The sequence below is a fragment of the Mixophyes fleayi genome, chromosome 3 (genome assembly GCF_038048845.1).
Source record: "Mixophyes fleayi isolate aMixFle1 chromosome 3, aMixFle1.hap1, whole genome shotgun sequence".
NCBI classification, from domain to species: Eukaryota; Metazoa; Chordata; class Amphibia; order Anura; family Limnodynastidae; genus Mixophyes; species Mixophyes fleayi.
In genome coordinates this window covers 324,319,888-324,464,066 of record NC_134404.1, presented here as the reverse complement: position 1 = coordinate 324,464,066, position 144,179 = coordinate 324,319,888, and the positions used below count along the sequence as shown (strand labels likewise).

The window sequence follows — 144,179 nt, the reverse complement described above, 5'->3', positions numbered from 1 at the left end:
TGACAGCGGCGACCACTGCATCCTCTATTGCTAGACCAGTGCTGTATGATAAACTGAATTAAAGATGGGCATTTAAAACACAAAATAATTAATATGACGATGCCCAGGAGTCATGCCATGTAAGTGTAGAAGTCTTTGCATTTATACAGTGTTCCACACAGATCTACATGCACAACATTTTATAGTAATCTGTATTTGTGCTTCTTTGTGCACAATTTACTCGCACATCAAGATGTGTTGTGTCCACATTTGAAAATTTGAAGATCTTATACATTCCTGGACACATATTAATGCTGTTCGGTTTGATTCGTCAGACACTTTCCAAACGCCCGCTTCTCATCCAGATTGAAGCTTTGCTGACATTTGCCTTTGCCAGGCACGTTGGCTTAAGTCCTGGTTCAAACATTTTGATCTTTATTTAAGCATCAATCCAAGCAGCGGCTAATATTAGAAGCCCTTCTGTGCCAAATAGTTATAAGTATTTAAAGCATAATTCCGCCTACAACTGAAAATTCAGTTTTTGGTGGATTGCCCTCAGTACCCAGTACCAACATGTTACTTACCTGAGGTCCAGTGTCCAGACTGTCTTACAGATCCCCTTCTTTAATTATTCATTCAATTAGTCTTTAAAAACAATTTATGAGGTCTACATCTATCACCATGTGCATAGTAGTTAGAGATGGGCGGGCTCGGTTTCCCAAAAACCGAGCCCAACCGAACTTAGGGGTACCGAGCCGAGTCGGATCGGTACTTTCGCACTATTTCGGATTCTAAACGAAGACAAAACGTCATTGTGACGTCATCGGATCTCGGATCTCACGAGTTTTGGAATCAATAAATACCGCCTTCCACGGCGATTTAATGCCATTTGAGAGAGGGACAGAAAAGGGGTAGAACAGAGTATAGAGCAGTTGGGCAGGCAAAGTGGTAGAAGAGAAAGAGGAGGGTTGTAGCAGTGTTATAGAAAGCTCCATTGCTGAATTTGTCATTGCTGAAATCTAAATATAGTCAACATTATGTGAGAAATGAGAAACAGAATGGTCACAGGGTTATCACACTTGTTTCGTCACAGTGTTATATACACCCAAAGAGAAGAGCTCCATTACTGAATTTGTCATTGCTGAAATACAAATATAATATAAATATACAAGTCCTTGCAGGCTTTTTTTTTTATTTGCACCAATAAGTGTAGGGTATTATGTACACCCAAAGACAAGAGCTGCGTTGCTAATTTTGTCATTGCTGAAATACAAATATAATATACTAGTCCTTGCAGGCTTTTTTTCTGAAATTGCACCAAAAACTGTAGGATGTTATATACACTTTTTGCTGGGAATTACAATGGCTCTTTTTAGTTTGTCTGGCACCCTGGATTGGTGTATGTCTGATAAAGGCACGCAACCCGGGGTGGTCAGCGCTCGTTGTCATGTATTAGCTGTAGAATGACCTCACTTATCCAAGAAACAGGTCGAGCGATCAAATGAACCATAACTGGTTTCATAATCCAAGGACAACTCCATCTTGCACCACTTACTTTTCTTTTCTGCCACTGCTGTGTGTCAATGTGTCCTAGATGTGCTAGGAACTGCCGTGTGTTTGAGTCATTGCTCTGTCGCTTACCATCCAGCCAGGTCGCTGCAGTGGCTGAAAGTGTATGAAAAGCATATTGTGACCTGTGAGATGGTAAAAATTGAATGGAAAACACTGGAATTTAGTGTTAGTTAGGTTAATAATGATGTAGGTACAAAATAATACCTAAATTATGTGATTTTAGCTCAAAAAATGGAATTTTGTAAAAAAAACAAAAAAAAAACAAAACTAAAACACGCAAGGGCGGTTTTGGCAAAACCAAGACCAAAACCAAAACCCAAAGGTAATCCAGATCCAAAACCAAAATCAAAATACGGGGGTCAGTGAGCATTTCTAGTAGAAGTTTTCTCAGTCCAATTAGACTAGATCACAGAGGATTTCTGAATGTAAGTCATTTAAGATCACTATATAAAAAGTTAATCTAATATACACAGATTTATGAGACGTGGAACCTGCCCGTAAGAGAATGTAAGAAAATGTCTGTAAAGTTTAACACAATTTTCAGTAATAATTTTTTTCATTGATTAGACAAGGTTAAACCAATGTATAAGGTCTGGACAAATGAAACATATCAGTTGCTGAATGCATTATGGGAAGTTTACCCTACTAATACATTAACTCGTCAATATAACTGTTATTTTGAGATTAACATATTTTGTTTCTTTATTTATTTTTTATTGAAAGAGATACATAGGTTCTCTACAGTTTTCGGTACTTGTCTGCGGCCCCGCTCTGTCTGTCTGTAATACCCAGTCTCATTTATGACTGTGTTTGTTAAAGCGCTATGGAATATGCTGGCGCTATTTAAATAAAATTTTACTAATAATAATAATAAGTTGCCTATATCCACTTGGTTGATATTAAGATAAAATATCAAACATTCCTTCTCAATATCTGGAACATGTTGTCCCTATATCTTTATTCCCTTTGACTTGGCAAGTTTCCTGACCTCCTCTTTTTCTTTTGCAGAACGAACATCTTTCAAGCGTTAAGACTTCCATCCAAGAAACGCTATTTGTTATGAAGCCAATTTAGATGCTTTATGATTCTTGGAAAATTACTTTCTAGGTAAATAGGAAAATGTAACAAATACTTAATATTATTAAACATGTTTTAAAGTGGTTTGATTCCTTGAGATTTAAATGAATAAAAACAGACATGAAAAGGACTATAGGGGGTTCAAGGGGTACATCAACTACGGGGGCCCGACAATGCCTGGTCGCCCCTACCCCCAAAGCCTTACACCCCCTGAGCCTCCCCATACTGTTCTCAAAAGAGCAGAGCGGAGACCGCTATGGAGCACTGGGCAAATGTGCCCGGCCACACATACTCAGAAGAGGCAGCCGCTTTGCTCTGTTGGGAACAGAAAAGGGGACCCAGGAGGCGAGATTCTCTAATTAACTTAACCAGTGTTGGTATTTGAAACTAAATTGGCCATACATTGCTGTGTGCCAATATAACCAGCAATCACATGTTGTAATGCTCACAAGTGACATCAGTAAGTAAGCCACTATAGCCAGACTAGTCGCGGTCTTTACTTGTTCCTAAAAACTAAATGGGTCTGATTCATAAAAGAAAGTAAGGCAAAAGAATGAGTAAGTTTTCTGCTGGACAAAACCATTTTACAATGCAAGGGCTGCATATTAGTTTATTATTTTGCACATAAGTTACATACCGGCTGTTTTTTCATCTAGCACACAAATACTTGATAGCTTTATGTTTACACTGAAATTTAAAGTTGATCTAGGATATGCCCTACCCAGCTATAAATCTGTCCCCACGTTTTAAATTTAGCTCCCCCTCCAATGCAACATGGTTAAAGAATCAGGCCCAATGTGTTTACAGGAACTCAGTTGTCTCCAAGTCTTATAGAGGTAGCTAAAGTTGCTAACCAAAATAGCTACAACAAAAGGGCGAGAGAGGTAAGATTGGGAAAGTAATATGCAAAGGCCAAATCAAAGTCTGCAGGCTAAAAACAAAATCAAAACCGGAGCTAATGTCATGACAAATAACAGTGGCCTGGGCTGCCTACATTTTATCTGACTACGTCATACTCCTTTTGTTGACACCCTTTCTCACTCCTATTTCCTTCTACTTGTCCTCGGCTTATGTTTCTAGCAGGTCAGCCTCAAGTCATGCTTAAATGGCCACACAGGGAGCAATTCTTCTAGTGCTCAATGTTTAATTTGGCTACTTGTATGTTCCCTGGATCACTGCTGGCATGATGGGGGCCCGTTAGTAGGGTCGGAAGATAACCATACACATAGGCAATGTTGCACCCTGGTACAACCGCTTTGGGAAAAGCAAATGCTGTGTGCGCACAAGGTGTTACCATTCAGACCAATAGGAAGCTATTGGTTTGCGCAGTCACTTTCACCGTACATGATCTGCCAGAACTTTTTTTTTCTAGAAACTTACTTCTAATTTTTTTTATTATTATAATTTGTTATTACTTTTCTGGATTGTGCACAAAAATGATGCTATCCACATATGTGTCTGCCCACACATGGCTCTATGCCGTTATACTCTCAATCTATGTTTTATGTACATCATTGCAGGCATATGATCAGTGATACATTTCTGGTGTTAAATTAATTATGCGGTTGTATGGGCAGAATTATGAAAACCCTATTTCTCCCAATTTTACCAATTCCCTGTGTAATACACATAAAATTAATTTGGATTTATACCAACATGTTACCAAAAGAATGCACTAACTATTCGTGAAAAACACAACTTTATAAAATTAACTTTGGAGACTCAAATCAGAGGACATTTGGCCGTTTTACAAGAGCGTTTGTTCCACAACAATGGAATATAATTAAGCTAAAACTGTAATCATTTTATTTTGGAATTGTACTTTCTTGGAGCTTGGATCAATTTTTTTAATGGACACAGATGGTTTTGTTAATTCAACTGCCAATTGCAATTAGGAAATATTATAAATATTTAACAGCAAATAAACAAAACGGTTGTACGTGTAGTTAGTTTCACTTGCCCACCACATGAGTTCTTCATCCTAAATTATTAGTAAACAAAAGGCTGCAATCTGCTAAATTTTATGTTTTTAGATGAAAAAATAATGATTGTGGGTTTGCGTTTTGTTTACTACATTGCATATGTGCATGTGACAGTGTTACATGTCTTTAGATGGGTACTGCCTCCTGTGGGATTAGGCACCCCCCCACCCCCCGAAAACACAGGTTACAGTTTATAATGACAATATAGTTTTGACTTCTAACTAAGAAAGAATGAGCCCATGTCTTATATTTTGGGAAAATAAGGATTACAAATTGTAAACAACACATGGGGGTAGATTTATCAAAACTTCCAAACAGAAAATACGGAGGTGTTGCCCATAGCAACCAATCAGATTTTCACCATCATTTGCTTCTGCGGAACACTAGTGTACGCAGCATTCCATGTGTATGTGTGGATGAGAAGGGGTTTGAATAACGCCACCGTGCATGATGGTCATGCCTATCCTGGTGGTGTGGAAACCCCCAAGCCCCCCTCTAGAATATATAGACAGAGGCCAAGCAATGAGCTTGAATGGGGCTAAGGGTTCACTATTTTCCTTAATACAGTGTTATTTTGCTGCAAAGTTGCTGATAATTAGATCTCATTTCTGTTCAAAAAGTCTGACTTTGTTTTTTTAGAGACCCTTTTGTGCACCAAAACACTAAAGCTAAAAAACACCAACTTAAAGGCTACTACCTTTGTGCTAAATCCTGTCATATATAGATCCATATAATATATAGATCTATTTATCCTGGTGATTTACGTCAAGTAACATGGCGGGCCAATTTTAAGGTTCTGACCAATACAATTCAAATTACTCACTGTTACCTGCAGAGCTCTCAGAAACACCACCCCTTCATTCATCTCAAATCTCATATGAAAATATTCACCCTATTAGATATATCCTCAACCTGCTCCCCTCGTTTCTGGTAACCCCCTCTCACTCCCACCTATAAGATTTCTACCGTTAGCCTCTTATGAAATTCTCTACCAATCAGACTTTCCCACAGCCTTTAATGCTTTACATTATCTCTGAAAACCCATGTCTTTATTAGAGCATACGTTATCCCTGTTGATACTATTCACACTGGTACACCCTCATAACTGTCCCAGTCTCCCCTCTGAGCCACACTCGCTCCTCTTGTTTTAGCTGTTCCCTCTTCCAATTAGCATTAGAGATGTTCACCGACCCCCGTGTTTTGGTTTTGGATCTGGATTAACTTTGTGTTTTGATTTTGGCAAAACCTCCCTTGCGTGTTTTGGTTTTGGTTTTGGATCCCTATTTGTTTTTCTAAAATCCATATTTTTTCTTTCTAAAATCACATCATTTGGCTCTTTTTTTGTTCCTACATTTATTATTAACCTCAATAACATTAATTTCCAGTCATTTCCAGTCAACTTTTGTCAAGTGACAAGAACACTGCTACCCCTCCTGTTTCTGTATGAGCAATGGCACTGAGCAGTGTCACTGAAGACCGGAGAGTGACAAGAACACTGCTACCCCTGTTTCTGTGTGAGCAATGGCACTGAGCAATGTCACTGGAGACTGGAGAGTGACAAGAACACTGCTACCCCTGTTTCTGTGTGAGCAATGGCACTGAGGAATGTCACTGGAGACTGGAGAGTGACAAGAACACTGCTACCCCTATTTCTGTGTGAGCAATGGCGCTGGATCTCCTGGGGAGGGAGGTACTTATGGAATCCAAAACCCGCGAGGTCCGACAATGCAACAATGATGTTTTGCCTCGATTTAGAAAGTACCAAGCCGGCTCGCGAGCCTACTCGGATCCCCTAGGTTCAGTTGGGCTCAGTTTTTAGAAAACCGAACCTGAGCATCTCTAATTAGAATGTAAGCTCGCTAATGAGCAGGACCCTCCCTACTGTTTGTTTTTATGTCTGCATTTATTTTGTCTACCATGTGTGTCCCTATTTTATGTATGTCCCGTTTCCCCACCGTCTGGCCCTGTGGAGCACTGTGGCACCTTACAAATCAACAATAATAACAATAAAGGCTAAAAAAAATTTTTTTTAAGGCAGATGACAGTGTTTTCATCTATTACAGATAAACTAGCATTATTTCTTTATATTAAGTTTGAAACATTGCAAATGAATTCTATTAATACAGGGTTTAAAAATAATCTACTTCTATTTTATCTTTATCAAAACTGTAGCTGTGAGAGTGTTCATAATACATTCTAGACTAGCGATATCTTTATCCACAGAAGTTTATAATATATTCCTTGATCTCCTTTCCTTTTATCTGCTGGCTGTGGAAATGTATTTGCAGAATTTTCCGTTTATAATTTTTGTAACTCACTTTGCTGTATTTACTCTATGGCACAATTACTTTGCATTTAATCTTTGCATTTTTGCTTGCTTTCAAAATCTCCAGTGTTCTGAATAATTAACAAAGCAATAGCTAGAAGGAAAAAACAGATTTTTGCAATACATTTCTGCATTGTCAAACTTTTTAGTTTTCTAACATACTTAACGCAGTTCAGCTAATAAGTATCTGCTCACTGACTACTGGCTAGAAGGAAATGTTAAGTTTTCAATAATATAATATATACTCCAATATTTTGCTTATTTTTTTGTAAACTGTATTTTGGCAACATGATTAGGGTATGTTCCGTATACTTTTTAAAAAAGGATTCATTGAGTTTTTTTGCACACTACGGACCTGATTCTTTAAGGAAAGTTAAGCAAAAAATTGAGTAGGTTTTTTGGACAAAACCATGTTGCAATGCAGGGGGTGCAAATTAGTTTATTATTTTACACATAAGGAAAATACTGGCTGTTTTTTCATGTAACACACAAATACTTGATAGCTTATTTGTATAATGAAATGTAAAATTTATCTAGGACATGCCCTACCCCAAATATTAATCTGCCATTACATTTTAAATTTACCTCCTCCTCCAATGCAACATGGTTTTGCCTCACTTGCTTGCTTTTGCTTAACTTTCCTTAATGAATCCTTAATGGCCCTATGTGTCCAGGAACGCGGTAAATTGACAAGTGCCCATTTTCAATGCTTGCAAGTGGCGTGTTCTAAAAAAAAATGTTAATTGACACTAGAGATGGGCGGGATCACTCCCCGAGAACCGAACCTGCCCAAACGTCAGGTATCCAGGTACCGGCCGATTAGGAATTCAAAACGGGGCAAAACGTCATTCTGACGTCGTCGGTTCTCGCAATGTTTCAAATGCATAAATATCCACCTACACAGCAATCCAGTGCCATTTGAGAGAGGTAGAGAGAAGGGTTAGGTCGCAGGAATAGAGCAGGGAGAGAGCAGTTATTAGAGCAGTTATTAGAGCAGTTTTTAGAGCAGGAAGAGAGCAGTTATTAGAGCAGGAAGAGAGGATAGAGGAGGCATTTTTCCAAACATTACAAACTGTTTTGGGTGTCCTATTCCCTCCTAAAAAAAACTATTTTCTGCCTGCAGAAATTGTAATATACCAGCACAATTTCTTTCTGAATTTGCACTACAAGTGTTGGGTGTCACATATTCCCCTGTTCTAAAAAAAGCTCTTTTCTGGTGTTGAAATAATTATATACCAGCACTATATCCTTCTGAATTTGCACTATAAGTGTTTGGGGTGTGAAATATTCCCCCGTTCAAAAAAATCTATTTTCTGGTGTTGAAATTCTAATATACCAGCAGTATATATTTCTGAATTTGCACTACAAGTGCTTGGGGTGTGACATATTCCCCTCTTCCAAAAAATCTATTTTCTCATGTTGAAATTATTATATATCAGCACTATATACTGTATTTCTGAATTTGCACTAAAAGTGTTTTGGGTCTCATTAAAATGGATTCACAGCAGTCCAAATATGAGCAGGATCAGCAAGCAGCTGCTGGCACCAGTCCTGATTGTAGTCTTCCCTGTACGTCATCTGGTAAAGCCTATGTAAAAGTACATAGTCTTTTTAAGTCAGGCAAAAAAATCACCCAAAAAAACTTTTTACTGTGTTGAAGAGAAAAAGAGCTGTAACTGATGAAAAGTTAACTGACGAGAAAAAAAAAATTGCCAACATGCCATTCTACACACGCAGTGGCAAAGAAAGAATGTGGCCTTCGCCTTTTTTCTATTAGTGCGAGATCTAAAAATGTTACTGAGACTTCTTCTTGTAAGGTCACTTGTGACCAAGCAAGACCAATTGATTTGGAGTCCAAAAGTGGTGCACAACTACTATTACGTGTGAAAGCCGAGCTGCAAGAAAACAATAAGGCATTAGAGGAAAATGTATGCTCAGAATCAGAAATGACACCAATCCTTGAGGAGTGTCCATCCACGAATAGTATGTGTAATCGTGAGCATTCTGATAGTGTACCCATAAAGAAGGGCCCTTTCAGCATTTCTGCTGATGTGTGCCTGAACAGCCCGAGTGTAGCCGGTGACACACCAATTGAAGATGATACTTTGGAATTAGAAGAGTATGAGGGGGAGATTTGTGTAGCTGACGAGGGCACTAATGAGGATGTTGATGAGGATGATGTTGTTTGTGTAAGTTCTGCACCAGTGGCAGCAGTGTGGCACCAGTGGCAGCAGTTCTGGCACGTAAGGTTCTGGCACCAAATTGCACTTTCCAAAGAGAAGCAGGGATGACACAGGTGGCAGACCACAACAGTTTGACATCTGGGCTGGTTTGAAAGATTTTACCAAAAAATGTGTGACCTTGCCCATAACTCCAAACAATCCTATTATTAACATGCAAAGGATGGTGGAAGATTATTTTCAATAGTTAATTGATATGAAAATGTCAGACAGTCCCTTTCCATACTGTGGCATTTCTATTTAACGTACAGTCTTTGCAGGCTGCTGTTTTGTCAATTTCACTATAAGTGTAAGGTGTAATCTGGACCCAAACAGAAAATCTGCTTTGGGCATTTTTATTTATGGTACAGTCTTTGCAGGCTGCTTATTTCTCTATTTATCTATAAATGTAGGGTGTAAAATACAGACAGACACCCAACTGCCTTTTTTGCTATGAATGTCAATAGCTCTTTTTAGAATGTTGCCTGATACCCTGGATTGGTGTGTGTGTGTGTGTAGCTGTAGAATTAAGGATGTCCTAGCAGGGATTAAACTGTTTTTTTCATAATTTGCACTAATAAGGTTTGGGTGTAATATACACCCAAACACAAAAGCTGCTTTGGGCATTTTGATTGATTGTACAGTCTTTGCAGGCTGATTTTGTTTCTATTGAACTATAAGTGTAGGGTGTAATATACAGTTAGACACCCAACTGCCTTTTTTGCTATGGATTTCAATAGCTCTTTTTAATGCGTTGTCTGGCACCCTGGATTGGTGTGTGTCTGATAAAAGCACACATCCCGGGGGGGCAGCGCTCGTTGACATTTATTAGCTGTAGAATTACCTTACTTATCCAAGAAACAGGTGGAGCACTAAATTATGTTATTTTAGCCCAAAAATTTTAATATTTTAACAAATTGCAAAACAAAACCAAACAAAACCAAAACCAAAACACGCAAGGGCGGTTTTGCCAAAACCAAAACACGAAGGTAATCCAGATCCAAAACCAAAACTAAAACCAAAACACAGGGGTCAGTGAGCATCTGTAATAGACACTATGGGACCCTTCTTTTTAGAAACCCTTTAAAGTAATAGAGGGGCATTTTAAGACAGTATCTGAAGCATTTACTGAGCTCAGGTACGTTCCAAGAAAAAGAGGTAATCTTAGAAATAAGTTTAGTCTTAGGATGAAACACTTAATTGTCATGGTGTTTTTAAGTGAATTTTAATTAAATAATTATTCATATTAAGTGAACTTCCAGATTCAGTAACACACGTAGCTGTTACTTAGGATTTCTCTACTGAGAATAAAGTAAACTGATCAATAAATGATAACTTCGCAGCTACTGAAAAGCTCCTAAACATTCAGACTGACCAAATCTAACGCTATTTAAACTTTCTACTGAAAACGTTTTAGGAAGTCTATAAAAGCTATACCTTATGGTTTCTTTCACTGTCCTAACATAATGCCTGATTGCTATTAAATATTACCACTGTAAGTTTCAAAGGATGGGCTGTACTGAATCAGGGTACATGAATTAACCAGTTATACCCACTACCTTTAGCTAGGTACATACTACAGGTTTTTCACCCGATTTTCGTGCCAATCACACGATAAACATATCGCTATAGTGTGCGTGCTCCAATGATCATGTTTTAGCTCACAAAGCACATCGCATCGCTTCATTTGATTTTATAACCAGACAAATCTCTATAAACGATGGAACGATGTCGGGCAAATCCTGCAGTGTGTACGCCCTCACCACCAGCAGTATAGGCAGATCTTCATAGAGTTTACAGAGTCACAGTTTTTTCAGCCGATGGTTATGACAGATGAAGATCACAGATCTGAAGGTAAATCTTGTAAAAGGTGTATAATGTGTACACAGGAATCTGCATGCTGATCGGGACTTTCAGTTGTTGGCAAAATGACTAATGATATCGCATCGGGAAAAATTTAGTAGCTAGATTTATACTAGAGATGTTCACTGACCACCGTGTTTTGGTTTTGGCTTTGGTTTTTGATCTGGATTAACTTTGTGTTTTGGTTTTAGCAAAACCACCCTCGCGTGTTTTGGCTTTGGTTTTGGATCCCTATTTTTTTCCCTAAAATCCTTATTTTTTTTTGCTAAAATCACATAATTTGGCTCTTTTTTTGTTCCTACATTATTATTAACCTCAATAACATTAATTCCCAGCCATTTCCAGACAATTTTTGTCAAGTGACAAGAACACTGCTACCCCTCCTGTTTCTGTATGAGCAATGGCACTGGGCAATGTCACTGGAGACTGGAGAGTGACAAGAACACTGCTACCCCTGTTTCTGTGTGAGCAATGGTGCTGGATCTCCTGGGGAGGGAGGTACTTATGGAATCCAAAACCCGCAAAATCCGACAACGCAACAATGACGTTTTGTCTCGATTCAGATACAAGAAAGCGCGAAAGTACCGAGCCTACTCGGATTCCCTAAGTTTGGGTGGGTTCGGTTTTCAGAAAACCCAGCCCGAGCATCTCTACTTTATACTGCTGATTTCTTGGCACCTTACAAATAAATGATTATGATAATGGTGAAGATAATGATTCTTACTAGAAAGAGGCTTCCGTTGGTTGGAGTCTGTCATGATAGCAGCAACAGTTATGCAAGCAGATAATTATCATCAGCTCCTTTCACAACTGCCAACACCTTGGTCATGGTATCATCTTTGTGTCTGTGTGACCTTTATGGTAATATAGTTTCTATTTTCAACCTCTGTGCTATTCCGAAAGGAAGCTTTTAAAGTGAACCCTTTTGCCTTTCTGACCACTAGGGACGTGATGTGGGGAGTGGGTATGAGCACTTTTCTTTTACTTTACTTTGTTAGACTATTTTAGATGTCTAACTTTCTATACGTCTCTTCTCGCATTCAACTAAATCCATCTTCTTTACAAGTCTTCTGAGACATCAAAAAGTCTGATGAAAAATAACATAGAACTAAAGAAGATTCACAGAAAACCCAGAGGTACTGGGAACATAAACAGACGCGTAACCTGAGATCTGAACGTAACTTGTTTTCTTTTGGTCTCATACAAATGGGTAATTATTATGCACCTATGGTATGGAGCAGCACCTTGTGATTCACTGAGTGGTGCGTGCTGCTTAGCGTGACGAAAATCATTGATCCCGATGAGTACTGGAGCTTTTATTCACACAGTTAACAGAATATTTTAAGGGGTTTAATGCTGTTCTGAGCATGTAGAAAAATGAAAAGAACTGGACTATGGGCACATAGAAAACTTTCATGGGAACAGGACTTTAATTAGGGAAGTGCTAGAGGTGCTGCATGGGAATAAACCCTTCTCCCACTAGTATTTAGTCCGATACCATAGGACAGTGCTCTCATAACTCTGATCAGCCTTTATTTTTAACTGATATTACACATAAGTAAGTTCATTAACTTATTAAATGTTGTTTACAAAGGTGCAAAATAACAGATGTGCAGAATATGATGTTTCTTTTCCTATTTTGACATATTCCACAGAAATGTACTTTGCACTGCGCCTAAATGAGAAAACAAGATTTCAAGTCGCAGAATAACAGCACATTTAAATCAGCCTCAAGAGCTGGAGATTACACACGGTGGATTTCCCATTATAATGGGCAACCATAGATTATCAACCACAGCCATAAATAAGTTCCTTTTTGTAGAGTTGGAGTGATCCGCCCTTTGAATGGGCCCCCTTTATCACCCTACAGATGCACTTTTCACAGGAAGACACATTTATAGGCACCCATCTAACAATGAAATAAATATACATTAAAATGTTCAATATTGTAGGAGAAAAATGGAAAAGTAATAAATAGGCAGATGGGGCAAAAGTTATAGTGAGCAGTACTTTGAATCTACTTTTTACTGTTGCTGCCATAAACTTATTGGAGCAGAAACCAGCAAACACTTGTGCAAAACATCTGCTCTGAAAGAATTCTTAATAGTAAATGTGCATGCAGCTGTGTATGCGCACGGTGGTCAGATAACAGTGTTTACTGTTGTCACTAAGTTATCTTAGAGTAATTAATGCCCTTCAGAATGTTTCTGAAGTCTTGTGGAAGCACATCAAGATGATCAGACTCAGGGACTGATGCAGAGTTTGATATTATGCAATAATATTTACTCAAAAAAGTGCCACACATAAAATAACGCATTTACACCCATGTGCTGACGCACACACATCTCAGTATGCATCCAGCTCTGCACCAGTACCATACGCACCAGGTTTGTGTCAGGCGTACGCCAGAAATAATTACACCTAAATCAATCCTAAATGTACAGGTGCTTCCTAGTCGCTTGTGAATGTAGAGCGCAGTGTATGCCATATCCCTGAATTAATACTGCTCACAATTAACAAAGGACCCCTTACATCATATTCTATATGAACACTGCAATGTTACAGTAACAATGTGTGTTTCTGCTGAGCTGCCATATTATGTATGTATTGATTGTCTGTGTATTGTCCATTGACAAAGTTCTGTGACTGTTCATTTGTAAGCACCATTCTTATCTTCACTATTAACACCTTATTAGGTACATGTGTAGTGTACTGTCACACGCAACATCAATATCTAAGATCAATCCCACTGTTTACTACTAATGCCTTCAGCTCACTTCAATAAAACCATACAAAGTACTGACAATGTGTCAACAAGATTCAAACAACATATTTCCTATAAAAAGTAATATATATATATACAAGTTAACCCGTGCATGATACTCATGCATTCTAGTCAAATCAAGCTACTTAAGGTGTTAAAAAGGTTATTATCATGCATTTGGGCCATAGCCCAGGCCTCAACCACCAACCACTCCCCACTGTCACCCCCGGCAACCACCAACCACTCCCCACTGACACCCCCGGCAACCACCAACCACTCCCAACTGTCACTTCTCCTTCAAGAAATATATATATTTTTTTTTTAAATCTTTATAAACACTTTTAACAATTAACAAATTAAATTAACAAATTAAAAACATCTTAGTATACCAAATTTCAGCACTTTCTGAATTTTTTTTTCCACACACACTAAGAATTTAGTAGGTCAGTGTATAACTCTGCCCAGCAGGTGGCGCTGCAGCTTGGTTTTATTTTTTACACACACACACACAGACAGACAGACTAACACACGCCACTAGACATATATATATATTTATAGATATTGCTTGAGATGACAAAGGCAAACCCAATTGACCCCCAATTCACAATGGATGCCATCCAAGCATGCCTGGCCATCTCCCTTTGTCAGGAAATAGGGATTTCCTCATTCCATAGATTGCAAGCTTGCGAGCAGGGCCCTCTCACCTCTTTGTCTGTTTTACCCAGTTTGTTTATTACTGTGTTTGTTCCCAATTGTAAAGTGGTACGGAATATATAAATAAATGTTGATGATGTTGATGATCTGCAGCATCTGATGAGAACAATGGAAAATATTAGGGACCAATTCCAGGCGATATGCAGCCAAACATCCCTGCAATATTTCCAGGTACTATGGTACCCAACATCGTGGATTTTCCTGGGCACTTCAATGGGGCGCGAGCAAAATCTGTGACATTACATGGCCGCAGAGTTTCCCCATGACCGTTCCAGAAACTCTCCACAGCACAACGCAGAGAGTTAAATCGGCCCCTTAGTGTCTCAGTAATAATTTTTTTTTCCACTTGTTAAATATGCTCTAAATACAGAGTATATACAAAATACTTTTCTCCATTTTTTGGGGAATTGCCTATATAGTTTTGGATTATGCAATTGTCTGTACCAGTGTTCAGAATATGCGGAAAGCCTCTATGGATCACAGTACTTTGACACATTAGTTCTACAGGTCTCTCACAGAATGCCATTGTAGTGCACTTTGCAAACTTTGCAAAAATTTACATTTGACCAAGATGTGTTGAAAGGTAAAAACATAACATAATAAGGTTCCATTAATGCAAACACCTAGGGCCTGAGTCATTAAGGAAAGTAAGGCAAAAAAAGGAGTAAATGTTCCGGGACAAACCATGTTACAATACAAGGGGTGCATTTAGTTTATTATTTTGCACATAAGTTAAATACCGGCTGTTTTTCCATCTAGCACACAAATACTTGATAGCTTTATTTTTACACTGAAATTTAAAGTTGATCTAGGACATGTCCTACCCCAACTATAAATCTGTACCCACATTTTAAATTTACCTCCCCCTCCAATGCAACATGGTTTTGCCCAGGTTCAAAGTTACTCCTTTTTTATGCTAGACACTCTCTGAAGTTACATCTAAACAATCATTTGACTTATTTACTGTTATTCTATGAATTTATATTTTTCTGAATAGTTGACATTATAATTTGATTTATTATCTTGTCATAATTATCTATCTATCTATCTATCTATCTAATTTATAACAGAGAAATCTAAATGACATTTTAAAGAAAATAGGTTTTGAGCCTTATAATTCAATTTGTTCTACAACAAAGGAACACATTTCTTTCTTTTTCATACTACTTGATATTATTTGTACATTGAATTAAAATGATCTAATGGTGGTTATTCATTATATTACTTGATCCAACTTAAGCCTTCTTATTAACAAAGGAGCTGGCTTCATATGAAACAAGTTTGGTATAATGAGTTGTCAGAAATGTCAAGAATTAGCGACCATGGAATTTTATTTTTTTAGAAAACAATATTGTTAATTTCAAAAAAAAAATTTACATTATTAAAATGTATAAATATAAAGTTTCAACTTGAAACAAGAAGCATGATTACATTTTTGTTTCTTTTTAACATCATAAGATAAATCAAAATTACTAGCCAAAGAAAAGATAATGGGTTTTTTTCTCTAATATTCCTAGATGTGGAGCAAACAATTACTGCGGAGGAACAGCAGAAGGAAAGTGAGAATGAGCCACCAGGGATGCCACCCTCTTCTCCGCCTGCTTGGCTTTCATATTGCCCATCTGTGAGCCATCCGGAAGAGCCGCAAGAAGATGCTATGGAATCAAGACAGCTGTTGTCATCAATCCATCAAATCTTCCAGGAGATAAAGGACCAGTGGGCATGTCATTATGTGCGACTTTAAAGAGCAAAAAGGGAAGTTGGCACTGGTAGCCATCCTCAATCAGATGATTGAGAGCTAGCTAGAGAAAACAGGGGAGAGGTGGCTGGAGAAAATGGGGGGAGAGAACAGGGGGGCAGTGTCTGGACAGAACAGGGAGGGAGAGATGTCTGGAGAGAATGGGGGGGAGGTGTCTGGAGAGAACAGGGGGGGAGGTGTCTGGAGAGAATGGGGGAGAGGTGTCTGGAGAGAACAGGGGGGGAGGTGTCTGGAGAGAATGGGGATGTGTCTGGAGAGAACAGGGGGGCAGTGTCTGGAGAGAAAGGGGGGGTGTCCGGAGAGAACAGGGAGGGAGAGGTGTCTGGAGAGAATGGGGGGGAGGTGTCTGAAGAGAACAGGGGGGGAGGTGTCTGGAGAGAACAGGGGAGAGGTGTCTGGAGAGAACAGGGGGAGGTGTCTGAAGAGAAAGGGGGAGGTGTCTGGAGAGAATGGGGGGGGTGTTTGGAGAGAACCGGGGGAGGTGTCTGGAGAGAACAGGGGGTGGTGTCTGGACAGAACAGGGATGGAGGTGTCTGGAGAGAACTGGGGGGAGAGGTGTCTGGAGAGAATGGGGGGAGGTGTCTGGAGAGAACAGGGGGGCAGTGTCTGGAGAGAAAGGGGGGGTGTCTGGAGAGAACAGAGAGGCAGTGTCTTGATAGAACAGGGAGGAAGAGGTGTCTGGAGAGAACGGGGGGAGTGTCTGGATAGAACACGGGAGGAGAGGTGACTGGAGAGAATATGGGGTGGGGAGGTGGCTGGAGAATCAGAGGAGAGGTGGCTGGAGAGGACAAGGGGTGGTTCAGGGGGCTGGGGTTTGGAGAGAAGGTTTTCTTTGTGTTACACAAACAGATGTTACATAAATACTGTATAACATAATAAGTAGTTAAATATAACTATAGAAAAATAAACTGGTAACAAATTCAAAAAGCAGTGCGGTCTTTATTATCAATAATATTCTAATTTAATGTTAGGGCTGGTGGAGGGAGAAATAGGTCTCTTAATTAAATGGGAATGTTACTCAGTTACTATTGGGACTGCTGGCGGCAAAGAAATATTTTGGTTCATTAAATGGGAATGCTATTAATTTAATGTTGGGGCTGGTTAGGAGGATAGAGGCTTATTTATTAAACTGAAACACTCTTAATTTTATGTCGGGCTGGTTAGGGGAAAAAGGGTCTAATTATCAAACATGGGTGCTATTAATTTAATGTCACGGCTGTATGGGGGTGGGATAGGCATATTTATTATATGTGAATGCTATCAATTAAATTATGGGGTTAATTGGGTGGAAGGAGGCCTAGACTGTTCACTCACTGCTCAGCTTTCCAGAAGGTGAATAATAACTATCTGTTTTCCAAACAGGGACCTAACATTCAAGGATCCGACCACCCAGCAACTGAGCTCAAGACACCAGCAGTAGCAGCAACGCTAAATGAACAGATATGATAAAAAACTTGAAAATTAGCATTTTTTTTTCTGTATTTTTCCGTTAAAGCACTTCATAAATAAAAATAAAGGTATTTTTACAATCAATCATAATTTCTATATTTGTCTTCAATGGTCAATAAATCTATATACCTTTAGCTCCCAACTGTACCAATTCCATCAGGACAGTCCTGACATTAGGGGACTATCCTCATCATCCAGGAGCTTGTCCCAAAATGAGAGACAGGTGGAATATATTTTACAACCTTCACTTTACATGCATTCTGTGTGAACCAGTTAGTGGTGCACTCTACATATAAGGGAAGATGGGAGGGATATGTAGGTGGTTGGAGGGCGGAGGCGCTAGCTATGCCCTCCATGGTCCAGGCCACGCCCTCACAGCACTGGCCATACCTCCAGCAGGACAGCACTTCTCCCAATAGGTCCTTAATAATTTTCAGCTCTTGCCCTGAGTGTAATATATAGAGCTCAGTCATTGGTGGTCATAGTAATACACAGAGCTCATTGCCTGGTGGCCTGTGCAATGTATGCTGCCCATTGCTTGGCGGCCAGTGTTATATACCTAGCCAATTCCCAAGTGGCTAGTGTACATCACTGCCATATCTCATCAAGGAAGGCCATGTCATATTATGTTTCATTACTTACATATTTTGCAAACAAGGTGAAAATTAATATCTCCAGTATTTTGTTGGCATTTCTAATTATAAGAGTACTGCCTAAGCTTCATTAATCTTCCAATTGGAATTATTTAGGGCTATGTTCCAGTGCACTGTACATTAATAATGTTACTGTGTTTGCAATACTGGAGAAAATAAGAGCAATGATTTATTTTCTTGTGATTTTTGTGATTATTACCAGTGCGATCAGTCTGTAAAAACCAGAGAAGTGACTTATGTGTTTTCCATCTTTGGCTGTTACTTGCTATTTCTCTCTGAAGCTATGCAAGGGACTCCAGCTCACAGATGACTTAGTGCGGTATTAAGATTAGAGAGTAAGAACAAAACAATGTCATCTGTCCTGATCCTTCAGTTTACAAACCCAATTTCTAGATTATAGATGTTAGATAATGTAGCCCAGTCCGACTTACGCTTGCAGCTTTTTATTAGAACTATGAAAGAATGATATTTGTTCAGCACGGAATATTCCCTTTGTGTGCAGATAAGATTTAACATAACAGTTTGATGCCAAATGGAAACTGCAGGTGCTTTGAGACTAACAAATTCCCCCACCTATGGGTCCAAGTATATGTGACCATCAGTAGCATGTTTGTAGCATGTTTCTTTATTTAACAAAGCAATTAACCAATTTTGCGCAGTATACAGAGGTATAACTAGGAATGTTTGTGCCCTGGGCACAGGGTTTTGTTAAGTATATCTGTCATTGCAAAATTGTAAGTCTCACCCCTCTTTCACTATGCTACGTCACCCAAAGCTATAATAATTGTGGCTAAATTTAACATTTGTAAAAAATACTATAGGTGTGGCACTGTGCTATTCTGCATATATAAAGAAACCAGATAGTGAAAAGTATACCTTCATTGTACAATCAAGTTGTCTACTTTATCGCCAATCACATTGCACAGATCCTATTGCAATTATTTTTTTTATTAAAAAATGTATTTTGTTAAATGTGCCCCTTTCTTTTACAGTGTGATATTGTCCCTCCTATCCAACTTGCATTGTCTGTGCCTTGGGCTGCTGACCTTGCTATCCTTTCCTAATTGTGCCTCTATCAGTGTATACTGAATAGTGTTGTGTATTTAAAAAACCTTTAGAGAGTCCTTGGTATGTTGCAAGCCCCATCATAACATGTCCACAGACCCTTTTTTAATCTTATATATATAAATTCTAACAACAGTTGCAAAAGCTCAGAGCATAAGAGCACATACTGAGAATTGCACTTTGTAAATTAATTACATTATGTTTTTACATATTTATAAGTTATAGGCTGGTACAAACTTGGGTAAAGAAAAACTTTTCACCGCAACCACCATCTTTAACCAGTGGCGAGTGTAATAAATATCATACTCAGTATGGTAATACACAGTGGTCAAAGTGGCAGTATGGAAATTGTAAGTGACTAGAATTTGATAGTTTTACAATGAAGGCATACAGGCGCGGGCTGGCAAATCTCAGCCCGGGGGGCGCACAGGGGGTCGCATCACATGACACGCGATGAGGCTGCGTCATTGATGACGCGCCCGCATCGCCTGTCATGTGATGCGGCCGCCTGTGCGCTGACGCGCCCGCATCGCTTGTTTTGGGGTCAGACTGAGCGGCCCGGGGGACCGATGCCCCCCCTGCCCCCCGGCCCAGCCCGCCCCTGGTGGTATATCATAGCACTGTATACCAGCCCATATCGACCACTGGTAATACATGAGCTTGGCAAAGCTGTGCTCTATCTAGTTTCTCTCCTCCACATTCATACTCCTGGTGCTCACTGTGTATCAGTGAAACATCAGAACCATTGATGTCACAAGTTCACAATCCTCTTGTTGGGTTGCAACATACTTTTTTCACGTTAACTGGATTTTATGTCTGTGTTATAACACTTCTGTTAAAGGTCGATTTGCATAAATAGTCTTGAAATAAGGCTACGTTTTATGATTGACAGGTCTGCTGATCAGGTTTGCTGATCACCAAATCTATGAAAGGGAAATTGACCTATAAACTACCAGTTTGCAAACCTCCCAAAAAAAATCTCCAGACATCGCAAAATCACTGCAATCACTGATTTTTGAGTTCTAAGAATGAAACAGAAAGAATCACTGAGAGACTGATTAAGTAAATTGCTGCGGAAATCACAGAAAATGGTTTAGCTGCTATAAGATACTTGGAACAAATAAACAGATAAATAAACAAGCAGCTCCCCCCTAATCCTTAATCTTAAACAGCCAGGGCTATAAGCACAATCCAGACCTTGGGATCATCCTGCCATTGTGCAATCCAGCCCCAGGCTGGTCAGTGCAGGGCTGGTGCCTCTATGATAAGGGGGAGGGGGGGGGGGGGGGTGCTGCAAAAATCAACAGCCCCCCTCAAAGAAACTACCAACTCTACACTAAAAAGAGTTGGGGCTATTTGTGACCCTCCTTGGGCCTTGGAAGCTGGAATATTGAATAAGATTGGAACCTCTCTAGTAGCAACTTTGCCAAGCCCAATGGTCCTATTGTAAGGGACACAGGTCCCTAAGAGCCCTGCCTATTATACCAAAAGAATAAAAATAAGTAAACATGCACACACTTTTAAAGATAAACGTTCATTAAATAAAATACTACCCCAAACCCTTATTCACCCATTGTAATCCAAATGGGAAATTAACTCGTTTTGCTCTCTTCTGTTGATTCGTTTTAAACCAATGTGAAAAAAAAGAAAGAAATATACCCTTAAACAATTACCCATCTGCTTACTGGTGATGACAGCTATGGAATCCTGAGACTCCCCTTCTCTGGCAGCCAATCACAGGTATTCTCCCACCTTAGTCTTTATGATTGGCTGGCAGGGAAGGGAAGTCTTGGCGGCTTGCAGAGTTAATCATTTTGTTGTGATTGGGGATAATGAGCAGCTAGCGAACTATGATGGATCAAGAACCAAGATTTTATATTTAATACAGTAATCAATGAAACTTTGGGAAAGTCTTTAATCCAGTTAAAGTTTACAGTATTTCTGAATTGTGTGTATATTTACTCAGCTTACTACACCATATGCCATGTTACTAAGGTTGACATGATAATCACACGGCACTTACTAAATTGTAAATTATGTATAGGAGCTAAGGAAGTTAGAACAAAACAATTTGTCTTCTTACAGGTGTAAAAAAACACACACAAATCATTTTTTTTATGGAATTGCAACTTTAATTCAAAATATATTTATTAGATTCAGGGCAATGCTGGCCCTGTGGGAGGAGCCAATTGCTCTTTCTCGAGTGACCCACTAGTGGGGATAAGTAGAGGGCTGGGAGATTGTGGTCTGTGCTTTGGTTGGGATGCGTAATGCGTAATTTTTATTTTGCATTTTTATGGTTGTAGGGAGATTATTCTTTGATATTATTAGTTGAAGTGGTTGGGGGATCTGTTGTTGACTAAATCAGATGTCTTACCTATCAGTTTACCTCAATCTAGAGTAGGGAGCCTTGAGGCTTCCTTCCCATATTCTTGGACGGCAGCAGCGCTATCTTATTTGGGCATTCAGATTACCCCCTCTGTTGATAATACTTTAGACCTTAATTTTGCAGTCTTGATTCCCCAATTTCTCGCTCTGAAGAAGTCTTGGATGTGCCTTCAAGATGATGCTGCTGCCGAAACTCATGTATTTGTTCAGTACTTTACCATTTGCATTACCAAAAACATTGCTTGCTAGGTTACACTCTATCATTTGTTCATATATATGTGGAAAAACAATCCCCCTCGGATAGCTAGCTCACAAATGTCTTTAACTAGACAAAGAGGAGGATTGGAGCTCCCAGACCTAACTAGATACCACTCGGCTTGCCTACTGACCCAACTTAGAGATGGGTCTCTCCCTCCACATAAAAAACCTTGGGTGGATTTGGAGAGGACTCGTAATCCTCACTTTCCCTTACAAGATTTACTTTCAATACCCAAACAATGGCGCCCGCCTAGTGCATCTCTACCCCGGTTAACTAGCGACTTGTTGGAAGTATGGGACAGGCTAGTGGAGAAGTCTTATATAATTAACCTCCCCACCAAAAACGTATCCATTATGGCTGTAGCTAAGCTTATTCCTGATATTATTATTATTATTTATTTATTTATTTATAAGGCGCCACAGATTCTGTAGCGCCGGATACAGAAGCAAGTAAAAAATAAATGAGGTAATACATGTCAGAAGCACAGATGAGTGTGAGTAATGCTATGGGGACTCACACAGAGTGCAGCAAAAGACGTGACGTGGGACAATAGGTAGAGAGGACCCTGCCCGCAAGGGCTTACATTCTAAAGGGAGGGGTGGTGAGAGACAGTAGGACCAACTGGGAGAAAAATGGAGATGGCAGAGGAGGAACAGAAGGTGATAGATAGAATGGTTAGCAGGTGGTAGGATAGGTGAGCTAGAAAAGGTGAGTTTTGAGTGAGCGTTTGAAGGACTGAAGGTTGGGAGAGAGTCGAGTCAGATGGGGTAGGGAGTTCCAAAGATTAGGGGCAGCACGGCAGAAGTCTTGGAGGCGAGCATGGGAGGAGGTAATGAGGGGTGAATTGAGGCGGAGGTCAGAGGCGCAGCGGACTAGGTATGTTCCTTGAGACAAGTTCAGAGATGTAAGGGGGAGAAGTGTTGGTAAGGACTTTGTAAGTGAGGGTAAGGAGCTTGAACTGAATTTTGAAAGGAATAGGGAGCCAATCAAGGGATTTACGCAGAGGAAAAGCGGAATAGGTGCGGTGGTAAAGAAGATGAGCCTAGCTGTCGCATTCTGTATGGATTGAAGGTCAGAAGTGTGAGAGCGAAGAAAACCAGTGAGAAGGAGGTTGCAATAGTCGAGACGAAGAATGATGAGTGAATGGACCACAATTTTGGTTGGTTCCTGAGAGAGGAAGGGATGGGTTTTCGCAATGTTATGGAGGCAGAAGTGGCAGGTTTTGCCGAGGGTCTGGATATGAGGGGTAAAGCTGAGGGCTAAATCAAGGGTGACTTTAAGGCAGCGGGCTTGGGTGACATTATCTGTTTTAAAGTGGCAATACACAGACCAGGCTTTGGATGGTAACATTAACCCCATCCCTAACCCTATCCCTAACCCTTAACCGTAATCCTAACCCTAATTGTAACCCTAATGTTATCCCTAACCGTAAACGTACTCCTTACATTAGATTATACTGTGGCGGGTCTGTGCATTGCCGCTTTAACAGCGGAAATGTTACAGTCGCATTTTCAAATTAAGTAATTTTTATCTGTCATCCTTTGCTCGGGTAATAAATTTACTTTATCTGTGTAATGGTAAATCACTCTTTGGGGTATATTTACTAAACTGCGGGTTTGAAAAAGTGGAGATGTTGCATATAGCAACCAATCAGAATCTAGCTGTCATTTATTCAGTACATTCTACAAAGTGACAGATAGAATCTGATTGGTTGCTTTAGGTAAGATCTCCACTTTTTCAAACCTTATTAGTAAATATACCCCTTTCTCTCATATCGGTGTGATTTTTTAGGTCGGGCTAAACAGTGTTGGTGTTTTCACCATCAGTAAAGTGATTACCACCGCACAGTAGAACATTATGGTTTTACACTGTCAAGCAGAAAAAAACTAAACAAGAAAAAAATCTACTGAACTACAAACCCCAGCCAGCAGCTTAAGAAAACATATGCATAAAATGTGTGTTTAACTCTGATCCCTCTGGGATTTGTAATTTATTTGCATTGTTATATTTGCTCTGAATTGTCCAGAAGTGTTCTGGGGTGCTTGAAGCTTCCATTTTTGGTTCCTTCAATACAAGACGATCGCACAAATTTGCTGTGACGGAATTGCTTTAAATTGTTTTTTCCTTACATATTCATATATATATATACACATGAATAAAAAAAACATATTTTATTGCGTGAAGTTAATAATAGCTTAACTGGATCCTTAATAATTGGTCCAATGTCAGTTGTTATCTATGATTAAGCACCTAAACAGCTGCGTTTCATATAAAGTTGAAATATGACGATATCTGTAGAGGCAATAAGATGCTGATAAAGTACTAACTGTAAAAAGAGGCATAAAAATGATACTGAGTATAAAGTATAAAACCTATAAAACATTCCAGCTCAGGCATTCCAAGAGACACTCAGAACATTTGAGAAAGTGGATTTGTAAAAGAAATAGGTAGTATAAAATAACAAAGTAAAAGTTTGAGCTTAGATATAGATCTAAAGCATCGGAACATAATCACACTTCGCACCGTTCTTCCAGAACCCTAGATTGTTAAGACACATACATTTAATTTAACAAGCTGTAAAAGTTAGAACATTGTAGCTGAGGTCATTGTGCCCGTTCTGTCTGGTCTGTAAGAAAAAGAATCTTGATAAATTATGGTCGGTGGCAGTCCATTACATTTGTCACTTTATCCTTAGAACTGTGAATTCAGATTCATGTTATATGTCACTTTCTGAAGGCTTTTCAATCAAAGTAGAATGCAGCCTTCAGAGACATCAAAGGGAATATATACAGTGTTTTATGTAGTGTTTTATCTATTACATGAGGAATTCACTTTCTTATTCAATGGACAGTAATATATGTGTGCGTGACCCTATTAGTGCCCCATTGAACATACCCCATTGTCAGTCATACTGCACAGAGCTTATTGGCAGTCACATTACTCCATCCGTATTACCATTACAATGAGCTCATTTCATGACATGTAAAACACATGCATTAAGCTCTATACTAATTGTGAGACATATTAATCACTTTAAAACTACTTTTCCTATTGGAAAATGTCTGATCTGATGCATTAGTAGAAATCACATTACTTATTCCTGACATGATGAACTCTGTATCCTCGACTCCTCCACAATACTATTGAATATTGCCAATCCTCCATCATTTTGGGAAGCAGTTACTTGGGCTAGTGTCATGGTGAAGCCGTTTGGAGGAGAAAGGAACGGGAACCTGGGAGAGACTATGCCGGTCAGTGTATGTACCTGGACCTGATGATGTGCACAGGTTGATGAAGGTGACAGGAGGAAGCAGGGAGAGGGGCCCACAGCTCACTAGTGCCCCGTTCAGCGGGCCCCATTATCTCCATGGGTCCCGCTGCACCAATGGTAGTTCAGCCACTGTGTGGGGGTGCTGATTTTCTAGGTTTTGGCTGCTTAGTATGGGTGGTGGTTTTAACTCAGATTGGCGTTCACCACAAAACATTGCTTGTTCATAATAATAATGGGCAGCACGGTGGCTAAGTGGTTGGCACTTCTGCCTCACAGCGCTGGGGTCATGAGGTCAATTTCCAACCATAGCCTTATCTGTGTGGAGTTTGTATGTTCTCCCCGTGTTTGCGTGGGTTTCCTCTGGGTGCTCCGGTTTCCTCCCACACTCCAAAAAAACATACTGGTAGGTTAATTGGTTGCTAATAAATTGACCCTAGTCTGTGTATCTGTATGTCTCTGTCTGTGTGTATGTGTATGTTAGAGAATTTAGACTGTAAGCTCCAATGGGGCAGGGACTGATGTGAGTGAGTTCTCTGTACAGCGCTGCGGAATTAGTGGCGCTATATAAATTAATAACAATAATTATTCAATGCATTTTTCCTTTTGTATTGACTAAAACAGACGTGTCTTCTCTTGTGGCATACCACAAACTCACCTAAAATGCGCCCTACAAGATAATGACCGACGACAAGAACAACAACAGCAGTACTTTCAAATCTGCGATTCCCATTGTGTTTCCTTAATGGCATGACATAAAGTGTGAGGTGGATTTGAAAAGCATGTTAATGAGAGAAGTATCACCACTCTATTGTCTTGATACTATGTTAAAACATTGTGGTATTGAATAAATAACATCTGGTTTATCTATATCTTTGGGAAGGGAGGGGGGGTCTGAGCCTTTTGCTAATGTGAAAAATATCCATGTGTTCTTGTATGTGAAGAGTGAAATTCAGACCTCCTGTCAGAATGAGGAGGATCACAGTATGTAGAGTGTTGCCCGGGCATCCGACAAGTGAAATAATTCAACATGTTGCCCTGTGAATTAAGTCCCAAATTTTGAGGACCCGGTAAACCAGTTTACTCATCTGCTACATTGGGAGAATTTGCTTTTCCGTAGAGCTTCCCTCAATGTAATGCAAAGGATTAGAGAGATACCTTGGTTAATAGTTTGAGGTGAGGATCCTACATCCCATTGTATGTCTATAGGATTCTAACATTGGACTATATGTAATATTCTGATTGAGTAACAGTACATTAATACAGTTCTCAAACAGAGCGTTTCTAGTGGACTTTTTTTATTTATCTTGTTGGTATAGAATTAATATTCATCTTTATCCTGGTAGAGTCCATGACCTAAGTATGCCCCAAAGTGTGGCCTAAGCCGAAATCAGGAGAAGAGCTTTACAGGCAGCCAGGGATACCATATATAATGTCACATTGTTATATCTTCATACATGAATACACACACTGCATAATACTGTGTATATGTGTGAATATGATATAGTGTCCTTTAAGGTGCTCCTGCCACACTTGACCTATGTCACCAATTACTTATGGGATGATATACAGTATATATAAGAAGAAAGAAAATAAACATAAACACAGGCATGGTACTTATTATACAGAATGCTTGAGACTTGGGGCTGATAAGGTTATATTTTATATATAGAAGTGGAAGATGCTCAATCAATTTATAGGTTCACAGCAGGTGTTATCCAGAAAGGAACGACTACAGAGAAAAATCCCCCAGCACTCTGCTTTAACCAGCAAATGAGCTGCTATTTCTATTTCTAGATAAAAATGCAGAATTCTCAGTTATACAAATTTGCAAATGCGTGATAAGCCACCTGTCCCGTCAAGGCGATTCTGCTAATAGAGTGTCCTAACTCTAAACAATTTTTAGGGTCATACATATATGTGTTTTTAAATTGAGAGCTAACTTACCAACAGGTACCCAAAAACACCTCCAAATGACAATACAGCACCAGCAGTCCCCATCAGCAACTGATCATTATCGTCATTATTTATATAGCGCCAACATATTCCGTAGCGCTTTACAATTGGGGACAAACATAGTAAACTAATAAACAAGCTGGGTAAAACAGACAAAGAGGTGAGAAGGCCCTGATACCAACATCCCTCTCAAACAAACAATACAGAAGAGAAAGTTGCTCAATCAATTTATAGCTTCATAACAGGTGCTTGAAAGGTTATATTTTCTGTAATTAGGAGCACCAATCCTCAAATATACTAAATTAAATTTTAAATAAAAACCTTTCCCTAAATTGTCCCTGGCATCCTCCTTCTTATCAATATGTTTAGCAGTGTCCCTTACAGTGCGGTAGGATGCAGCTGGTGATTATAGCTCTGTGTGGGATATTATAACAGCAATAATTTCTTCCAGATTTTTTAATACGAGATCCTATACCAAGTAATAACAATTTACCATTAGAGACAGTTTGAAAAAAATAGAGATATGTGCAAACTGTAAATAAATGGCCAACTGCAACAAAGTAGCTATTTTGGCCATTGATTCTAGAGAATGTATTTTTTGCTTTAGAATAAAATATTGAATCTACAGAGAGAGTGTAAATACTAGAGATGCTCAGGCTCGGTTTTCCGAAAAACAAACACCCCCCAACATCGCCAATCCATGTACCGAGCCAAACTGGCTCGGTACTTTCCCGCTTCCTTGGATCTAAATCGAGGCAAAACACCATTGTTGCATCGCCAGATCTTGCGGGTTTTGGGTTCCATAACTACCTCCCTCCCCAGGAGATCCAGCTCCATTGCTCACACAGAAACAGGGGTAGTAGTGTTATTGTCACTCTCCAGTCTCCAGTGACGTTGCTAAGTGTCATTGCTCACACAGAAACAGGGGTAACAGTGTTCTTGTGACTCTCCAGTCTCCAGTGCCATTGCTCAGTGTCATTGCTCACACAGAAACAGGAGGGGTAGCAGTGTTCTTGTCACTTGACAAAAACTGACTGGAAATTATTGTTATTGAGGTTAATAATAATGTAGGAACAAAAAAGAGCCTAATTATGTGATTTTAGCATTTTTTTAGCATTTATTTTTTTAAATACAGATCCAAAACCAAAACCAAAACACGAAGTTAATACAGAACCAAAACCAAAACACGAGGGTCAGTGAACATCCCTATTAAATACTATTTGCAGATACAGGGGTTGATTTGACCACTTAGATGTGGAGAGGTCAGTATTGATACAGGTTGCGACTTACTCCATCTCAGATAAAGCAATACTTACAAAGCAGTGCTGTGATCTGGGTAAAGTTTCGGAACTTTAATTCATAGTGACTCTTATAAAGAGTTGAATACATCTTTAGATACACCTCTATGGAAGCATATCTGTTACACCATCCCAAAGGCAGATGTAAAGATGCATGATGATAATTTAAAGCATAATGACCTGGTATAAATAGTAATTAAATGGTATAAACTGTAGTGGCATAGTATAGTAGTTACATTGTACAAATAGTAGTAAAATGGTATAAATAGTAGTAAAATAGTATAAATAGTACAGTAGTACAGTAGTTAAATGTATACATTGTAGGGACATGGCATAAATAAAAGTGACAAAAATAAAATCTACATTGGATGGGACAAGGCATAAGGAATAACTAAGAACTGGGTCGACTGAATTCTTGAAGATGGGCCAACTGAATAACGGCTCTGCTAGAGGTGGATATATGATTTGAAGAATAGGCGTAGAGGTAATAATAGTGGCCTCATAAATCTAAAAGAGAAAAATGGGACACCCATGTGACCTGAAACTTGCCTAATCTATAAAAGTAATAAATTGTAAGGCTTACACATTTACATATAGGTGCGAAAAGAAACCATTGCCCAGCTGCAGTATAACATCCTACACCAGAGGGCGCCAGAGTCTGAAAAATACAGATTACACCTAACATAGTGCATAGTATTATAACTTACATTAGTTATATGTTTCCAAACATTTTATGTCTCTGCATTTCGCAAGTTTATATGCCTCCGTTTCTTGCCATGTATTCTTAAATCCAGACAAATTGCTTTTCTTACTATCCTTTCATGGCATCATTAGAGCTATGTCACCCTTCACCCTCCCTGCAAAATACACATTTGTTCCCCTTCACTATTCCACTGCCCTCTAAATAACGCTGATTAAACTTTTTTCTTATTTGTATTCATTAACTGTAACATCCTCACCCTGTCGCCAGGACATAAATGATCTCATCTTTTACAGTCACCTCTCTTATCTTTTTCTCTTTCTGCTTCTCTTAGCTGGTAATATATCCCCAAATCAACCCCACACCCCACATCAATGTGCCTATGGAATGCACGCTATGTTTGCAACAAGCTCAACGCCATACACAGCCTATTCCTCTCAAACAGCCTCACCTGGTAATAACGGGTGGGATACGGCATAACAGTGCTGACTACACCAACAAGACTTACCCCGACAGCTTCAGTCTTGACGGCTGCTTCCCGACGAGGATCCATGACAACTCTTCTGTGAACCGACATCAACCAATCCCGATGAAGGAAGACGCTGGCGAGACTTGATGATTTCAGTGACATAGGCAACAGTGTTAACGCTGCTTTTAAGGGGGTAATGTGAGTATGTGTCTATGTACAATGTACTTTAGAAAGGGTGCATTGCTAGGCAGACCTCTGAGGGAGTAACCACGCCCCAAATGTGACATAAACACACCCCCACCATGACATCACTATGCCCCCTTTCCCGATGGCGAGTACTAAAATCTTTGGAGGTATGCATTTGTACAGTGAACATGTTCGGGGCTTTTCAACTGCTGACATTCAAACCACTTGCAAAGTTTCTAACATCTCTATTAGTGAGGTTAAAGAAAGAGAAAAATCTATATATTTCACCCTTTCTATGATCTAGTTCCAGTTTGTCCTCACAGGTGAAAAACATCCTTTCCTGATCTTATAAAATGACAATTAGTTAATGTTCTGGATCAATTACCAACATATGGTTCTCTAATCACCGATACAGTGGATAATATAGGTCTATGGAGTCTTTATGGAAATGTGTTTGCGATGTAAAGCCTGAAATCAAGGTGAATCTTGCCAGACCTTTTTCCAAATTTTTAGACAAGTTTTAGGATCCCCCTATTTGCTGTCCCTGGGGGATATTTGATTAAGGAGAGGACTACTATAAAGGTGGAGCTATCCTTTAAATATCATTCTCAACCATTCCTTAGGCAAGAAGGTTAGCAAGATCATTGGATAAAACCGGTCCCCATCACAAAGCATATTAAAATTCCCAATGTCTATCAATGTATATTTGACCTTTTTAGATATATTAATTTAGCTGATATCATGTTGTTTCCAATGTCCAAGTTGTGTTTATATCTGAAATTAATGTTTTTATTTGTTTGTTCTAGACAGTATTGGCAGAGCCAGCACATGTGCCCTGGGCGCCGGCCCACCTGGTGTTGCCCCCTCTCTTGCTGTTTACGTTGTGTGGAGCATGAAGGGGGAAATCGTCTGTTCCTGTCAGATTGTGATTGTGACGCTGGGATGTGACATCATAGCCCAGCCACACTGCCATCACTGCCATGGAGATGCAGTAGTCTAGATCTTCACCAGTATAAAGCTGTCAGATGCTGCCTCTCCATATTAGCGGCCGGCACTTAGTGTGCAGATGCCCCAGTAAAAAATACTAATATCACAAAAAGAAAATACTGAATGAGTGTCATTATATCACTTGTTCAGTGTTCAAGGCGTCCTCTTAGCCCTGACGCCCCAAGTGACCACCTAGGATCATCTAGTGGTAGCGCCAGCTCTGAATATTGACAAAACAAGTATAGCAGTTTACTTGTAAACTAAGTATGAGATGGAAATGGGAGCTTGAAGCAGATCCGGATTTACCGCTAGACACCTGCATAGGAACCAGCGGTCCCACTGGGCTCCCCCCCCAAAATCCATCCCCTTTTATCAGTCCCCGGGCCCCCCTCTCTCCAGTGGGCACCCCGCAGCCAGCAATCAGGGTTTGCTTTAAATGCCTTATATCAGGAAAAGTGCAAATTTAAAATTGTTTGCACTTTGTCTTATAAAAGGCATTTAAAGCTAAGAAATTATTTTGTACAAAATTATTTGCACTCTTTTTTAGGTAAGGAGTTAAAAAGTTAATGTTTTTGGGTATAACATTGTCTACCCTATCTTTTCTTGTAGGTGTTAAAAGTTAATATATGCAATGCTAAACAAATATAGTGCTATGGAATGTTTCAGGGAGGGGGCCCCAAACCAGTATCTCCCCTGGGGCCTCATGAAGTCTAAATCCGGCTCTGACTTGAAGGGTCGATCTTCTTCTGAGTTGTTGAAACAAATGTGTTTTATTTTTCTATACATTTCCAATATTTCAGGACAATTCATGTCATGCTGCTAAGCCAATCAGAAGAGCCTAGGTGAGAACCGTATATCAAATATAATAGATTGGAGGAAGAGGCTCATTGTTACTAGAGGCAAAACAGATTATTTTTTATAGTATTTATAGACATGAAATGGGGTTGAGCTTTGGGCCATGGGTCAATCTGGGGGATTGGGCAACGCAGCAAGAAAAAGCCACGATGGGGGGCACAAACCTTCCACCCAGTCATAGACCTGACCTAGTAATGAATGTGATTTTATCTTTTAGACTTACACCCTCCACCATCTCTGGTTTATATTTTCATCACTTATTAGTACCATGAGGGCAGAGCCTATTGTGACATCACAGTAGGTGACATAGTTCCCATGGAGACCAGGACATTATGATGTCATGAGACTGAGCTAAGAACTCGAAGCTGTTCCAGTCAGTCATTTGAGAGGTTGGATCCACAGACCATTGACAGGACCAATGGATCTCTACATACATGGAATTATAACATCTTCAAATGCTGATATAACTGTTACATCGTTAAACATGCTGCTCTCTCCTCCAGATTGCTTGAATACGATCTAGATTCTACTAAGTAAATAATTTCCATTTGATTTTTGTATTTAAAATAATGTATATGATATTCTGTCATTGTAATGCACAGGTCAGTGTGAAGTAGATAAGTGTATCTGTTTAGCTTATTATAATAGATTGAAAGCTCTTACAAGCATTCCCTTTGTATGCTTTTACACTTTATCTTCAAATGCAGAAATAAGTTAGATGATTATGTTATATTATAAATTCAATAAATATACATGAGCAGGAGGTAACTCATTAGATTGTAAGCTCTTTTTAGCAGGTTTCAGTATGAAAGTTATTATGGACATACTTACCCTCTCATTATTGTGTGAACTCTACAGGCAAGAACTGATTTTATATTATTTCACTTTATATCCAGTTATAAGATATGGATCTTTTTCTGTAGCTTTCTGTAGCTAGTAACGTACAGGTCTAATGAGACGCGGTTAAGTGTATATGTATAGATGAATCATATTGTAAGCCCTAATGGGCATGATTAGTTTCATTAGACTGTAAGCACCTATGAATAGAACTCCCTTCCTCTGTGATCCAGTATGACAAATGATTTTCATATGCGGGTTCAGGAAGGAATTATTGGATGAAATGTCCGTTGGGGTTTCCTTCCCCTTTCCCTGGATCTATAGATCTGTAAATCTGAAACCAGATTACAAAAAGCCCCCAACATATTATAATAAATGTATGATATTTTGTAGCTGGTAATGTACAGTTAAGTAAGAAGAAAGTAAGTCTATCTGTATAGATAAATCATATTGCAAGCCCTAATGGGCAAGATTCAATTAATTAGATTGTAAGTTCGTACGAGCAGGGTTCCCTTCCATCTTCTGAAGAGATAAATCATATTGTAAGATCCTAATGGGAAAGATTAATCTCATTAGATTGTAAGCCTCTGTGGGCAGGGCTTCTTTCCCTTTATGTCTCTACAGGGATATACAGCAACAAGCAGGATCCAGGATAAAAATTGATTGTCACAAGTGGAGTAAGGAAGGAGGTATTTATTACTCTATCAGAAAAAATTGGATGAAATGTCACCGGAGGTTTTCATCCTCTTCCTCTGGATCTACAGATCTGTAGTTCTGAAATCAGATCACAGGAAGTTACAAACATGTCCTAATATATGGGTGATATTCTGTAGGTGCTAATACAGAGGTAAGTGAGAAGCCAGAAAGTGTATCTGCATATATAAATCATATTGTAACCCCTAATGGGCAAGATTCATCTCATTAGATTGTAAGCTCCTACGAGCAGGACTCCCTTCCCCCTTCTGTATGGACGGATCATATTGTAGGCCCTAATGGGAAAGATTAATCTCATTAGATTGTAAGCTCCTGTGAGCAGGGCTCCCTTCCCCCTTCTGTATGGACGGATCATATTGTAGGCCCTAATGGGCAAGATTCATCTCATTAGATTGTAAGCTCCTGTGAGCAGGGCTCCCTTCCCCCTTCTGTATGGACGGATCATAATGTAGGCCCTAATGGGAAAGATTCATCTCATTAGATTTTAAGCTCCTGTGAGCAGGGCTCCCATCCCCCATCTGCCTGGATGGATCATATTGTAAGCAATAATGGGAAAGATTCATCTCATTATATTGTAAGCTCCTACGAGCAGGGCTCCCTTGACCCTTCTGTATGGATAGATCATATTGTAAGCCCTAATGGGAAAGATTCATCTCATTAGATTGTAAGCTCCTGTGAGCAGGGCTCCCTTTACTCTTTATGTCTCTACAGTGATATACAGCAATATACAGGGTCCAGGATGAAAATTGATTGTCATTAGTGCATTCAGGAAGAAAGTATTGTTCCCTCTATGAGAAAAAATTGGATGAAATGTCTCCGGGGGTTTTCGTCTTCTTCCTCTGGATCTACAGATTTCTAACTCTGAAGACAGATCACAAGAAGTCCCAAACATGGCCTGGTATATGGATGATATTCTGTAGGTGCTAATACAGAGATAAGTGAGAAGCAAGAAAGTGTATCTGTATAGATAGATCATATTGTAAGCCTAAAGGGGCAAGATTCATCTCATTAAATTGTAAGCTCCTACGAGCAGGGCTCCCTTCCCCATCTGTATAGATGGATCATATTGTAAGCCCTAATGGGAAAGATTCATCTAAATAGATTGTAAGCTCTTACGAGCAGGGCTTCCTTCCCCCATCTGTATGGAAGGATCATATTATAAGCCCTAATGGGAAAGATTCATCTCATTAGATTGTAAGCTCCTACGAGCAGGGCTCCCTTCCCCCATCTGTATGGATGGATCATATTGTAAGCCCTAATGGGAAAGATTCATCTCATTAGATTGTAAGCTCCTAAGAGCAGGGCTCCCTTCCATCTTCTTTTAGTTGAATCATATTGTAAGCCCTAATGGGAAAGATTCATCGCCTTAGATTGTAAGCTCCTGTGAGCAGGGCTCCCTTCCCCCTTCTGCATGGATGGATCATGTTGTAAGCAGTAATGTGAAAGATTCATCTCATTAGATTGTAAGCTCCTATGAGCAGGGCTTCCTTCCCCTTCTGTATGGATGGATCATATTGTAAGCCCTAATGGGAAAAATTCATCTCATTAGATTGTAAGCTCCTGTGAGCAGGTCTCCCTTCTCCTGTATCTCTCTACAATGATACACAGCAATATGCAGGATCCAGAATGAAAATTGATTGTCATAAATGAAGCCAGGAAGGAAGAATTGTTCTATCTATGAGAAAAAATTGGCTGAAATGTCCTCTTCCACTGGATCTACAGATCTGTATCTCTGAAGACAGATCACAGGAAGTCCCAAACATGTCCTGATATATGGATGATATTCTGTAGGTGCTAATACAGAGGTAAGGGAGAAGCAAGAAAGTGTATCTGTATAGATGAATCATATTGTAAGCCCTAATGGGAAAGATTCATCTCATTAGATTGTAAGCTCCTACGAGCAGGACTCCCTTCCCCCATCTGTATGGAGGGGTCGTATTGTAAGCCCTAATGGGCAAGATTTATCTCATTTAGATTGCAAGCTCCTACGAGCAGGGTTCCCTTTACTCTTTATGTCTCTACAGGAATATACAGCAATATGCAGGATCCAGGATGAAAATTGATTGTAATAAGTGTAGTCAGGAAGGAAATATTGTTCCATCTACGAGAAAAAATTGGATGAAATGTCTCTGGGGGTTTTCGTCCTCTTTCTCTGCATTTACAGATCGATAACTTTGAAGACAGATCACAGGAAATTCCAAACATGTCCTGATATATGGATGATATTCTGTAGGTGCTAATACAGAGGTAAGTAAGAAGAAAGTAAGTCTATCTGTATAGATAAATCATATTGTAAGCCCTAATGGGCAAGATTAAATTAATTAGATTGTAAACTTGTACGAGCAGGGTTCCCTTCCATCTTCTGAAGAGATAAATCATATTGTAAGATCCTAATGGGAAAGATTAATCTCATTAGATTGTAAGCCTCTGTGGGCAGGGCTTCTTTCCCTTTATGTCTCTACAGAGATATACAGCAACAAGCAGGATCCAGGATAAAAATTGATTGTCACAAGTGGAGTCAGGAAGGAGGTATTTATAACTCTATCAGAAAAAATTGGATGAAATGTCACCTGAGGTTTTCATCCTCTTCCTCTGGATCTACAGATCTGTAACTCTGAAGACAGATCACAGGAAGTCCCAAACATGTCCTAATATATGGGTGATATTCTGTAGGTGCTAATACAGAGGTAAGTGAGAAGCCAGAAAGTGTATCTGCATATATAAATCATATTGTAACCCCTAATGGGCAAGATTCATCTCATTAGATTGTAAGCTCCTACGAGCAGGACTCCCTTCCCCCTTCTGTATGGACGGATCATATTGTAGGCCCTAATGGGAAAGATTAATCTCATTAGATTGTAAGCTCCTGTGAGCAGGGCTCCCTTCCCCCTTCTGTATGGACGGATCATATTGTAGGCCCTAATGGGCAAGATTCATCTCATTAGATTGTAAGCTCCTGTGAGCAGGGCTCCCTTCCCCCTTCTGTATGGACGGATCATAATGTAGGCCCTAATGGGAAAGATTCATCTCATTAGATTTTAAGCTCCTGTGAGCAGGGCTCCCATCCCCCATCTGCCTGGATGGATCATATTGTAAGCAATAATGGGAAAGATTCATCTCATTATATTGTAAGCTCCTACGAGCAGGGCTCCCTTGACCCTTCTGTATGGATAGATCATATTGTAAGCCCTAATGGGAAAGATTCATCTCATTAGATTGTAAGCTCCTGTGAGCAGGGCTCCCTTTACTCTTTATGTCTCTACAGTGATATACAGCAATATACAGGGTCCAGGATGAAAATTGATTGTCATTAGTGCATTCAGGAAGAAAGTATTGTTCCCTCTATGAGAAAAAATTGGATGAAATGTCTCCGGGGGTTTTCGTCTTCTTCCTCTGGATCTACAGATTTCTAACTCTGAAGACAGATCACAAGAAGTCCCAAACATGGCCTGGTATATGGATGATATTCTGTAGGTGCTAATACAGAGATAAGTGAGAAGCAAGAAAGTGTATCTGTATAGATAGATCATATTGTAAGCCTAAAGGGGCAAGATTCATCTCATTAAATTGTAAGCTCCTACGAGCAGGGCTCCCTTCCCCATCTGTATAGATGGATCATATTGTAAGCCCTAATGGGAAAGATTCATCTAAATAGATTGTAAGCTCTTACGAGCAGGGCTTCCTTCCCCCATCTGTATGGAAGGATCATATTATAAGCCCTAATGGGAAAGATTCATCTCATTAGATTGTAAGCTCCTACGAGCAGGGCTCCCTTCCCCCATCTGTATGGATGGATCATATTGTAAGCCCTAATGGGAAAGATTCATCTCATTAGATTGTAAGCTCCTAAGAGCAGGGCTCCCTTCCATCTTCTTTTAGTTGAATCATATTGTAAGCCCTAATGGGAAAGATTCATCGCCTTAGATTGTAAGCTCCTGTGAGCAGGGCTCCCTTCCCCCTTCTGCATGGATGGATCATGTTGTAAGCAGTAATGTGAAAGATTCATCTCATTAGATTGTAAGCTCCTATGAGCAGGGCTTCCTTCCCCTTCTGTATGGATGGATCATATTGTAAGCCCTAATGGGAAAAATTCATCTCATTAGATTGTAAGCTCCTGTGAGCAGGTCTCCCTTCTCCTGTATCTCTCTACAATGATACACAGCAATATGCAGGATCCAGAATGAAAATTGATTGTCATAAATGAAGCCAGGAAGGAAGAATTGTTCTATCTATGAGAAAAAATTGGCTGAAATGTCCTCTTCCTCTGGATCTACAGATCTGTATCTCTGAAGACAGATCACAGGAAGTCCCAAACATGTCCTGATATATGGATGATATTCTGTAGGTGCTAATACAGAGGTAAGGGAGAAGCAAGAAAGTGTATCTGTATAGATGAATCATATTGTAAGCCCTAATGGGAAAGATTCATCTCATTAGATTGTAAGCTCCTACGAGCAGGACTCCCTTCCCCCATCTGTATGGAGGGGTCGTATTGTAAGCCCTAATGGGCAAGATTTATCTCATTTAGATTGCAAGCTCCTACGAGCAGGGTTCCCTTTACTCTTTATGTCTCTACAGGAATATACAGCAATATGCAGGATCCAGGATGAAAATTGATTGTAATAAGTGTAGTCAGGAAGGAAATATTGTTCCATCTACGAGAAAAAATTGGATGAAATGTCTCTGGGGGTTTTCGTCCTCTTTCTCTGCATTTACAGATCGATAACTTTGAAGACAGATCACAGGAAATTCCAAACATGTCCTGATATATGGATGATATTCTGTAGGTGCTAATACAGAGGTAAGTAAGAAGAAAGTAAGTCTATCTGTATAGATAAATCATATTGTAAGCCCTAATGGGCAAGATTAAATTAATTAGATTGTAAACTTGTACGAGCAGGGTTCCCTTCCATCTTCTGAAGAGATAAATCATATTGTAAGATCCTAATGGGAAAGATTAATCTCATTAGATTGTAAGCCTCTGTGGGCAGGGTTTCTTTCCCTTTATGTCTCTACAGAGATATACAGCAACAAGCAGGATCCAGGATAAAAATTGATTGTCACAAGTGGAGTCAGGAAGGAGGTATTTATAACTCTATCAGAAAAAATTGGATGAAATGTCACCTGAGGTTTTCATCCTCTTCCTCTGGATCTACAGATCTGTAACTCTGAAGACAGATCACAGGAAGTCCCAAACATGTCCTAATATATGGGTGATATTCTGTAGGTGCTAATACAGAGGTAAGTGAGAAGCCAGAAAGTGTATCTGCATATATAAATCATATTGTAACCCCTAATGGGCAAGATTCATCTCATTAGATTGTAAGCTCCTACGAGCAGGACTCCCTTCCCCCTTCTGTATGGATGGATCATATTGTAAGCCCTAATGGGAAAGATTCATCTCATTAGATTGTAAGCTCCTGTGAGCAGGGCTCCCATCCCCCTTCTGTATGGACAGATCATATTGTAAGCCCTAATGGGCAAGATTCATCTCATTAGATTGAAAGCTCCTAAGAGCAGGGCTCCCTTCCATCTTCTTTTAGTTGAATCATATTATAAGCCCTAATGGGAAAGATTCATCGCCTTAGATTGTAAGCTCCTATGAGCAGGGCTTCCTTCCCCTTCTGTATTGATGGGTCATATTGTAAAACCTAATGGGCAAGATTCATCTCATTAGATTGTAAGCTCCTGTGAGCAGGGCTCCCTTTCCCCTTCTGTATGGATGGATCATATTGTAAGCCTTAATGGGAAAAATTCATCTCATTAGATTGTAAGCTCCTGTGAGCAGGTCTCCCTTCTCAATTATCTCTCTACAATGATACACAGCAATATGCAGGATCCAGAATGAAAATTAATTGTCATAAATGAAGCCAGGAAGGAAGAATTGTTCTATCTATGAGAAAAAAATGGATGAAATGTCCTCTTCCTCTGGATCTACAGATCTGTATCTCTGAAGACAGATCACAGGAAGTCCCAAACATGTCCTGATATATGGATGATATTCTGTAGGTGCTAATACAGAGGTAAGTGAGAAGCAAGAAAGTGTATCTGTATAGATAAATCATTTTGCAAGCCCTAATGGGAAAGATTCATCTCATTAGATTGAAAGCTCCTATGAGCAGAGCTCCCTTCCTCCATCTGTATGGATGGATCATATTGTAAGCCCTAATAGGAAAGATTAATCTCATTAGATTGTAAATTCCTACGGGCACGGCTCCCTTCCCCCTTAGAATGGAGGGATCAGACTGTAAGCCCTAATGGGAAAGATTAATCTCATTAGATTGTAACCTCATGTGAGCAGGGCTCCCTTCTCCTTTATCTCTCTACAATGATACACAGCAATATGCAGGACCCAGAATGACAATTGATTGTCATAATTGGAGTCAGGAAGGAAGTATTGTTCTATCTATAAGAAGAAAATTGGTTGTAATATCTCCGGGGGTTTTCGTCCTCTTCCTCTAGATCTACAGATCTGTAACTCTGAAGACAGATCACAGGAAGTCCCAAACATGTCCTGTTATATGGATAATATTCTATAGATGGTTAACAGAGGTAAGTGAGAAGCAAGAAAGTGTATCTGTATAGATGAATCATATTGTAAGCCCTAATGGACAAGATTCATCTCATTAGATTGTGAGCTCCAACGAGCAGGACTCCTTTCCCTCTTCTTTATAGATGAATCAATTTGTAAGCTGTAATAGGAAAGATTCATCTCATTAGATTGTAAGCTCCTACGAGCAGGGCTCCCTTACCGATTCCGATTCTACAGGGATATACAGCAATATGCAGTTATATATATGTGATCCAGGATGAAAATCGATTGCCACACGTGGAGTCAGGAAGGAATTTTTTTCCCCCTCTTTGAAAAAAATTAAATGTCTCTGAGGGTTTTATTTGCCTTCCTCTGGATCTATAGATCAGTAACTCAGACCAGATCCCAAAGAGACCCAAACATGACCAGAACAATGGCTATTATTAAAGAAATACTGCTGAATTACTCAAATGACTGGATCTAGATATTTTGGGTTCCCTGGGCGCTGGCTGTGTTAGTTAATAAATACAATTTCAGCAATATTTATATTGCATCTCTGCATATTGTTAATTAAATAAAGATATTAAAATAAACTCTGTGTGATTCTTGTTTAAAATAAATTACACACACTCAGTCATGGTGATCAATTTAGGTATAACTAGGTAACTGGATACATATATAGTTCCACCAGAGTAAGGGGTCATTAGGTGGGGACAGACAAAGCTCCCGATTGTGAGTAGGAGAGTGTGACTGCAAGAACCAAAAGCTTCCTACTGGTCTGCATGGTAATAATGGGTCTGCCCTTTATATTTAAGTGAGGTTACTGCTGATGATAACCCCACCGTGTAGAACATCACCAGGTCTCACCAGTGAAGGGTCCCCTATGAATTTACTTATTTTATTTACTAGTATGGTGGCAATAGTTGTACCTCCACAATGCCTGTCTTGGTAATGCTGTTTCAGGGTGGTACTGATAGAAGGAAACCTTTGAAAAGAAAATTCATAGATTAATTATAATTTTCCTCAGTGTAGGTTTATTTGAAATGAATAATGTTTTTTACCCGACTCCCACAAAATAATAAATAAAATATTTTCTAGGAATGGATTGATATATTATAACATACATTATATAATATTATTAACAATAAAATTATATGCAGAATTTTGTAACATACACGAGAATGAGGGGACATTGCAGACTAAAGGAAACTAGTTTTAAAGAATAAAGAACAGAGTTAGTCTCTTATTGAGGTTGTGGTTTCTGTGTTACGTATTCTATTGTATATCCAAGGTTCTAATATCTGGTAGACAGCAACATAAGAACCAACATTGATGGGGTGCACAGGTTGCCCCCATAGCCTCCCCCAACATATGACTGTAAAATGCCATACATAAAGACGGTTAATGGCCGAGGCAGCACAGTGCCCCCACACAGTTGGCTCTAATGGGTACTAGTATATACACTAATTTACTCATAGTTGTCTACATCCTGGGAAGCCTGATCTACAATACATGAAGTGTATGGAGCTAGAGATGAATTACATCTTATCTGCTCTTGTAAAAACACAATGCACCATCACATATTTCCCGTGGAAACAAAAACAGTGACTAGAAATGTAGTTGCTGTAACCTAATAATCGATAGGACAACTTTATTTTCAAGACTGTGTCCCAGTGTTTTAAATACAGGTATGAACTCGATTGTCCAAAGTAATTGTTACTTGGGGTTTTTTGTATAAGACTTTTTCTGAAATTTGTAACACTGTGTCTTTACTATATAAAATAACATATAAAAATTACCCCACTCTTTCCTCACACTGCCCCTGGCATTCCCCATTAAATTGCTTTGCCGAGATCCTTATAGCAATCATAAAAGATATTTGGCGATCATCTCTGTGTGTATGACATTATCACTGAGCAGAGGCAATTATTTACTTATAAATGTCTGGTTTTCAGGACTTCCTTGAAATCTGTATTCCAGAAGAGATGGAATTATCCATAGTGCTTTAATTGGGGCCCTGGAGAACAAGGGGGCCCTTACAACCATGCTTCCCTTTTCAGGATAAATTTAGTTTGATTGCCCACAGGACTGCACACAAACAGATCTGCTATCCATTCCTCACCACGTTGAGACCTAATCACTAAACTTCTGTGAAAGCATGACCATCCAGAAAGTGAGGAGCCAATCTCCCACAGGACAATGAGCGTGACCAGATTGAAGTAATATTGCATTGCCCACAAGTTGTTTAAATAATGTATAGAAAAGGTCTGGCCATCCTGTGGCTCTCTAAGTGTTGCAAAACTACAATCCCCAGCATGCTCTTCAGCAGATAGCCAGTAGGTAGCTGTCTAGGCATTCTGGTACTTCTAGTTTCACAACACCTGAAGAGCGACAGATTGGCCAGGCCTATTGTAGACACTACAAAAAGACAGTTGTTGTCATTGCTTCTCCTTACTATTGCAAATCTGTATTTATATGGCAAATGAAAGTATGAGATATTAGTTCATATTTTGATCAAAACATTTAAGCCAGCGTCAAGGGTCTTTGCAAGTCCTAGACTAACTTCTATTGGTATGCGGACAGCAGTTAGAGGAAGCTGCACATTAGCTCAGCTCTTTGCTCACACTCCCACTTTTCCTTATTCTCACAAATATAAAGCATGGGATATTTCTGAATACTGTTTAAATGTCACAGTAGCAATGAGGATCAACTTTCAGCTAAACTGGGCTGTTTAGGATCTACAGAACTACCATCTCTGTTCAGCTGTAGGACCCACAGAGCTCAACTGTCATTGTTGTTTTAACATCTGTTCAGCTGCCCAATGAGCTTTGTTGTGATTGCTGTTACCGTCTCTGTTTGACTGCTGGACCCTCTGCGCCCAACTGGCAGCACCCTGGCCCTCGTTGTGACAGAGCTGCATAAATTGATTACTCTTTTACCGCAGTCAGGGGTTAAGTATCTATCCCCTCCTTCATGGCACTGCACAATTTGGATCAATTGTTCCTTCTCACTCTCTCATTACCGACCCTAGCTAATACATAGTCATCCTCATCTCTCACATCTCTCCATCATGCACCTACTCAATTGATAAGCTCTCTTTCTCCTATTCACGTTCACCACATGTCTCCCCAAGCTCCTGTTCTTTCTCCATCAACTTATTTCTGTCTCTCTTTTTATTATTTCCCCTTTACTATTTCCTTCCTTATTAGTCTACACATATCAACTATTTTGTTTCCTGTACCCACCACACCTACCAGTTTATATCAACAGGAATAAACCTCAAACCCACAAATCATCCTACCATGATCTTTTTCTCACCCTGCTTCTTCTCATGGCTGGGTCCTGTACAATCTCCATAATCTGTTTGTGCTCCATCCCGCACTGCCAATCGCGCTAACCTCATTCACATATCTCCGCTGTCCTCTCATCCCTTCTCCAGTACACTATGGAACACCAGATCTGTTTGTAACAAATTAAATCCCTCAATCTCCTTGCCATTACAGAACCCTGGCTCCCCTCCTCTAACACCACATCCCCGGAAGCTCTCACCTTTGAGGTACTCTCCCTCATCCACACTCCCAGACCTGGAAACAGACAAGCTGGTGGAGAAGGCATTCTACTTTCTCCAAGCTGCACCTTCTAAGTCATACCCTCTAAACCCTCCCTCTAATTCACTTCCTCCACACTATCCATCTATTTTATCCTGTCCACCTTTATCTTGCTTTCATTTATAACCCAATATGTGGTCTGACTCACTTATTTCCTATTCTTTCACCTACATACTCTCATACTAGGTCATTTCAACATTCTCATTCAAAATTATACTATTTGTTCTGTCACTAAACTTCTTTCACTTATTTCCTACTTTGGTCCTACCCATTGTGATGGACATTCACTTGACCCTGTCTTGACTCTCTACTGCTTCATCTCTATTTTTTCCAACTGCACCTTCCCACTCCACAAGCACAACCACCTTTCAATCATATACAAAGAAAGATAACAAGCGCTAGAGTAGAAAGGAAGATGGAATAACGTATTTACTGAAAAGTAAACGATATAAAATGGAAAGTGTAAGCTAACCTAATAAATCATATTATAATGAGAATAGAGCATGGTTAAATGTAATATAAACACAATTTAATTCTGACTCAAAAGGTTAAAATGACATAAATACATAAAAATATAAGCATTAAGAACATGGCGGGGTCCAACTGTGCACGTAAAAGTAGCGTTAAAATTGATGGTGGTAATAATGTCCAAGTTTCTAACGATAACAATGTCCATGTTACTGGCAATGACCAATGCTGTGCCCGTGTGGTAAAGTCATTAGCGGGATCTAGGGCACCACTATGTTGCTCGAGATAGTGGTAACGTGAAAACACACAATACTTGCAATTAATCCTTGTGGTGAAGAAAGAGACGGCCAGTAGGTAAAAGATAACTGTGGCGCCTTAAAAATGTCTGAATAGGCTAATGCGACTTTTGCATTTACTACTAACACTGTCAAGCCGCACCTCTAAACTAGACAAAAGTATATGCATTTGTATGTCTGACATGTGCATGATGTAAAATACTGCTGTGTTTTGATGTGAACGTTTCTTGAGATGCAACTCAACATACACTCAGAAGTACACATTTTTGTGACAGATATTTTACGATCGGGGTGCAAATTTCTATATGAATCCCATTTGGGCAGCATGGTGACTTAGTGGTTAGCACTTCTGTTTCACAGCACTGGGGTCATGAGTTCGATTCCAGAGCATGGCCCGGCCGACCATCGATTCCCGACCATCTGTGTGGAATTTGTTCTCCCCGTTTCCTCCAATATCTTGAAGCGCATTTTGGGCAGCACGGTGGTTTAGTGGTTAACACTTCTGTTTCACAGCACTGGGGTCATGAGTTCAATTCCTGACCATGGCCCGACCGACCATCGATTCCCGAACCATCTGTGTGAAGTTTGTATGTTCTCCCCGTGTTTGCGAGGGTTTCCTCCCGGTGCTCCGGTTTCCTCCCGCACTCCAAAAACATACTGTTAGGTTAATTGGCTGCTATCAAATTGACCCTAGTCTGTCTATGTTTATGCGCCTCCTTCCCACCCCAATCATGTCCTTCAAGACGCAGGCATTCATAAGTGCTATTTGCTTTCGGACGTGATTTGCATGCAATTGCGTTCACTGGCATCAGTCCCATTCTGGAATTTAGACTGTAAGCTCTATTGGGCCAGGGACTAATGTGAGTGCATTCTCTGTACAGCGCTGCGGGTTTAAATAAATGATGAAAATGATGATTTTGCCTCTCTTGCTTTGTCAAGGACCCTTGATATTTTGACTAATTAAAATCATTATACTATATGATACTTGAATTATGACTTCTGCCTAAAATTGCCTGCTTTAAAGTCAGAAACACACTGCGGCTGATATTTTTCACTTATAGGGGCATATTCAATTAGCTTTTGGATTCGCGTTCTTGCGGGTATTACGGTACCGCATTAACGTGGATTTTCGTACGCAACCCTATGGGCTGCGAACGAAAATCCACGTTATTGCGGTACCGTGTATTACGTTTCGCGCCCGTTCCGGCGCGTTACCGCGAATCCAAAAGCTAATTGAATATGCCCCATAGTGTTAACAGCTGACTACTTAGCAACCTCTGCAACCATGAACACAATCAGTGCAGTCTACATGTTTGTTTCTGAGGTATAAGATGTTACTAAGGAGTTTTAGTCCATAAGATCCTGTCATCTCAATCTGTCAAATGGCAACTTCAGTGTATTTGTCAGTCCCTCAGTTTCATGTACAAATCCTATTTGAAATATCAGGATTTATCTAGGGCCAGGACAATGATTTTATTTTATTTTTGGGTGCAGTTATCCTTAATTTATGGTGACAAGATGAAAAAATAGCTAATGATAATTTCAAGATCAAACCTTTTGACCTGGTGTCTGCTCTTTTAAAGGTCATGACTTCTAGTATCTGTAATAATTTACGGTAGACGGAGAATTCTTCCTTATAATACTTGTATTTAACTGGTGAACAATGACAAAAAAGAGCCTGATTCATGTTCGGAAGCAAGTCTGTTTGCGTGCCGAATCTTGTGGGAAATATCTCTGCCCAAGTTCAGAAATGGTCGGTACGCCAATAAACGCAATTTCATTAAATTCTAGCCTGAACGAAAAATGACACTTGCGACTCGATAGGCAGAACAGGGGATGGACGGTGGCAGATGAACACAGGCAATATACACTAAGAGTGTGCCGATGGGGCTGATGCAAATTCTGGATTTTTCTTAAGCACGACTGTTCTTAGCCAAAACTTGCACCAACTAATAAGTGTAAGTGCCAACTGATAGTAATGGCTGGCATGGCATAGACTTTATATTAAACACTACACACGTGTGCCACTAGATAGAGAAGATAGAGAGATAAAGAAAATGCGTACACAGGGAAGATAGACAATATAAATGCATTGATTGCATAGTACACATTAAAAGCATCTTGATTTCTGTATTTAATGTAACAAAAAAGAAAAAGATAATAAATGCATTTTTCAAACCATATTTTTTTAATGATTATACTGTTCATTTATTTTATAATTAAATGTTTTTTTTAAAATGTGTTTTGATGTGACCCTTTAGTGAACAGGCGCTCTATTCTATCTATCTACATACGACAAGTAACATTTAAGCAGAGTGTACTTCACCAAGATTCAAATGGAAACTTATCTTGAGACTCGCTTGGATTTGTATACGATTGAAACTACACACAAGTTCCGTGCTCCTTTATAAAATGCAAGTTACGTGTAGGTGGCATCCGAAAATTAATATGACTCAGAATGTACCAATTATAAGCGATGACATGAAAATTCCCAGTTTTTATTAGAGATGCTTAGGCTCGGTTTTCTGAAAAATGAACCCACCAGTACTTAGAGGATCTGAGTAGGCTCGCAAGCCGGCTCGGTACTTTCGCGGATCCTCGGATCTGAATCGAGGCAAAACATCATTGTTGCGTTGTCGGATCTTGCAGGTTTGGATTCCATAAGTATATCCCTCCCCAGGAGATCCAGCGCCATTTCTCACACAGAAACAGGGGTAGCAGTGTTCTTGTCAATCTCCAGTCTCCAGTGCCATTGCTCAGTGCCATTGCTCACATAGAAACCGGGGTAGCAGTGTTCTTGTCACTCTCTAGTGCCGTTGCTCACACAGAAACAGGGGTTGCAGTGTTCTTGTCACTCTCCAGTCTCCAGTGTCATTGTTCTGTGCCATTGCTCATACAGAAACAGGGGTAGCAGTGTTCTTGTCACTCTCCAGTCTCCAGTGTCATTGCACATTGCCATTGCTCATACAGAAACAGGAGGGGTAGCAGTGTTCTTGTCACTCTACAGTCTCCAGTGTCATTGCACATTGCCATTGCTCATACAGAAACAGGAGGGGTAGCAGTGTTCTTGTCACTCTACAGTCTCCAGTGCCACTGCACATTGCCATTGCTCATACAGAAACAGGAGGGGTAGCAGTGTTCTTGTCACTCTACAGTCTCCAGTGCCACTGCACATTGCCATTGCTCATACAGAAACAGGAGGGGTAGCAGTGTTCTTGTCACTCTACAGTCTCCAGTGTCATTGCACATTGCCATTGCTCATACAGAAACAGGAGGGGTAGCAGTGTTCTTGTCACTCTACAGTCTCCAGTGCCACTGCACATTGCCATTGCTCATACAGAAACAGGAGGGGTAGCAGTGTTCTTGTCACTTGACAAAAAATGACTGGAAATGACTGGAAATTAATTTTATTGAGGTTAATAATAATGTAGGAACAGTAAAAGAGCCAAATTATGTAATTTTTTTGAAAAAATAGGGATTTTAGGGGAAAAAAATAGGGATCCAAAGCCAAAACCAAAACCAAAACACACAAGGGCGGTTTTGACAAAACCAAAACACAAAGTTAATCCAGATCCAACACCAAAACACGGGAGTCAGTGAACATCTCTAGTCTATATGAATATCACTGTGTGTAACCTTAGATCAGGTCAGCATTTAATAAGAAGAATGTCATTAAGGAATGGAATGGAGTGTACCCACCGTTACTCTTTTCATAAGCTCAAAGGTAAAGCCAAAAATAAATACAAAGCCGGAGCCAAACCTAACTAAATAAGATGAATAAAAGACTCACCGGGATGCCCTTGATTGAAAATATTTCTTTCAAGTATGTTCCTCTTGAAGATCTAACACAATATTTAATTGAAGTCATATAAAACTCAACAAGCTCTCTTTGCATAATTGTATGACTTTCTGCTTCCAATGTGACATATTTTAATCAACTGCAGGATAAGGTACAGCAGTTGGTTATTCTGTCCTAGTAAAACCTCTTTTTTTATTAATTATTAGTATTAGAGCATTTCTAACACAGCAATAAAAAGTATTTTTGGTATGTACGGTTAAAAACAAGACATCGTTGTTGGGGTTTCGACCTATTTTGTTGTCATTCAACTAGTTTGCTCTGTGTTGCTTCTTTTTCTATGGACATGCACATGAGTTTGAAAGGATTAGGTCATTTGTAAGGAAGGAAATATTTGCTTCTTATGATGGAAGGTACTAACCACACATAGGCATGTTAAAGAGTTCCATTAAGAATGTGGGTAATGTTTTACTTCTCTGCATTAATCCAAGAATGAGGGTTTTGTTTTGCAGGAAAAGATATTCTAATGAATTTCAGGTGATGGCGTGCGCATTTTTCGAGGTGTTCCCAGAGGTTTCCTACAAAACCTTCTGCCCCATTTAAAATGCATAGCGTTGATTCTTTCTTTTCATGCGTCCAATCTCATTCTAACTTAAATTCTACATAACTTATACTTTACCAAAATAAAAACATGGACACCCGATTGTGATTTGGAAGAAGGACAAAGTTTATTGAATTAAAAATTGCTCAAAAGCGGTGGCGGAGAGAGCAGGACACTCAGCTAAACTTTTGCAAAACCAATAAAGATGGAAAGGTCAGACCATTAAAGAGGATTTTTTACCCTAGTATTACAAATAAATATTTTTTTCCTTTGATTGCCCATAAAGATTTACTTCTTGTGGTTTACAATAAGAATAAGGCTTCTCATTCATTTCAATTGCCTATTCATTTTAATAGGGTTGAAATGCTGGAAACCCTATTGAAATGCATGGGCTATTGTTGAAATTAATGGGAAACACTCCACACTTGCATTTTCAATGCATTCTTAAACATATGGGGATGCATCAAATGCATATGAAGCAGTTATGGGATGCATGTACAAAAAATATAATTTATATGCACTCTCACATGTGACTTGAACGTCCATTTTTTTAAGCAAACACAATACCATTTAGTAAAGGGTTTAAAACATGGTCTTGGCTCTGGATTCCATAAAATGTTCTTCATGGTCATAAGTCTGTCTTTCAGCCCTTTGAAGTTCATGATATTACATTGTATTCTGCTTTCTAGATCCTCTTTTGATGCAGCAAAGATACTTCATCATCATCATCATCATCATCATTTAATTATATAGCGCCAGCAGATTCCGTAGTGCTTTACAATTGGGAACAAACAGTAATAAAACAATACTGTGTAATACATACATACAGAGAGGTAAGAGGGCCCTGCTCGCAAGCATATAATCTATGGGACAATGGTTTGATACACAAGGGTAAGTGCTACATCATATTGAATATTCGTCCAGCTAGAATGCAAAGGTTACAAAGTATTTAGTGGGCTGTATGCTCAGTCACACAACTATGTCGGTCAGAGGGTTGTTGTCTTGGGTTAGCTGTGTAGAGGGTGGTAATAGGGTAAACTAGTGAGATTATGAGGGTGGTAGAGGAATATTATAAGCTTGTCTGAAGAGGTGGGTTTTCAGAGAACGCTTGAAGGTTTGAAGACTAGAGGAACGTTTTGTGGTGCGAGGAAGTGAATTCCATGAAATGGATGCAGCCCGAAAAAAGTCCTGTAACTGAGAATGGGAGGAAGTGTTGAGAGTAGAAGAGAGACGCAAATCTTGTGCAGAACGAAGTTGTCGAGTTGGGAGATATTTTGAGACAAGTGAGGAGATGTATGTTTGTGCAGTTTTGTTGATGGCCTTGTATGTTAGTAGAAGAATTTTATAATGGATTTGTTGAAAAACAGGCAACCGACGTAGAGACTGACAGAGTGACTCAGCAGATGTAAAACGATTTGCAAGGAAAATCAATCTAGTCGCTGCATGAAAAATAGATTGTGGGGTCTCAAGTCTGATTTTGAGAAGACCAGTAAGGAGGGAATTACAATAGTCGATGCGGGAGATGATGAGTACATGAATTAAAGTTTTTACAGTGTCTTGTGTGAGAATTGATGAATTGAGCCAATTGCTAGTCAAGGGAGATCATACCATTTCAAGTCTGATTTTATCAATCTTGTCCTTGAAATAGGAAGCAAGATCCTGGGCACTGATGTTAATTGGAGGTTTTGGGGTGGGAGGATTGAGAAAAGATTTAAATGTGTTAAAAAAAGGGGTTTGGAGTTAGAAGCCTGAGCATAGATGAGAGATTGGAAGTGTGCTTGTTTAGCAGTGTCCAGAGCACTTTGATAGAAGTGGTAGAAAGTAGAATATGCGCTGAAACCATTAGAGGTACAAGATTTACGCCAGTGACGTTCAGCTTTACGAGAAAGTTTTTGCAGATTTCATGTTACTTTAGTATGTCACGGTTGACAACGAAGTCTACTCGGAGTATGAAGAGTCGCTGGAGTCACTTGATCATGGGCAGTTGCTAGGGTTTGGTGAAAATGAGGAACTGCCATATCAGGGGAGGAGAATATATAAATTGGGGAGAGAAGGTGTTGGAGAGAGGGGGAAAACTGTTGAAAATCAATAGAGTTAATATTCCTGCGGGTATGAGGAGGCTTGGAAGAGTTAGACAGCAGCGAGGTTACAAAACTGGGAGTGAGCAAGTAACTAATAAGGTGATGATCCGAGAGGGGGAAAGGAGTGTTAAGGAAATTAAAAATGGAGCATAGTCTAGAAAAAACAAGATCAAGACATTGGCCATCCTGATGAGTAGCGGATTCAATCCAATGGGAGAGGTCAAGTGAGGAGGTTAGAGAGAGCAGCTTTGAAGCAGCATTGGAACGTGGATTAGCAATAGGGATGTAGAAATCACCCATGATTATGGTGGGGATGTCAGAAGATATGAAGTGAGGGAGCCATGCAGAGCAGCGTTCAACAAATTGTTGGTGAGGTCCAGGGGGGCGATAGATGACAGCAACACGCATAGAGAACGGGTTAAACAGTATGTACTTCAAAAGATGTGAACGTGAGTGATGGGACATTTGGGAGAACTGTGAATGTGCACTGTGGGTGGAGAAGTAGTCCAACCCCACCTCCTGGTCTGCCTCCAGGTCTGGGGCTGTTGGAGAAATGGAGGCTACCATGTAAAAGGGCTGCAGGTGAGGCAGTGTCTGATTGCGTGAGCCATGTTTCTGGTATTGCCATAAGGTTGAGTTTTGTTTGAGAGGAAGGGGTTATATATGGAGGTAAGTTTGTTACAAACAGAGCATTCTAAAGGGCACATTTAAAGGACTTTGGAAGAGATGGGAGACAGGTGATGCATTTGAGGTTTGCTGGATTTCAGTAGTGTTCAGATATATGCGTGTGGGAGAAGTGTAGGGGACCTGGATTAGGTGATATATCATCAGCTAATAGAGGCAGGGAGGAAGAAAGATAAGAAAGATGATTGTAAGATGTGTGTCCTTTTAGTTTCTGGCGACAGGGTGAGGCTGTTATAACTATTAAATTTAAATAGGAAAACAGTTCATGAGTGTTAGTAGAGATGAGTGTAGTAATGAATGGGCAATGTGAACAGAGGTGTGTGTTGTAGAAAGGGCGAAGGAGGATATAGTTCTAAAGATAATGCCATGAAGGAAAGAAAGAAAAATAATTTGGCAAACATTCGTATTTGGAAGGAAAATAGCAGCAAATACAGGAATTAAAAAGATTTACCTAGTTGTAATGTCCTGTGCAATCAGAAGTAGTCGAAGCTGCAGCAGATGTAGATTAGTTCTAGATGTCTTCAATTGTTGTTCAATGTTTGTTCAACTGTCTTGTTTAACTGTATATTCTACACACTATGGGGCATATTTATTAACCCTTCAATTGGCATCTATTCCCTGAAAACAGCCGTTTTCGTGGAATAGACGCCAATTGAAGTATTTGCCTCATCTATCAACAGTGCATCGCACCAGATATCACAGATATCTGCTGCTTTGCACTTTTTTTCGTAATACATAGCAGTCCCCATAGGTGTCTATAGGGACTGCTATGTACCGCAATTTAACAATGCATGGAAATGCTTTTACACATACGGTAATGTACGCCAGCTCAGGCTGATGTACATTACCGTTTCTGCTATTTTTCAGCACTGTTCGGCTCTGCTCCGAGCTTTACAGAGCATGTGTGGAGGGATGACATGATCCCTCACTGTCACCAGGGCCGGATTAAGGGAATGGAGGCCCCTGGGCTAAGGGCGCCTCCATTCCCCCGTGAGGCCCCCAATGCGAGCCGCCCCCCCAAAGCGAGACACCCACCGCCCCCCCCCAAAGTGCTTACCTGTCAGTTCAGTGCTCTGTCACCGGCGCGCTGTAAGCTCCTTACTGAGGAGATCTCGCAAGAGTTCACTCGCGAGATCTCCTCAGTAAACAGATTTCTGAGCGCCGGGGACGGAGGACTGAACTGACTGTGCTCAGCAGCATTGATTGGGCTGGGGGCGCCCCCGCCCCCGGACCGATCAATAATGCTGCTGAAAACTTTGATGGGCCCCCTGGATGCCCGAGGCCCCTGGGCTATGGCCTTGGGTTAATCTGGCCCTGACTGTCACACAGCACATGTGTGGAGGGATCACATGATCCCTCCCTGTCACACAGCACATGTGTGGAGGGATCACATGTCACCCTGTCACACTGCGCTCTCTGCAACAGTGAGGTGCAGAGAAGTTTTCGATGGAGCATGCGCACAAGGCTTCTGTGGATCGCACAGCAGCTTTGGGAATGAAGAGGCAGTGAAAGAGTACGTTTTTAGCTTCACAGGAACAGCAGTTTTTTCGTGACTGTTGCTCCTGTGGAGATTTTTTAATAAATATGAGAAATAGTTAAATCCTTATCAATGCGATAAGGATTGAAAACTATTTTTAATTTTATGCGGCTGTTGATAAATGTGCCCCTTTGTGAGAAAAACACTTGTGAAGCATAAATGAATATCAACACAGCACCTTTCCCCGTAGCTTACAGAGAGAAATATGACAGCTTAATGCATTCGTGTTTATATGCTAAATTGTACACAAAAATGTCTGCAGGACTATTTATGTAATAAAATGATGACATAAAACATAATTTACTGTGAAATATTACAAGACTAATACTAAGTAAACTTTTAGTCGCAGGGAGAGGAAGATTAATTAATTGTTGTAGAAACAAATTACATTTGCAATGATGTTTGCTTTACAGGGAGTAATAAAAATATAATGTATTGATTTTTTTTTAAACTAAGGGATCAAACAACTTTTTATTTTCAAAGGTAAAAAGAATCAGAGAGAAATTCTTTCTATAGAAGGGCAAAAAACCCTCAGTAGCATCACAAAATATATTGCAGTATAGCCGAGTAACTGAACAGGAGCGGAAAATACCTGAAAAAAGAGGTCACCCTATTATTATTATTATTTATTTGTAAACCGATATGGAGATGCACAACACTGTAGCAAACAGTGAGATGCAATGCAGCAACAAGATGATTTCATAGAGATATGAGGGCAGAGATGGCCCTGTTCCTGGGAGCTTACAATCTAGTGGGAAAAAGTGGTACAGTTGAGGAACAACTGTAATGCTGGAGTTTTGAGCAGCCAATTTGCGCCCAATGGGGGGTTTTGGAGGTCGAGCCTGGTGGCAGATGTGTAGGCTTCAGAAAAAAAAGTGGGATTTCAGATGCATTTAAAGCAATGGAGGCTGGGAAAGAGTCTGATGAGAAGTGAATGGAACTCCATGAGTAGGTAGTGGAAGGGGAAAAATACTGTAAACAGTGTTGGACTAGGGCCCACCTGGGAAAAGAAATGGTAAGGGCCCATAAAATAGTACATGCTCCACTAAGGGGGCATCGCAAGTCACCAGACTGGCGTAGCAAGTAACTAGAAGGGGAGGATGGGGGAGAACAATCACTCACCTGGCCACCTCACCTGAGAGATTTTCCTTTCCTTCTGGTAGTGTTAGTGAGTGTCCTGCTCTCTTACCTGTTCTTGAGGTTTTCACTCCCTGCTGCTGTTGCTGTCCTAAGCTCAGTAGCTGATTGTAACGATCCTGGAATATTGGGGCCCTATTTGGAAAAAGGATAAGTACAGGAATTATGGAAAGTCTAGCAATGAGTGATCTCTCTAGGCCTCCCTCCCCCAAAACCAGCCTGACATTAGAACACACGTTTAATAAATAGGCCTCTTTCCCCAAGCATGCCCTGAAATTAAATTAATATTATTCACACTTAATAAATAAGCCCAATTCCCCTCCCTCCACAAAAAGCAGCCCTGACATGATATAATTAGTATTCACATTATGTGAACATGAGTACAACTTATTTCCACTACTTGCAATGTGATGATTAAACCAGTATATTCTATACCATGAACAATAAAGGATCTTGTACAGTAGTTTTATAGCTTACCGGGTGCAGGCATCATCTTCATGGGTTTTCAAGCTGACCCTGGACCACACTGGCTCCTCTGCAACTAAGGGTGTGGACACAACAGTCACTACTTTCACAATCCAAAAACATACATATAGGTTAATTGATACTAGGGAAGAGAGTGGTACCCTCATGCAGTAGAACGCACCCAGTATCCTGATGGGCCAGACAGATACAGCATCCACCCAATAATAGTATTTAGTATTAGTATTTCCCTCCACAAATTATAGTGTGTAGTGTAGTGTTAGTACTCCACTCCATAATAGTGTATACTGTGGTGTTAGTACTTACCCCAATAATAGTGTGTAGTGTAGTGTAGTGTTAGCACCCCCAAAATCAATAGTGTGTAGTACCCCCCCATATAATAGTGTATAGTGTAGTGTAGTGTTAGCACCCCATCCAAATAATAGTGTATAGTGCAGTGTAGTATTAGTACCCTCCCAAATAACAGTGTAGTGTTAGCACCCCCCCAAATAATAGTCTGTAATGTAGTGTAGTGTTAGCACCCCCAAAAACAATAGTGTGTAGTGTAGTGATAGTACCCCCAAAATAATAGTGTAGGGCAGTGTTAGCACTCCTCACCAAATAATAAAGTAAAGTGTAGTGCAGTGGTAGTTCTCCCCCACCCTAATAATAGTGTGTGCAGTGTTAGTACTCCACTCCTCCGACCTGCCCAGATTCTAAGAGAGCGGCTCTATAGAAAATTACTAACCTGCTATCTGGATCCTAGATCCATGCTTCTACAGCTCCGCTGGGCAGCAGCTCCTCCTCCCAACAACAACATTGCGATGTCATTGACTGCCGCAAAGCTCAAGATGCAAAGAGACCCGAGACGCCCGGCTCTCACACACAGATCTGTAGAGCATGAGCTCTGCGGTAATGTGCGGGCCCTCAGGCATCAGCGGCAACCAGGGTTTCCCCGGTTCCCCGGTGGGCCAGTCCGACACTGACTGTACATGGAAGTCAGAGGTGATTATGAGAGAGAAGGCAAGGACTAGGTCAGAGGCAAATCAGAGATGGAGAGAGAGAGAGAGATGGAGACATCTGTTTGATATTTAGGAAAGGGTGATGTTTTTGAGTGCTTTGTAGGTGAGGATTTTAAATGAGATTCTGGAAGGATCGGCAGTCAGTGCAGGGATTTGTAAAAATTTGGATCGGAGAAGAGGATGGTCAGCAGTATTTATGATGGATTGAAGTGGGTACAGACTGGTAAGGGGAATGCCATCTTCAAGGAGTTTGCACTAGTCAAGGCAGGGGAATGACAAGGGATTGGTTATGTGACAGGATATAGAGAGAATTCATTAACCCTAGGACACACGAATAGTCATAGCATATCCAGGCTTCCCATCAGTGCTTTCTCCACACGGAAAAATTACCAGTGAGAAAGAGGGTATTCCAAGATCTAGTTCAGAGCATATCTGTTGTGAAGCAATACTAAACTAAACTTGAGCCTGAGCCACACCCCTGAGTGCAGTATACTCTCTTTCTTATTTAGGGGATTCACTCTGGGACGAGGAAAGCTCATGAGTTCCATTCTGGGAATGTTGTTCTTTATTTAACATTGGGATATACATGTGGTAATAGCAAAAAGACAATTGGTCACACAAGATAAGAATGAGGGGAGAGGTCAGGGGGGCAAAGATAGATTTGGATGTCATCTTTGTAGGGATGATACTGGAGGCCAAATGAGTGGACCAGTTCACAGAGAGAAGAGGAGGATTCCAGCACAAATTTCAGCACCTACAAAGTTATCTGAGTGACTTTCGTAAGAACATCTTTTTGTGTGTGAGTGTTTCCCTTACCCTTGTGGTGTCTTCCCATACCATTATACTCATTGCTCTTTTTTCCCCTCTACTTCTCAAGCCCGGAGTCCTCATCCCCTTCATCTTTAGTCCTATTGATCACAGTATTGAGCACAGTACCACGAGAGCACCGAGAAATGTGACCTGGAAACGTAGTATATATCTTATATTAGGGATCCCTTTCTCTCTCAACACCATGCCTTCCCCTCCTCATCCCTCTTCCTGCAAGACACTAAGTGGATTATTATTATTATTATTATTATTATTATTATAATTGTAGATTACTCTGGCAGGAGGGAAAATAATAAGTTCTGTTTTGGACATGTTGAGCTTTAGGTAGCGTTGGGACATCCATGTGGAGATAGCAGAAAGACAGTTGGTTACACGAGATAGTATAGAAGGAGAGAGGTCAGGGGAAGAGATATAGATTTGGGTGTCATCAGCGTAGAGGTGGTATTGGAGGCCGAATGAGCGAATTAGTGCCCCAAGAGAAGAGGTGTACAATGAAAAATGTAAAGGGCCAAGAACAGAGCCTTGTGGGACCCCAACAGATAGTGGGAGTGGGGGAGGGGATGTGCCAGAGGTAGAAACACGAAAGGAGCGGTTTGATGGGTAGGAAGTGAACCAGGAAAGAACTGTGTCACAAAGGCCAATGGAGTGAAGAGTGTGTAGGAGAAGAGGGTGATTAACAGTATCAAAAGCAGCAGAGAGGTCTAGGAGAAGGAGGATATATATTCAGGACTGATCATTGTCACAAAATATTACTACCAAATGATACTTCGTTAACCATATTAACTGTTAATTGAGTCCACAATTCTCTGGGTTTGTCATCATCTCAGCCCTTGCCCTTTACCTGCTAAATTGAGAGTTGTGTAGAACAACAATGCCCTTTTCTTCACAGACCTCCTCAAGGCCAGTGGCCATATTCCCCAAACCAAAGTAAGAATAGAATGCTTAGCAAATAATAACACTGTACTTTTTCTTACTAAAGCTCACGTTCAATGTTTGACTTTCCTGGCACTTGAAGATTGCCTGTTTCTGGGTGCATGCCTGCTCGTATATTGGTGTCCCCTCTTTTGTTCATTGGTTATAAAATTGGGAACAAATTGAGGACAATTACATTGGACCATTGTCTTATATTTTTACTGTGTTTAAATTGTTTATGCACAATCATTAATTTACTGTATGCACTCTATTTGGTATAGATTTGCCATGGCGGAGACCACAAATGGGATTACTCATATGTTGAGCCCTTTGGAGGCTGGGATAGAGTGGCCAACCAATCCATGCATATGTCTATACAGTAATATCATCCTGGAGTGGGGGTTAGGTGAACCACACAGTCCATATTCAAAAACAACCCACGAAACATAACAATCATCTCTTGGAATGTACACAAGCTAAACATCCCTATTAAAAGAAAAAGAGTTATCTCCCATCTAAAAAAAACTCCCAGATATAATTTTTCTCAGTGAGACACAATGGAGTCCTGGGGATAGTTCTAATGTTCAAGACAGCTGGATCAATGAGAGTATATCAGTTTCATACCACTCCAAAGCCAGCATATTAGCAATAGTGTTGTGACAACATATGCTATATACAATCCAGGACAAGATCCTCGACCCAGGGGGCCACTTCATGCTGTTAGACATATATAGATAATACATATTTTTTTTTTTTTAAATCCAGTATTTTTATTGACATTTTTTAAGATATAAACATACTAAACAACAAAAAGAAAAGAAAAACAATCGCATACATATCGGAATTAAATGACAGAATTTACAAGATTACATTAAAGCATAATAATAATAAATGTGCTGTATTCATTCAGGATCATACATCGTAAATGCTTATACATAAGTATGTTACACATGCAGGGTTTATTACATGGACTCAGATACTCATTATAAGAACTGCGGTAGCCATATATTTAAGTAGATAGAGCATCTGTACTAGATGACATAGGATAGAATGGAGACTCTAGCCATCTGTACCATATATTCTCAAATTTCTTCAGAGCCTGTCTGCTAGTATAAACAAATCTCTCGTGCCTTATGGTGGTATTGACCAGTGCCTTCCAATTTTTAACCGTGGGACTCGTCGGGACCAACCACAGCTTCGCTATACAGACCTTAGCCAACATCAATAACTGTGAAATGTACATTTTTGTCAGTTTATTAACTTTTTCCCTTCAATCGGAGCCCAAAGAGACAAGTGGCCGGTGAACTAAGAGACACTTCAATTCCAGTAACCTGAATACATCTCCTGATCCTTCGCCAGAAGATTTGTATACATAAACACTCCCATAGAAGGTGCCAAAAGTTAGCATTGATCGAATTGCATTTCGGACAGTTAGGGGTAACATCCGGACGAAATTTTGCCAATCTAATAGGGGTAAAGTAGGCCCTGTGTAAGATAATACATATTTACTTCCATGGATCCTTTTACAGGATTGGCTATATCACCTGAGGCATCCTCCCGCTTTTGACGTTCTTCCACATATCTTAGTTGCTCAGAAAGCTTCCAAACATCAACTCCAAACGTTTGGAATATCTCAGTGATAATAATAAGCACTGGGATGCCCCAGTCTTTTTCTGGGAACCACTAAATGCGGTTGTGTGCAGCCACATTTTAAAGTATCTAACAAACAAAATATAGGGCAAATGCCTGCTAACAATCCTTGCAAGAATTGATGGCCACACTGTTCAGGGTATACGTGGAATGTCAATGTGACGACTTCGTAGAGAAATATACCCAAGCACGTCAGCTATTCGAAAGCTTTATACCCTAAGCACAACTAAAGCTTGACTACACCAAAATGAAATATTGTAGATGGTGGAACAAGGACAAACCACTCTTGGTCAATATAACAAAAGATTGGATGCAAAAAAAAATAAAAGTCATGGATTGAAATGTAATCAATCAATTTCAAAAGTATGCAGCTGTTGTACTTGTACTTTGTGCAGTTGTAGCAGAAATCCATCTAGTCTTGCGGAGGTTAATGAGGAGGAAAATAGTCATATTGAAATGGGTCTTAAAAGGTCTGTGGAACAAGCTGACATGCATCAAGGACATTAAAAGATTGAAGAGCAACCCCCTCCCCCCTCGTCATGTCGGTCGGCCGGGATGTGACTTGAATGTAAGCAACGAGCCGCCGCGGCTCAGGGCACCGCTGCGGCTCAAAACACATACGCTTCAGGCTAAGAAGAAATCGCCATTGCAGAAGTAGAAAATGGAGGTCCCCAATAGTTGGAATAGCACTTTCATAAGAATCAAAATATATCAACAACTATGTCATTGAGCTTTCCAAGCTGCAGGTGGTGCCTACTGACATGTAGGTCAATAGTAAATCATTAGGGGGATGTGGGACAACTACATGCGCATCCTGTAGAAGATGCTGATCATAGACTTGTGTGTATAATGAAGGAAGAATATAATGTACAGCTGTAACCATCAAGACCAACCCATGACCAAATAAACAGGGATATCCATGCTTAAAATCAGGAATTCCCATGCTTGAAAACAGGAAATATCATCAGGTCAAATAAACCCACAATCTTAAATTTGGTACTGACTGTCATCAAATGCATGGCCTGTTTATTCTGAAGATAAAAATACCTATTGTTGTATTTCAGACATGACTATGCCAGTTAGCTGGCAGTTTTCTAATTCACTGTTTTAGGACTTTGTCATAGATGCAACAACCCGTGAATGCCACACATTGGTCCATCCATAGCAAACAAAATTGCTTCCATCTGACTCTTACTATGACCTCTTATCACTCTCTGGTCCCCTACGCGCTCTGTGCTGGTGGAAATATTGACTGTGAGGTAGGAACAGTGATGTCTCATAACACAAAGACAACCTCCTATACCAGTGATGGCTAACCTGTGACACTCCAGATGTTGTGAAACTACAAGCCCCAGCATGCTTTGCCAGCTATCAGCTAGTTATCTACTGGCAAAGCATACTGTGACTTGTAGTTTCACAACACCTGGAGTGTCACATGTTAGCCATCACTGTCCTAGGCCTAGTGCGAAGCTCAGAAAGTAAGGCGCTTACCTTCCTCTGTAGTATGACAGTGACGGTACTGACACCTCCTCTCAGGCGAAGCATAGAAGTCGGGGCAGGACACTTGTCACAACTCAGTAGCAAGCCCAGATGCATTCTGTGCAAATTTCTGCAAATTGAATGATATAGCTCTGCACTGTGTAATTTTGTGATGCACAATATACATTATGTTTTGGTTTGTATTTTTAAGTAGTCCTATATCCTTATGAAGCAACTGGGGGCTTATTTAATTTCTTTGGGATTCACATTTAAATTTTTGTAACAGTAGATACCAACCAATAGTATTCACCCTTTTTTTTTTTTTTGCTGTTTTGTTTTCATCTCATCTGTTTTCTTGTGAGCTGTTTTCTTGTGAGCTGTTTCCTTGTGAGCTGTTTCCTTGTGAGCTGTTTCTTTTTAGCTGTTTTCTTATGAGCTATTTTTTTGTGAGCTGTTTTCTTGTGATCTGTATTTTCTTATGAGCTGTTTTCTTGTGAGCTGTTTTCTTATAAGCTATTTTCTCGTGAGCTGCTTTCTAATAAGCTATTTTCTTGTGAGCTGTTTTCTTGTGAGCTCTTTTCTTATAAGCTATTTTCTTGTGAACTATTTTCTTGTGAACTGTTTTTTTGTGATCTGTTTTCTTATGAAGTGTTTTCTTATGAGCTGTTTTGGTGCCAGAACTCTTTTTTGACTTTTTACAAGCACCTGTTAATAAATTGAAGTGCAGCTTAATACTAATCTTTTGTAACATAACAGAAACTGGCACATTGCATATGGGACTAATTACTCTACATTAAAATATGTTTTTTTATAAGGACATAACGTAACGACATTTGTCTGTAAAGTTGCAGAATTATTTCGAAATCTTTATCAAGACACAAAAAAGGAACTATTGTGGAAATATTTTTCAAAGGATATTATTCTGAAACAGTATTTGTTCTAAAATCCGATTGCTGTTTTTGCTAAATACAAAAAATATATATTTTGTTCAATATGTATGCACTTTATGGCTTGGGGTTCATTTTATTTCAGCCAAACAAGTAGCATGACACCCCCTTGTTTTAATATAGTAGTACACATGTAAGTTGGGCTCGTTGACTAGAATTTCTTATGCTTAAAGGTAGACATAAGCTAATTTTTCAAAGGTTTCTGCAAAGTATTAGTCTCATCCTGCATTTGGCTGCAAAATTTGGTATAAAGTGCTCCAAAGTTACACCACACAGCAGAAGGAATTTACTTTTGTCAGCCCAGCTATATTGACTACACAAAGAGTTAATTGTCAAATACAGTGTGAAATGGCATTCACCATAATGAAAACCAAAGCAAAAGAAAAACTTCTGTGAAACATCGTCCAGGGGGTAAATATTTCAAGCTGTGAGTTTCCTGCTAGTTTGAAAAAGTGGAGATGTTGCCTACAGCAACCAATCAGATTCTTGTTATCATTTATTTAGTTCATTCTATAAAACCAGAACCAGCACCTGATTGGTTGCTATGGGCAACTCCTCCACTTTTCAAAGCCGCCGAAAACTCTCAACTTGATACATTAACCCCCAAGACTGTACACGCCACCTCACTCTTTATCTTCTGCTCATAAGTATGATTATTTGAAGTGGCCAGGGATAAAAAAAAAGCATGCAGCCAGATAACCAGCAGCACAGATGATTTCGGGAGATGTCACAGATGCAATTTCTGTTACGCAAAGAATCGTTAAGATATTTTTTACATTTAGCTGTGAATGCTATGAGAATAGCTCAAAAACAGTACTGCTCCAAAATGCATGATGTACTAACAGTGGAACTAGCAGTGGTCTTTTCAGAAGGGGTTGCTGTCACTTTAAATCCTCAATGCTGATATGGTATCACATAATGCTTAACACTACAGCTAGTGCATCACATACAATTTTGAAAATTAAAATCCATTGTTGATTAATTATTCTTTGAAGTTGATTAGGTGGACCTATAAATACAATCTCTTTAACTTTGAACTCTTTCCTCATATGATACTAGGATATGTCTAAACAAAGTGCATTGAAGACTGATAAGCAGCTGATAATGGATCTATTAGTTCATTAGACACCTGCTCAACGCTTCTGCCTTTTTATTGCAGCAACGTATTACTGACCTTTGTAAGAGTTGGGAACATCACACATACTCTTCCGTCCTCCTGTGCACAGACCACTCCATGGCTCGCACTTCAACAGGATATTGATCAATATTATTTTAGTTGTGTAAGCTAAGAAAATATTAACTAGATTAAGTATTGCTAAAAGTGAAGTACTTATGAATAGCGAATAAAGCCACAACAGGAATTTATTTTGAAGAGGAACAGGTGAGAACAATGTCTTTCCTTTCTGCAAAAAGAAGAAACTGTATATAGGTAATGGATGCATTGTTGTAGGCAAATTGTATGTGCTGCTACAAATGTAATGTTAATAGTTATTTATATCGCTTACAAGATAATACCAGCAGGGCTAAAATTACTTTGTAACTTTTTGATTTGTTGTATCTAACCGGTCGTCAACCTGTGCAACATGTACCCACAGGAGTACATCTGGGAGTACTTCAGCCTGTTATATCGGACTCAAAATCACTTTACTGCAGTATCAAAGAAAAATATATATACACAGATCAGCCACAAAATTAAATCCACTGACAAGTGAAGTGAGTACCATCAATTATCTTGCTACAATAGCACCTGTTAAGGGGGGGGGAATATTTTAGGCAGCAAGTGAACAGTCTTGAAGTTTAAAAATGGACAAGCGTAAGGATTTGAGCGACTTTGACAAGAGCCAAATTGTGATAGCTAAACGAATGGGTCAGAGCATTTCAAAACCGGCAGATCTTGGGAGGTGTTCCTGGTATGCAGTGGGTAATACTTACTAAAAGTAGTCCAAGAAAAGACAACCGGTGAACCAGCGACAGGGTCATGGGCGCCCAAGGCTCTTTGATGCATGTGGGAACTGGAGGCTAGTCCGTCTGGGCCAATCACACAGAAGAGCTACTGTTCCATAATTTGCTGAAAAAGTTAATGCTGGCTATGATACAAAGGTGTCAATACACACAGTGCATCGCAGCTTGCTGCGTATGGGGCTTCATAGCCGCAGACAGGTCAGAGTGCCCATGCTGAGCCCTGTCCACCGCCGAAAGCGCATATAATGGGCACGTGAGCACCAGAACTGGACCATAGAGCAATGGAAAATTTATTTTTTGACTTTTTACAAGCAATGGAAAAAGGTAGCTTGGTCTGAGGAATTACGATTTCTTTTAAGGCATGTGGATGGACGGACCGGTGCGTGTGCTTCATTTACTTGGGGAAGAAACAGCACCAAGATGCACTATGGAAAGAAGGCAAGTCGGCAGTGTGATGCTTAGGGCAATTTTTTGCTGGCATTTATGTGGATGTTACTTTCCCAGGTACCACCCACCTAAACATTGTTGAAGACCAAGAACACCCCTTCATAGCACCGGTATTCCCTGATGGCAGTGGCCTCTTTCAGCAGCACAATGCACCCTGCCACACTGCCAAAATTGTTCAGGAATGGTTTGAGGAACATGACAAAGAGATCAAGGTGTTGACTTGGCCTCCAAATTCACCAAATCTCCATCCGATGGAGCATCTGTGGGATGTGCTGGAAAACAAGTCCGGGCCATGGAGGCCTCACCTCACAACTTACAGGACTCAAAGGATCTGCTGCTAATGTCTTAGTGTCAGATACCACAGGACATCTTCAGAGGAGTCCGTGCCTTGATGGGTCAGAGCTGTTTTGGCAGCATGAGGGTAATCCACACAATATTAGGCAAGCTGTTTTTATGTTGTGTCTGATTGGTTTGTATATATTTGGTTTCCAAAAATAACTGATGTACTACATATTTAGGGGCATTTAAGCATGGTTTTTCTTTTGGTTTGATGTAAGATATTGTAATTAATATATTGTCGTATTTGTGTACAACATTTTCACTAGTATATACATTGTGCACAATATAGTGTATAACTTCAAATTATTATTATTGTGTCTATCAGCAGCATAGGTATTTCTTATTCTGTATAGCGCAGACCTGCAGTATAGCTGGTTATACATCACTGCTGGAGGTATTAGACAGAGGGACAAAGTACAGCAGGACTCATCCTAGAACACTCTCTGAAAGTGCGATTAGCGAAAATTCTATCTTTAGGAATCATGCCTTTCAGATTATTTAAATCTGTGGCATTTTGGGAGTTGACAGCTTGTGTGGATCCAAGGTTGCAGTTACCTATTTCATGCAGAGCTGTACCTGCTTTATATGCTGACACTAATATAAACCTACATTTTAACTTTTAAGCAAGCCCCTAGCTTTCACGTGCTCTGTTGTGCTGTCTGCTGCACCCACAGAGGTTGTAGATGGCTGATATGAAGTAGATGGGATAAATTCCAGCTTTTCAAAAAGATGCATTTCACGATCATTCACAAATTTTAAAGTGAAAATTTAGATGCGTACAGCATGTTTGGTGCCTTATACAATCTAATTCTAGTTTTAATTTCCACTTCTGAGTCCTGCAATATAAATAAATAACAATTATCACTTCTTTGAATTAGGGCTCAAAAGGGGTGATTCACAAACCCTAAAATATTCAGATGCATAACTCATTTAAATTTACACTTTCTTAATCGCATTTTGCATATATTTTGCACACAAATTATTGTTAATTTGGAAACTTACCACAAATGGACTAGACTTTTATGGTTATTTAGTATGACTGCAATTTTATTTATAATATTTCTTTTTACGTATCTGTATTTTACTTAATATATTGTAGGACACTTTTATTGATATTTGTGTACCACATTTGTCATTAGTATATACCTAGTGCACTCTAGGGGGTAGTTTCCCTTTACAAGGCAGCGCCACTTTAAATTTAAGCTGCTAAGACGCCGAACTCTCGCGAGTTGACAAAACCAGGGTATGATACATTTACCCCTAGATTGTGTACATTCAAATTCTAGCAGAGATGGTTGGCTGTGACAACCAAGGCTGGATTGTAATATTCCCATTTAATTTTAACAATAATTAGGTGACTATGACCCAGGATTTAGGTTGTACATCATCATCCCCATCAACAAGGACAAACAACGCTAGATGTACAATTTCCAGGTGAAGTAATGTAGCACGTACAGAGCACATTAGCAGAATGGGTGTGTATTAATTTAGTTTAGAGCGTGCCTCATACAGAGGAATTGTGGCCAGTGTGCAAAGCAAAGTCCATTGAATGATGACCAGTCTACAATGCAGAGCGCATTTCCTGGTGGCTATTGGTAGTTTCCTTACTTCCAGCCATGCTCCCATTGGGTCTAGTCTTCAAGCTGCTATCAGCCTGTTATATTGACTCAATTTCTAATCCTACACTGAAGTCTGACAACCAATCATTGATCATGCTAATAGTGCTCATCTTCTTGTCTGGTACTTAGCATCATTATCAGAGTTCCCCGGGGGTGAATAAATTGAGCTCTTAACGGCCAATAGGCTGGTAGCAACTCTATGACCTGGCAGTAGTACTCAGACAAATAAAGGTGATAGAGGGCTTTGCAGCATTAGCTCAGTCGGGCCCTGACCTGATTAAAAAGTGTGTGTGTCCTACAGAAAATGGGTAAGTTGGCATGTCTGTATAAGTTGGTACATTTAAGTGTTGCATATATTGTTTCAGAAACAAGTAGCGATTATCGGATATAGGGCTATTAAGTTTTATTCGATATAAGGTCAATTCACTATTTCAAACCTATTTCAAAAGGCTTCAGTAAACCTGTAAAAATGCATGTGATTAATTTTTATTTCAGTGCATGCATCTGATTGTACAGTCAAGAAATCTGTGAATCTGTAGTCACTGTCCATCTAGGTTCCCTTACCCATAGAGCCATCTTTCTTCTACTAATGTGAATGGGGGCTAGAGAGGGATGCAACCACTCTGTAAGCTCTTCCTATGTACAACTGAGTGCAAAATCTAGTACAATGATGGCTAGAAACATTTCTGCCCAAAATGCTGCCTGAACACTATGGGCCTGAGTCATTAAGGAGAGCAAAGCAACAAAAAAAAAAAAAGAGTAAGTTTGCCCCTGGGCAAACCAACCATGTTACAATGTAAGGGGTGCAAATGAGTTTATTATTTTGCACATAAGGAAAATACTGGCTGTTTTTTCATGTAGCACACAAATACTTGATAGCTTTACTTTTACACTGAAATTTAAAGCTAATGTAAGACATGGCCTATACCAACTTTAAATCTGCCCCCACATTTTAAATTTACCTCCTCCTCCTATGCAACATGGTTTTGCCCAGGTGCAAAGTTACTCCTTTTTTATGCTTTGCGCTCCTTAATGACTCAGGCCCATTGTGAGTGCTGTTTCTGTCCCTTCTCTGTGACATCCCTTCTCCTTCTCTCCCTGTGTTTCTCATAAAATGACTGCAAGAAAAAGTGCGCAGTGATTGGTCTGTGAGTTTGAAAGAACTTCCTCCTGTAAAGAAACTGTAGGGATAAAACAATAAAAGATGAGGAAGCAAAAGGTGGAGGCAAAGTATAGTTAACATGGTGGTAAATTAAGTTCACTTTCTTTAAAAATATATGTCCCCATTTGCATTCCATTTCTAACCAAAAAAATGGTTGCAAATTGGGTTCAATTGTGTTGTTATATTTTTATTGAATACGCCAGGGTTTCCCAAACCCAGTCCTCAGGGCTCCCCAACAGTGCAGGTTTTCCATATCTCCTTGCTGGAGCACAGGTGTATTCATTACTGACTGACACATTGTAACAGATCCACAGGTGGTCCTAATTATGTCACATGTGATCCAGAAAACCTGCACCGTTGGGGAGCCCTGAGGACTGGGTTTGGGAAACCCTGGAATATGCTGTTAAAATGACCTACATTATTAGGACAGTTTGCTTCCAACTTTATAGTATAGCCCCAGAGTTGGTGAGTAGTATCGGAGGTCCTCTCTGCAGATGCAGTTGGTCAATCAATCCTGATGACTGTAGATTTGTGAATGAAATACAGCACTTGGTGATATTAAACTAACCCATTACTTACATGTATTATTAAACACGATCCCACTAATTGAAAACTTTTCAATGCCCGGTGATTTCGTGAAACCCTTCGATAAATCTAAACCCCGTTTTATCATGAATGCTCAAGAGTTTTATGCGACATTATTAGAAAGTTGGCACACAAAGGTCAAGTTCTAAAACAACAAATTCATTGCCGTCAGGAAGTCTACTGAAGTTTGGGTAAACCACTTAAATACAAGACATTGCAACTTTTCTAATGGCACTACATGTGCATTCCAAAAAACCACGGCAAGCACTTTTAATTGAAAATTACAGTGTACAAAGTTACATTACATTCTCAAGAGAACACTCAGGGTTTTGAAATATTTTTACATCATAATTTCCTCCATGAACATACCTCGTCTATTTCCATTAACAGATATTAAATCTTAGAACACATTGATACTGATCTAAAAATAAATTTTGTTCAAAGGCTTAAAATTACAATTTCAGCGTGTATAACAATGCAAGCTCCCAAATTTATTGTAAAAAGTTCCAGGTCGGAAGGTATCAAAGTGCGGCTTAATATGTGGTTTTAAAACTGCCTTTCATTGGGTGCTGTATTAAAATGCAACTAGCGTTATTTATTAAATAGCATAAAATTGCAATATAATAGTCAAACTGCACTTAATTTAATGTTAACAGTTTGCAATCCATGCTTCATACAAAGACTTTCAGTGCTTGTTGTGGTAGTTGGGACAGAAGTCCATTTGAGCAGCTTAAAAGTGAATCTTGTATTGATTTTGTCACACTGCCTATGTGGCCAACTTGCCTCTGTAATTTGAGTTGAGCGCATCTTATTCTTGTGCCGCATTTCACTTGTAAATGCAGATAGGGGGCGCTAACGTGTAAGAACAGATCAGCAAGGGCATTCAGACACAAGTTAACCACACCTATTTGCGATGCATTTGATTTTTTTTGCAAAAATGTATCTTAAGATGTTTCTTGTTGCTAATTTTGGGACACATTTTTGCTTTCAACTCACAATCAGGCACCTTTATATAGGTATCATAGTCAAAACACATGTGATTTTAACCATCTGCTAATGAGGACAGCATATAAAATAGTGGCATAGTTTTTATGGTTTTCCGTGCATGTTTGAAAACTGACGATTTATACATGACAGCGTTTGGATGGGTGACAGGTTGTAAAACTGGTATTTCGGATTTGAGATCTTCCAATTTGATATAATGCATATGATGTGTGGTTTTTACTTTGATAAGTGGCATGATTTGAAAACCTCACAAAAAGTATTGGGACACCTTAACAACTCAGATGTTGCTCAATTGAATCTCCTATCCTGCTCAGTAAGGCTTGCAGTGCATCGTGGGAGGTTTGAAGGCACCTGGAGTACTAAAGACTACCTGGGCCTGATTTGGAATCAGACGTCAGAAAGTACAAACAAGGATTTCAAATTGGAACAATTACTGTCACCGTCTCCAAGTGGAGGAAGAATATTCAGTCTTTCCATTCACTAGTATTTAGTGACAACACCGAAACAAGACGTAGAATGAGATGTCCCTAGTTCCCACTGAATGGATAGCTGAATATTGGTTGAGCCCAAAAAAATGTAGGTGACAAGTACACTTGAAGGCATTGGGCCCGATTCATCAAGCACCTATATGCTAATTTTGAGCATATCGTACACAAAATCACTCTGCACAAGCCCACAACTGAGAGATACGCCCGTGACCACAACCCTGTTCATTCCGTCTTCGAGCGCAAAGGACACTTACTACAGCCTAGGATTTTGTGGAGTGAACGGGTAGGGGAAGGGGCATTTTTCAGCAGTTAATTTACATTAGGGGCAGTGCCAAACTCAAGTGCACGCAGCCACGTCCAAATCCAGTTTTGGGCATCTCCAAGTTACTTGTTTTTTTTGGCTGTATTGCTCCATCTAAAGTCCTAATCAGTAGTGATGACAGTCTCGTATGCATGCTATAACATGTGTTTGCAATCACAAGCAACTGTAAAAATGTACTTTATGCACAGTAGACATTAACAACATCCTAATAAATAAATTACAGGGAAAACATTTTTTTAAATTATTTATCATTAATGCCTATATTATTAACTGGTGGCATTAATTCAATATTTTTTTTATTTTTTCCTGTGTGCCCTTTGGTAAATTTATAATCCACAGAGATATTGGACGTATCCTGCAGTGTCTTGTGTAGTAGAGGACAGCAGACCTGCCCCCTATTTCAACAGCAGACATATCTTGAGATCTGTACCTTGATGAATTTGGGAGTATGCAGAGCCTAAGTATGTGCGTATAATACTAAACGCAGATTGCGCCCAGAATGCATGCCTTGATAAATCAGACCCATTGTGTCTTTAAATCATAATACTGAGCACACAAATAAACCCAGTTTCAGATCAACTGAAACTGTATCCAATCTGAATGCATACGTAGATAAATGGCTCACACCAAATCTTTCAACCTCATTAAGACAGGAGCAACGCCTTCAGCAGATCAGATTTTCCAATGTGTCTGATCAAAATCCATTTGAATCTGAGTGCCTTTGATTGATCAAATTAATATTATTATTATCTTTGACTTATAAGGCGCCACAAAGGGTCCGCAGCGCCGTACATTACATATACAGAAAACAGAGAACCAAGACACTACATTATACAAAAATATATACAAACACAGGTGACAGGGTAAAGCAAATCAGATTATTTCTGGGACAGATAGTGAAAGGCAGGGGCAAATGCAGGATTTGTAGAGGGGGATTTCCATACCACGCCACCAGTGGGCGTGACCAGCATGCATGGGGGTGTGGCTATAATTTTAGGCAGTGCTTGGCTGCTCTCCAACTCTTCCTATCCCCATAATATACATGGGCAATGCTGCGTACACTACTGTTAGGTGCACGCAGCTCTCCTTTTTCAAGCAGAGCCGTGTGAAGCGGGAGCAGGGTCCAGCCACCTCAATTATATAGTGCCCCAGGATTGTAGGGGGCTTTCCAGGCACTAGGAAAACCCCCGTGGGTTTGCCTATGAAAGGGATGGTAGAAATCAGCAAGAAGGCCGAAGATTAAGAAAATAGGGAAAACAGGGCTAGGGAAGCAGTCCAAGAGGCACAGAGGGTGATGGAAAGATAGAAGGAGCACACAAGGAAAGAGGGCCCTGCTCATGAGAGCTTACATTTGCAGACCATGTATAGAGCAATGTTGGGCTAACTAGGCACCTTACGCCTACACTGTGCAGTGGGCTTACGCTCCAAGCTGAATTTTTAAAGAGGTACAATGGGGTTATTATGTTTATCAAAGAAAGAAGTGAAAACATCTTGAACAGTGGAGGGAAAATGCATATTCTTATTAAAGAGGAAAACCCATAATTAAGACACTTGTTTTAAAATTCCACCTTTAGGGCTCCTCTTCATACATGTAATAGTAAAAATGAATGCTTTAATATTATATGAACGCTGCAATTTCAGCCTGTCTCTGACAGAGCGTTACTATGGCGATATCATGAAATACTTTGCTGTGTATACTGATACAATAGTGGAATATGCAAACAGGGAAAGAAGGTTAAAGAATAATGTCTGCTGTAGCTAATAACTTGTGAGATGGTGTAGGTCCGGTCTACTTCTCTACATGTACTTATAACGGGTTGCAATTTTGCTGAAAAGTGCACTTCTAGGTGCACCCTAAACAATGGACTACAAACATTTAAGCCCAAACACAGGACACATTTTATAATGTCAGTACCAATGTCCCTTCACTCCCCTGATTAATTTGACACATAAATGAGTCTAAACTTGGCATATTATTATTTTTTAAAACTTTTGTTCCCGTCGTTAGTTTGACAAAACCCATTTACCATACCCCAATTATTTGAGTACTAGTAAAACATTAATTTGACTTTTGGTCGAGGATAGTATAATATAAAATGGTGTATGGCTGTGCCAGTTCCCATCCTATCTTATCTAGTACAAAGTCTACAGATCAATGTCTACAAATCAATAAGTCAAACACTGCTAACTAGCGTCCGGGTTGGACACTTCTAAACACAATATTAACCAACACAGCACTTTTAAGCACAATTTGAAATATGTAAAAAGTAAAGAACAGTGGTTATTGAAAGTTAAAATTCCTCCAAAACATATATTTGTATTATTTATTTATTTTAAAGAAATGTTTGTCTGTCTCTTTGAGTTTGTCTATATTTTAGTCTAGTATTTTGGTCTAGTATTGTTAAAAAGGATGTACAACTCCTGGGAGTATATTTACTAAACAATCAGATTCATTTATCTAGTACATTCTACAAATTTACACCTAGAATCTGATTGGTTGCTATAGGCAACACCTCCACTTTTTTTCAAACCAGCAGCTTAGTAAATATACCCCCTGGCAGAGCTGGATTAAGGTTCTGGGGGGCCAGGGGCACTTAAGACACGGGGGCCCCCTATTGTGTAATATGGTCTTCATTTTAGACAAATAAACAGGCAATGCTGTGTGCACTACTGTTAGTTGCATGCAGCTCTGCCATCACAACATCAGTGTGAAGTGGGACATACATGCCAACTGTCCTTGTAGTCAGACCAAATCCTGACTAAGTGAGACAGTCACACAAATTCTGGACTGTCCCACTATATTGAGGACAGTTGGCAGACTGTCCTGCTCTCTCCTACCTGCTCTTGTCACTTTTCACCACCTGTGGCTGCTGGTGTCTTAAGCTCAGTTGCTGCTTGTGTAGATTCTGGGATGTCGGGACCCTATTTTGAAAAAAAAAAGGTAAAAGGTACATAAAAGTCCTGTTAATAAATCAATAGCATCCCCTTTAATAATTAATTAGGCCTTCCTCCCTGCAACCAGCCCCAAATTTGAAATTAAATAAAATTAATACTATTCACATTTAATAATAGAACTATTTTCCCCAAGCAGCCCCGACATTAAATTAATAGTGTACACGATTAATAAATAAACTTATTTCCCTCCCCACCAAACAGCCTGGCAATAAATTAAATAGCATCTATGTTTAATATGACCATTTAAACTATCACCGGCATTAAATAATTCATATTTACAATTACAATTTATAAATAGCCCTTCTCCCCAAAATCAGTCCCATATTCAATTAATAGCCCCAAACCACCTCATCTTAAATTAATAGGACGCAATATTAAATTAAATTGCTCCACCATCACCCCACAAATAAAATAACACTCATTAAATAATTAGCCCCCACCTGCACTCCACCATTAAATAGCCTACCTCCCACACTATATTTAGACCCCCCCCTTCCCTTACATATATTAACATACTGCCCCCATGCACACTATATTTATATACTGGCCCCCCACACTCACATACTATAGTTTATATACTGGCCCCCCACACTCACATACTATAGTTTATATACTGCCCGCACACACACACACAATCTATATACTGCCCACACACACACAATCTATATACTGCCCACACACACACACACAATCTATATACTACCCACACACACGCAATATATATACTGCACACACACACAATATATATACTGCACACACATACACACAATATATATACGTCACACACACACAAAACGTCTTATTTCAGTCTCCTGGACAAAACCATGTTACAATGCAAGGGGTGCAAATTAGTATTTTGTTTTGCATATAAGTTAAATACTGACTGTTTTTTCATGTAGCACACAAATATCAACTTTAAATTTCAGTGTACAAATAAGCTTTTTAAGTATTTGTGTGTTACATGAAAAAACAGTCAGTATTTAACTTATGTGCAAAACAAAATACTAATTTGCACCTCTTGCATTGTAACATGGTTTTGTCCAGGAGACTGAAATAAGAAGTTTCTCAAGTTAAGATCCTTATTGAATCAGACCCCTTATCTTTTGCATTCTACTGAACTTCAAACAGGATCTCTAGTAACTCCACATTTACTATTCTCTCTCTTTCAAAAGTGTGGAATTTAAATCGATCAGACGATGGTCAGGATGCAGGAAACTGGATCTCTGCGTGGGATCTGTCGGTGGTATGTCTACGCTCTTCATGGACTTTTATGTGAAATAATATTTACATCCTCCTGGGACTTTGCCACCACCTGCAGCTGGAAGCTGTCAGGCGTCAGCAGCGTCTGGGCGTTTTTCATATATGGAACAGCGATTTTCATCATAGAGAAAATGTTTCTTCATCTGCAGACGCGATGCCATCTTTGGTGTAGGTGTCTAATATACACCCTGTGGGCATATCTATGGGAATTCTCCACTGGATATATATTGAAGGCTCTTGATGCCTGCCCTTGGGACTATTCTCACTTCTCTGGAAACATCATGGGCCTCATCACTATGGAATATGCTGTGCCGTGGTTTTTTGGCTGTATGATTGTGGAACAGGTGGTGATCAAGAATACACTTAAGCTGCAATTGACCCAGGATGGAAACCCTAAAAAACACAAGGAGATATAACATTATTAAAACTCTTACATATATAAACAGCATGTACCTAATGGAGATACAAGATTTTTATTTAGATAAAAAAATTAAATCAATATCGGAATTGTATCACTATTCTCCTAGAATAGTTAATCAAGGGCATTGCCATCTACCAGAGCTGCTATTTTCTATATTTATTGCTTGATAAAGACAAGGAAACAGTCCACCATGTTTGTGTAGATGCCAAGCCACTAGAGGTGCTGTTACTTTGGAATTGATATGCTGTATGATATTATACATGCCATTCTATTTCACCATGCCATATCAACCATATAGCATTCAATGAATAAAAAAGACAACCTCTTAAAACGGTGGTGCTACCCAGGGTACAGAGGAGAACTAAAATTTAAGCTAATCTCCAAAAGAGACTCTATCTAGGGCACAAGGCCTAGTCAGCTTCCCATTACTTCCCCTTATGCTATTAGACAAGCAAACAACTTGACAAAAAACTGTTAATGCCCCAAGTGCTCAATCTCTAACATACCTGCCATACCTTATCTTCATCCAAAAGAGGAAGAGACTTACGATAATGGGCATATCATGGGTGAATTAGGGCGTAATTTTGGTCGATAGGCTGTAGATTTAGTTAATGGGGCATTGGCTAATGCAGCAATAGGCAACCTGATACACCTCGGGGGGCCACATGATGTGGCCCTCTAACGTTTAAATGGGCAGCACGGTGGCGTAGTGGTTAGCACTTCTGCCTTACAGTAATGGAGTCATGAGTTCAATTCCCGACCATGGCCTTATCTGTGTGGAGTTTGTATGTTCTCCCCGTGTTTGCGTGGGTTTCCTCCGGGTGCTCCGGTTTCCTCCCACACTCCAAAAACATACTGATAGGTTAATTGGCTGCTAACAAATTGACCCTAGTCTGTCTGTGTCTGTGTGTGTGTGTGTGTGTGTTAGGGAATTTAGACTGTAAGCTCCAATTGGACAGGGACTGATGTGAGTGAGTTCTCTGTACAGCGCTGCAGAATTAGTGGCGCTATATAAATAAATGATGATGATGATGATGATGAAGGGCCATACATTACCCTTAATTTTGTTAAAACAATACATTTAATCAAACAAATATACCTATCTGTAATAACACATCAGCAGGCAAGAGCTGGGGGCTTGGGGCTTCATATGAAGCTCAGAGGGCCACCTGTTACCCAATGTCCAATGTGTTATGTTTCCAATCGGGAATGTAATCTGATGTATAACTGCATCCAAACAAAGAGACTTTTTTTTTTTTACAGCAGAACAGTTATAGTTCAATTATATTTACAGTGAGATGACTGAATGGCCTAAGAGCCTTCCACTATAAACAATGCAGTAAGAATGATCTTATTATAACAGAAGCTCACGGCTATTTTATAACAATGATCATTTTCCTACAGAATCAAATAATGACATATTAAACCTCACCCAAGGAATTGTGAGTATTGTGTATTTACTGCCAAGGAAAATATACTTTATATCAAGAACTACAAAAAAATAAATATTTTCCTTTATACTGTATAGTCTATGGGACTGTAAGGCACACAGAGATAATATCTACTTACAAATATTTATCTACCATATGTAGTGCCTTAGAAGTTTTTTATTATTATTTTGTATTCATTGAACTTTGTAAAAAGACCTACATTGGCATTGCTTGAATTTTTTTAAAATATCATGAAACATGAAACGAGCAATAGAAATAAACAAAAAAATAAAATAAACGTAAAGTTACGAATATTTTGTAAAACACATGATATTTAGAATGTATTATTAGGAAGTTATACTCTCCTAGATGACGAAGTTTGATGCAATTTGCATCATCATGGCTCCGCCCTAGACTGCACATCAGGGGGCAGGACCACGGTTATGCAAATTTTTCATAGTCACGCCCCCTTCGCACTTATCCGAATATTTACTCTAGCAATGTGACTGGGATTTCTCAAACATAGTGTAGAGCCAGGGAGATATTTTCTTATTAACGATTGCCTGGAATAACTATTATTATATTATTATTATTATTATTATTTACTATTGAACTATGAACTGAACATCAACTTTGTATTTACAGCAATAAATTCTGATGCATTAAATTATAATTGTAAATAATCGAATTAACTAAATCTACTAATTAATTGTTAGCACGTAATTATCAGGTATTGTTGCGTGTCACCATTTTCCTAGACGCCACTCCTGGGAGTTTCAGACGCCCATCAAGGGGAGACAGTGACTCAACAGTGAGCGCCCTCCATTCGGTTTTCTTTTTCTTTTGGTGAGGCCCTCACCAGTAAATTGGTGAGCTAGATATTTGGAGAGGAGTCTTCCCTGTCGCGGGAGCTCAGCTCCGCCCCAGGCCCAGATCAAAATCGAGGTGTCGGCAATAGGAGTTAAGTGCAGGATCTCTACACCCGCCCATCACCTAGGAAACGCCTTTCCTGCCTCGCTGTATTTGACCGGAATAATTGTTGAGGTTTTTCCCCTAGATCCAAGCGATGTCCCAGTTGGGGGCACTGCATACTGATTATAGCTTTATGTAATAGCAGAGTTCCACATATTTAATTGGCTGTGTAACACCACGCATCATTAGACAACCCACAAAGGGAGTTTAACCACGCCCATTTCTCACTACAGTAAACTTTATATACTGCAAAGGGCTGCTTAACCATCATCTCATTAGGGTGAGGTCTCTGGAGCCAACACGTAGGTGTTGAATATATAGCGGAGAAGATTTTACTCTAACACAGCTAATAATAAGTTCTTCACAAACAACATCCTTCTGGAAAACTCTAATGTGTGTGTCGCCATCTGACTATTTACAAGCACACTTCCTTGGTACATCTGCACAAGCGTATAATTTACAGAAAGTCAATAAACGTCAACAAGAAATTGTTTTTTTTAGCTATAAACACCTCATTTTGTCTTCACCAGCTAAACATCATATGTTAAGAAATTTAAAAAAGTTTATATATTTAGTGTTCATAACACATATGTATATTTATACAGAGAGAAAAAAATGTAACAGGAACAAAACATTGTAATTACTAATTACTCCCAATAATTGCATGTGTATAAATATATATATATATATATATATATATATATATATATATATATATTTATTTATATTTACATATATTTGTGTGTTATATGTAAAGGTATGTATGTGTACAGTATGCATACATACACTTTATTGTATTTTAGGCATGGTACTCTCTCACTCATATATATATCACACTGGCCCACTTTTTTGTATAATTGATATGTGGAGGTGGGGCTAAAATGATGCAATTCCTCCATCTCGACAACCAACTCCCCTTCCGGGATCTCCCAGAGGCCAATTCTGAAAAGTTGGTAACTATGATATAGATAGATAGATAGATAGATAGATAGATAGATAGATAGATAGATATTGTGATAAAGTACAGCATTCACTGGCATCTCACACAGGTTTGCTGAACCATTCACTGTTTATTAGCATCACTATTTATTAGCTGTTGTTAAGATGGCTAAACAGTTTCAGCGATGGTACAGCAGTCATATCCAGCAATAGTATCACAAAATCTCCCACCACCTACATCTGGCTAAACATTAATTCCCTGACTACAAGCCGGCCACTTACTGGCATTGGTGGTCCCGCCCACAAATACAAACAGTGTCTTTATCTTTCACCCAAGCACTACAAAAACAAAACAATTACACCCATGTGGAACACCTGTGTGTGTATGTGCTGAAAGATGATCCCAGGGAACATTTAACCTTTGTCAAAATACATAGATATGTATATACAGATATATAAGTATATATATATATATATATATATATATATATATATATATATATATTATACATACACTCACATGCATATCTATATATTAGTAAAACAAGGCGCATGTGTATAAAATCATTATAAAGAGTGCAGCCAAGACAATTAGGGCCACTGTATCAGTGATAACCAAAGGAAAGATAGTTTGGCGCTCCCTGAGCTGCAAGCTGAAATCCAGCGAGTAAATTACTGTATTAACGGTAATATTTTTTAGAGCGCAGGATTTTCACCCGTCTCGCTAATAATTGAATACCCCCATAGAGATTTATATATTGCTTGTTTTAGAGCGCCAAACTATCTTTTTTTTAGTTTTCACTGATACAGTGGATTATAGATTTATATATTGTTTGTTTTAAAGTACCAGACCATTTTCTTTTCTTTTATATAAATATATATATATATATATATATATATATATATATATATATATATATATATCCTCTTGTACTGTGCCTAAAATGTATAATTTAGAACGACTTGTATGCTGTTTTTATTTTAAGATGAATCCAATTAATTTTGTATTAATTAGACAGAGTCTCGGGGTATTTGGAGATGAATGTTTAAATGGCTTTAAAATTGGCAAGTACACAACAGTTGATGCTGACTCACTTCCTACATGTCTCAGGAACTGTGATCAAATAATACATTTCCTTAATTACCCAAATAATGGAGGAAAGGCATCAAATACAAAGTATAACAGACTTCTGCAGATAAAGAGACAGTGCAGAAATAGTCTTTTCTAGTCGGGTAAATATCAGTGTGGTAACACTGGCTTGGCAAGACGACACCTATTTATAACACTGTCAACAGGACATTAATAAACAGGTTTTATAGGTAATTCATTATGATATTAATAAAGTGACCTAGAACATTTCATACCAGCAATGTACTCCTGTCTAAAATATTATATATGGGATAATGTGTCCCTTATTGTAAACTATAGGGATATTAAAATCACTGATATACATACACACACATACAGTATATATAAACACTTACAAAAATACATATAGAACTATGTATGTATACCACATACATACCAACTTTTAAGAATTCTCCCCTGGGAGATCCGGGGGAGAAGTCATGTGACATAGCCCCGCCCCCACTATAAGAGAAGCCGAAATTCACTGCATTGAATGGAGGGGCGGAGCTTAATGATGCAATGAAGCCCCCCCCTCCATTCACTGCCATAAATTACGGCAAATGCGGGAGCTTTGCCTACTCTTCCGGGAGTCCATGAGGACTGCCCGAAATTCGGGAGCCTCCCGGGAATTCCAGGAGAGTAGACAAGTATTGTATACCATATACCAGTGGTTCCCAAACTGGGTGCCACGGATCCCTGGGGTGCCGTGGCAATCTCACTGGGGTGCCGCGGCTAGGGCTGGTGGTAGACAAAGCAGGGGCAATTTAGTAATTATTTTGGCTTAGGGGTGCCTTAAAAAACTTATGGGGACCCTAAGGGTGCCTCGAAATGAGAAAGTTTGGGATCCACTGCCATATACTGACCAATAGACAAACTGAACTTAGGAGAGTTACTCATTCATTTAAAGGAGACTTTATAAACTGAAGCTAGTATATTTACTAAACCGCGGGTTTGAAAAAGTGGAGATGTTGCCTATAGCAAATAATCAGATTCTAGTTGTCATTTATTTAGTATAGTCTGCAAAATAACAGCTAGAATCTGATTGGTTGCTATAGGCAACATCTCCACTTTTTCAAACCCGCAGTTTAGTAAAAATACTCCAAGGAGAAGAGGGGGCAGACAAAGGTCATTGTACTGAAGAGAAGAAAGGATCAGACATTATACAGCAATAAGTATTGTGGACGTCAAAAGAGGAGTGGCTTCTACAGAAATGGGCGGACTTTCACCTAAAAGTGGTTGGTTTGGGGATCAACTGGGTGGGGTTTAGGCATATCAGGGGCGGGGCTTACTGTGTCACCATGCTCCATGTCAAATATACAAATATACTTACATCATTTACAGCATAATAAAGAGGAAATATCTCTAATCATCTATTATATAATTTATTTGACAGCTTATGTAACAACTTCAGGTTCCTCACCTATAAAAGATTTTTCTTTCAAATATATGTTCCCGTCTTTTAGCTATGCCTGTAAAGTCGTACGCATTCAAACACAAACAGGAGTACATCTCACAATGGCACTGTACTGCAATTGACCTTTATTTTAATGTTACTAGTAGCTCCTTTATATAGAGCAGCTTATATTTTAGGGTTTACTGATCCTTTAAACAGGAAACGTGATGAAGTGATGCAAAGTTAGAAACTTATCTGATTTGAGTGCTTACTCTCCTGACCAAGCTGTTCCATGACTCTCAAGAAGTGGGGTCCGATTCGTTAAGGAAAGTAAATTTAAAATGTGATGGCAGATTTATCGTAGGGGTAAGGCATGTCCTAGATCAACTTTACATTTCAGTGTACAACTAAAGCTATCAAATATTTGTGTGCTGGATGAAAAAGCAGCCAGTATTTATCTTATGTGCAAAATAATAAACTAATGTGCACCCCTTGCATTGTAACATGGTTTTGTCCAGGATAAAACATACTCATTTTTTTGCCTTACTTTCCTTAATGAATCAGGCCTGTCTCGTTTATATATAGGAGAATGCATCCCTTACTGTGAATAATAAGGATATTAGAAGCCAATAAGGATTTCCATGACCATATAAAGACACGGGGATAACATGCTGAGTGCCTTTAAACAGGCTACAGAAATCAGAGTATTATTTCTTAAAATACACAATTTTCCTAAAGAACACTGAATTCAAGACATAAGAACTCACCAATTATAAACAATGACATTATAACTTACAATTTAGACAGATTATTATTATTGACCGAAGTTTATACATATCCTAAGATATTCATCCTTTAATTTCCATATACATAGTATTATTGCAATATATAATCACTTATGACATTTATTCATGGGGCAAATGTTTCATGATGAAGATGAGGCTTGTCTCTTCTGGAAATCTTGTCATCAACTCATTAATTATATCCTTTCCTTTTAGCAGGATCTTGGTGAATGCAGAAGGCGATACACCCAGCTTCTCTCTTCCAAGAAAACCTGATCCGAGAAATAAGTAAATGTTACTATTTTGTTCTTTGTAAAACAGACGGCATAATTATTCAGCCTCTAGTAGACACAGACCCTGTAGCAGAATATCTAGGCAACATAATAATAATAATAATAATAATAATCCCTGATATTTACTGTTAAACCTGCTCTTTCATTTAAATGGTGCATTATACAGGATCATGCATTATATTAAAAACAACATATATATTGTTCGAGTCATAGGAATAAGGATCTCCATGCTTAGAAATTATACTGAACATCTATACAGGATAGTTTAAGGATAAAGCAAAAATGTCTAACAGAAATAAAAACGTATCTATTTTTAAATCTGTTTCAACATCATCATCATCATTAACATTTATTTATATAGCGTCAGCATATTCCATAGCGCTTTACACTTGGGCACAAACACAGTAATAAAACAATACTGGGTAATACAAACAGAGAGGTAAGAAGGTTCCTGCTTGCAAGCTTACAATCTATGGGACAATGGAAGTTGAATATATGAGGTTAAGTCTACATATTGCATTTCGGTCCAGCCAGTGATAAATGCTGGGGCAGTTTTGTTGATGGCCTTGTAGGTTAGTATAAGAATTTTAAATTGGATTTGGTAAAAAACAGGCAACCAATGTAGAGACTGACAGAGTGGCTCAACAGAGGAAGAACGATTTGCAAGGAAAATCAATCTAGCTGCTGCATGCAAAATAGATTGTAGGGGTGAGAGTCTGATTTTGGGAAGACCAGTAAGGAGGGAATTGCAATAGTCGATGCAGGAGATGATAAGTGCATGAATTAAAGTTTTTGCTGTGTCTTGTGTGAGATATGTGCATATTGTGGAAATGTTTTTTAGATGTATGTAACATGATTTAGATATAGAGTCGATGTGAGGAACAAAGGATAGTTGTGAGTCAAGGATTACACCTAGGCAGTGAGCTTGCGGTGTGGGATTTATGGTCATATATTTAACAGAAATAGAAATGTCAGGCAGGAAGCTTCTATTGTTGGGTGGGAATATTATTAACTCTGTTTCGAAAGATTGAGTTTGAGTTGGCAAGAAGACATCCAAGATGAAATGGCAGAAAGACAGTCAGTAACGTGAGACAACACTGATGGTGAGAGATCAGGAGAGGATAGATAGATTTGTGTATCATCCGCATAGAGATGATACTGAAATCCAAAGGAGTTTATTAGCTTTCCTAGAGAAGTGGTGTAGATAGAGAATAGCAGATGACCTAGGACTGAGCCTTGTGGTGCTCCATCTGATAAAGGAAATGGAGCAGAGGTGGATACAGAGAAATTAACACTGAAAGAGCGATTAGATAGGTAGGATGAGAACCATGATAGGACAGTGCCTTCAAGACCTAGGAATTGTAACATTTGTATGAGAAGAGAATTTCTAGAATGTTGTAGATAATGATAGCTAGAATCTGATTGGTTGCTATGGGCTACACCCCCACTTTTCCTTTTTAGTAGGTTTGATACATTCACCCCGTAGAATACTGTCTTACAATATTCATGCTCATTAAACTGTATCCTTTTCATAGCTGAAGTTCTCTGGTACCTCGTGGAAATAACTTTCACTTGCAACTGCCCCTGTATATCTACAACCCATCAAGTAAAGCTTAAAACTATGTTTCTACCCCCCTGTGCTTGTGAATTGAAATTCCATCATCATCCTGTGGCATCAGCTACTAGAATTATTGGTCCAATTTACAAGAGATGCAGAGCTAACTATCTAAAGCTGGGTACACACTACAGGGTTTTTGTCCAATAATCGGCTCAACCAGCCGACATACGACCGCTCGTTCGAAAGTCGGGTCAGTGTGTGCAGTGACACAAGTCTGCCCAAGTGGACAATTGTCGCCTCATTTGGTTGGTCGTACCATTCAATATTTTCCAATCAATCACCTAACGATCATGCAGTGTGTATGCACTCATGCTGATTATCTCCATAGAGTTTACAGAGTCGGCCTCTTTTCAGCCGATGTTAGCACTGAATGTCAGAGTGAATAAATATAGACAGTGGTGTAGAAGGAATAATTCATTTGTTCGTTCTGAGAGAGAATATTTCATTTCAGAGTCACAGATGCTAACAAAATTCATTAGGACTTGTGGATAGCTATAACAAGGCGGTTTTAATCAGTGTGACAATGTGACAGTAGTGAATGAATGAATATTGTGCTGTCATTCTCTGAGGACTAGAGAACCAGATAAAGGACCAGATGAAGAGCACAGATCTGAAGGTAAATCGTGTCAGTGTGTATGGATGAATCACCAGACTGATCGGACCTTCAGTCGTAGGTATAATCGTTTGAGATAGCACGTTGGTCAGAAAAATTCTTCAGCTTTACAATCCGTCCACCATGTGAAGCAGGTGGTGGCAGTGATTCTCATTACCACAGATCCTATTGAGGTAAACCATCATTATCTTATTTGATCATTATTTCTCTATTATTTGATCATTATCCCTCTCTCTCTCTCTCTCTCTCTCTCTGTCTCTCTCTCTCTCTCTCTCTCTCTCATTACTAGCTCAATTAATTCATTTGTGTACTAGACATGGGGCAACAGCAGGATTGGTGAAACATTACACCTACACTAAAGATGACATTATGATGACTTAATAAATCTCACTTTGAAAAACAAGCACATTGTGGAATTGTCACTTAAACCATATAATATATTTGAAGAAGGTTTTAGAATTAAATGGGCACACTTACTGAGACTGGGGTGGGATGAGAAGACTGTCTCCAGTGGTCAGTGTCACCTTTTCATCATCAACAGTTACAAATGAGGAGCCTTCCTGTAATGTGTTTTCAAAATAACATATAGTTAACAAATAAGTAGCTTATATTATAGCTTAGACCAGTTTACTTCCCTGGGATAAGTGTGATAAGAGTTCATGTCGTAGTGAGATAGAGAGAAGATCACGCTTAGTCATTTGATTACTTGACACTGCAACACAAAGCTGTAGGGAAGATCCATTCCAGAGATCTTCAGGATGAAGCTGACTTCCCACAACTTTCATATCGACAGGATCTTTTGACTTGTGTCAATTATCCATCACCATCATCATTTATTGGTACACAACTCTGCAGCGTCAGACAGTCAGGATGACAAACCATACAATATACAAATCATACATGAATACAGAAGACGTACCTACAAGGTTGACAAAGATGGTGCAGATGTGAGACAGTCGGTAGAGAGGAACAAGGCAATGATGAGACAAAAGGAGCTAGTGTCACTCAGATTGTGGGTAGGACTGTAACTAATATAACACTAGAGGGAGTAGTATCAGGTGGGGTAGAATAGGCTATAGTGAAGATGTAGGCTTTGAGATATTGAATACAAAGGTAATTGCATTCTGCTATAAGATAAGTGGTTCAGGAGCGAACAAAATATTGTTCTTCCAGTTATCAGCACTGGACAATATTTCAGGACTATCCAAGTACTTTGGAAATATACACTCACCATTGAGATAATTCACATATATATTAGGTGCAGCGCTGAACAGCACTCTATAACGTTGAGATACTGAAGGTTGAAGGAGAGTCTGATTGGGTGGGTTAGGGTTCCATAACAGAGGAGCAGCACGGAAGAAGTCTTGGAAGCGGGAGTGGATATCAGGGGGAATCCGAAGTGCAGGTCGGAGACAAACCTTAGAGGTCGAGTGTCTTATGAGAGTTCAGAGATATATCAAAAGTTGGTAAGGATTTTGAAGGTGAAGTTGTTTAGATTGAAGCGGAGTCTGGAGGTAATGTGGAGGGATTTGCAGAGTGGTGCAACAATGTGGAGCAGCGGGAGAAAGTGAAATCTTCAGGACAGATTGTAGCGGGTAAAGACAGGTGAGCAGGGGCAAACGCAGGATTTATAGAGAGGGGTTTCCACACCACACCGACAGTGGGCGTGAACAGCATTCATCGGGGCGTGGCTATAATTTTAGACAGTGTGTGGCTGCTCTCCAACTCTTCCTATCCTCATACTATACACGGGCAATGCTGCGTGCACTACTGTTAGGTGCACACTACTCTCCCTTTTCGAGCAGAGCCGTGTGAAGTGGGACATACCTCCCAACTGTCCCTACAGTCAAGACAAAGTCCTGACTGAGTGTGTCAGACCAGTTGGCAGACTGTCCTGCTCTCAGGGGGGTTTCCAGGCACTAGTAACCCCCCCTGGGTTTGCCTATGGTGAGGGAAGGCCAGGTAGCAGGATGCTGATGTAGTCTAGTTCTAGACACACTACATTCTTGAACACACCAGTTGCCAAAGCCAGGTATCTATGTCCGACTTCATTTCTTCACTTTCACCTGTTCCATAGACTGCTGCCTGAAATCGAAAAAGAGTTTGCGCTGTTATTTCATAAAAATATCATGTACTTGATGAAGGAAAACTGTAGAGGTTTCTATCTCATTGCATTTATTCATTCACTTAATGGTAATTTCTGGATAAATTATATAAGTAGGAAAAAACCTTAGCAAATCCATTTTCTATTACTGCTCTCTAAATACAATCAGGGTCTCCGACACTTGAAAAGTATTTTATTACTGACAATTGTTATTTTTACTGACATATTGTTTGCCTAATCTGAAAATATTCCAAGAAAATATAATTAGGAGCAATCTTAAGGACAACGGAGCAGTAATTTAAAAATAAGATTGAGTAGACATACTTGTGCTCAAATTACTAGTATACTCACTTCAACATACTTGCAGTCCATAAAATAAATAGAATGGAATGATGTCCCACAGACAAACATCAAAGTGAAACTGGGCAATGGGGCAGGATATAGGTTATTGCCAAAGTTACTGCAAAGTTCTGCAGACAGTTTGACCTATATAAGTTATCTTATAATGGGAGATTGTTCGTGGGGTAAGTGATTCCTCCAGCAAGTTCTACTAGTCAGGCAAAGGATTTAGGGGTAAATGTATCAAGCTGCGGGTTTGAAAGAGTGGAGATGTTGCCTATAGCAACCAATCAGATTCTAGATGTCATTTTGTAGAAGGTACTAACTTAATGATAGCTAGAATCTGATTGGTTGCTATAGGCAACATCTCCACTTTTCCAAACCTGTAGCTTGATAAATTTACCCTTTAGTGTAAGCCCAGAGGAGGAGGTGAGGCTCCAGTGTTTCAGACATACTATAGTTTAAAGAATGGGTGACTCATAGACAGGCTATAAATGTAACTTTAGTTATTTTGTTTGTATGTGGGCTGTTGTACCTGTGTCTCATGAAGACCTTCAAACAAAGAAACATATTTTCTCTGATCAATTTCCAAACGACGTTCATCTAGCCAGCTCTGAAATGCAAATGGCTCCATGACCTTCTCCGTGTTCAGAGGGAATGGCATTTTCTCTGATATTTGGTCTTTAAGTAAACAGAAAAAAATATAATTTGAAAAGATAATTTTGAAAATATCAAATTATCGACAAATCCACTCAATGTTTTGATTCGCCAGACACGAACCCCCAAGTACTCATGAACATTCCAATTAGAGGTCTGTTCTCAGGACTACAGAACCACTAACACCTATGCAGTGTCACCTTTCAAAAAGGCAGAGAGCTTTCTGTTCACTCGAACGCTCCCCGCCTGGAGAGTAAAAGAGCCCAACACCCACCTAGATCTCCTTTCCTAATCAAATCGGAGCCCACTGCCCCCAGTATTCAATCTGGTGAATAAAGAGTAACATATATTTTAGCAAGGCAGGGGTATTTACTAGCTTTAAGCGCATAGGAAATGATAAGGGGTTTATGAAACACATATCCAGGGCTTAACAATATAGCTCATCATCATCATCATTTATTTATATAGCGCCACTGATTCTACAGCGCTGTACAGAGAAATCATTCACATGAGTCCTTGCCCCATTGGAGCTTACAGTCTAAATTCCCTAATATACACACACACACACACAGAGGCAGACACAGACTAGGGTCAAGTTCGATAGCAGCCAATTAACTTACTAATATGTTTTTGAAATGTGGGAGGAAACTGGAGCACCTGGAGGAAACCCACGCAAACACGGGGAGAACAAACAAACTCCACACAGATAAGGCCATGGTTGGGAATTGAACTCATGACCCCAGTGCTGTAAGACAGAAGTGCTAACCACTGAGCCACCGTGCTGCCCTGCTTACTGCAGCAACAGACCATGATACAAAGACTACTGTAGATGCAACAATTGTAAAGATAAATGTGATTTCTTTTCTGCATTGTATATCTTTCCACGGAGGAAAAAAATTGTCAGGGAATTGCAACATCACATTTTTGCAACATCCTAATCTATATAGCAAGAACAAATTTGCATCATTTGAGGACATCAATTAACAACAGTCTGGACTGGCTGTAAAAACGTGATTGTGACAGTGAAGAGAAACAAAAACTGAATTACTGAACGAAACCTCTGCTATATAAGGGTAGCGAGATAATACAACACTGGGTATTTCACATTGTCTGCTGCACAAATGCTCCTAAGAGACGACCAGAAAAACTTTTCTGTACTGATTTTACGCAACTTATCATTTCAGCAGCACTAAAATGAATAATGCAATCTCAATTAATAGGCATTTTTCATATTCTGCTGAACAACCATTACAGTGATTTGCTGACCTAATATGATCTCGGATCTTAATATTTAAACTTTAAACATTATTTTCATGCAGTAATCTGAGAATGGAATATATTATACTGTTATAACAGTTATGCAGTTAACTAAAATATTGAAAGCAAAAGAACATCTATAATGTTTTCTGGTCATTCAATATGCAGAGAACATGTTAAATTAGGTTACATCTATTTTCAGAAAACCTATATGAGATTTGCTGATGAAAAGCAGTTTTAAAACAACAAGTTACTTGGATTATTTCATGACAGTGATATCTACAAATTTAGAAGTTAGAAGGAATTGATGAGCAATGTGTTATCCAACAATCTGATGAGCTCAAAAATGGCTTTGGGCTAGATTTACTAAACTGCGGGTTTGAAGAAGTGGAGATAGATGTTACCTATAGCAACCAATCAGATTCTAGCTTACATTTTGTAGAATGCACTAAATAAATGATAGCTAGATTATGATTGGTTGCTATAGGCAACATCTCCACTTCTTCAAACCCACCGTTTAGTAAATATACCCCTTTATCTGTGAAGAGTTTGTATGTTCTCCCTGTGTTTGCCTGGGTTTCCTCTGGGTGCTCCGGTTTCCACTCCAAAAACATACTGGTAGGCTAATTGGCTACTAACAAAATTGACCCTAGTCTGTGTGTGTGTGTGTGTGTGTATGTTAGGGAATTTAGACTGTAAGCTCCAATGGGGCAGGGACTGATGTGTGTGAGTTCTCTGTACAGCGCTGCGGAATTAGTGGCGCTATATAAATAAATGGTGATGATGATGATGATGATGCTTTGGATATTTCGGCTCTGATGCAGCGATTGGGATGTATGCCAGTTTGCGTAGCCTATCTTGCATGAAATCACTCTGACCATGCCCACCGTGGACACACGCATATGGGCCTATGCAAGTTTACGCCCTCCTACGCCTGGGATGGGGGAGGGAACACTACAGTAAAGTTGTGTTGCGTATTGCTGTTCATGCAGACCTGCAGAATCACGCATCTCTACTAGTTAGAAGAGGCACCTTTTGCATCTGCTATAGAGCCGACGCCAATACCCCGCTGATAATGACTACTTGTACGCATCTCAAGATGTAAACAACATTGCATATGAGGAAATACAATATTTTTCTGTGTTCTTGTTTTTTTTAAGAGTAATTTATTCTCATTTTGCATTCAACTCTACATAATTCCCTTTGGGGGGTATTCAATTGTTGCTCCGGCCGCCGGAAGAACGAGCGCGTTAAAACTATTACCGTTTATACGGTAATTACTCGCTGAATTTTATCTCGAGTAAACTACCGTATTAACGGTTCTTACGCGCAAGTTTACCGTATAAACAGTAATAGTTTTAACACGTTCGTTTTTTTGCGGTCCGGAGCAACAATTGAATATCCCCCTTTGTGTTTACGTCCAGTTAATTGAATTCAGCCACCAAAAGATAAGACCAAAGTTTTGTCTCCAATGGTATCGGATAGAGAGGAGTAGAAAAGCCATTTCATGGATATATCATCTTTTTTTATGCCCTTTTGTTCAATTTGTTATTTACTAATCATTTTAATAAAGTATGGTGTTAAAGAACAACATTTTAAAAGAAATTTCTTCTGAAATTTAGAAATTGAATTCCATATTTGCTTATTGTGAAACGCTGAAATTTGTAGTAACACTAAAATTGTGTAGATCTATAACATTTGCCTTTAAACTAAAAGTAGTTATATCATCAACATCATCATCATCATCATCATCATCTACTTATATAGCTCCTGCAGGTTTATATAAACCAAGTCCAGCTTGCTTTGAATCCACTAAGTGTATTAAGAGATTTAAATATCATTGTTACCTGGGTCAGGTTTTCCAGTTTTATATTGTTTTGAGTTGAAAAATCTATGAAAAAAAGAAAGAAAAAATGATATGAATATATTTATTATTCTAATATAGAGTAGGTTGGCACCTTATAGTTATCACCACTGCAAGTGATATATTTGATGGGCTTTAGTCAATGGCTAAAAGTCGCTCTATAGAAACCAATAGGATCAGTGACACCTACTGGGGAAGTAATGTACTCTATCAAGTAAAACACAGTTTTCCACAATACATTTGATCAGGAGTAGCCTAATTTTAGTAAAATTTCCACTAAGGGGAGTAAGTTTGGCAATTTAAAGTGTAACATTTAATGGATTCATGAACTTGAAATGATGAAAATGACAATGTATCCCCCATATGAGAATGATAACAATATTATAGGTATCCCAGGGTTACTGAGATCATAGAAGCACCAGGGCACAGTGCTTTTTATATAAGTTATGGAACTCCCAGATGAATTCTAATATTTTTAATAATTTAAAGAAGATGATACATTATTCCTTATAATACACAAGTTTTAAATTGAAAAGAAAATCTGTTCATTAATATACAGATACACTCTGACATATGTACACAGACTCACAATGATGATGACTGACACAAAAGAAGAGATTAAAAAGGTTGCGAGGTCAAACAATGTGTCTCTGTGGGATGTTTCATGTAGGAACCATCGTTCATTTTTGCTTGGACCTCTTAGCAATAATTGCAGTAGTTCTGTGCAAGAACACATCTTGCGGGATTTTAAATCTGCCCAACAGACTCACAATGACACACAGAACCACAATGATACACAGAATCACAATGACACACAGAATCACAATGATACACAGACTCACAATGACACACAGACTCACAATGACACATAGACTCACAATGACACACAGAATCTCAATGACACATAGACTCACAATGACACACAGACTCACAATGACACACAGAATCACAATGATACACAGACTCACCATGACACACAGAATCACCATGACACACAGACTCACGACACACAGAATCACAATGACACACAGACTCACAATCACACACAGAATCACAATGACACACAGACTCAAAATGACACACAGAATCACAATGACACACAGACTCACAACGACACACAGAATCACAATGACACACAGACTCACAATGGCACATAGACTCACAATGACACACAGACTCACAATGACACACTGAATCACAATGACACACAGACTCACAATGACACACAGACTCACAATGACACACAGAACCACAATGGCACATAGACTCACAATGACACACAGACTCACAATGGCACACAGACTCACAATGGCACACAGAATCACAATGACACACAGACTCACAATGGCACATAGACTCACAATGACACACAGACTCACAATGACACACTGAATCACAATGACACACAGACTCACAATGACACACAGAATCACAATGACACACAGACTCACAATGACACACAGAACCACAATGGCACACAGACTCACAATGACACACAGACTCACAATGGCACACAGACTCACAATGACACTTGACACAAGTCGATCAACTCTTCTTACTGGTCTGTGTGGTATTCATCAGAAGCTACCACTCTTGTTAGGAAATAATTTAGTACAAGGATGCAGCTTATAACAAGTCCCAATTAAGCAACAACAACTTCCTGTTTGTTAGTACAGGTCGTGTCCTTGATCTTGAAAGCCGTTGTGGTCATGAATAGAGAGAAAGGGAAGGACTTCCATTGTCTTTCATGTTGGTCCATCACTGACTACTTCCAAATGTCTCGCTTGGCTTTCACTACATCTGGATTGTGTCAGGATCGGAACTTGACATCCACCGTTTAACATAGTATTTAATATAGAATGCTTTTTGATCCAGCGTAATGTTTCACTACTACATTACTGTACATAAACATTTGTAATTATATTTATTGCTTGGCTCATTTTTATTCTTGGTTAATGTAATTATTGGCTCTCCTCAGATGGTGTACTTGATATATATGAAGTGTTTTACATGTTATATGTGTATGCCATCATTTGTCCACAATATCTATATTTATCTCAGAGTATTATGCCATTTACAAATGATGGGCAGCAGTCAAAGGGGAAACTTAGAAGTGGTGGTATGGAAAATGTAAGTGCATGGAATGTGATAGAATGTGCATGGAATGTGATAGAATGTGCATGGAATGTGATAGAATGTGCATGGAATGTGATAGAATGTGCATGGAATATGATAGAATGTGCATGGAATGTGAAGGCAATAGGAGAAGTGGTGGTATGATGTACCACCGTATACACCCCCACTTCCACCACTGATGATTTTTATGTCTTCTGTGTTTTTTTAAAGTAATTGATTGGGGTTTTTTTTATGTATGGGTAGGGTATGTTTCTTTTTAATGTATATCTTCTTATATTTATATATATATAACATTTCGGTTGTTTGTTTGTTTGTGTTGTGGCGAATATCTTCCACAGCTAGGTAAATCTTGCTTAAATAGCGTTTTTGGTCTAATACGGTAGTTTACTCGCTGAATTTCATGCGAGATGAAATTCAGCGAGTAATTACCGTATAAACGGTAATAGTTTTAGAGCGCTCGTTTTTCAGGCGGCCGGAGGAACAATTGAATACGCCGCATATATATATATATATATATATATATATATATATATAGATAAATATAAATTCTTTCGTGCCTACTCTCCTGGAATTTCCAGTAGGCTCCCGAATTTCGGGGAGCCTTCCCAGCGTAGACAACCTCCTGGGCGGGATGGAGGCGGGGCTTAATGATGCGATTTCTCCCGGAGGAGAAGTTTAAAAAGTAGCGGGTATGCATGAACTCTATATCCAAGCATCCAAATATCCCTACAATCGAAAGGGTCACTGTGCACTTAGTTTTGTTTGTACGTTGAATTGAACAATTCTATAGGGAAGGTAGATTGTACCACAAATTGTTGATTATGATGATGTGTATTTAACTATAAACACGTGCAGCAAATGCAAGTTCCCGATTGTAAATTATTTAAACCTGAATAGCATCATGACAGCTAAACATACAACAAATTAGCACAAGTATCACATATTACGATGCACAGTAGATGGCAGACTTACTCAGCAATTACTGGCCCAAGCTGTATTACAAGATCTTCACAGTAAAACCACTTTTCAAATAAAACTTCGGTGGAATTGTCAACATAATACCTTTAAAAAAAATGATGTTATAAATATATTAGTTTTATGGCGAGGAGCAACAATAATCTACTGTATGTAGAGCAGCATGGTAAAAGGATGACAAGACCTACACTACTAATTTATTAAATGAATCAAGAAGTTATTTACATGCCCCCAGCTAGCACATGACCAGCATTTCCATTGAGAACCACAGGATACAAGTTTAAAAATCTACATGTCTTTATATATACTTCTGCTTTTTTTTCTGTTATCTTGAAATGAGCTCATTGGCCACTAGAGGGCCCCTCTGGATACAGTGGGCCTAATTAATCTTTGGACGTAAGTCCCATTGTGTGCGACGTGAAATTGTTCTGCGCAATCTCAGAATTGGACCTTACACCAGTGAACGCAATTGCATCCAATTCGAGTCCAAATGCAAAGTACTTGTGACTGCCTACTACTTGAAGGGCGTAAGTGGGGGGGACGCACGTAACCAGCGTAGAATAGGGACGTGCCAAGGTCAAGCACACGCACATTCGTCTGGTTCTAGCTCTTGGCTCCTCTCAGGTATGACTTTTTTACAAGGCAGGTGTAAGTGCCGACTGATAGTGATGACTGGAGAGTACACATTCCAGAAACATGTATTTGCAAGTAAAAGAACCTGTAAAAATAAATTTTATGTACCGTACACTGGGTGGGATTATCCCTTAAAGAAAGCCCACAAGTTCTTTGTTGCAACATAACATCTAAGTATAACCCTGTCAGGCAATGCTATAATATACTGCTGTGTGCAGATCATAATTACGCTAGAAACATTTCAAAACTGATGTCACCTCCTCCAGGAAGTAATTTAGTGTGCTTTGTTATCATGTTGACTAAATCTGCTTGATCTCAATATCACTGTACTATTAGCAACGGTAGTTAGCATGTCAGGTGCTCCGGTTTCCTCCCAAAGTCCAAAACCATACTGGTAGGTTAATTGGCTTCTATGGGTGTTAGTGTGTATGCTTATTTTGGTAGAGAATTTAGATTGTAAGTTCCACTGGGGCAGGGACTGATGTGAATTATTAAATATTCTCTGTACAGCGCTGCATAAAATGATTGGTGCTATATACATAAATTATAAAAATATTATTATAATTAATAATAATAATCATAATAATAATAGAGAACTATATTATGCAGATTGTACTAGCCAAATAAGTAAACAGAAACATAATTTGTCTTCATGGCTCCTATACTGGCCCCACGGTGCAATATCATTTTGGTAAATGTGGTCAGAAGATGATTGCTAACAGCCTCTGTGGCCAAATTGCATACTGATCCTGTGGATGGTCAGGCAAGCCGAGGACTGGTGCGTGGGAGGAAGAGCAAAGTACCAAATTGAATTCCAATAGTAACAGCCAAATGTCAGGTAACTTCAAAAGGAATAATGGACAAGTATGGAGCCAGACGCTAGGGAGAAAACCTGTTGCTCTGACACTGACACAGTGTTCATAGCAGTTTTAAATAGAACTTCCAATTTGAAAACCCCACCCCTGCAGCTGCGATCACATGACCTCGGGAACAGCAACACTCAGGAGAGCCACGCGCCTGCTGTTTAAATCAGGGTTGATCAATGAAGGCATCACTGGACCCCAAAGAGGCTAGGACCTTGCACTAGGTAGAAGGTAAGTCCTGCAGAAATGATATCACTAATGTTTACAGTGTTATCATTGTTCTTTCTTTATATAGTTCTTACATATTCCGCAGTGCTGTACAATAGGGGGCACAACAGTATAACAATACCAAATAATATAATGAAACAGAGAGTGTGAGAGACAGTATACAACATTCTGGTGTTATTACTAATATTCAATTTATTCCACATGGCATAAAAATGAATGTTCAGAATATAAACATTTACCTTAGACCATCTTTCTCTGTTTCATACCTCATCCTCTCAAACACGAGCCCCACCGTGTGTGGGAACCTTTGAGGAGAATGTGGTATCCGAGCTGGAAGCAAAAACATCTGTCCAGACAGAATGTGTTATTATGGAAACAGAGACAATTCATGCGAATATAACATTATCTTTCTGTAGCCTCACACCACAATTACTTTCCTCTATAATCACACACACCAAATACACAAAAACAACAAAAGAGAGAATTGCTTGCAGATGTCTCTGTGGAGGGAAGTTCATGAAGATATTGGGCTGCTGATTTGTCTCTACTGATAATTATTCTCTACACTTACAATTATCCCTGTGGAGAATATCCTATGTGGTGTCAGGATCTGGGAAGTAAAGACAGAACCTCTGTGTTCTGTTCCCACTACTTGATACACTGTATGTTACAGAGATCAGTCTTTTCAATGCATTGGACAAACTACAGTGTCCACACGTGTCAATCTGGTCATATACACCATCACATGACCACATCTGTATAGAGGTTTACCCAGTTGTGGGGCTGTTAGACATTTGGTTACGCTAACAAGCCATCAATGTTAGAGAATGGAGCAATCTCTACCTGACCATGGCCCATTTTATAGGGTGAAATGAGGCTCCTCACATCATATTGTGCCTACTGCCTAGGGATCTCCCGGAAGGGAGGTATAAAAAGTATGTCTCACATTAATCATCATCACCACTTATTTATATAGCGCCAGTAATTCTGCAGCGCTGTACAGAGAACTGATTCACATCAGTCCCTGCCCCATTGGAGCTTACAGTCTAATTTCCTTAACACACAGACAGACAGAGAGAGACTAAGATCAATTTGATAGCAGCCAGTTAACCTTCCAGTATGTTTTTGGAGTGTGGGAGGAAACCGGAGCACCCGGAGGAAACCCACGCAAACACGGGGAGAACATACAAACTCATCACAGATAAGGCCATGGTCAGGAATTGAACTCATGACCCCAGCGCTGTGAGACAGAAGTGCTAACCACTGAGCCACTGTGCTGCCCTAGATCTTTATGACAGGAGCCCATATCTGAACCCAGCTAGACTGAGCAGAAGGATCTTTATTCTGGCAGGGCCCCAGACAATCCAATCCTGGAGAAGACCAGGCACTGTTGTGGGAAAGTCCTCAAGTCTAGGACATTAAGGCCAAACAATGTGCCCTTACAATACAGTGGGACACAAATTAGCTGAATGAAAAAGACAAAACATCATACATTAACTTCACTAAGCAGGGCTCCAATCAGAACTTTCCAGAGCTAAATTGAGGGGTGGGGACGGGAAAAGGGCTACTCTCCTTCATAAGGGGAAAGAGATCAGTGGAGGGCTGACAAATTTTAGTCCTCGGGGCAGCACTCGACTCAGCAGCCTATTTTAAAGGGAAAAAAATGCAGGTGGCCCAGTGACCCAGCCCAAGGTAGCCCACTATGGGACCAGCCCGGGGGGCATATGTCCCCCTGCCCCCCCCCAGCCCAGCCTGCCCCTGAAAGGGATCCCATCATTTTGAAATGAAAAACCATGATATTATGTGACCTGAACTTTGACAATAACATGCACCCCATATTTTTTTTAGGTCCTAAAAAGTTAAAACAGTGATAGGAGAAGAAGAAGAAGAAAGAAGAAAGAAGAAAGAAGAAAGAAGGAAGGAAGAATAAAGAAGAAGAAAGAAAGAATAAGAAAGAAGGAAGGAGAAGAATTTAATTTATTTAGTGCTTTTCTCCCAATAGGACTCAAAGTGCTTTACAGTTGCAGATTAAAAAACATATAATACAAAACAAACATATAAAAGGATTACAGAGTACAGAAGAGAGGGCTAAACATTTGTTTTTTTTAGAACATTTAGGGGTATTTATGAAATGCTTAAGTAAAAAAGTTCTACTATTTGCTTTACGCTTGTCACATACTCTGGGCCTGATTTAGACTTCAACGTAAGGATACCCCGTTTGCATATGAGCAGAGATGCATCTGCACACTTGCGTTTCCTCATCTGTATTTGGAGTGACACACAGTGGTCGAAGTGGAAATGTAGAAGTGGATGTATGAAAAATGTAATGACAATGGAAGTGAATGGAATGTGATTGGTTTACAGTGAAGGTGGTAGGAGAAGTGGCGGTACGGCATACCACCGTATGCACCCCCATTTACACCACTGGCATCTTAATATACGTGCAACCTTAAATGTAGTGTAAGTAACTGGAAAAAAAGCTTCTATATATACAGTAGCCAAAAATAATTAACTTATATTATATTTATTATTTTCCCACCATTCATTTAAAAAAATTACAAGAAAAATATTTATTGCATTAATAAATTGTGTTTTTTCAAGCTCCAAATATGTACATAAAAAATAAGTGTAAACCCTACTCTGTATTACACCTGTACAGCAGAGTGTTTGTGCCATTGAAGGCTCCATGGCTTGCCCATGGAGGTGGCATTGCCAGTCTGGAGTGGGTATAACTAGCAACCCCTTAATTTTTTCATTGCTATCTGCTTTAGGCAGCGAGGCCACAAATTCTAGCCACCCCCACCCCCCCTTGGTGACCATCCTTACCCCCCACCCCCGTGGTCCTTCCCCAGAGCCTCTGCACAAATAATGTTTCTTCTCTAGGGCAGGAGTGGGGGAAGGAGCTGGCACCAATCTCACTCTGCATCACTGAGAAAAGGTTCTGGACATAAATCTGATGTCACAATCAGGGCTGCGGGCAATGTTTGTCGAAACGCGTTTCACTGCATTCCGGCATAAGAGAGAGGAGTGCACCACGGGACTTTTACAGCCATCAGGAACCCCAGCAGACCCGGTAAACAGAGCTTGCATAATAAGTAGGCTTTTTGTTTTTCTTTAACTCTTTCATCACCAGTGGGATGGAGTTATCCTGTAAAGATGTAAAGATGTTTGGTAAATGTGCTAAATTCTGGTAATGTCTGCTGTACCTCTCCTTCTTTAATGTGAATGTCCTTGTGTTCTCCATTCTCAATGATCTTCAGACACATGTCTCCTTCCAGCTGGTAAAACAACTGTAAAATAATTTATTCAGATAACAAGTCACACTTTATGAATTGTTTCATCACAGAGGCTCATAGTACACAATAATTTCAAGGTAAACTTTGCAGAGAGCTTCTTATACAATAGGTCTGAAGTACATAATGTTCCGAAAGAACTTACATTCTAATATGAATAGCGCAGCCTGAGTAAAAGCCAAATTGTTAAGTACAATTACTAACATGGATATCATTTTTGAGAAAGTAACTTGCAAATCTGGGTGTTCCTTGCAAAGTATTGAGTAGGAGCACTGGTGCACCAAGCATTGTAGAGCAAGATTTCATTCCTCGTGGAGAGATTATTAAAATAAGATAAAGGGGTAGAAAGAACACATTTTTAGGGGACTTCCTAGCTGTGCAGAAGGACACACAGACACTATCACTCCGTGAAAATACATTTTTACTAGCTCTGAGATGATAGACTGATTAAGGCAATGGAGGGAATTCAATTGGCCGCGAGGTGCCCCCAGATATCAACTAAATGTCCGCCGGCACACATTGTCGGCCAATAGGGTGCAGAATTACTGCTCCCTTTGTTCTCACATCTCTATGGGACCTATCCCGCCACATCGCGGCCATTTGAGCCTCATCCTAAATTTTCCTGAATTTTATAAGGACGAATTTTGCCCCTTCCACTTGCACTTTGGAGAAGAGCATTTCTATTCTTATTGTGCCCAATGTAAAGATAAAAGCTTATCAACCAGATAAGCGGTACATGTAATCAGGGCCTCATTAATGGTTCAGGCTGCCCTAGGCAAATATGTTTGTAGTACCCCCTCGACTTCCACACCAGACTTATATACGTTAGGTAAAAATGAACTCATCCTTTATAAGCTGGATTCCTTTAATCCCCGCCAATGTTTTCGAAACCCAGCTCCACCTGGCTTTTTACATGGGTCACAACAATCTTTGTCACACATTTCATTAAAGTCAGAACGGGGATATGAATGAGCACTACTGAGGGTGAAGAAATGAAGGGGGAGTAAGCTGTCTCACCTGAGCCTGTCGCCATCCTTATCTCTCCTACTCGTTTATCCTCAAGCGCCCGCCCAAAGATTACTCATTGTCTTCAGTCTTTACCATGGGAATACGTCAAGATTAAAACCTTACTACATTTTTCTATCATGTTTTCCTTTTTACTTTGGAGAACAACTGTTCTCTTATATTTTAAAATGAATTTCAGTTTAAACCACTCACAATTTGCACCCAAAAAATTTGGTGTCCCCCAAAAGTCTTGCACCCTAGGCTGTAACCTAGTTGGTCTATTGGATGACAACGCCCTGCATGTAATCTAGACAGTTCTTTTGTCCATTTTGCCTCCTAAAATACTGCTCTGTTTAGCCTAATTTATGGGATAAATTAATCCTGAGAGCGAATGGACAACAGGATTGCGATTATTACACGGTCGTGCATCTTTCACAAGATGAGGAGTGTGCATATAAACATTACTAAACAAATGATGAGCCCTTTATCTAATTTTACTAATCTTGCTCCACAAATCAAAATCTTGTACCTTCACTGCCCTGCAAAACTATGGAACATGGGGACCGTCCGGGCTCCCAACGGCTGATACTTCCGCTACTCCACATAGGCCTCCACCTACCTCCACAAAAGCATGAACTTTGGCGGGAATCAAGGCGAGTGATATCACCAGAGACCTTCTGTAGGTGCCTTTTAAAATATTTAGTACTCTTTGCTAAACAACAAATAATTACATATTAATTATACGTATATCTAAAGCAGACTTCAAGGATTTTATATTATTTTACAGCATGATCGTTTTACACATTTGGGCAATTAATGAATGTGCGCTCTGATGCAAGGTATCAAATGAATAAACATGAAGAATAATTTAATTTGCTGTCAAAAAGCTGATTAAAGATGAAATGTATGTTTCCTCTGGTTAAGCTACTTCTGCTTTGATAAAAATAAACGTTTTGTATGTTGATAGGCAGCCAGCTTCCGCCTCAATTTGGATGAATATTTGTACATTTTGTCATCTCAATAAATAAGATTACCAGATTGGATTTAAAGGATATGTAAATATTACATTTCATAGACCTACAGGGGCTAAGGTATAATGCCCAACATTCCAATTTCTGGAATTGGGACACAGCAAGAAAGGGGCGTGGCCATGCCACGATGGAGGTGTGGCCATGTCATAGTGGAAGTGTGGTCAAATGTCCTAGGGGGACGCTGAGCACTTCTGAAGCACTAGGGCACCTCAAGCCATGGACTTCAGTGGTAGGTGATTGGTGGACCCGCTTACCTCTGTGGCTGGGACATACCTCCCAACATTGGGACAGAAGCACTGGCTATCACAACTGTGTGACAGCTCTTCAGTCTCGGGACGGTCACACCTAAATCAGTCAGTTAGAGGTATACTAATGAGCAGGGGCACCCAGATTTTTGATTTCGTTTGTTAAACTGCACTAGAATAAATAAATAGAAAATGTTGTTGCTATGTGTCACATCATCTTTTTTTCTCTGGACCTGTTTCCATTAAGTATTACACACCAAATAGCACATATAATAGCTTGGGTCCTGAACCACAGACATCAAAGGGGGGTAGAGCTTACCCTAAATATGGGTGGAAATTTGCCAAAAAGAGTGTGTTTTAGGGAGGATGGGCCTGATTCATTAAGGGAAGTTAAGCAAAAGAAAGTAAGTAAGTAAGTAAGGCAAAACCATGTTGCATTGGAGGGGGAGGTAAATTTATTTAAAATGTGATGACAGATTTATAGTTGGGGTAGGGCATGTCCTAGATCAACATTAATTAGTTTCTTATCATTGTGATAAGATATGGTAATTAACGTGAGCAATTTTGATTGGTCATAACTAGACCCCTAAATTTTGGGAGGTACGCTTATGACTGCACCTGGCTACTTTCCGGCTCTACATAAAATGGCTAAATAAGCTGTGGGCAGCACGGTGGTTCAGTGGTTAGCACTTCTGCCTCACAGCATTGGGGTCATGAGTTCAATTCCCGACCATGACCTTATCTGTGTGTAGTTTTCCCCATGTATGCGTGGGTTTCCTCTGGGTTCTCCAGTTTCCTCCCACAATCCAAAAACATACTGGTAGGTTAATTGGCTACTATCAAAAAATTGACCCTAGTCTCTGTCTCTGTGTCTGTGTGTGTGTGTTAGGGAATTTAGACTGCAAGCTCCAATGGGGGCCGGGACTGGTGTGAGTGAGTTCTCTGTACAGCGCTGCGGAATTAGTGACGCTATATAAATAAATGAGGATGATGATGATGATCATTACATTATAAATGTAGTAAAACAATGGTAACATTATATAAAAGTGAAGAAGCTATAATACCTCTTCTCCCTCCTCGATGTGATAATCTTTCCTTTGGTTTGGGCCTCCCACAAACATTACTTTCAGCTGATTATTGTGCCTTTGAAAACAGATATAAAATATTAATATAAAATAAGTTGACCCAAGGAATCATCTCCTAATTAGCAACTCTCCTGCTTGCCCTGGAAGCTGCTGTAATTGTTAGTCTGTCCGCAGAGTTATATATCCTGCTGCTCTGTTACTTTTATTGTTGTATTATGAGATCAAGAGACATAAATTATAAACAAACTAATGGAGACAAGAGCAGTCAGGTCTCAGCATAGTAATAAGTCACAGTACAGTATATTAATTAAAGCTTAGGTTTTTGGTCCAGTGGTTTGAATAAACAAAAACATTTTTCACCTTGAAATGATAAGAGTTTAATAATGTAGGTTACGGTATGTGAATTCAAATTCTAATAAGTACTAGCTTTCAATCTCATCTGGATAACATTTTAACATGCTCTAGAGTAAAATGATCAATATTTCATGATAATGTATATTATAAATAACATACTTGTTATAGTTATTATTTATATATTGTAGCTTGAGATGTAAATAATTAATGATCATAACCTGCACATAACTGTTGGAAAAGCTTTTACTTACCAGGCAACATTTTTGCTTACGGAACCATTCGTGCAAAACCTGGTTTAAGAGGTATATATATATCTATATCTATATCTATATACAGTCATGGCCAAAGGGTTTGAGAATGACACAAGTATTGGTTTTTACTATGTTTGCTGCGTCTGTGTTTTAGAACTTTTTGTCAGATGTTGCTATGGTATACTGAAGTAATATTACAAACATTTCATAAGTGTCAAAGGTTTTTATTGACAATTACATTAAGTTTATGCAAAGAGTCAATATTTGCAGTTTTGACTCCCCTTTTTGAAGACCTCTGCAAATCGCCCTGGCATGCTGTTATCAACTTCTGGGCCACATACTGACTGATGGCCGCCCATTCTTGCCTAATTAATGCTTGGAGTTTGTCAGAATTTGTGGCTTTTTGTTGGCCATCCGCCTCTTGAGGATTGACCACAAGTTCCCAATGGGATTAAGGTCTGGGGAGTTCCCTGGCCATGGACCCAAAAGTTCGATGTTTTGATCCCCGAGCCACTTAGTTATCACTTTTGCTTTATGGTAAGGTGCTCCATCATGCTGGAAAAGGCATTGTTCATCACCAACTGTTCTTGGATGGTTGGGAGAAGTTGCTCTTGGAGGATGTTTTGGTACCATTCTTTATTCATGGCTGTGTTCTTTGGCAAAATTGTGAGTGTGCCCACTCCCTTGGCTGAGAAGCAACGCCCACACATGAATGGTCTGAGGATGCTTTACTGTTGGCATGACACAGGACTGATGATAGCGCTCACCTTTCCTTCTCTGGACAAGTGTTTTTCCAGATGCCCCAAACAATCTGAAAGGGGATTCATCAGAGAAAATGACTTTACCCCAGTCCTCAGCAGCCCAATCCCTGTACCTTTCACAGAATATCAGTCTGTCCCTGATGTTTTTCTTGGAGAGAAGTGGCTTCTTTGCTGGCTTTCTTGACACCAGACCATCCTCCAAAATTCTTCACCTTACTGTGTGTGCAGATGCACTCACACCTGCCTGCTGCCATTACTGAGCAAGCTCTGCACTGGTGGTGCCCCAAAGCCACAGCTGAATCAAATTTAGGAGACGTCCTGGCGCTTGGGCGCCCTGAAGCCTTCTTCACAACTATTGAACCTCTCTCCTTTAAGTTCTTGATCCAATAAATGGTTGATTTAGGTGTAATCTTACTAGCAGCAATATCCTTCCCTGTGAAGCCCATTTTGTGCAAAGCAATGATGACTGAACATGTTTCCTTGCAGATAACCATGGATAACAGAGAAAGAATAATAATTTCAAGCACCACCCTCCTTTTAAAGCTTTCAGTCTGTTATTCTTAATCATTCAACATAACAGAGTGATCTTCAGCCTTGTCCTCTTCAACACTCTCACCTGTGTTAGAGAATCACTGACCTGATGTCAGCTGGTCCTTTTCTGGCAGGGCTGAAATGCAGTGGAAATGTTGTTTTTGGGATAAAGTTTATTGTCATGGCAAAGAAGGACTTTGAAATTAATTGTAATTCATCTGATCACTCTTCATGACATTCTGAAATATATGCAAATTGCCACCATAACAACTGATTCAGCAGACTTTGTGAAAAACAATATTTGTGTCATCCTCAAAACCCTTGCCCATAACTGTACATCTATATATACAGGGACATACCGCCATCCACTGATGCATTAATTTACATTTTCCATACCGCCACTTCTAAATTTACACTTCTGCCTCTGTATACATATACATTATATATATATATATATATATATATATATATATATATATATATATATATATATATATATATATATATATATATATTATAAATGCTTAGTGGCGTGTGTTAGTCTGTCTGTGTGTGTGTGGAAAAAATAAAACCAAGCTGCAGCGCCACCTGCTGGGCGGAGTTATACACTGACCTACTAAATTCTTAGTGTGTTTGGAAAAAAAAATTCAGAAAGGGCTGAAATTTGGTATACTAAGATGTTTTTAATTTGTTAATTTAATTTGTTAATTGTTAAAAGTGTTTATAAAGATTTTAAAAAAATATATATATATTTCTTGAAGGAGAAGTGACAGAGTGAGAGGAGTGTGATACTCAGGACCGCTGAGAGAGATTCCTGTGTCTGGATAGACATCTGGATAGATGTGGTGATGAAAATGAAGGATGAGGTGATGGAGAAGAATGATGAGGTGGTGACATGTGGACAAAACCACGTTAAAAAAGGGCGCTTACGTCGGGAAGTAACGCTCTTCCCCTGAGGAGGCCTGGCCTAGCCCCAAATGCAAGACAAGAACCTTTTTAACACCTTAAGTAGCTTGATTTGACTAGAATGCATGAGTATCATGCACGGGTTAACTTATATATATATATATATATATGTATACATATACTGCAGAATTGGTGGTGCTATATAAATGAATGGTGATGGTGGTGATAGTGTAGTGTCTTTATTATGTGCCATTATGTTATTATGCTGAAAGGTTGTAGTATGGGGGGGCAGAAAGATTCCCACTCTAAGTTCATATAGAATTAAAGACAGTAAGTTATAACATACATGATGAAACGGAGTTGGGTTATTAACAAGTTTTAATTAACTTATTGCAGTGTGCAGTGCTATTGTGCCCCCTTGTGGCCAACCATACACTTAGTTGCATGACCCATCTTATATTAAAATAAACCAATGCTGCAAAGGCTGTGTATAATAATTGTGTCTTCTGCTAAACGCTCCTCAGGTGCTCAGGTTACAATAGAGAGAAAATCAGATAAAAACAATGTAATTCTTCTTCTTTGTATTCCCCATTCCTTAAACAGAACTCCTCCTAATTTGTTTACATGAATTGCTCACCTGACCTGCAATAAGTTATTAATTAGCTGGAAAAAGATTTCAACTGTTGTGGTGATTTCATTTTTAAATACATCAGGGCTGTTTTACTATGTAGCTGCCACATCTACACTGAACCACGGATAATTAAAGTGGCTGATTTTGCACTTACATGCAATGTTAATAAATGGGACCTGCTGGTTTATTAGCTCCATAATCCAGTTTGTTTGATTTACAACACACACCATTAAAAGTGGCAATTAACGTCTCCTCTGAACAGGCCCCAAAATAAAATATATGCTTTTTTTTTTGCACTTAATAATCAATAAATGTATGCATTTGTATGAATGAGCCCTAAAGGCACCACTAAAACTGGTAATTAATGTCACCTCTCAGCAGCCATTGGAAACATCTTCTCTTCACCCCTTTTCTACTATACCTTGTTATATTATCTGCACACATAAATATAATGTTTCACATTTATGTGCCGCAACAAACTCTGAATTGCACCTTGACCATTAAGCATTCAGAACATCCCCCAATCTGTCAATCAGCCAAAGTAAAGTACTCTCCCATTGCAAAAGACAGCGAGCCAAAGTAACTTACAAGTGTTGACACCTCATACATTTTCAGCAGTGTGACAAGTCTTTATGACAGATGTGTGTTAGATAGTGACTCTGCTTTTGCATTATTATTTCAGACTAATTTAAAACGTGTAGATGGATTTAGAGTTGAGAGAGTGCATGTCCACATTCAACATTCAACTCTAAATTGCAAGTTCAACTGTAATGGGTTCAAATAAAGTTGCTCATTATTTCACACAATAGCCCCCCATCCACATGAACCTACATAACATTTTCTGAAATTGTAGTCAGAGTAAATCATAGGGCAAGACAGTGGCCTAGTGGTTAGCACTTCTGCCTCACAGCATTGGGGTCATGAGTTCAATTCCTGATCATGGCCTTATCTTTGTTGAGTTTGTATGTTCTCCCCATGTTTGCGTGAGTTTCCTCCAGGTGCTCCAGTTTCCTCCCACACTCCAAAAATATACTGGGAGGTTAATTGGCTGTTATCAAAATTGACCTTAGTGTGTGTCTGTGTGTGTGTGTCTATGTTAGGGAATTTAGACTGTAAGCTCCAATGGGGCAGGGACTGATGTGAGTGAGCTCTCTGTACAGCGCTGCGGAGTTAGTGGTGCTATATAAATAACTGATGATGATGAATCATACACATAATTTTTCTTTATATAGTGGAGCTGGAGAATTACATTTTGTAGGCTCGGTCTGCAATATCCTAGAGATATGTGTCACTGGTGGGTAATTTAGATTAGTAAATATTCCCATGTCAACAAAATCCTCCAATGTTCAGTCTGACACTAACTTTTCAACTAGCTTTGTTACAAAGAAAAGTGTGCTGGGGTATTTTCTCCCTATTCTACGAAAATTTGTGCTCTGCAGCTCATAGGCCAGAGGTGCCCTACCTCAGTCCTCAAGAGCTACCCACAGGTCATGTTTTCAGAATTTCTTTAATCGTGTTCATCTATTTTTCTGGGTCAGTGATTATCTCACCTCTTTCTACAGACAGAAATCCTGAAAACATGACCTGTTGGTAGCTCTTGAGGACTGGGTTTGAGCAGCTCTACCGTAGGGAATGCCTACAGGGAATCTGATAAAGGAGGAGAAGCTTAAGGGACAAAACATTGCCTGGCAGTTATATTTAGCTATGTGTGAATCCACTAATCTGTATAAAGCATTTCTGTTACCTAGGAGACAATCAGTTCAGTGCCAGAGCCTGTAGTATCCTGGAGTGCTGGAAAAAAGATGTACTACCTTAATTTACCACATGTTGCTAAATTCTTTTCCGGTCGTCCTCTTTATGAAGCCACTCATCCTATAGTGCCAATTCTGGCCTCTTTTTTAGCCTCTTCAGAACTGCAGCATTTTGACCCCTTTTGAAATGGGTCGAGTCAAGTGTTCCACATATATAGTGCCCCCAATATCACAGAGGGGTGCTCTTCCGCTCTGTCGGTTCCTGCATTGGTTGCCTAAATTTTTCAGAATCCTATATTTAATACTTATACTAACATACAAAGCCATTAACAATACTCTTCACTTGTCTAAAACTATATCCCCCTAGGCCCCTTCTCTCAGCCCAAGATCTGCGCCTCTTATGTTCATACTGCAACTCCCACAAGAGAGCGATGAATAGTGGATAATCATGTGGCCGGTAGCATCTTAAGCTAGCAGTATAAAAAGAGAAGGCTGTATGTCCACAATGCTGATGTTTTTAATAAGTGTTAATAAGTGTTTTTCCAAAAATATTCCTATAGAACAAGATAAGTGGATGTTTACTTACAATGTAAGATATAAAGACCTAAGAATAGGACACTCAGCTCCCCCATAATAAAGTCACTAACAAATGTGTATTAAAGATCTCGGGCCTGATTCCTTAAGGATCTTAACTTGAGAAACTTCTTATTTAAGTCTCCTGGACAAAACCATGTTACAATGCAAGGGGTGCAAATTAGTTTTCTGTTTGGCACATAAGTTAAATACTGACTGTTTTTTCTTGTAGCGCACAAATATCAACTTGAAATTTCAGTGTACAAATAAGCTATCAAGTATTTGTGTTCTCAAGTTAAGATCCTTAATGAATCAGGCCCCTCAATATATAAGTTGACCACTAGACATGTAAAGTGTAAGGACAGCTGCTAAAACAATCGGGATATAAAGATTGTACTTACATTAGTTTGTTGCACACGGGTGGTAAAAAAAAGGATTTGCTCTCTTGTATCCATTTATTTACATTTATTGGTTCCATGGCTGAAAAACAAACTCCTTACAATGAAAGAAATGATTGACAACTGGAACCTGGCTGCAGCTGAAGCTGCAATACTATCAGAAGACCTAGACCCATGCATATTTACTGACCAAAGGTTGCAGAGGACAAAGGTGACACAGACAGATGTAGTTACCAATTTAAAGATAACACGTTTATACAATAAAAGCACATTTTGCATACAACACTGAGTAAGATATAAGGGGTAGATTTATCTAACATTCTACAAAGGAAAAGCAGAGGCGTTGCCTGTAGCAACCAATCAGATTCTAGCTATCATGTTCTAGGATGTACTAGATAAATGGTAGCTAGAATCTGTAAATAAATAATAAATGTACGCTGTTTCTAATAATGGCTAAAAGATGCAAAAGTCTCAGTTGCACACATTTGCAAATGTAGTTAAGTCACCCGACACTCCACGGCGCTTTTGCTAATAGCGTGGTCCTAACTCTAAACACTGATAGTCCCATATATTTGGGCCATACATATGTGTTTTTAAATTGAGAGCTAACTTACCAAAAGAGGTACCCCAGAAACCTCCAAATGGCAATACAGCACCAGCACTCCTCCTCAGCTACTGACACCAACATGCTTCTCGGACAAATACAGACGTGGAAGTTGCTCAATCAATTTATAGACTTATAGAAAGTGCTTGAAAGGGTAGGGTTATCCTAACAGGAACAAACATAGAGAAAAAAATCCCCCGGCACACTGCTATAGCCAGCAAAGGAGTTGCCATTTCTACTTGTATATAAAAATGCAAATGTCTCAGTTGCACACATTTGCAAATGTAGTTAAGCCACCCGCCACTCCACGGCGCTTTTGCATATATGTGTTTTTAAACTGAGAGCTAACTTACAAAGAGGTACCCCAGAAACCTCCAAATGGCAATACAGAGCCAGCGCTCCCCCTCAGCTACTGACACCAACATGCCTTACTGATCCAGCCGAGTAGACTAAGTCACTTGTGCATGATTAAAGAAATCCTGACAACATAGGAATAATTTTCTATCATTAAGGTGGCACTATAATTATTTTCTATCATTACAAGATCACTATAATTAATGTAAATCATTCCGGGGAAATATTAATTATTTATTTAATTACTACTTTGATATCTATTTTGGGGACAGCATTGCTGGAACTACAACTGTCCGTATGCACCAGCGCCCATGTGCATGCTGGCACTTGTGGTTCTACAAGTGCCAGTATGGAGACCAGTCATGGGCTGACAGTGTACGCTGGAACTTGTAGTGCTACAAGTGCATTCACTAACTTTTAATATTATTTCCCTGGCACCCAACGACCAGAAGTACCAGGAGGGGCTAAATGGTGCTCAGCATTGGGCTGATCAGCTCTAGGTAGGGAGGTCCAATCGTTGGTTTGGGCCCCCATCCTGAGAAGATGATTCAAATAAATTATAGTGCCCCCATGCAAACGTAGGCCAACTACAGTAAGTGCATGTTCATGTCACTGACGCTGGGGAAGACCCGGACAACGACACATACGTCAGGAACCGTATCTCTTAAGGGTGCTGGAGGTAGGTGCAAACACACCATTTTTAAATTTATTTTTCCATTTGGACTGCTGCAGGAAAGGGTTTTTATAGGGGAAATAACAGATGTTTAAATTTAATTTGACTAAATGTAATTGGAATTAATATGTATTTATATTCAACATTGTAAATGTCAGTTTAGTTTCAGTTATGGTTCTTTCCTCTGTGGAAGGCGCAGGTCTTTCTGGACTAATTACTGTTTGTTCGAACTGCCGATTCTACAGCAACTGAGTACACAGACGTGGTGCTACAACGGTGGCTCAGTGGTTAGCACTTCTGCCTTACAGCACTGGGGTCACGAGTTCAATTCCCGACCATGGCCTTATCTGTGAGGAGTTTGTATGTTCTCCCCGTGTTTGCGTTGGTTTCCTCCGGGTGCTCCAGTTTCCTCCCACACTCCAAACAACAATACTCAGGTAGGCTGTGGCATTAACATGATGCTCAACTGACATTGAGGGGCCTAATGCATACCAAGAATACATTCCCCACACTTTTAAACCACAACCACCAGCCTGACCTGCTGACACAAGGTAGGATGGATCCATGTTGTTTATGCCAAATTCTGACCTAACATCGGCACATCAAGGCAGAAGTCAAGATTCATCAGACCAGATGATTTTCCAGTAGCCGACTGTCAGTTTTGGTGAGCCTGTGCCCATTGTGGACTCAGTTTCCTGTTCCTGGATCCGGTATGGTCTTCTGCTGCTGTAGCCCATCCACTACAAGGTTTGACATGCTCTGCGTTCAGAGATGCTCTTAAGCATACCGGTGATGGTTATTTGAGATACTGTTCCCTCTCTGTCAGTTTGACCAGTTTGGACAAACTCCTCTGCCCTCTCTCATTAACAAATGGATGTTGCTTTGCGCACCATTCTCTGTAACCGCTAGAGACAGTTGTGCATGAAAATCCCAGATCAGCAGTTTCTGAGATACTCAAACCACTCTGTCTGACATCAACAACCAATCCCCTGTCACATTTAGCTCACATGTCTTCCCAAGTGAACCTCCTCTTGGCCATGTCTGCATGCCTTTATGCATTAAGTTAATGCCATATGAGTGGCTGATTAGATATTTGCATTAATAAGCAGGTGTACCTAATAAAGTATCCACTGAGCTTATATATATATATATATATATATATATATATATATATATATATATATATATATATTTAAATGTAGGAAGAACTATTGCACACATGGATATTGGAAAATATATTTGAAAGCAGAGTATGCAGGAAAGCATGCTGGGGAGTTAATTTGAGTGTAGGTGTAGGTAATAGAGAGAGCGTTGAGCGGTGAGCACTGAGACTTGACTTTTAAAGCCTAGATTGGCGCTCTTTGCACACACGTGTGCACGATGATGTAATCACCCGGATGGGCTGGTAGACTGTTCTTCTCTCTGCTAACAATTATTGCAGCTTTCACTATTGCTGATGGTGTATTACGATCAGTTGATACTTGGCTGAATCTTGGAATATTGGGGACTGTTTGGAAAAGTGCTAGATTGTAATACTCTCCCGGAAAGCTGAGCAACGAGTGAACACTCTAGGTCTCCATCCCACCAACCAATCAGCCCCGACATTAAATCAATAGAAACTGTGTTTAATAATCATGCCTCATTCCCTCCAACAATCCCCGACAGCAAATTAATAGCATTTTTCTTTAAAATATATAGGCCTCCATCCCTCAACCGGCACCAATATGAAATAGCATTCACATTTAAAAAATAAGCCTATTTCCCCTCATTGACCCCAACATAAAAATAATAGATCCCACATGTAATAGAGTTTCCATATTAAATTAATAGATCCTAACAAATATTATTTAATAGGGCAGCATGGTGGCTCAGTGGTTAGCACTTCTGCCTTACACCACTAGGGTCATGAGTTCAGTTCCCAACCGTGGCCTTAGCTGTGTGGAGTTTGTATGTTCTCCCAGTGTTTGCGTGGGTTTCCTCCAAGTGCTCCGGTTTCCTCCCACACTCCAAAAACATACTGGTAGGTTAATTGGCTGCTAACAAATTGACCCTAGTCTGTGTGTGTGTCTGTGTGTGTGTGTTAGGGAATTTAGACTGTAAGCTCCAATGGGGCAGGGACTGATGTGAGTTCTCTGTACAGCGCTGCAGAATTAGTGGCGCTATATAAATAAATAAATGGCAATAATATCCTTTATACGTTAAAATAATGTTTTATTGAAAGAATGGCTGTGTTTAGTTATGAACATACTTAGACAGCAGTAACAAGTAACGTATGGTGGAAGTACTTGTACTGTCATAATATTTCCCTATGCAAAATCCAGCAAAAAGTTACCTTGAGCAGGTTGATCCCCCGCGATGACAGTGCTTGTCACTGCCACTAAGCCAGCTTTTTGCTCCTTTATATATTTGCCCCTTAGTAACAATTCTGTGCCGGCTACAGCACAAATGCGCAAATCTGGATTTCGTTCTCCTTTTTGGGATTTAAATTAACTAAATTTAGTGGAAAGAAACACAGCTGGACAAAATGTGAAAAAGGCCATATTTTAAATCCAGTCCAAAGGAGACGTTAACCATTAATGCCAATGGATTCCACTTGCACATTCCACGATGCACAGTTGTTTACAGTGCAATATTACAAATTTGACAGATATGACGATTCTCATGAAGGAAGCTCTGCTGTATTCATCCTTCCTAGATTTAAACATTGTAATACCTAGTTGTGGTTCAAAAGAGCAGTCCAAAAAGGGATGTAAGCTGTGCTCGTTTACATGCTTGTGTGCAGGTGAGTTGAGGTGAAGAGGGTGATATGGGTTCACCCTGATCCCACAGCAAGTGTACATTGGTGGCTAGAGGGTACTTAGCTTCCCTTGCCACTTCCGACAAAGTTTTGGATGACAAATAACATTGGAGGGGGGGTGGGGGGGGGTGTCTGATCTTACTAGTGTAATAGGCGGACGATAGCAGATCACTTTGATATTTACAGTAATGTGGAGATTACTTTGATCACGGGTCATTGAACTGTCTGGTGACTTTAATGTGTAGGCAAAAAATACACATGGTTTTAGTATTCATCATATTTCATTTTAATTATTATTATTTTGGATTATTAATACTTTACTGCTTGTCTATGAGAGTTTATTTTAAGCTTGTTATACATTTCCCATGTTCTTTGGGGCCCTCTAGTGTCCAAATACAAAATAAAAATATAAGTGTTTTGACACAAGTATTGGTTTTCACTAGAGATGCTCAGGCCGTACACACCCGAACTTAGGGGATACGAGTACCGAGCCTCTGTACTTTTGCGCACCCTCGGAATCAAAAAAACAAGGCAAAACTTCATTGTTACGTCGTGGGATCTCAGGATTTTTGGATTTCTTTTTTGGATCCCAAAATGGGTGAGAAGGAGGGAGGGAGGGTCCAAGGACAATTCCATATTGCAATACTTTTCTCTCCTGCCACTGCTGTGTGGCAATGTGTCCTAGATGTGCTAGGAAGTGCACTGTGTTTGTGTCATTGCTCTGTCGCTTAGCTTCCAGCAAGGTCGCTGCAGTCTTTGTTTGAAAGTGTATGAAAATAATATTGTGACCTGTGAGGTGGTCAAAACTGACCGCAAATGACTTGAAATTAGTGTTATTGAGGATAATAATAAGCATCTAATTCAAACTCACGATATCCCTGCTTTGGAGATCAGCTGTAGAAAACAGACGGGGATACTCGCTGTCAGAGCTACAAGCCTTGTTTTGGAATTGCGTTGAATTTCCGGGGAATAAGAGATTCAAGCCTCTCTTTCGTATTAGGAAGTTATAGATGGGCGTTTCTGTTTTGGGACCGCTATAAGATCTTCTGATTCTGGAGTAATTCATTCTGCCTTGAAAAAGACTTGTTACAAGTTGAAACGCGTTGGATTATCTGACTCATTTTCTCTGGATCCATGACAGGGAATTGGAGGGTGTGATTTCAATGGGCGTTTACGAGCTTTTACCCTGACCACTTGTCATTACCATAAGGGGTGTGACAAGTGCATGATGAACACGGGTGTTTGATTGGAACATAATTTTATCTTTGACACGGTGGCAAGAAACAGAGATACTATTCACTATCAACGGTTCTCATGTGACTATTTTCTTTGGAGTTCATGTGTTTGACATACTACACCATGATAGGTTTGTGTGTTTGAAAGTCCATTTTAGGAAGAAACAGCATCCAGACATATGAATAAGAACTTCCCTGTTGTTTGACACTTTCTCAATAGAGAAGATAAACCGTCTTTGTGTGCTTGACGGGAGCGCCTGATGTATGTTATTTCCCTTTTTGTTATTATATCTAATACAAACATATTTATAAAAATTGAAGCTACTGGTCACTCGCTATCACCAGACGCTCCCAGTAGCTTAATGACCCTGTTGCACGGCTCCACCAAAGTGTTTTTTTGCACTGAGTCTCGACCATGTTGCTTATCATAAATGAGGCCTTATTGTTTAAGGATAAGTACAGCACTTAGGCCATAGAGGACTACATATACTTTACAACAGATTCTTGCAGGACAATTTTAGTAAAAAAAACCAATGGCATTTAGATCAGACAGACAGACAGTAGCTCTGCAGCTGTTGTGGAAGCTGAGGCTGGGTCAGTTTTTCCTATAGTTTGGAGCATCAGGACTAAATGATAAAAATTCCAGTGTTTCCCCGCACTTGGTTCATACAATTCTTAGCAACGTTCCTCACAGTGACCGTAGGAGAACACTCTAAGTTGCCCTGTTGATGTGTTTAAAAAAACTGCAATCATTACTTCTATGTGGTTTGCAGACTTTGCTAAATGACAGATTTCTATGTAAATTAATGCATGGGCATTAATTTACATAATGCTAATGTACTTATTATTAATTATCTTGTACGCGGACATGGACTGCAGTTATGGATTTTGTTTGCTGCACTAAGGCTGAACTTCTGGAATGGGAAAATGGTTAAATAGGTGTTTGTCGCCCAGATAGGCACTCTAGGTTCACTTAGACAAAAACAGGTTGTGAAACTAAATTACTCCAGAAAATGAACTTAAGCTCCTGTATAAAAAGCCAGTGTGAGCTCATTGTTCCTATTGAAGTTGTGCCGTTTTTTTAGAAGGGAGCTAGTGACAGTTCTGTTTCCCAAGAGACCCTCAAATACCCCCCCAGCTTTACTGGACTGACCTCTGCGACTTGTCATGGGAATCTAAATCATTAAAATCCTTTCAATATGAGGCTAATTGCCCCCTGCCAAGCAAAGCCATCTAGCCCCCTGTTTCATACAACTTAATGTAACATTACAGTTGCTCCGAAAAACACTTCAAAGGATGAAATTAAATGATATTGAAGCAACGGTGAACCACATCAATGCGTCTTCCATCATGGAACAAGACACATTTCCATTTATAATGTACTATTGGAAGGTTGTGCTTTGAATTCAGCAAAAATGAATATATTCAGTGCCATAAAACTGACATCTTTTGTGTCATTACCACGTGTGTTTACTTTGTACTTTGAAGTTTAATTGTCAACTATCACGTTGACTACTTAAGAAGACATTGTAGAGAAAACGTGGTAAAGAGCCAGAGAATACTTTCCCATACATCAGTTTCTTCCTTAACCTACTGAATGACACCAAACTCGGGGATGATTTAGCGATAGGAAAAATTCCAGGAAAATAGCCCCTGGAAAATACATTTTGTGCTGCTGGGGAATGTTCAACCTACCTCCTCGCTGTCCCAATATGGGGGGGGGGGGGGGGTTCCTTGGCCGGTGATGGGTATTTTGAGGAGAGAGGTTCTGGTGGCAGCCTAGCACTTCAGGGGGTAAATGTATTAAACCCTAATGATGTGCTGTGGCATCACATCGCACCATCATGGACTAACACTCAACAGAAATAGGTGATGTGGTACCCAGGAGGGTGGTGTATTTTGCACGCAGTTCCAGAGCATTCCCCACAATTCCGGAGACTTGGAGATACTCCGGGAGAGTAGACAAGATAAGAGGGATGGTACTGTGGAAACGATTACAGGGAAACAACAAAGTGGGTGAACAGGCAGGTGTAGCAATAAAGTGTATACGGAGAGTGGTAAATGATTGTGAGGGCAGTACATGTGTATACAGCAGAGAAACTGGCACATAGCAGGGATATGATGAGAATACATTTAGTAGATAGTGAACAATTATAAATAAGTAACAAAGATGATTAAAAAGAAAGTACATATATATATATATAACATATATATATATATATATATATATATATATATATATATATATATATATATATAATGAAAGTAATGTAAATGTATAAATTAATAGGTAATGGGTTCTAAGCTGCCCCCAAGCCCTGTTTCCTCCTATAACCCCCCCCCCCCCCCCTCCACCTTAATCACCAGAAGCTTGGGGTGTGACACCCTCCAACAGTTCCTTGTGTAGTCCCCTAGAAACAGAACTGTCCACCCAGTTGTGAGGTGTGTGTATAATGTGCATGTGTGGAGATATACATCTATAGATAGATAAACATACTAGCAATGCGGATTGTACTGCTCGTATAAACCTTTATGTCTGCTCTTCACTTCTCATCCCCTTGCTATATGGATTCATGTTTGGCTCACAATGCCTCTAATTTTTATCTCTTCCCACCACTTGCTCTACGTATCCCAAAAACTTTTTGTTTCCCAATAAATTGAAAATATAAATCAGTTTCAAAACCCAAATGGAGATATTTGTTGCGCCTGAAGGGGGCGCAAAATGTTGGTCTCGTTTGGGCGTCATGTTTCATGCTGCAGCCCTAATACTAAGGTCTGCAATGGTCTATACAATGGTCTGTACAATGGTCTGTACAATGTTTATTTTATAGTACAACCTGTCATAAAAAATAGCAAACCTATTACACAATGGTAATTACAAGGATATGATGCTTCTTTAATTATTTTGACACTGTAAGGTACCAGCATTGTGCAGTGTATACTACACATCTAACACATGACACTAAATAAAGAACATTATCAACACTGCGGTTAACATAAATGAGATTCTATCAGAAACTGCAATCTACCAATTAGCCGCTAGAGGTCAGACTCATCTATACCTTGCCTCATAGACCAGGGAATACATGTGCTCGCTCCCATCGGTGTCCCCACGAATGAAGGCATCCCCGGCTTATGCTAATATCAGGCGCATTATAAAGGGAATTGTCCCCCAGAGCCCTCGTTCTGAGTTACCGACATTGTCTCATCTCTCGGAGCCGAGCTCCGTGCCATGAGTGGGCGGGGGATTGTGACGTCACACTACTGTCCTCTGCTAAGCTTGATAAAGCGTTCTGGGAAACACATTGTCAGAGCTCCAGTGGCGCAATCGGTTAGCGCGCGGTACTTATACAGCAGTACAATGCAAAGCAATGCCGAGGTTGTGAGTTCGAGCCTCACCTGGAGCAGATTTTTTTCTTCTGTATTTTAAATGACATTTCTTTCTAGTGTGTCGTGTTTAATAGTGATCATTTAATACATTAAATATGTGTCTACTTGCAGAATCGAGTTATATAAATAAATGTTAATAAAAAAGTTACCTATCTATATCTAAACCTAGATCTATCGATAGATATTTATATATATATAGATCTATATTTAGATAGATATAGATATAAACATAGATAGAGATATATATATATTATTTTTTAATGTTTTGTAATCAATAAAGGTAGATTTTTTTAAAACATGAACAGTGCATCCATTCTTTGGTGTAATATACATGTATATCATATGTATTAAAAGAGCTAATTAATAAAACTTGCTGTTTGAAATTGTTAAACATGAATTTGAAATTTATGTTGATTAAACTATGATGTTTAAGATTCTAAGGGGCATATTCAATTGTCGGCGGAAACGCAGAAAATCTGAATTATTACGGTAATCATCCGCGGAAAAACAGTTAATACGGTAATTTACTCGCTGGATTTCAGCTCAGGGAGCCGCAAGCTGAAATACAGCTAACTATTACCGTATTAACGGTAATAGTTGTTCCGCGGCACGGAAAACAAACATTTGAATATGCCCCTAAGATTCTAAAAACCAGATTACTGTAACTGTAATTATACACACTATTACTGTACTAATGGTAATTATGCGCACTATTACCGTAGTAACGATAGTGTGCAGGCCTTGTTACTTTCGGCAGTAATGCGGGCAATTGAATTACCCCCTTAGGGTAGATTCAATTCCCCGCATTGCTCTTTAGAACAATGTGGGACGAACATCATTACCGTTAGTACGGTAATTTTAACGCTGATTTTTTAAAAAATTGTGTTGAAATTACCGTACTAACGGTAATAATGTGCATCTATTACTATAAAGAACAACACAGGGAATTGAGCCTGCCCCTAACATTTATGAAAATCAGCCTCACTAGACCCCATAAGAGAAGGTAGGCTAACGCTATCCTGATACATCCCTAACATCGCTCGTAGAGTTCTATGTGGACTGCTGTAACAAACAAAAAGTAGGTTAATCTTTGATTTCTCTTGTGTTGACCCCTTTATAAATTGAGTGAAGACCTGCAATAGCCAATATTTTTGGGATATCGCAGTTTGTTAAATAGACCTCTTAATGGTCCACATTTAGGAATTGTTATATATTTTTTACATTCATTGCAGATTTTTGAATAGAATGCATGACAGCTACATCATACTTGCCAACATAGGTAAGTTGTTTCCCGGGAGGTGCGGGGGGCAGCTGGGTGTGTGGGGGCGGGGCCCAAAGAATAGGGTCATTAGCACCGCCCCAAAATGGACATCACTATTTTGGACCAATAAAAACGTGGTGGGGCCACGATATCACATGCACTTCGTCACTAATCCCCACCCCCTCTGTTTAATTCACAGAGCTGGCCGGGATCCAGGAGAATTGCCTGTTCTCCCGGGAGTCTCCCGGACTATGAGCTACATACCCTTTTTTCAGTTGGGGAATCGGGAAAATGTATGTGCGTCGCCACTTTGAGAAAGGGGAGTACACCGCGCTTACCATGCTGGAACGCCCTCAGCCCCATTCCCATCCCTAAAGACACCCCTTCTGTGCTGAGTGCACCTGCTGCAGGTATGCGCAACACTGAAGGGTCATCTGTCTGTGGGACATAACTCCCTCCTGTTCCTGATAGGTGGGACAGCGAAACAGTCCCCTAAAATCAGAGAGGTATGCACAATACAAGTTCAGTATGTACAACAACTCAAGCCAGATAATAATATACATTACGCATGTATTAAAAATTTAGTAGTCAAGTAGATGCTTTTGTATACAACAAAGAAAAACCTTCTGGCGCATAATAGGCTGTAATTCAAAGAACACACTAGTTGCGAGAGGTCTGCACCCCCAAAATGTGATATTTAAAAGAAAAATAAATATACAGTAGTGTGTCAAGAACCACAAAAACAGGTCTGTGAACTGTGGGTCCTATAAACTAATATTAATAAATAATATTAATAAAATACATGCAAAACCTCATAAAATATATATATATAGTGTACTCAGCATGCATGCCTAAAGAATATACAGTATTAGCTGATCAAATACATACAATAAAACATAAGACTGGATAACATTGGTGATTAATCCATCTCTATCAGAGCTCCAATTAGAATCCGTAGCAAATATCCATCATATGTCCTTTATGCTCAATATAGAGCTAAAATTAGCACAAAAATCCTTCTGAAACCAATCAATCGAAAATTCCATGGAAGGCTTATGTAGATAGACTCACGATTTTTGGCATATAAATCTCTAATTGTGCACTTAGATATAACAGCCGCAAAATGATATATCAACTTGTAGAATGATTCTTACCCGATTTAGGACAACATATGCTTCGACTATGTTGCCAGAAACCCGGGTAGGACAGTCCAGTGTACCGTACAGCTCTGTGTGCACTGAAGTAGTTCCCACCGTCCCAAACTGTTGGAAATGTTTGGCAGTGTTAGGCTTCTCCTCCTCTTCACACAGGGGATTCCTACAGATTCTCCTTAAGCTCTCCTGTGCACAAGATCGGAATCTGTTTGTATACAGCAGCTGAATATAGCGATCTCAAAAGATGATTAGCAGCATTCCACACATAATTTTGGCTTGTATCAGGTTCTTCAAAACATCAAAGTGTAGAGAATACCTCTGACGCGTTTCATCGCCTATAGGGCGATTTCATCAGAGACATGCCTGGCTCTTCAATTCACCTTGCTATATACTCGGAACTAATTATCATCTCTCACACCTGAGTTTCTTAACCACCTGTCCGCAGAACACAAGACCATTTAATACATTTATACAACCTGTTAGAAACATTTTATATTTTTTAACTTAATCTTTCCACTTTTAGCCCACTCTCTGAGCAATTGATAAACCAATTTAGATTTATACCCTCTATCAAGAAAATTCTTCGTCATTATCTCAGCTTGTATTAAGAACATCTCTTCATTGGAGCAGTTCCGGCGAAGACGCATGACCTGCTCCTTTGGAATACCTTTATTGCACTTGGAATAATGGGCGCAAGAGAAATGTAGATAGTTATTACAGTCAACCATTTTGAAATATGTAGAGGTGGAGATAGTAGTACCCATGACTGACTGGGAGACGTTCAGGAACTCCATGTGTGAACTGTGATATTTATGTGTGAACTTAAAATTATAATCATTATCATTTAAGTAATTAACAAACTCAAGTACATGTGCTTTCCCGCCTTGCCAAATAAAAAACAAATCATCTATATAATGGCCATAGAGGACAAGGTCCACCCCGAACCAGCCACCCCATACGTGGGTTTCCTCAAAGTCATCCATGTATAGGATGGCATAGTTAAGGCGAAGCTTGTCCCCATGGCCGTTCCCATCACCTGTAAATAATATTGAAAATCAAATTAAAAGTGATTGTGAGTTACTATAAATAAAATAGAAACAATAAGAAACCTTTGGTGTCTGGCCAAGATCCCACTATTAGCTGATAATAAAAATACAATATTACATAAATATCTAATGATGTATAAATAGTCTCTATCAAATTTCACTGAAATACAATTTCTTCAATCGCTTCAGACCATAGCAGAAGACCGTCCAATAGCCAGAAAGTGGACATAAACCGATGGTAACAAGTACTGGTTAGTCTAGGACCATAATAGCTGATGACGGACAGTCATTCTTTATTTGTTATGTATTCCCATGATGTTATATGCAGGGGAAGAAAAAGTAACAGAGAAAACATCAGTCTATGATGGATAAATTAAATACACCCTTGTTTTTACATTCTTGTAATTGTCCAGTGATGATTAAACTCACAGCTTTATCATCAGTGTCTTTTGGAATTTCTTTTTCTTTTTGTTTTTATATGCATTTTTGTTTTTATTTTTATTTTGAGATCTTAACCCCTTCCCAATCTTTTTATGTTGAAGTTTTCCTCTTCCTCTATTTCCTCCGACATATTCCGTGACCTTTTTAGAGAATCTGTTGATGTTGAATGGCATCAGTTTTTGTGTATCCAATCTTTCTCTCCTCTGGGTTTGACGTGTCTCTAAAAAAAGTCACTGATTCCTGGTTAGTTTGGTTAGGAAACTCCTGATCAGAGTGATCATCACTCTGATCTCTCTCTCATAGTCTTGGGCCTTGCACCCATTCTATACTGAGGTACAAAAGACCCACTCGAAATGCCCTCCCCAATTCTGCTCTTCCCATCTAGGGGGGATTTCTTTGGAGTATATGCAGATAAATTCTTTCTACTGGGAGATCTTGGATTATTCCACATTCGGGTATTATACTCCCTCCTCCCACTTCTATCATACCTCATGCTACTTCTATTCCTGTTATAGGATCTAACCCTATCTTGACGATAATCTTCCCTATCATATTTAGTTTCTTTGGTATTGATAAGTTGTCGCTCAAACTCCACCATTCTTGCATTTATCTTTTTTGTCCCTTTCTATTAACAGATCTAAATCCTTATGTACTTCTATTTTATTTTTTACCATCTCAATTTCTTTTTCAAGGTATTTAACCTTTTCCAGCCTATCTTTAATTAGCATTTTCATCAATGAGATGGAACAATCATCCAATAGATGGTTCCATTCTGCTAGTAATTCTACATGATCAAGGAATGGAAAGGCTTTTTATAGTCTGGGAACCCTCTTTTTATCAACATATCTCTGAAGGCTGATTCCATCCCACCAGTGCCTCATCTCAGCCTTTAACAGGCTCTCCAATTTATTAAAGTCTTAAATTAGACTCCGATCTTCAGTGGGGACACTGGAGGGATTTTTTTTCAGCCTGCAGATAGGATTGCCTCTTTTTATTCCAATTTTCAAAACAGGATGAATGTGCCATATCAGCAGCCAATAGAAAATACAACAAAAATACAACAAAGAAAAAACCTTCTAGCGCTTAATAGGCTGTTATTCAAAGAACACATTAGTTGCGAGGGGTCTGCACTCCCAAAATATGATATCTAAAAGAAAAATAAATATGCAGTAGTGTGTCAAGAACCACAAAAACAGGTCTGTGAACTGCGGATCGTACAAACTATTTAATATTAATAAAACACATGTAAAACCTCATAAAAAATATATATATATAGTGTACGCAGCAAACAATTTAGACCTAGGCATGCATGCCTAAAGAATATACAGCTGATCAAATACATACAATAAAACATAAGACTGGATAACATTGGTGATTAATCAGTCTCTATCAGAGCTTCAATTAGAATCCGTAGTAAATATCCATCATATGTCCTTTATGCTCAATATAGAGCTAAAATCAATCACTTTAGATGATCAGCACAAAAATCCTCCTGAAACCAATCAATAGATGCTTTTGTATAGCTACAAACTTTTAAAGCTACACTACAAACTAGGAAAATATTTTTTCTAGGTGGCCTCTCTGGCTATCTGGAGATCCAGGTGCTGATCCATGCAGCCAGGTTTCCCGGGCTCCTCTGTCCCCTGGATACAGCTATGGAATGGGGCCATCCAAGGAAAAAATGTTTCATAGGTGCTGGTGCAGCATTAATATCCTTTCCAGGGACCCTTTTTTGAGTCGATGCATCTAAGCACATTCCTCCCAACCGTCCTGATTTAGGCGGGACAGTCCTGATTTGAGGGCTCTGTTCAGCCAGAGCTTTGTCCCACGGGTGGGAAACTTGCGAGATATGTTTCATTCCTTGCTGCTCCTTGACTTAACCATGGTCCCATCGTGATGTGACCACGTCTCCTGCTCAAACTCAATCCGGTGGGTTCTGAGATGCCTTTAATCCCTACCGATGGTATTATCAAGGAACTTTGGCGACTTTGACTGTTAATGCAACCTCAAACAGAAGAGAAGATTCCAGCATCATTGGAGCCACCGTAATGAAAGAGTGCAGCTAGGTGAGATCTTCATCTTTTCTGTATGTCACACAATTCCACCAAAAGTGTAAAGTTCTGGGTGGCATTATTCTTTAAGTGAACCACTACAGGAACATTTAGTGCTCTCGTTTTACTGGAGGGCAGCAGACTGACAACATCATGGATACGATTGTCGGACACAGCTCAGCTGGAAGACTAAGATGCCTGTAGAGGGACAGAAGACAGAGGTAGTTCTTAACCTTGGTATTCTAAAATGCAAATATTATTTCTTCATATCTGCTGTAGTCACAGCTTCTTCCATCACAAATGCAGTTACCATAGATGTCTATGGGGCCTGCGAAAAGACACTATTCATCAAGCTTCGAAATGCGGAGCTTGACCCCAACAACTAACTAGCTCTTGTTCTATCTCACGCTAACTACTAGCTGTTCTATCTGATGGGGAGAGCATTGCAGGAGAGGGCTCTTCGGATTTCTTCCCGGAAGAATTCATGCTCCACCCATCACAAATTGTACAAGGCCATCAGAACCTGTAAGAAAAGCATAGTTGTCTACTCTCCCGGAATGTCTGGGAAACTCCTGAATTTTTGGTAGTACTCCCAGACCGCCAGGAGAGCAGGACAACCTCCTGCATCCTGCCCTCTTCGTTGGTGAAGTGGGCAAGGGCTAAACAAGGCATAATGGACCCCTTCTTGAATAGGATGAAATTTGTGTGGTTCAGCAGTGGGGCGGGGCTTAATGATGCAATTTGCGTGATCACACCCCCATGACGTAGCAAGGAGATCACCACTGCCAGACAGGAGATCTCCAAAGTAGGTTAGTACGAAGTAAATTGATCACGATGTCGAGCCCAGGCTCCTATCAGATCCGTTGCCCGGGCTAATCATTTTTAATTAATTGCCTTGTTAATTTGTTCCTTATCATTGCAATTAGAAATAATAATTAACGTGAGCATTATGCGAAGGGTCACAAAAAGACTCCTCAGTCTCAGTTATGACTGGCACCATACTCAGCCCTTCTTGTGCTATTTCTTTTACCTCTTGCTGTTTTTCATAATTTTTTTCCACTCGTTACAGTAAAAATTGGAACCAGATTGGAGATATTTACAATTTGCCCAAATGGACTCAATTTATGAAATGAAGTAGCTGTAGTTAAGCAGGTCCTAGATAGTGATAGTGGTGGACATTTATTTTAACTGTTTTATACCTAAGTGTGCAGAAAAGTAGGTGTGGACCACAGCAGCCAATCAGATTCTAACTGACATTTGTCTAGTACACTTTTGAAAAAAAACAAACATCTGATTGGCTGCTCTGGGCATCACCTCCCACCACCTCTACCGCCTTTGTAACTCTTTTCATAAATGTCCCCTGTAGCTGTTGGCATGGGGCAGAGACCCCCTCACCCTCATATTTGTAAGCACCAACTCTTTTTCAGTTTAGTTTATTATTTGTTTTTACTTATGTTCCCCACCAGGTTCTAGATGTGTGGCAAGGTCACATACTGTATACATAGGCCAAGGGTTTCATCACTGGCTAGCTGGCCGCCCCTTGTATTATTATCTTAACACGTTTTTATGTGTTCTTAAGTTCCTGTATGTACTTTGCTTATTTCTTTCCTCTCTCTAAGTTATTTTATGCATCTGTTAATGACAAATAGTATTACTAGCGTTTTGCAAGGTCGTTGGACGTTACATAGACTTACCCAATGCGTTCATTTGCAGTAAATGCGAGTGAATGTAGCAAACATCGCAATACTCCCCCGATGCACAGGAACATGATTTACAACGTGAGTGAGTATGAGGTCATTGGAAGGTCCATTTCCGTTGTTACCATACATTATACTAACATTAGGAATGCTAGTACAGCACACAATACTAATGGCAGTGGGTTCGAGGCTGTAGGGCAGACATGGCTGCCAAAATCCAAGAATCTAGGAGCAATTTTAAATGCTGGTAACATTAGTTTCTTTTAAACACATGGCACGTGGCACAGCAAATTTGTACAAGGGGAGGGTACATAAATTTGGACCTGTATCCTTATTACAATAACCCACGTGTATTCACAGCCAAGATAGTCAGGCGCTCACCTTGTAAATAAATCAGTATCCTCAAACTCAGATCAGGAAACAGCTCTGATGCCACTCAGGTGGCAGACAGATATTAATGGACTGATTGCCACATTTGAGGAACTTGAACAGAACAATAAGCTTCATTCACTGAACATTCTGTGCCTACCAAGCTGTGTGCCATTGTCTAACTGTGGCAAAGACCAGTAGTTCCTTGTTGGCACCTGACAGGGCCAGATTTAACACTAGGCACCTAGGGGCGAAAGAGACTTATAGGCGGCAGCATCGTGCTTTTATTTATTAAAAACATAATTCAGTGAAGGAGAAGAATGGAAGACAAGGAGGAAAAGCTAGAAGGGAAGCAAACAGCCAACACACACAATGCTGCTTCTAAAACCCCATGTCACCACAAGACAGTAATAAAATAATAACAAAAAACACTACAGGTATCACAGTGTAATGTGGGTAAGGTAAAAGTGGGGTTATTAAGCACAGGAAACCAAAGTTTCAGAAATGTATCATTCCTTTATTAGAACACACAGCGGGTTATATAGATGGTTATAATCCCCTTCTCTCAGAGCATTGAAATGAATATATGGGAGTTTTATATCTGTTATTAAATCAGTTGTCATCAGCTGATCCTTACAACATCACATGTCACACGGCTGGTTTTGCACAATAACGTCTGGGAGAAGATGAATACTGGGGGAGGTGCAATGATTCATGTGGTATCATGCCCACACACAGAAACAAGAATTTGTCTAGCCGGACAAGCGGGTCTGATGCGTGGATTGTGGGTGGTGCCCAGCCAACACTTTTACCTAGTGTGGAGTGGGAGTGGGAATGCATCTTTTATTCTTGGTAGTGTGGTGTTGGGCTGTGATATTATAGCCCCCTGCCCATAACAAACATGGAGGAGCCCGTTGCATCATAGCCCCAACCCATAACAAACATGGAGGAGCCCATAGCATCATAGCCCCCAACCCATAACAAACATGGAGGAGCCCATAGCATCATAGCCCCCAACCCATAACAAACATTGAGGCGCCCATAGCATCATAGCCCCCAACCTACAACTAACATGGAGGAGCCCGTAGCATCATAGCCCCCAACCTACAACTAACATGGAGGAGCCTATAGCATCATAGCCCCCAACCTATAACTAACATGGAGGAGCCCATAGCATCATAGCCCCAACCTATAACTAACATGGAGGAGCCCATAGCATCATAGCCCCCAACCTATAACTAACATGGAGGAGCCCATAGCATCATAGCCCCCAACCTATAACTAACATGGAGGAGCTCATAGCATCATAGCCCCCAACCCATAACAAACATGGAGGAGCCCATAGCATCATAGCCCCCAACCTATAACTAACATGGAGGAGCCTATAGCATCATAGCCCCCAACCTATAACTAACATGGAGGAGCCCATAGCATCATAGCCCCAACCTATAACTAACATGGAGGAGCCCATAGCATCATAGCCCCCAACCTATAACTAACATGGAGGAGCCCGTAGCATCATAGCCCCCAACCTATAACTAACATGGAGTAGCCCATAGCATCATAGCTCCCAACCCATAACTAACATGGAGGAGCCCATAGCATCATAGCCCCCAGCCCATAACTAGCATGGAGGAGCCCATAGCATCATAGCCCCCAACCTATAACTAACATGGAGGAGCCCATAGCATCATAGCCCCCAGCCCATAACTAACATGGAGGAGCCCATAGCATCATAGCCCCCAGCCCATAACAAACATGGAGGAACCCATAGCATCATAGCCCCCAATCCGTTAGAAACATGGAAGAGCCGATAGCATCATAGCCCCCAGCCCATAACTAACATGGAGGAGCCCATAGCATCATAGCCCCCAGCCCATAACTAACATGGAGGAGCCCATAGCATCATAGCCCCCAACCCATTAGAAACATGGAGGAGTCCATAGCATCATAACCCCCAGCCCATAACAAACATGGAGGAGCAGCAGCCATCAGCTTCACAGGTAAGAAGCTGCCAGCTACTGCAGCCGTCCACGTCAGCGGCTGCGCTCAGTGTGGGAGTACCCCAGCGACTATCAAGACACTGAATGTAACTATTTCATTATTTTAGGCACCCCCTACACCCTGTTGTCTACCGTTAGCGCCGGCCCTAGGTACAAGATATTTAAATAATTTTCAATGCTGGAGTTGCACTTTGGGGGTCCCCTGTGTAGTAGATGGAGACAGAGCCTCTTTGTTCACAAAATTACCCGATTTTTGTTTGTTCTTGGAGGTGCCAGCAAATGATCTATACTTTCGGTGGGATGCCATAAGCACATTTCTACCATTGTAATAAAAAGCCTTAACGCGTGATTGATTTATTGACTTATTGGTTTATTTTGTTTAACTTGTTGCGTTTTCCTTTAAGTATAAACATATCATATTCCTCTTGTCCAGCAGATGGCAGCATTGTCCTCTGTAAGTAAGAAATATTTACACTGATTTTCTTTTCTGGCACATTTCAACACACGTTAATTTCTGTGCCAGAATAATGTAAAACAAATGCTCAAACGTGTAATTCATAGGGGGGTTTTTTACATGACAAAACTAAAGCAAAAAAAATCACTTAACAACATATCATCATGGTATATTTATACAAGCAATTTTTTTTTATTTAAGACAAAATGATACTATGACATTTGCTAGCTGTCCGTGAGCTCCAAGGATAGTCTCCCTGAGCTCCAAGGATAGTCTCCCTGCGCTCCAAGGATAGTCTCCCTGCGCCCCAAGGATTGTCTCCCTGCGCTCCAAGGATAGTCTCCCTGCGCTCCAAGGATAGTCTCCCTGCGCTCCAAGGATAGTCTCCCTGCGCTCCAAGGATAGTCTCCCTGAGCTCCAAGGATAGTCTCCCTGCGCTCCAAGGATAGTCTCCCTGCGCTCCAAGGATTGTCTCCCTGCGCTCCAAGGATAGTCTCCCTGCTCTCCAAGGATAGTCTCCCTGCTTGTACCTGTTTGTCCTTCGTCCAATGTTGCTATTTTATAATACTGACCGAATGCACAGTTCACAATAAGTGTGTTTTGATCATGTTTTGTGCTTATGCTGGAAGATGTGCTATTGTGTAGCTATAGAAAGTCTACCAAAGTGTTTATAATGTTGTGCAGAACATGGAAGTAATTAATAAAACACAATAATAGTATGTTTAGGTAAAATGTATAGAATGGCTATATGAATTGGATCTAATAGAATCAAACATAGGGCCTGAATCATTAAGGAGAGCAAAGCAAAAAAAAAAGGAGTAAGTTTGCTCCAGGACAAACCATGTTACAATGCAAGGGGTACAAATTAGTTTATTATTTTGCACATAAGTTAAATACTGGCTGTTTTTTCATGTAGCACACAAATACTTGATAGCTTATTTTTACACTGAAATTTAAAGTTGACAAGCCCTATCCCAACTATAAATCTGTCCCCACATTTCAAATATACCTCTCCCTCCAATGCAACATGGTTTTGCCAACGTGCAAAGTTGCTCCTTTTTATGCTTTGCTCTCCTTAATGACTCAGGTCCATACTGTCTTCTGATCCACTTTCTACTAAATCTATTTGTGCAATAAGTATTTTAGAAACTTTAACATACCATCTTAAAAGAAAAAACATACTTGATGGTTGTGTCTATAGCAACCAATCAGACTCTAGCTATCAATTATCTAGTGCATGGTAATCACCAAACTTTAGCTTCCAACTCATTTTCATCTATTGTGTAATAAGTGTGTAAATCACAGAGATGAGTTCGATAGCTTTATAACCCTGTTATAAGTTGCATTCATTGCATTTATTGAGACTTTACTTTTCTAGAAACACACTATTTATGAAGTCACAGCGATACATAATCTTAGTATAATATATGGGTAGCAATCATTTGGTACAATAAACATAGGGACTATTTTTTGTTAACCTGAATGCACCCTATGGAAAATGTGCACGTCTGTCTGGCTTCTGTTGATTTATTAGCAACAATCAGAATTAGCATTAAAGAAAAAAATGCATATTCAATTAAAGACTCTAGGGAGAGAACAATACCTTTCCTCTTTGCAGAAAGGGTGATAGATTTATGGCAAAGTCTTACAGATTTGGTAGGGGGTCAGTTTGATGAAGAATAGTAATCAGCAAAATTTACAAAACTGTTCCACACAATATTTTGCCTCATTCATTTTATTATGAAATTGTGCATGTTTCTTCGTCCCATAAGTGTTTTCTCAAACCACACTACACACATACTTGCCAACTTTTTCAGGTGGATGTGTATAGGTGGAGTGGGCTGGGTTTATAAAATTGCGTCATTTATAGCACCGCCCCCACTACCTAAGAATCGAGTCATTGCGGCACTAATTGTGGCCACTTCACTAGGAAGTGGGCAGACGCAGGAGGGTACTCTCCTGGGAGTCCGGGAGACTATCCGAAATTCGTGAGACTCCCGGACATTCCGGGAGAGTTGGCAAGCATGACTACACAGCAGAATCAATCCGCCGCCGTCAACCCTATTCAAAGATTATAAATTTAGGACAGAATAAAGAAACAAAAGTGAAACCTAAAGATTGTATCAGTAGAATATCAGAACTTTACGAAATGACCTGTTCCACCAGGAAACTCCAATTGTTTTAAATTTCGCCACAGATTCGCTCATCTCTAATATAAAATTAACAAATGCATTAGCAATAAAACGCTATTGTGAAGACTTATGTGCGGGGTGGGGAATTCTGAGCAAAGTGCGCCTGACATCACCGGAATATCTGTCTGTGCACACTACTGGTTGCTACACCTCTACGAGGTACGAGCAAAAATGAGGGTAGAGGCTGGTCATTGCCGCGGAGTCTCTTTGCGGGACGTTTCGGCGCACCTTAGCGGCAATTTGCTCAGAATTGAAATCCCCCTTAGAAGTGAAGAAAAACACAATGCAAATTATACTTATTATATTACATACTTACCCACTTTTGAAGGTCCGTTGAAGGGGCGTGGCCACACGTGGTGCACCATTAGGCTCCACCCCGTCAATCTTATGCAATTTCAGCCAATCAAAGCAGTGGGCGGGTCCACGATGCCACGTTTATCCCCGCCCCCAGCCAACAACAGAGACAGCTGGATTCGGGATTTTTGCCTGCTCTCTCTGGAGTCCGGGAGAACTCACAAAAATTCGGGAGTCTCTCGGACATTCCGGGAGAGTAGACAACTATGTTATATTACAAATATTTTTCAAGTTTGTTTTGTAAGTTGAAATTTAAGGATACATTCTACCTATATTTCAGAATATATTACACGTACTGCCTATATACCTTTAATGAAATAAATAAAATAAATAGAGAGCTGACACAGAATTGTTTACCTATTAATCATCAGTTTCCACAGATTACGTGACTCAACAATCTTTTAGATCTGAAAAAAAATAGACTCACATACAGAGAGCGGATGTTTTAGGAAATTGCTCAATCCAATCATATGATACATATTATGGCATATTATATTATTTATATTAATAATCTCCCCCAGACTATGTTTTCTGCCTGATCCCCTGCTTTGCTCAAGATACTTCAATGCATTTATTTTAATTAAATGTAATTAAAAGCATCATTTGATTGAGTCCTGCGAGAGGCAATATGTTGTAGGGTAATAGGAATTGTAAGCATTATCTATAAATGCATGGAGCCTGCGCTATAAATAACAGGGTTTCCAGGAAGGAAGGAACACTTAATGGAAAGATTAGCTGCACTGAAAGCTAATTTACTCCAGGCATAATATAGTTGTACTATATTCCAAAGCTCAGTTTATTATTTTATTTTTACTGCTGGAGGAACCCACCTCTGCATCGGGCTAATCCAAACAGTTTACTACATTAGACATAAGTTAAAACAGCATTTCAGCAGGAACACAACACGGTCTGCATTCTAATCTTCTTTTACATTTAATGGCACAAAGCACATCATTGATTTGCAAATGTTGTGTACAACTTGTAACGGGAACAGTTGGAAGATCACAATGATTGACTGCAATGCATTCTAACCATGTACGGCACATTGGCTGAATGGAACAAAAGAGAGACAACTGTGCTCTGGACTTCATTGTTATTAGACTTTACTGGACCCACACAAAGGAGCCAGCGCGGTGGGAGCTTGGGCACCCCTAATATTTATGCTGGCACAGCAATTAACCATGTCTTTGTTTTTTTCAGTCATATAGTGCTAAGGGGGGCATGAGCCCCCCAATCATTTTAAAAACGTGACTCTTATGTTGTTGTGTACTAGTTATTAGAACCTTGGATACCAGTAGAATATATAACACAGAAACCCGAACAACAACCTCAGTAAGAGGCTTACTCTGTTCTTTAAATTTACTCCCCTTCATTCGGCACCACTTAGTTGCTCCAAGGCTGCAAGACTGTGCTGTTTTATTAATTCTATGGTAAATATCAAATTCTAACTGTGCACAAGTTTCTCCTAGACTGCAAAGCTGGTCAATTTTATTATTTGTGAAAAGCAAAAAGAGAGAAGATATAAAGATACGCTAGAGCTATCTGATAAACCAATGAAGAATAACATGGAACATATACTGTATATTAAACCTAACTTTTATTAGTAATTGTAAAACCAGCAAGATATAGAAAGATATACTCTATAAAAACAAATGTGTGCATTAAAATCAACTGGATGCGCCAAAAGCCATATATTCAATGTGATCAGGGGAGTATTCTTATATGAACGAATGTATATAATTTGCTGTTGTTATCAAAAGGATTCCTCCTAAAAAATTCCTCCAAAGTAATCCATTAACCACATCTGGTGTGGGCAAAAAACAGTGGGCTGATATATGAAGATAGCACCAATTGCCTCTCTGACCTTCTGTTACACAGAATAAGCTCTATAAATATATGGGAGGTGTTTTGCTAACTACCTATCAAGCTTCAACTAACTTTGGGTTTAATCGAGCAAAATATCAATATAAGAAACACCTTAAAAATTCATAAGGCAATAGGAGCATGCAGTGAGACGCCGACGCGCGTTTCGCTGTGTATGCTTAATCGTGGCAATTTTATTATTTCTATGGTAAATAAAAATTTCATGCTATCCCTTCATCAGCATTTTTTATAGAGATCAGAAGTGCTGTTTTTAGTGTTAATAATGGTATGCTTGCTACTATAAACTATTTGTTATAATTTTATTGTTGTCTTTGTAGTGAGAGGTCAGTAGGGTTAACGCCAGGCACTGATCACATGATTCTGTTACTTACACATAGCCTTGTTTGCCAGTGTTTTTGTGTGGATTTGTTTTGTGTGCTTTGTTGCAAGAGTGTGTGCCGATATCTATAGCACAGTAAGAGTTACACAGGAGTTCACTCCATGCTGATCTCTCCTCGTCACCTTCCTCTTCCCAAATCCTAAGCAACCGTGATGATTGGCTTGTCCACTTTTTTTTTGCTGACCTCTCCTCACTTATTTTCATAGAAAAATCCCCATGATGGTCGTTCCCTCGACCTGATCTTCTTCCACCTTTGTGACATCTCTAACTTCTCCAATTCAGTCGCCCCCCTTTCTGATCACAATATGCTTTTTCTCTTCCTATCTCTACCTCCTGCCCCAAACCTCCCCAATGCCCAAAGTCACTTGCACTCAGGGACACCTTATCCTCTTCTTGACCTCCCTAAAACCCCTCCTCACTCACATTTCTTCTCAATCTTGCCCCAATGCTGTCAGCTCTCTCTACAAACCTCACTCTTTAATGCTCTTGAAACTGCAGCCACCCCACTTTGTCTTTGTCACTCCAAATCCCAACTCTGGCACTTCCCACAGTCTCAACGTCTCCAAAAGTGATCCCAAACTACCAAACGCCATTGGTGAAAATCCTGTCCCAGCACTGACTTCATCCACTTCCTTTCTTCAGCTACCCTCCCTCTCTCTCTCTCTCTCTCTCTCTCTCTCTCCAAACTATCTTACTATAAAATCCTTCATCTCCTGTCTGTCCAACAGTCCTCACTGCTTTTTCTACACTCAATTGCTTCTCAATTTGCTTCTCCAGCTTTCCTCACTCGCTACTCAAAACTTTGCCATTTACTTTAGAGACAAAATTGGCATTGTCCACCATTAAATATACTCTGTCCTTATCCACTCCACCATGTCCACACTCTCTGCCTCCCATCCGGCCACTGTAAGTTTCATACCTCCTGTAACTGAATCCGAGATCTTCACTCTCCTCTCTTACTCCCATGTGACATCTTCTCTTACGGGGATAGGAGGAGGAGGCTTCCCATAGAGGGAGTGTGGATGGATCATAAGATCTGCGGCCAAATGAAGGAAGCTGGCTGGTCCTGGAGGAGGGGCTGGCCACCAACTACCACACTGTCCCAGCATCGGCCCAAAATGGAGTTTGGCTGTCCGGCCCAGCCGGTCCCTGAGCTGGCAACACCCCTCTTGGTCCTAGAACTCAATCTTTACTGTAAATTCTGCTGTTGGCAGATATGAAATTAAATATGTTAACACAGCTCCAAAGGGACAACTTTCTTCTCAATCATGTTTGTGTAGTTGTGCTTGGACGGTTAGCCGATATGGAATAACAATGTCTACAATCATCTGTGAAGATTTCATTTTGCGATAACAGCTGTAATCTCTGTCTATTTTTATTTAAATTCCATTCCATGAACGTCCACGGTGTGAGTGTGACTAACCTCCGATTGTAGAGGTCATCATGTCTGTTGGAAGTTCGTGGGTGCATACGTGGGCGATTAGCTTGAATGAAACAATGAAATCTATAAATAATAGGTCAGGTTTTTCCATTTCTTAAATTCCATATAATAAATGTCCATGTTGGTGAGTGTGTTGAATGATTGATTACTTCTATATGATATTTGGATATATGCTAAAACTTGTAATAAACCGAGCTGTAAAACTCAGCTTTATTATATTATATTAACCTCTCGCTGTAAATATGTTTTTTGGTCTTGTTGGCCTTCATATTATTATTATTATTATTAATTTTTATTTATAGGGCGTCACAAGGTGTCCGTAGCGCTGTACAGGGACAAACGAGTTACAGTACAAGGTGAGACAGCACAGTACAGTAAACAGTAAGCACAGTAACTCAGTAAGCTCAATGCACAGCTAGAGAGGGTGGGGGAAGGGGGAGGGAGGATCCACAAACAACGGAGCCCAAGAAGGAGGGCGTGGAAGACAGGGAGACCCCCAGAGGGGACGGGGGTGGAGGGTCCTCGAGGAGGAGGGCTAAGTAGCTGGAGAGCAGAGTTAGGAGTGGTGGAAACAGGAGGAGAGATGGCCCTGCTCAGAGGAGCGTACAATCTAAGGGATCTGCCATCACAAGGCTGAGTCCATTGGTTAGGGTTCAATATTTAAACAAGACTTGCCGTGGCCCAGGGTAAGAGAGGTCCTGAAAGTATATGATTTATGAGTCTCCTTCTCTGCCTTAATTCCCTCTTCTTCCCCCTTCTTTTTGCCTCCTATGCTTTGTCCTGTTAAGCCATGTACTGCTTTACAGTATGCTCTACATACAATGCTGCAGACGTTTTGTGGCGCCATATACATAGAAGATAATAATAGGTGAATAATTACTTCTTCAGGATAAATAGTCATTGAACGTCAGGGTTATCAGTCATAGATAATGGGTCAAGGTTCCGAGCCCGGAACTGGAATACGTAGGAAATAAACACATTAAATTCAGGGTAACTAGACAAGACACAAAACATGCCTCAGGCTGTCTCACAGATGAAAGCAGACACAAAGGACATCTGTAAAAAGCAGCGCTCTTACTTATGTAAGGTTCTATTTTGGGAAAATACCTCCTTTGTATCTTTTTCAAAGTCCTCTATATGTTCTAGTTACTACTATATAATAATCTATATGTTTCCCATGTACAGTGCTGTCAGTTAGGCTAAAGCACTACTACATAGACCAAGGTTTGCTTTGCATAGGAGCCAGATCTGTGCATGATGTGGGTGCTTGAGCAAAATCTAGAAATCAAAGGATTGATGCACATTTGTGGCCTTTTTACGATTATATATTTCAGAGATTCAAAGGGTTATGTTTGTAATTTGCTCCTTAAATTCACTGGATGGCTACACACCCGTCAATCCTGACTGTCAAACAACAGGATCAGTGTTACACTACCTTGTGTGCATGGTAGTATAGGTTTACTAGAAGCTGGTGCAAACAATAGAATATTGGAGGGAAACCCCTAAGTGATGACAGAAAAATACACCAAGGTGTGACAGTCAGCACATAAATACTGTATAGTCAGGTAGAAATCTGAATTCTGGGCAAACAGAATGGTAGGGGGTCACAAACCATGGTCAGGGCAGGCGGCAGACATGAATAATCTATAACTAGGCTGAGGTCAGTGCAGGCAGCAGACAAGAATAATCTATAACTAGGCTGAGGTCAGTGCAGGCAACAGACAAGAATGGTGGAAAACAAGATGGTCAGTAACAAACAGGATAACAGGACATAGCATACAAGCCAGACAAAAGAATTATATAACTTGCAATGAGTATTTGCTGCTGACAACCTTTTTAAACCCCCCTGAGAGCAATCCCAACAAATCAATCAGCCGAGCCCTCACAGCACTAATGAATGAATTCCTGTTCAACCCTGGAGTCAGTGAAGGTGTAAAGGCAAACAATAAATAATTTAATTGTCCTAATATGCAGAGTTTTCATTCAGGTTGTCATTGTTTCTATGCCGGATTCTGGCATTATGCCTGGCATTTGGCCATAATGTAGGTGACTAAACTGAATGAGATCTGGGCACTCAGAGTGCAGTCCGACAAGACAGATCCCCTCTAGCTTCAATGGAGATTTTTACTGTGTTTATCTGATTACTGCACACACAGACCTGATTTTTTGTTTTTTGATAGATTATTATTGGCCATCGGGCGTCTATATCCCATCCGGCGATATTGGTCAACCTCCTATTAGTGCAACAAATATAACAATTTGTTGGCTGACTTTGCTATGGCTAAAAAGTGAAAGCTCTCTTTTTCTGGGGCTGACATTTATACTTATTGAATAAATGTTCACCTCGGCTGCATCAACTGCCCAAAGTCAGATGGTTTGAATTCCATTGCACGAAAAGTGATTTCTATTAATGTCCTGATGTCCTACACACTTCTCTATCGATTGTAAACACAGCAGAGTCCCAAACAGCAGAGAACATTATCAAACCACTATATGATGAAAGGTTCTGGAGACTTGAAGAGAGTGGAGAGTGGAAGAACCGCGTTCACCAGCAAACATTAAACTGCTGTATAATATGGAATATAGTTTGCAGTCAGCAACTAGAGTGAAAAGAACTTTTACAAATACAATATTGAACATTGTAACATGTATTTAATATTGGATTAATTTACAATTTAAAGGCTCAGACAAACAAGTATTTTTTTCCTACCTCCGAGATACATTTTTGACTTGGGACAGATGTTGGATGGATAAATTCCGCAGCCAGTATTCTTCAATATAAATTTTGGAACACTGCAGATGGAAATTTTTTTGTTCATCCAAGTTCCATTATTTCTAGCAGGATACTGTTTCGTCTTTTCAAACCATAGCATGTTGCATTCTTTTGCCTGTGATTTTTTTTTTTTTTTGGACGTTGAGTGAATGAGGTGCATGAAAAGTGAATATCACACATTTTTTTTATATGTTTTCAGGGTGTTGTTATATTGTGGGATATGCTTAAAAAGAATTCAGGGTCCGTCATTGAAGTCAAGGAAGAAAAAAAAAGAAAAAACTACATGAAGTTCAAATGCAAAAGCACATTTACAAATTAACAGAAAAGACTACAAGCCTGCTACTTTAGTAATGACAGATAAATATGTATTTTCTATTTTGCATCTGCCGTCATGTATTTCCATGATGGATCTCAGACATTATTAATAATAATAGTAATAATATAAATAATGAAAATAATATATATGCATAAATATCTCTCATGTCTATGTATTTATTCAGCTATCTATTAAAGATTAGCAAAATTGTGGCAAGCTTTCATGCTGAAACCTCTCCGGCTACGTTGGATCCCTGGTTAGGCTGCCTTCATATCTCTCTCTCTCCCTCTCCCTCTCCCTCTCTCTCTCCCTCTCCCTCTCCCTCTTCCTCTCCCTCTCTCTCTCTCCCTCTCTCTCCCCCTCTCCCCTCTCCCTCTCTCTCTCCCTCTCTCTCTCTCTCTCTCTCTCTCTCCCTCCCTCTCATTCTCCCTCTCCCTCTCTATCTCTCCCTCTCTATCTCTCCCTCTCTCTCTCCCTCTCTCTCCTCTCTATCTCTCCCTCTTTCTCTCCCTCTCTCTTTCTATCTCTCTCTCTCTCTCCCTCTCTCTCTCTCTTTCTCTCTCGCTCTCTCTCTCTCTCCCTCTCCCTCTCTCTCCCTCTCCCTCTCTCTCCCTCTCCCTCTTTCTTTCCCTCTCTCTATCTCTCTCTCTCTCTCTCTCTCCCTCTCCCTCTCCCCCACTCTCTCTCTCTCTCTCTCTCCCTCTCTCTCCTCTCTCTCTCTCTCTCTCCCTCTCTCTCCCTCTCTCTCTCTCTCTCTCTCCCTCTCTCTCTCTCCTCTCTCTCTCTCCCTCTCTCCCTCTCTCTCTCTCTCCTCTCTATCTCTCCCTCTCTTTCTTTTTCTCTCTCTCTCTCTCTCCTGTTCATCCATCCATCGCGGGGTGAAATACTATTATTTATTATTCGAGACTGATAATACTGCTAACAATAGCCACCCATACTTTGCTCACCAGTTATTCCTCTGCCTTCTGTATCTGTGTTTCACACATCTTGTAGATTGTAAGCTCGATTTGTGCATCATTACTTTCTAATTACTTTCATTGTATGTAGTTCACGTAATTTCATGATCCCACCATTGTACATTGCTGCATAATATGTTGGTGCTTTATAAATAAAAACATACAAATAATACAGACTGATAGCTGTTGGCATTGACAGAAAGTAAAGCCTGATCAAGACCCACTGGGGCTCTCGGCAAAATAATGGTTTGGGCTCACTTTGCCCCCTCCTTTTCTCAAAGAAATCCACATTGAAACAGGTTAGGGTAATCCAGGCTGCTCAGAAAGGTTTAACTTTATTTTTTCATCCCGGTTTTTATTTTTTTAAAAGCCATTCAACTGTGGCTGCTTGATCTCTCTGGGGTCAGCCCTGGTCTAAAGGGGAAGGCCCGTCAGATACCATTACATGACAGGTAGCTTGGCTGCAAATCTGAATGTTGTTAGCTGCCTGTCAGTATGGGCCCCTGTTCTTAGCGTGGTTTCGCGAGATAAGGATTATCACATCTCGCGTGACCTCACTAAGAACCGCGGTCCCGAGCTGACAGGTAGCTAACAACAATCATAATATAATAATACAATAATATTGCCCTCTTAATGTAATGAAAAATAAATTTTGCCTCCACAATTTAATTAGAAATTCATTTTGACACTTAATCAATAAATAATGATTTCCCCATAATTTATAAGTCAATGATGCTTTCTCTTATGTTCTGAGAGGCAAGATAGCTCAAGCAACAAGCAGGTATAGAACAACCTGTCTATTTTCTGGCCGTTTTTTTGGCGGTTTTGCTGGCGGTTTTGACTAAACCGGCAGTTTAGCTGCTTTCAATTATCACACATCGACAGGCATTTAACATTTCAGCCTCAAATCACCCTAAAGTAAATGCGGTGGTTTGGAGTACTAAGCCTCTGACGATGTGTGGCACTTTAAAACCATCTCCTAATGTGACTATTAGTAAATCTACTCACAGGAGTGGAGTAGGTGCAGTTGCTTAGTAACCGGCGCTGCAAGCCGGAAGAATAGCAGTACCTGACTGAGAGACACCGGACATACAGTGGCCAAAGACGCGCCCACTGGCGCATATTGCAGGAAGTGGCTGTATTTTTGTACACATGGAGTAAAAAAAATACAAATGTCTGTTACATATGCATAATGAGTCCAAATCAGTAAAAACACAGTTATATGTTATGCAGGTAATGGGCCTGATTCATCACGGCACGTATCTGTTGAGTTTGAGCATATCGTGCACAAAATTACTCTGTGCATGGCCAGAACCGTGAGATACGTCCGGGAACACAGCCCAGTTCCGTGAACCTGCGCGCGTAAAGAACACTTGCTACAGCCTACGATTTTGGGGAGTGAACTTGGAGGGGAAGAGGCGTTTTGCCATAGTGAATGTGTGGTGGTCGAGACGGATGGGATTTCCTTCCCTTACCTTGTCCTCCAGACACGAGTCAGGTTCTTTTCTGATCAGATATCCGGTGGTCAGGAGATAAATACTTCAATGAAAGGGACAAGGATTGGTTAAACAACTTGGGTTTATTAAGAATGCGGTAAGGATAATTTTGGTAAGCCACCGTGCCACTGACCACTTCAGCTTAATAGTAATGACAAAATAATCGTTTGATCAGCATAGAGCACAATAGCATTTAACATATAATATTCACCTGGTGAATATAAGGCACAATAGCGATAACATCTTCAATATCAATAAATCAATTTTTAGGTAAATCACTTAACATTAACATTCATCTAAAACATTTGGTGCACCAATATTATCCCTGGTAACGTTACCATATTTTACACTCAGTCCTGGGTTGAACTGTGCACAGCAATTTTGTAGTGTTTAAATATCCTGCAGAGGTTTCCAGAAGGGTTAATAATCCCGATTAAGTCTCTGTACTTTCTCTCTAAAAGGTAGATGTTAAACTGTAGGCAGTATTAAAGATTATAACAAAACACAGGACTGTTGCTCAATTCAGTCACAAGATGGCGCTGTTCTCTAATCACTCTTCCCTCTGACGCTGGGGCGTGTGTAGTACACTGCAGGCTAGGATTTTAACATGGAAAGGTTCTGCAGTTCGTGGAGACTGTGTTGGACGCCCCACTGTGTGTCCTCAGCCGTTCTCCAGCCGTGTGTGCTGGCAATGTCACCAATTCCAGCAGCAGATCAGTCTCTCATGTCAGCTTCCCCTTTCTTGTTGCTATATCACACACTCCTCCTTCCTGCACATCCTCCTGGGTACGTACTTTCAGTTCAACTGTCAACTGTCAACTGTCATTCCCACTGTGTCTTCCTCAGCCTCTAGTAACCCCTTGTAGCCCTGCATTTTAAAAGTGTTTATGCACTTCCTCTGTGCTGTTTAATAGGGCTTTGGGGCACCACAAATGTACAGTAGGGGTGTGCCAAGTCATGCGCACACAGCAACGTTCAAACACGGCGCGCAAAGCCTAAATATGTGCGTATTATATTGAATGCGGGTTGCGCTCAGAATATATTACTTGATATATCAGGCTTAATATATTTTGTTCCATAAAGGGTTCAACAGCAGCAGGGAAGTAGCTGTGGTCTCTCCAATAATACCGCTTTCATACTGCCGCCCCGGCAATATCCCGGGTTTTTCAAGCCGGGTTTTTGCCGGGGCTCGGAGCGTCCCAGCTCAGAAACACCATTTATATTGCACCTCGGACCCGGGAATTTCCCGGGTTGACCCCATTCATACTGCACAAGTCTGTGCCCTGGCAATTTGTGGGAGTCATCACCAGAGCAGTTTTCATTGGCTGAAAAATGGTGATGTCATTGAAAGGTGACTGGTTTTTTGACGCATAAAGATTATGCAAAAGTGGGTGGTGATTGTTTACCACATTACTTTTCATCATGGCCGGCGACTCACTTTTGTGTAGCCCAGAGTTCATGTTTACTAGTGTGTTTTTGCTGTTTTATGCAGCAAATGAGAGTTTGCTGCAGCTGCTGACACTGTGCACTCTTGCACAGTCCCAGTTCAGGAGGAGGAAGGCGAAGTTTATGGCACAACAGAAGAAAACTCGGTGTCTGTATATGCGCAGGAGGAGAGCTTTTCTCAGGGCCAGCATTGCCTCAATTTTGAGATTCAGTGCTGCCAGTAACCGAACCATGCGTGTCAGAGAGCGTAGCCACGGAGAAGCTTTCTGGTCTACTGTGGAAGCGTTTGAGGAACAGCAGTGGATGCAACACTTCAGAATGTCACGTGGGATATTTAAGTATGTGCTGGACCTTATTACCCCAGCACTTTCCAGGAAGGCCACTAACTTTGGGAAACCTATTCCACCATGTAGGCGCCTTTCTATTGTGTTGTGGTGGTATGCTACCCCTGGAGAATACCGGACAATCTCCTGCTTGTTTGGAGTGGGGATATCCACGGTGTGCACTCTAGTGCATGAAGTCACCACGGCATTGCTGGAAACCCTGTATCATCGCTTCATCTCCTTACCGCAAGGTCAGCGCCTGGATGATACAATTGCAGGATTCCTGAAGCGTGTGTTTCCACAGTGTGCTGGAGCCATAGACGGGACACACATCCCCATCATTGCCCCCACAGACAACCATGCGGATTACTACAACCGCAAAGGCTGGCATTCCATCATTCTGCAGGCTGTGGTTGACCACAACTATTGGTAAGCATTTTTTATGGGTTTTTTTTTATGTGACTGTGCCATGTGTGATGCGTATTGTAAAACATTGCTATATGTATTTTTTTTATGTCAGTTTCACAGATGTTTTCATCGGCTGGCCTGGACGTTCCCATGACGCTAGAGTTCTAGCAAATTCAGACCTTTACCAAATTGCTGAGGAAAGACAAGATGGCTGGCTGTTCCCTAGAGAGGTAAATATCGGTGTAATGTTGTATGATGTTTTTGTAATTGAAGCTTATATACTATTGTTTGCTATCAATATTGTATGTATTTACTGCCCCTTTTTATATATAGATGTACCACTTGCAAAATGCATTTTCACCATATAGTACCAAGTGTACTGCGTTATGTGACCAATATTTTTAACATGGTGACGTGAAACTGCATGTTTTTATTTACAGAAATCTACGTTTGTTGATGGTGTGGAGATACCGGTACACATCATTGGGGATGCTGCTTACCCTTTGAGGCGCTGGCTGATGAAGGGGTTCACTCAGCAAAATCACCTGTCTCAACAACAGATCCGGTTTACACATACCCTCAGCTCGGCTCGGATGGTGGTGAAAAATGCTTTTGGGCGCTTGAAAGGACGTTGGCGCTGTCTATTGAAGCTCAATGACATTGACACCAAGCTTGTGCCCCACGTGGTTGCTGCTTGCTGTATTTTACATAACATTTGCGAAATACAAAAAGAGCAATTTCTACCTGAGTGGAATGTGCAGGAATCTGAAATGCCAGTGCTGTCAGTGGACTCCAGTACTTTTGAAGGAGAGCGCACCAATACCTCTGCTTAACTTATTAGGACCACACTCACTGCCAATTTGACCTCACTTGTTTGAATGTACCACACAAATGTAAAAGTAAAAAAAAAATGTTTATTTCACATATTGTATTTTGTTTTGTACATATTTCCTCATATGTCTCTTCACAAAAATATAAAATGACACAACACAAATGTGCTTACTTGCATGTAGAAAAAAAAAATATATACACAAGTAGTAAACAGAAGACACAAATGTGCCCAAACAGTAAGTGCAAATTTGCTTTTCACGTAATATGTGAAGCTAACGGCGTGTTTCCAGATCACACGTAACATACATGATAACAATTAACTGTTAAACATTTGTCCATAAAACATGATTATTACAATTGCCGATATTGTAGCATTTCTGGTTGTGGAGTGGTTTGGTTACCAGGTGGGTATTGTATGTTGGGGTTACCCATAGGTTGAGCATGTTGTGTATTCTGTACCGGGTTTGGAGGGTTATTGTTGCCTAACATTGTTTGCCCCCGCTGGTACATAGGATAATATCCGTCATAATAGTAAGGACTTGGAGGAGGTGCCTGCACCCGTGAGAGGAGTCTGTCCATGAATCCCATCATACAGTCACGATTTTCGCGTAACACGCGTTACTGCATGTTCATGTTGTGGGAGTCATCACCAGAGCAGTGGCGTAGTGGTCGGGGGGGGTTCACCTTAATTAGTAAAACCCTGCAGCCAGAGAGTAACAGGTAAAACAAGTAATGTCTACTACAAATCTATAAATCTCCCTTTCCCCACTTAGACCCTCCTTACAGTGCAACATTGTTTTAAAAAAAACAAAAAAAAAAAGTGGGCAGCACAGTGGCGTAATGGTTAGCACGTCTGCCTCACAGCATTGGGGTCATGAGTTCAATTCCCGACCATGGCCTTATCTGTGTGGAGTTTGTATGTTCTCCCTGTGTTTGCGTGGGTTTCCTCCGGGTGCTCCGGTTTCCTCCCACACTCCAAAAACATACTGGTAGGTTAATTGGCTGCAATAAAAAAAAAAAAAAAAATTGACCCTAGTTTCTCCCTCTCTCTCTGTCTGTCTGTGTGTGTGAGTGTGTGTCTATAGTAGGGAATTTAGACTGTGAGCTCCAATGGGGCAGGGACTGATGTGAATGAGTTCTCTGTACAGCGCTGCGGAATTAGTGGCGCTATATAAATAAATGATGATGATGATGATGATGATGTTCATGATTTGCATGAGGAAAGAGTCCTGGAGATCCCGCTCATTGTCCATGAAACGCTGCAGTTGTGTATTCTCGTGTTCCCTCATGGTGCTCTCCATCTCCCGCAGTTGATCCATCATGACAGTTATTGTTTTAGTTGCTTGCTCCATTTTGTTGGGCCTTTTGCGTTTTTTAGGAACGTTGTAAACTGTACGTAGAAAAAAACACAGTAAAACATACATTAGAATATATAATGTGGCAGAACAAAAAAGCAGTGTTGTAAGCTGATATGTGCTTGAGGCCTCCTCCCTCTTGCCCAGTAGTTTTGCACTGCAACATATGCGTGTTAATGTTTTAATACTTTGGAGTGTATTATATTTGTCTTTTGGGTTTTTTGTTGATATAGTTCTCTTTTTTAAGTTATGTAGATATATTGGTATTTGGCTTGCATTTCTGTTGATATAGTTCTCTGTTTTTGGCAGTTATGTTTATACAGTTAATTTTTTTTTGCCAATTCTGTAGATATATTGGTATGTATATATAGTTGGTTATTATGTGAGATTATTAAAGATACTTACTGTTGGAGCGTAAACTGGGACCTGGCGTAGACTTCGACACCGGCACTGGTTCTGGCTGCGTTTCTTGCGAAGTATCTGTAACGACTTGCGCAGCAGGGAATGGCTGTGAATCGTTCAGTTTGTCCCAAGAAATGTTGGTGTCATCTGTTGTGGCAGAGCACTCCAGTTCTGGGGTGTCTTCTATAGAATCTTCTATTATTATCGTTGCGGCCTCGCTTGTCTGTGTGCTCTCTGGTGGTGTTGGTATAGCCGCATCCACATTGCTAGAAGATGACAGTGCAATTGGATTTGTCAGAGGAGAATGTCCAAAGCCCATATTGCACTGGTCATAAAAGGGCCAGTCTATTCCTGCAGCGCCACTTTTGCGCCTGTTGTGGTCATGGACTTTAGTGTACTGCTTCCTCAGGGACTTCAATTTGTTCAGGACTTGTTGCTGTGTCCTCTTTATGCCACGTTGTGTGAGTATTTTGGCGATGTTGTAGTACACTGTGGCATCTCACAGTCCCAGTCACTTGCCTTCGAATTTCTTCCTCCCCTCTGACATTCAGCAGCTCACGCACCTCTTCCTCCATCCAGTGTGTCATAATTGCTGGTAATACACACTTATTCAGTGAAATAAAAGCAATTTTCTCAAACAAACTCTGATTCTGCTTCAGCTTGATCTGCACTCCACCATCCACCATTTCTCCTAAACTCCTTCTCGAATCTTCCACGGGCTCCCACGGATGACATCATCCTCCAGAGACAGGCAGACAGCCAATCAGCTTGTTTTCTGTGCAACCCGGGTTGAAAAACCCGGGTTGCACCATTCATAGTGCAGGCAACCTGGAACCGACCCCTCGATAAATCCCGGGTTGAAGACCTGGGTTTTTAGACCCGGGATTTTTGACTTGTACCATTCATACTGCACCAAGACCCGGGTCGTTTGAGCTCGCCCCGGCAAAAACCCAGGATTTTGGTGCAGTATGAATGGGGTATAAGTGTGCGGCCATTAAATTGTGGAGAAAAGTGGCTTCTCTTTCCAAGGAATAGTAAAACAATACAGTTCATCCTCCACAATAACATCAAACACAGTAAGGTAAAACCAAATATTTTTTCAAGGTATGT

General features: G+C 39.9%; 2 protein-coding genes and 1 non-coding gene across 7 annotated transcripts; 2 read left to right on the top strand and 1 right to left on the bottom strand.

Moving 5' to 3' along the window:
- Positions 1-62,717: 62,717 nt before the first annotated feature.
- TMEM229B (transmembrane protein 229B) lies at positions 62,718-74,851 on the top strand. Of its 2 annotated transcripts, none has more exons than XM_075200753.1 (3): positions 62,718-62,760; positions 69,648-69,773; positions 73,436-74,851. In XM_075200753.1, exon 3 carries the CDS (start codon positions 73,460-73,462, stop codon positions 73,937-73,939), a length of 480 nt encoding a protein of 159 aa, XP_075056854.1. In that variant the 5' UTR covers positions 62,718-62,760; positions 69,648-69,773; positions 73,436-73,459; the 3' UTR covers positions 73,940-74,851. The 2 variants fall into 2 exon arrangements, with proteins under 2 accessions (XP_075056854.1, XP_075056855.1); XM_075200754.1 differs by lacking the exon at positions 62,718-62,760 and adding an exon at positions 62,908-63,092.
- A 5,793-nt stretch (positions 74,852-80,644) lies between these two features.
- Positions 80,645-118,676, bottom strand: HAAO (3-hydroxyanthranilate 3,4-dioxygenase). 4 transcript variants are annotated; one of them, XM_075204155.1, is made up of 11 exons: positions 118,453-118,676; positions 106,988-107,066; positions 100,808-100,886; positions 97,376-97,459; positions 94,409-94,515; positions 92,443-92,532; positions 89,318-89,361; positions 86,092-86,237; positions 85,130-85,198; positions 83,591-83,673; positions 80,645-80,861 (listed from the first exon to the last, which is right to left on the bottom strand). In XM_075204155.1, exons 2-11 carry the CDS (start codon positions 107,062-107,064, stop codon positions 80,783-80,785), a joined length of 858 nt encoding a protein of 285 aa, XP_075060256.1. In that variant the 5' UTR covers positions 107,065-107,066; positions 118,453-118,676; the 3' UTR covers positions 80,645-80,782. The 4 variants fall into 4 exon arrangements, with proteins under 4 accessions (XP_075060256.1, XP_075060255.1, XP_075060257.1 ...); XM_075204154.1 differs by lacking the exon at positions 118,453-118,676 and adding an exon at positions 115,710-115,883; XM_075204156.1 differs by lacking the exon at positions 118,453-118,676 and adding an exon at positions 112,284-112,350.
- TRNAI-UAU (transfer RNA isoleucine (anticodon UAU)) lies at positions 115,961-116,054 on the top strand. The gene is made up of 2 exons: positions 115,961-115,998; positions 116,019-116,054. It is a non-coding gene; the product is annotated as a tRNA-Ile (tRNA).
- Positions 118,677-144,179: the final 25,503 nt, after the last annotated feature.

Coding starts and splice junctions, on each gene's coding strand:
- TMEM229B (XM_075200753.1), top strand. CDS start 73,460: ATGGTCAGGATGCAGGAAACTGGATCTCTGCGTGGGATCTGTCGGTGG.
- HAAO (XM_075204154.1), bottom strand. CDS start 115,773: ATGCCTTCATTCGTGGGGACACCGATGGGAGCGAGCACATGTATTCCC. Junction 107,067..115,709: donor TCCCTGGTCTATGAGGCAAG/GTATAGATGAGT, acceptor TTTGTTTTTCAG/CCATGGAACCAATAAATGTA. Junction 85,199..86,091: donor AAGGTCTTCATGAGACACAG/GTACAACAGCCC, acceptor TTTCGATTTCAG/GCAGCAGTCTATGGAACAGG.